Below are 121896 nucleotides of genomic sequence, written 5' to 3'. Positions count from 1 at the left end.
TCTTTTATTAGTACGTCTATGCTACTGCAGAAAAAGCTGCATTAGTCAACAGCCCCCTGGAAGCAACAGCTGCTCAAAGGGGATTACAATCTCCAGCAGGAGGCTCTTTCAAGTATGGAGAGGGTCCCGCAGGAAAATGCCTCTAAAGGTGCTAGTATGTGACTTCACCTTCCCCAAGTCTCCGTGGCTGCTCAGCAAATGTCTTCTGCATCCTTTCCACATCCATCCTCAAAACCCCACGGGCTTTTCCCCACATCTTTTGACGTTCATGCGCTGTGGCTGTGCCCTCGACAGAAACCGCGGAACACCCCTGCAAGCGCGGCGCCCGTGTTAACCACGCACGTGCACACCTCGCAAAGCGTTTTGATTTCAGGTATCTGAGAAAATAAGGCCCTTCCCCCACAGAAAAGGGACGCAGGGTGGCCTTGGCTCAAGGGGGTCGGAGGCGGCAGAGGGGCTGAGGGAGCCGGGCGGCCCGCGCCCCTAAAGCGACAACACCCCGCCGCGCCTGGCTGCGGCCATGCCTGGCTGCGGCCATACCTGCCCGCTCCTGCTCCGCGGCCTCTCCTCGCCCAAGCCCGCCGCGGGAGGGGAGCTCGCCCCTGTTCCCAATCCCGAAGACACTGGAGGTGGATTCGTCCCCTTTCCCCTCCTCGCGCCAGGCACCTCCTTTCCTCCCCCAGCGCGGCACCCCCCACCTCAGCTGCGTACGACGACCAGCCCGTCATTCGCGCCGCAGCCACAAACGCCGTGCTGACTAGCGCCAACCGCTCCCGCAGGAAACACGGACGGGGCCAGGAGCGAGCCAGAGCTGCCGCGCAAAGCCTCCCCGCGGTGCGGACTCCCTCCCTTTGTGCCGCGGCCGCGCAGCGTCGGCTCCCGGTGCGGGGGATGCGCCGCACTGCGCATGATCGGGAGGCGGCGGAAGGGCCCGTGAGGAGCCGGGAGCTGCCGCCGCCGGAGGAAGCCGTTGCCGCCGCCGCCCTCAGTCTCCGCCTGAGCCGTGAGGGAAGAGGTCTGCACAGCTCTCAACATGGTGAGTGTCTTCCCGGGTTACCCCTCGGTTCTGACCGGCCCAGCGCCTTGGGGTTGGCCAGCCGCGGCGGCGCCGCAGGGGCAGCTGGGCCTAGTCGTGGCGGGCTGGGGTGTTCGGGAGCGGCGCGACGGGAGCGGCGAAAGGGCCGGTCCCAGGGACTCCGCAGAAGGGGCATGGTGTTTTGAGTTCGTAGACTTCTCGGTCCTCCTACTAGGCAGGACTGGGAGAGCGTGTGGGGTCTGGGAGGGGCTGCGCAGCGGGTCGGGGCCGCTGGCCGCGGGGCCGGTGGGCAAGAGGTAACCCCTGGGCAGGGGCCTAGAGTGGGGGGCGCTGGGATCCTGCGAAGGCCTTCGGCGCGCGAGGGTCTGTCAGGCCTCCTCACGGCGACGGGGTACTTGCTTGCACTTTGTATGAGGGTCTAGGGGCTTTTGCACAGGACAGGGGCAGTAGAAATGTTTTATGGGCAGCTTGTCTGTGTCCCGTTTGGGATGGTGAACAGCATCCCACTGGATAGAGTACAGGAGGCTGCCAGAAACCAGGGTCTACTTGGAGTTTTTTTCTCAGGATTTTAAGCAGGTCAGGGCCCATTAAGTGCTGTCAGTTCACTGGGAAACTTGGGCATGTTGATGCTTCTAGAACTGGGATTATGCTGGAGAATTTCTGGATAATTGTTTTGTGGTTTTGGTAAGGCTCCTATTCTTATAAATGTAAAGGAAGAGCTATCTTGTATTTTCTCCATAGTATTTTTTTCCTTATAGCTGGCGATTTGCTATGGATCTTCAAATCGGCAGACATTCTCCCTTTTCTCTTACAGAGGGAAACCACAGTGGTTGGAACAAAATATGCTATTTTTGTTCGCCTAAACAAAGAAAAAGACATTCCTTAAGTTTAAATAAGTGGGCTCCTTATTGGTCACTTGCACAGTGTCTTATGCACCCGAGGGAGCGTATTTGTAGTCATATTTCTAGGCCTTCTCTGTATACAAGAGTTGTACAGCTTCAGCTACACCTGTATAGTTGAAAGTTGTACTTTCTGTTGCAGCTGTATTGTCATAGGATGGGTGTAGGAGGGAATTTTAAGATCTACTGGTATATACTTAGTGGTATAAAGATATCTTATACCTGCAGTTAATATTATTCTGGCCAGCAGTGTTAAAAGGGTATTAAAAACAAATTAAAAAAATGTCACCTTTAACTGATGGAGTTATAACTGGGTTATGTTGGCATAAAAATTTGGTTACCCAGAATTTAAGTTAATGGTGGTGTATTAGATCGTGCCTCTATAATAAACTTGTTACTATGTTACTACTATAATTTTTAATTAAGTAGTTTGATATAGATCTTCACTTGATTTTTTTTTTTATGGGAGCTTAAAACTAAAGTCTGGATAAAGTTCAGACCATAGAGGTGTCTTATTGTAACCCTGTAGTTCTGGGACTGTCTCAAATTGCACTTATGCAGCCATGTTACACAACTATTTGTGAAGACTTTTTTCCATAAAAATCACCTAGCACTGTCTCGCAATTTATTAAATGTAGGTATGCAGAATAAGTACACTGTTGGTGTCTTGTACAGACAGATCTTATTAGCTGGCTATGTGATTAGAAATGTAAATTGTACAGTACTCGAGCAAGTGGCAGGATAACAGAAATAGTGAGGCATGCTATCCTCAGAATAGCTTTTTGTGAGAAACAGCAGAATGCTATCTACTTAAGTCTTCTTGGAAATACTTCACTGAAAAACTAGCAGATAAATTCTGTGGAACAATACTATACTGATAGATTGGTATTTATCAGATTGGAGGAAGTACCTGAATACTCTAGTCATGGCCCTGGGCATCATTGTTAGGCCCTATGCAAACAACTGTATTCCAGGTTGTGCTCATTGACTCCAACACCCAGGTGAAAGGATGACATAGACACTGAAGTGGGATGAAATGACAGCCTGCAGCTGAAGCAGTAGTAAATGCAGGTATGAATTATTTCTAGTGGCCAGACATAGGATTCTACTTGTGGTATGTCAAAATTCTCTATTTAATTAGGGGAAAGAGTAGGGAGACTTCTTCAGAGATTTGAAGATGTCCATCCAGACACTTGAGATGCAACATCCCATTTTACTGACCATATGCACTACTGCCCTGGCTAGTCCTTCCAGTGACGGTGGCATGTTCCTGGGGCTGAATTGCTTGTCTGGCATAGTAAGTTCTACGGAAGAGGCTTCTGCAGCTGAGGCCTGGCTCTTACTTGCCATGTAGCGCTGCCAGTTACAGCAGTTCTGGCTCTTAGTCTCGCCAGTGTTTGTATGTCCAGGGGTTTTTAGGACACAGAAATCTGGTTTAAACTGTCTTTGTCCAATATGTGGGAAAGACACCATTACAGTAGCCTGTTAGGTTTGCTCTGGCCATTTGGGAAACTTGAAAAGTGTTTTCTGTCCAGTGCTCAGGTACACCATCCTGGCAGCATTCCTTGGGTTGCTGATAGCAATCTGCCTCTTACCCACATTCTCATTTGAGCTGAGCAGCATCTGTAGAAGTGGTCTCCTTCACCATACCTGTTAGTATGTTATTGCTTCATCTCACCACAAGGATAAGTAATGTGCCTGCGAATCAAGACAGAGCAGCAAGCTGGTCCATTGTACTCTCTGAGAAGAGCCACTACCTGTACTATTATGAATAATTTAATGAATTTAAGACTATGTTTGATAGTCAAAGCAATTGTGTGAGTATCCATGTATTTATCCTTATCTCTGTTTACAGTACCTATTATATTGTGCAGTATAGCCTCTGAAGAATATTTCTATGCTGATAAATACATAACTTCCTACTGCAAGCCTCAGGTGACAGGAAATTGTAAAAATTTAGTATTACAAGAATTTCATGTCTGACGCTGTCTCCTGTAATGGTATTGTAGCTCATGACATTGTTATGCAGTGTTTCACTCAACAAGCTATTCTGTAAGGCTGTTTTTGTGGTGAATATTCATGTCTATAGCAGTTTGTTGATATGAAATGTTTTTGGTTTTGCTTATCCTGTAGTAAAACTGTGAAATTCTTGGCGTTATGCTTAGGATGGAGTAGTCAGAGGGCTAGGCAAGATGGTGCACGATCTTGTTTCCTCTTCTAGCTTACCAGAGAATCCTTTGAACTTATACTGTAAAATCACTTTTAACTAGAGCCATGAAAAAAATTATTCAGGAATATGAACTACTTTGAGAACAAGGTGTGAAAAGTATTATGTAGCTCTTGATATTTTACCTATGTTTTATGGTGCCAATGCAAATAGAAACTATGAATGCAGCTTCTGACCTAGACCAGTTAAGAATGCTAAACAACTGACAGCTTTATTTTGTCCTTTTTTAATAGAATAAGTCCAGATTTTTGGTGTTTCTTTCACCTTTTGGGCTAATATGAATGACCTAAAAAGACTGTTGCAAGAACTGTATTCTTCTAGGTAGCTTTATATTTATGTTCTAAGAAAGACTTTCTACTCATACACAAGTAGTAAAATTGTTTCATCCACTAAGAAGAACATTAGAGGGCATAAAAAGCAACTTTGATTTTATGTTGCCTGTTATTTTTTCCTTAGATTTTATACCTCAGCAGACCTTGCAAATCTTCATTTTGTTCTGTTCCACTGCAAACAAATGGATTTCACATAACTTTGAAACAGAAGCTTAAAAATTACCTTACTATCTTACTTTGTGTGCCCTCTTTTCAAGAAGCTGCTGTAGAAAATATAAAGTAGTTGAGGGACATATTTGTTTACATTATACAGAATCTATTGCTGTTTACCTGAATTGTTTTTGTCTTTACCTTGGATTTTATGATGGTTTTGGTAGTATACATGTATGCCATTGCAGATAATGGATTCAAATGTAATAAAGTGTATTCATAGACTTCTGTTGTGAATTTTTGTTTTCTTAGTAAACTAATAAAAACACTCATGATTTTGCCATTTAAGCTTTAGTTATATATTTATTGAATACCAGCAGTGAACCACATTATTTGCCAGGTGTCTTTTATGTTCCTTTCATGGTTACAGCCCAACATGGAATGATTCAGACACTGTAAAGGAACAATATTCTCTTGACCATTAGTGTCATATAAAGATGCGACAAAACTGTCAGTCATGATTTGTGAGGTTATTATTACATGCACAAGCCTGTTCTGCATGTGAGATGAAGTTATTCTGGGTTTGAACTGACGTCACTGGGGTCCTTAAAAAGTGCAAGTATGCTTCCCGCAGCCAGATATCTTGCTGGAGTATAAATGCAGTTAGTATAAAAGCCTAGAGTTTGTGGAGGTTGATATTGTTTTAGCATAGGCTTTTACCTGTCACATGCATGAGAACTTAACAGGCTTTCTTTGACTCCAGAAACAAAAGCACAGGTATCATCACATCATTCAAATTCCTGTAGTTAGCAGTGAAACTAGCAGGAATCAGATCATCTCTAAGCAGTGGCTGGGCAGGGAAAGGTGAAAATCAGTTACTCCTTGAGGAGTAACTGTGTGAATGTCTTCATTGGGGGCCATAAGGAGTTTTGGGCAGTGATACTTCAAACGGATCATACACTGTCTAGCTGATGGCTGCATATAACCTTTGAGCAAAGGCCACAAATGGGATTTTGGTGGGAATCTTCAGCTCTCCAGTCCAGGCAGTGTGAGAGGAAGGCTGTTGCTATTTCCCGTGGATGTTATCCAAGACAGTGGAGCTCTCATACAGCTATTACCTATCCAGAAAATGTTGATGACCATTATGCAGAGGTGTTCATAGAATCACAGAATGGATAGGGCTGGAAAGGACCTTAAGACCATCTAGTTCCATTCTGCAGCCATGGGCAGGAGTGCCTCACTCTAGACCACATTGCCCAAGGCTCTGTCCAACCTGATCTTGAACATTGCCAGGGATGGAGCACTTACCACTTCTTTGGGCAACCTGTGCCTCACCACTCCCACAGTAAAGAACTTTTTCCTTATATCTAATTTGAAAGTCCCCTGTTGAATTTTAAACCCATTACTCCTTGTCCTGTCACTACAGTTGCTGATGAAGAGTCCTCTGGCATCCTTGTAGCTCCCCTTCAGATACTGGAAGGCTGCTCTGAGTTCTCCATGCAGCATTCTCTTCTGCAGAAAGGACAGCCCCAACTTCCTCAGCCTACCTTCATATGGTTTCAACCCCCTGATCATTCTTGTGGCCGCCCTCTGGACTTGATCCTTCATATGTTGACACCGTAACTGCAGACAGTACCCCAAGTGGGGTCTCACTTGGTGAATCTGAGGTGACTAAAAATTGAATGTAGAAGATAAGGAAAAACAACCATGTAGTCAGAGTTGGCAGATCAGTTGTACCATTTTTTTTCCCCTTATACTGGGAAAACTTCCTCCCCTAGATGAAGGGACTTTCAGTCAGGCCAGAAATAAAACCCCACTGACAACTTGGGGTGGGGCATGCACAAGTACTATCATTTTTTAAATTTTCATGATTAATCTTTTACTGAAGTATCTGATCAAGGATAGGTTATTCAACTAGAATTGTCAAATTCGGTACTTTGTGGGAAGAGGCAAATTTTCATTTTAAAATCAGTGTTACAGCATCAGGTATTCATTACAATTATACGATTGTTGTAGTTTTAGGAATACATAATGTAGCTGTTTATTTGGAGAAGTTATTCTGTGTTTTAAAAGTAAGTTCACCTTCTGTCTCCTGTGACATCCTCATTATGAGAGGTAGCTTGGATGTCACACAAACTTGATCAAAGGCTTGCAGATCTGAGTTTTTCCTTTTCCCCTTACCCCAAGGTATAAGACTTACTAGAAAATTTGTTGCATGTGTTTTCTGTTGGGTTTCACTTGCATATTTTAGCAAGACATACCTGTCAAAATTCTATCTTCGTTACTAGTGTTAAAATTGAGGCAGTTTAAATGGATTGCATTGCAATACAGCACGTACAGTTGCAGTGTATGATATTTGTTGCCTGATGACTATAGGATCAAAGGTTATAGGGTACTCTGGCTTCTGTATTGCACACTTAAAACAATAATAGACTGTTAGAGGTTGGCTTCTAGAAATAGCCCTTAAAAATGGAGAGGGCTTGGAACCTGTTCCTGCTTGAAGTGTGGTTTTTTAATGTAATGAAAGAAGAGCTGTAATAGCATAATAAAAACTCAGCAGTATTTTCTTCTCTTGCTGTCCTTCAAATAGTTGTCTAGTCACTTGGGATGTGGAGTGTCTCATCTACGTTGGCAAACTTCTGCGGAAACATTCATCAATATAAAGAAAGCGATTTGGCAGTTCTTCACTAAAAATAAACTTGTATTTGACCAGTAAAAATACAGTTGTTTCAGAGAAAGATTATGGCTGAACTATGTGATTTATTGCATCTTCATGTATTAGTGAATGCTGTACTGATTAGTGTCATTAACTGCTTGACTCCTAGCAAGTTCAATGTTCTTTTTAAAAAGGTTTTACCTTGTGAGTATCACTTAGGGAGTCCTAAGCACAGGAAGATCTCTTGTGCGTAATAGGATTTAAATTTTATCATAAAAATGATTTACACTGCAATTTTTTTATCTAGTAAGTTGCATTCTCCTTTTAAGTGACAGTACTCAAAATACGCTACCTTTTATGGTCTTGAACATCCATTGTGAAGCCATTTTAAACTTGTTCTTTGACTTTTTGTTGTATGTCATTGACTTTCTGTTGCATGTCATTGCTTTTAGAGTTTACCCTTGCAAAAGTAGGGCAGAACAAAGCCTCTTGAGGTTCTACAGAATACTCATTATTAAAAAGGCCATGTATACTTATGTGTATGTGTTTAAAAAAAAAACCCCAAAGCCCAAACAAAGCCAACTAATCAAAAAATAAACCAAAAGAAAACAAAAAAAACCCCAAACCCCAAAACCTAAACAAAACCCTAATGATTAAAGGCACCAGCTTCGTAAAGTATAGCTGAGTTTGTGTCTGTAGTGATGTGGCAGTCTGGTTGTGTGGAACTGATTTGAGGAAGCTGGTAATTGTTACAGAAGATTAGCTTTGGGATTGTTTCATCTTCATATGGAATTTCATTCAATGTTTTGTTTTAGTATACCAGAGTTTACAATATATTTTTAAAAACTGCAGCTAAAAATCCATTAGTCATTACTGGAAGTCATTCCACATGGCTTTGCGAGCGTAAGTGATTTTTGTAGAAGCTTGAGCTCAATATTGTAAGATGCTGAATGTCTGCTGGGAAATAGTCATAATAGCATAAATAGTAAACAGTGGGTCTTTTCAGGAAGTTTGGCTTTAGCTAAGCATTGTAGCTACAGAGTTGTTTTGGTTTGGGGAGTTTATTTTTAATATTTTTTTTAATTATTTTTTTAATTTAAGTGCTGTGTGGTGGCTTTCTCCTGATCAGCAGTTAGTTTTGTGTAACTAATACCCTTGAAATAGTGAGTGTGCTTCTCGTGAAAAAAAATATCCTTGGGAATCCTTCTATGCTGATAAATGACTGGCAGCAAGTTCTCCATTCAGTTTTGCGCTAGAGCAGAGGGATGTGTCTTGGTCTGGGCAGGAGGCCTGAAATTCCAGGGCTCTCACTTTGGCTCCTCACTCCCCTGCCTGCCTCTGGCAAAATTACTTGCCCTCTTTTTAAATTTTTTTTGGCTTCAGTTGTTGCACCTGTGAGCCGAGACAATGCCTGCTCACAGGAGTGTTGTGCAAATCATGTAGGTGGAGCTGAGCATCTTCAAAGTGAAAAATCTCTAAAAAATCCTCAAAACATATCTATTCTCTTAAGTTAGCTCAGCATGTAGCTCCATGAAATGGATGACCCAGACTAGTTTCTTGCTGTCATCAAGAGACCCATCAAGAGATCCTGTTCCTGGCAGTATGGTTTTTTCCCTGGTCCTGCACTAGCTGGTGTTTCTGTTAGTCTGTTCATCTGGGACTAACAGTGCCAACCTTTGACTCAGTGATGGTAAGCTATTAAATGGCTTGATCTGCTGCATCTGTTGAGGCAATTAGTCTGTCAAATAGTTTGGTAGCCATGGGTTCTATTTAGGCATCTCAGTTCTCATTTATTGATAGGTGTAGCATTCTTCTATTAAGAGGAGAATGTTTTTGGTGTTTCTTTTAATAAAAAAACCCCCGAAAATTAGTTTAAATAGAAAGGTGTCCCAGCCTACAGCTGCATATGAATGTCCAGTGCTTTTCAGCTCTCTCACCAAATACGCAGTAAGAATATCCATTTTTTTATTTCTGTCATTGCTTTGCCAGCATGATTTTTGTGATGATTTAACTCAGTGTGGATACAATGTGAAGTACCTAGAATGAAGGTAAGGTGAGTTTGTTTGTTTGTTTTAATTTAAAATTGTTTGGTTTTATTTGGGGTTTAGCTATTGGAGGGGAGGGGGGCTGTGTGTCCAGTAAAACGTTTCTAGTTACAGTGTTGTCTGTTTTTACTAGAACAAGTTGAAATCGTCACAGAAGGATAAAGTGCGTCAGTTTATGGTCTTCACACAATCTAGTGAAAAGACAGCGGTGAGTTGTCTGTCTCAAAATGACTGGAAGTTAGATGTTGCAACAGACAACTTTTTCCAAAATCCTGAACTTTATATACGAGAGAGTGTTAAAGGATCATTGGACAGAAAGAAGCTAGAACAGCTATATAACAGATACAAAGGTGAGTACCCTGAATTTTAAGGTTTATTTCATAGTTGTATGTATTCTTAATTACAAGGTCTCATTGCATCTGTGCTCTTGTGCTTGAAATCTTGACTCTTTCAGCTTTGGTTTTCCTATTACTAATACAGGTTTGAAAGGGGATATAGGTAGTCTTCTGCTTCACAAGGATTATGTGTGATTGCTTTATGTGCTCAAAATATACACACATTTATACAGGATAGGGTCTTGGAACTGGGATTATGTGTACAGTGAGTAAGTGTAATGGTTAATGTGGATTTTAGGTAGTTGTTCTGGGGGAAGCACATCACTTGGGACTGGATCCTGACAAAGTGACAGGTTGCATACCAAGGATGGATTCTGCCTTGATTTTTATTCACCTTGTGCGTATTATCAAATAGTTACAGAGAGGAAAAGAAAACAAAGTAATTTAGCCAGTGCTGAACTGATAATATCCTACCACAAATAGTAAACTGGACTCAGTACAGTAGAACAAATTCTGTTGTTTAGCAGTTAAAAAAAAATCTAAAAATGAGTGCTGTGTTTTCTGTAATTTTTCGTATGTGTGTGTAATCCAAATTCCTGAAGTCTTTGTTGGTTTAAGTTAGTAGATCTTTGTTAGTGCACTTGAAATGTGAGCATCTCACTTCCGGACCAGATGTTGATTCCTTTGTGGAAAAAGGAGTGTGCCTAGCTGGAATCAGTAATGGGGCAACATAACTTTCCTCTCGTCCTCTTGGATTGGATTTTTCTCTTGGATTGGTCCAATTTCATGTATGCTGGTGTTGCCATAAAATGCATAAAACTAAGATTAACTTAGTTTATGGTAAGATTTGATTATTCTGACCATAATCAATATCAGTACGGCTTGCAGATGGACACTGCAGAATTGTTTGTAATGGTACACAGATCAGCAGTCTTACCAAAGATGCCAATAATTAAGTGTGCTGGTGGGAAAGGATGACTGTTCTCTGTATGGAATGAGTTGCAGTATCATGCATATTATTAGGCAGAAAACAAATGTTTGTGATGCTTTTGTCTCTCAATGAAAATAACATAAGCTTTATTGTATGGGAGGCTTTGTTGTAGTAACTGCTTCAATTCTTAAAGCTTAACTATTGAAAATACTAATTTAATTTTGCTTTTAAAATACTCACTTATAAGGCCTGATCCCCAAAATATTGTCATGAAAATGTTTGAAATATATTGTAATGAAAATCTTAAATGCAGTTATAGAATAAATTAGCTTTTTCAAAAATCTGTTTTTCTTGATACTTACTTTTATATCCCAAAGATCCTCAAGATGAAAATAAAATTGGTATAGATGGTATACAGCAGTTTTGTGATGATCTAGCTCTTGACCCAGCCAGCATTACTGTACTCATCATTGCATGGAAATTCCGAGCTGCAACACAGTGTGAATTTTCAAAGGTGGAATTCATGGATGGAATGACTGAGCTAGGGTAAGTATGCAGCAAGTATTAGACAAGGACAGTGTAACCCAGTGTCAGAAACTGGAATGTACAGTGAAACAGCCCTGTTTTTGGGAATTCACAATCACATTGTCCTTTCAGACTTCAGAGACTTTTTGGAGTCTAGCATCACTTGCCTGCCTCTGTAAAAATGCATCTGCTGTTTTTGTGCTAGATGCTTAGTTACCAAAAAATTGGAGGCAGCTTTGGGTGCTCCTTGCCTTGGTTGTGTATTTCAGTTATTTGCCATAGAGCTACTCAGGTGGGTAAAGCAAGGATGTCAGTCTGCAGTCTAGAATACCTGGGTTTTCTTTGCCTTATGAAAATGTAATATAGTCTTTATCACATTTTTCTAAAAACCAGTTGAATTACGGAATTTGGTGTATGAGCAAGAATATGCAAATGGGAGTGTAATAAAGAAATAGTTGTATAGGTGCAGACTAATTAATGGCTTCCTGATTTTTTTAATAATTATATTGGATCCCACGATTACTTAAGTTATAACTCATACTTTATGGAAAAATTGACTTAATACACCAATAAACATGCTTTTTTTAAAATGCAGATGTGACAGCATAGAAAAACTGAAGGCCCAGATTCCAAAAATGGAACAAGAATTAAAAGAGCCAGGAAGATTTAAGGATTTTTATCAATTTACTTTCAACTTTGCAAAGAATCCGGGGCAGAAAGGTTTAGGTATGTATTCTTAATTGTAAATATTTGTTCATAAATATGGGAAATGACTGATTAAAGTAGTAAGTGAAAGTATTACAGTCATCCAGTGAGTCTAAAAGATTACCACCTTTGGGATAAAATACACCTGTCTGTTGTGAAAGATAGATGTCAGTTTGAGGTGTTAAAATTGATAGAAATATCTGTATCATTACTATATTCTACAGAATTTTATGAGAGAAGGTTTATTCTTTCACAGAGAGTATGTGCATTTCTCAGTAAGCACAGTGGATTATGGCCTTACACTAAAGGCATAATTATACTACTTAGAATTTGCAGCAGTGAACAGATTAATTGAATGCTCACTTTTAAGACAGATTTAAGCTGTAAAACTGATTTCCATGTAAGTACACTTGTACAGTCTCTTGTATCACCAAAAATACTTGCAGATGTCTTGGCAAAATAGAAGTGGAATAGTACAAAATAAATTTCTATATCCTGGTCTTGATGCCTGTTATTATGCCATTGGTGATAGGTGCCTACCTACAGCCTTACAGCCTTTTTCCTTTTTTTTTTTTTTTTATTCTCCTCAGCTCACTGATTATTTTTTTCCATTATTTCATGGCTCTTTACTGATTTTGCTTTTGATTTGTGTAACAGGTGAAGTGAAAGAATCACTTATTAAAAATAATGGCACAACACATTTCTGATGGAAGTGAATGAACAATCTGTAGACCTGTCTGTTCAAAAGAGCAAAAATGAGGGAACAAAAATGTTAACCAACCAGAATGCATATTAATTTATATACAGAGTAGTTCAGATATTACCCATAACTAGCAGTATGTCATGACTCTCTAAATGTTAACTGTTCTACTTTTGAGCAGAAATAAAATACTGAAAGGCTAGTAGGTTCTTGGCAGCTTGTGTATTTTTTTCAGTAATGAAAAAGCCTTAAACTGACAGCTACTGACCAGGTTTGCATTCATGTGCTGTGAAAAAATAAGCATTTTGTTTTCATTTTGTTGTCTTATTTCTATATGTAGACCAACTTCTGGCTTAAAATGAATGTTGAAAAATAAGTAAATAAGCAAAATCTTCATGTCTTAGTTTTGACTCTGTCATTTTTAACATCTTTCTGTATTTTAGTTTTTGTTTTCAATTGAATTGTGGGTTTAATTGTCTTCAAAGAAGCTAAAAGAGTGCTGAAAATACTTGTGTGTGCATGCAGTCAGATCAGAATCCTGCAAATAAATAAAAGGGCTGATTCTTATTTCTTGTAAAAGGTGTATTAATTTGTTTTGGCTGCTAGAACGAGGAAAATATGGACAGTAACTGAATTGTGAGAAGACAGAAGTTAGGTTTTGGAGAGTGAGTGTAGAATCAGTTCTGCAATATGAATGGTTGTAGGGTTTTGTTTTGTTTTTATGGTTACCATTTGTATGTTGGTTTTAATTTTTAAACAGCTTTACACCACAAGGAGTATTCTTCAAAACCCTTGTAAGGTGGTAAAAGCGAAATGAGAAATTACAATGATATTATAATTAAATTATCATTCTTAATATTCTCAAAGTTTCAGAATACCAGAACCGTTTGATGTTGTACTTACCTCTTTATTTTCTGCTTCACATTTCTGATGTATAAGGAAGATTTACATTCTTTCTCTGATTTTTTTCCCCCCTAATCCTATAGATAGAAATAATTTTTTTGAGTATCCCAGATGGAACAGACTTCAGTAAAAATTATTTACCAGGAAAACTAAGTCTTTTGCTTTATTTCTCATTCATATTAAAACTTTATACAAGTTAAGCTCTAACAGTGACAAAGACGAGCAGTTTTCTCAGATCCATATAGCATATGCATAGTACAAGGTGTTTTTTTTCGGTTGTGTGGCTTTTTTTTTTTGTTTGTTTTTTTTCAATCTGAATTTGGAAGTGATGTAGAACTGTGCTTAAAATCTGGATGCTTACCAGCCCTTTTGGTGCCAATACGTACATAGTTTTAGGCATAAATTTAACAATATGGCAGAATAATTCTGGAAAACCTGAAGCAGAAGAATACTGGGACAAATACAGTGCTGAAAAGTGTGTGCTTCTTGTTAGGCAATTAATTTTGGAGTGTCTAAATAACAGCTTGTAGGAACTTGCAAATTGATTTTAATGTACATTGGTCTGTAATCTTCCAAACATTGTGTAGTTGTTCAGGCATAGTTCTGGAAATGCATTTCCTCTGCGTAATTGCTTGCTACCCTGTAAGTACTGGGGTTGTCTAAGAAGTTCTTGTGATATTTGCGTATCAGTTTTTTTTTTTTTAGCTGATACTTGTCTCAAACATTGTTTGCATCTTGCTGGATAAAACTCAAAATGGACCAAAAATTTTGAGACTTTCATATTTCATCTATGAGGACTTTCCTGAGTAGTCGTTCACATATGAAAATGTAAAATTTTATCTTTCCAATTTTGTGATCTCATAACATTTCTTTTAAAACCTGTAGTTTGTCCTAAGGCCTTATGCCTTTGTGCTTAAAGTATATTTTTTGGATTCACAATGAGTTTGAAGTTGCAGCATCCCAAGATCTGTTTTTTAAAAGCCTCTGCTTAGCTGCAAGAATAATCTCATAAGCATGTCAAAGTGCACAGTTTGTTTATAATGTTTGTTTATAAACCACTGTAAATATGCAGGGATTTTGCATTTTTTCGTATGCCTGCTATTAATGCATCACAATTAAATAAAACTTAGTTTTATAATTGTTTTCTTGAGAAATTGATCAGCTTAATCTGAAGTTTGTCTCTATTTTTAAAAAGACAGTAATTTCAGTTGAAAGCTGAAGTGCGTATTTTTGTATCTGAATCCTCTGTTAAAAAGGGATACCTAGTTTTTACGCTTTTTTTAGTAAGTTCTCATTTTCACGTATAGCTCATTTCCTCGGGAGTAGTGACTTCTGTTTAATTTGTTTCTGCTCTTGAAACTTACATTTTTTTAGTGTACATTGCTTACACTTTTGTCTGAAATCGCATCCCTTTTTAGCTGCTGAAAAATCAGTAATTTTATTCTTTACTTTGGTCAGGAAGCATTATAATGTGAATACTTTGTTTGAGAAGAACTTTTAATATCAAAAATAGTAAACAGTTCTGGAACTCCCCCCATCACCATCTATTTTCCCTCCAGCAATGCAGAGTTTATGCTTTGTTTTGTTTGCTGTTGATTTCATCTCTGAGATCCACCTCCCTGTTTTTTGAAATAGTTCCAGCATCTTGAGTTGTCACGTTTTTTAGTTTTTTTCCTGAGGTGCAGTTGATCATGTGCTTCTCTCTGCCCTCATGAGAGGATTGCTTATGGAAGATTGCAAAATACATAAGAGCTTTTGTTAAAAAAGACGTCACTTGACTTGATAGCTTCTTGAAGTTACTATATGAACTTGGTGATGGGTACTGAATTCAGTAAGATCACAGCAGCATTTTGTTACACAGTCAGAGGTCCTTGTTAATGCCCGGTAATGGAGATCACACTAGGTAAAGATTTAGAACTCACATATGTAAGTTTCTTTTATCAGCTAATAAGCTGCTGTACACCACTAATAAACAGTAAATGCATGTCAGTTTAGCCTTTGGCAAATACCAGGGAGGTGAGGGTTTTTTTCCTGACATGCTAGACTACCCAGTCTCTTTTTTTAACTGCTAAACTATAACAGCACCTTCTGCTGACAAGAGCCTGCAGTTGCCTGACCAGAAGCAGGTTGTTCCTGAACTCTGTCAGTTCCAAAAACCCCAACCCAGCCAAAAAAAGACGAATAACAAACCAACCATCTGCTTGTACAGTACTTATTTCTTCCAAAAGGAAACCCAAATAAACACTTGACAAGTCATGTTACAAAACCAGCAGCTGTAACAAGGTTGCTCTAAGAATAAAATAATAAATCATTTTATGTAAATTTATATATCAAAAAACGATTAAAGATCTTACTACAGAACACTACAAATTTTCAAGTCAACAGCATTTCTAAAACACAGTATTTCATTGAACTTTAACTAAAGTATTGTTAGATATCAAAAGGCATATGACGTTCTTGTGTGTTTTGGATATGTTAGATATTGATATGGGCAATTTTCAGTTCTTCTGTATTCAAGTGATAGTATCAAAATCTAGAAGATATTTTATATAATGCTTTATTTATGGTTGCCTTTTTGTAAAGGGTGCATTTAGTATATGTGCATGATGAATCTTTTCACCTTCATGAATATATGGTTCATCTTAGTGTTTGATACCTCTGGTGTTGATGTATTTGAAATGTATATCTCTAAAAGTAATATATTTTGATATTACAGATTTAGAAATGGCCATTGCCTACTGGAATCTAGTACTTAATGGAAGATTTAAATTTCTAGACTTGTGGAACAAATTTTTGTTGGTAAGTTTAAATCTTTACATAAACTGGACTGCAGTATTTTCAAAACTTGGAAGATACGTTTAAATTACTAAGTAGATAAAATAGACTATTTTGACCCAGATCCCAGATACTGCACTTTACATAGGGTGTGCAAACAAAATATGTTCTGGGAATATGAATGTGTCCAAGATAGTAAAAACAAGAGTGTATAAGGGGTTTTAATTTATTATTATTATTTTTTAAATATTAATTTTCCACCCCTCCAAACAGGAACATCATAAAAGATCAATTCCTAAGGATACCTGGAACCTTCTTCTAGACTTTAGTACAATGATAGCAGATGATATGTCTAACTATGATGAGGAAGGTAAACATTTCCATTTTCTTTCATTAACTTCTGTGTTTTATACTACATTTATTACTGTGTGTTGGCTTTGGCACACCTGTCTAATAGCAGCATAATTAAAGTACCACTGGTAATGTAATGTCTGGATAGAGCTACTTTAATGCATGTTGTTATCATCTGTTTGTTACTGCAGGTTTAAAAAATAAATGCTGAAACTTTCTTAAATCCATTTTCTTTTTTCTTCTGTCTGAGCTCAGGCACTAATTCTTTTTTATTGAGGCAAACCTTGCTATTGTTTATTTAGAAAATGCACATTTTCTGTCAGCACAGTTCTTGGCATCTTCAACTAAGTAACTGTTTCACGGCCTGCATGCTTCCTCATAGGGTCTTCTGGCTATTGTATTTCTTAACTGAGAATATTTTTTAAGTTTGATTGCTTCAGTTTATGTGAAGACACATAACGTAGAAGTTAAGGTTGCAGCATACAGGGATTGCTAAAGCTGTTATTTCCTACTGTATGTGTTTCTTGTAAATTTTTGTATTGATCTTTCCTCTTCCAGTCAATCTGGTCAAAACCAGCTAATGACCTTCAGTCACTGGTGGCAGATCAGTTCAGTGAGTGGAAGAAGCTATAAACTTCTGACATTTCCAGAGCAGGGGGACCAAGCTTCTGCAACTTTATTTCATAAATACAGGCAGTTCTCATTCCCTTATCATTGAGCAAATGGGCTGCTGTCCACAATAAATGAATAGTTGAGAAAGTGTAAACCAACCCACAATTGTTTTTAACCTTCACATGACAGTCATGCACATGGCTGGGGACATCAATTGGCTGCCTGTAATATGTAAAATATTGATAGGCATTTTACTTGCCTCTTGATAAGAAATACAAAAGAGTATATAGTGTAATACTGGCCTTCTAGGGCATTATACTCTCTTGCTGCCTGTCCGAGAGTATTTTGCTGTTTTCAGGTATGGCTAAGTATGCCGATTCAAACAGATGAGCATTGCATTCATGCAACATCGTATTGTGCTGCAGAAAATGCATGTTATGATGTGCTGCTGCTTACATCTTACAGCATCCCTTGCCATCCTGGAGGTCAAGTTTGAGTTCTAGTGCTAAACCCAGGACAGTTTTAAGGTAGAATTTTTGTCAGGTTTTTTTCAGAAGAAAGAATTTTGGCCATTGGAAAGGATATATATTAACTGGGTCTAAAGGAAGTAGAAGTCTTTAACCAGCTCTCAAATTTTAAGTAAGAAAAACAAATTACAGTGTTGTTTTGCTTTTTTTTTTTCTGAAAACTGTGCTTGGTTAAGACTGGGAAGTAAATAGCTTGTTTAGATCTGAAGCTTTAAAAATAATGCCTTGTTGAACCCAGTTCTTAATGGTGCGGTGTTTTTTTTTCTTTTAGGGGCATGGCCAGTGCTTATTGATGACTTTGTGGAATTTGCACGCCCTCAAATTGCTGGGACAAAAAGTACGACAGTGTAGCACTAAAGGACCCTTCTAGAGTGTACATAGTCTGTACAAATACCTGAAATGGAAAATTGCACAGTCAATTTCTGCTGGCTGGACTGAACTGAAGATCAATCCTCACAATATGGCTGAGGGTTGAGACAAACCTTTAAGGATACATCTTGGACCATATCATATTTCATTCTTCTACCGGTGGTTTGGGCTTTTCTTCTAGTCTGGACCACTCTTGCCCATTGAAATTCCAACATTGTGGATTTCATCATGGATTTTTTTTTTTTGGTGGGTTTTGTTTTGTGGGTTTTTGTTTTTTTTTTTTTTTTGGTGGACCGCCCTGGTTTCATCTCCCATAAATCCTAGAAGCTTTATAATTATTTTGAGGTTTCTGGTTTCACATAAAGCACAATGCTGGTCATGATCAGGCAACTGTTGTAAGGCATCTGAATTATACAGACCAACATCAAAACAATTTTTAAAAGCATCCTTAAATATACACTTGGGGCTAGTTGCAAAGACTTATTTGATAGCACTTCCTGTAAGAGTGATATATTTAAGTGTACTGGGTCCGATAACTTTTTTTTTCTGTTCTGGAAAAGTACAGGTATCGTCTAAGTGAGTTTTGAGTATTTGATAAAAAGAATTACAGAAATAACCAAGAAAACCCAAGGTTGCTGATACTGGGGTATCTAGGTGCCTATTTGAATGGTTTGATTGTACATCAGCTGACTATGAGAACAGTTGAAGTACGACTCAACTACTGTGCACTTAAAGCACCCGTGTTTAATGTTATAGTCAGCCTTCAGTGAGTGTCATTGAGATAAACTGTGTGTGTCCTGATAGAATCTAATATTCTCTAGGTTATTATCTAAGAAATCAGATTTCATTACAGTTTTGAAATGCTTATCTGTCTGTCAAAGAAAGGTTTTTCATTTCTGTGGAAATCTTAAAACTTGAATATACTGAATTTGTGTCTTAAATGTTTGCTGCACAATACAGTATTTTAAATTGAGACATGTAGTTTTTATGGTTGAGGTATGATGAAACAAATGGCCCTATTGTTACAAGAAGCTGGCGAGTTTGATGTGAATCTAGGTTTCAAATCCATTATCCTGAGAAGTTAATAACAGAGGTACTGCCATTATGGATGATATCCTTTTCCTTATTTTTTTTTTTATTTTTTTATTTTGTTGAGTTTTCCTTAAATTGACTTATCACTATGGTTGCCAAATACAGAAATTGGGAGTCAGACTTTCCCAAACAAGCACAGATCAGATAGATATAAAATACTATACTGGCTTTGTTTGCTTAAATTATTTTGCTGATCATCCTACTTCTTATTTTCTTGTCACATTTAACTAAATCAAGTTAATTTTTTTTCAAAACAGGTTTTATCAGCTGCCATTCTTTATTTTTAATATTACAAGAACTTGAGAACTCGTTTTGTGCTAAACATGGTCTTTTACTCCTCACTTAGTTACTTGTGAAGATATTTGAGAAATACTGGTATGTACAACAAGCTGGAAAAGAACAGGTGCCAGGAGAAGACAGGCTGTCATTACAAGTAAGGATAGACAAGTTTAAGTCCGTGCTCTAAACAGTCCCATGACAAGGCCAGAATTATATTTGAAATGAGTAATTGGCACTTGCACTGAACAGCAGAATGCTTTTATGCAGATATTAAACTGCTAAAAGAATATTTGTATTCTGTGGAGTATAAGGTGAACTCCCATTGCAGCAGTGCCCTGTTAAGAAAATACAGTTGTGCATTTATTTCAAGAATACTGTTCCACAAAAACATTGCAAACATTCTCCAGCTACTGGAACTGGCTATGCCAAAAATTGTGTGTTTTGCTGCTTTCAGTATTTCCTTTCTCAATTTTGTGTAAATATAAATGGGGACTTGAAATTATGGGGGGGGGGGGGAGGGGAGGGGGGGACGGGAGGGTGGAAAAGCTCTAGGAGGTATCTATGCGTGCTGTTTTATGTCTTGAGGGTTTTGGTACAGTTTCAGATTGATTAGTTCAAGTATGCTGTGTTTGGAGAGAACTGACTTGCTTTTCACCCCAGTACAGACTTGTCCTTCAAAAAAGTCTGAGATTGGGTAGTGGCATAATGCCGTGGTGTTTTAAAAGAATATTCCTTTTGAATGCAAGACCTTTTCAACAAAATAGTGTTGTCATCAGTTTGGTACTACATGCTTATAATTACTGTGTAATTATAAAGAAATACATAAAACTTTTGACTAATTATGTTGCAGAAAAGGGTTATTTGTGCTATCATGGCATCTTAAAAGTTTTTCAAAACAAGTGACTGAAGTTGAAAGAAACATTGATTTAACAGGGTGTTGTTCTAAGGACAAAATGCCTGGTTACAGAGAATATTTTGCATTGAAATGTGCTCAATGTGGCCGTGTGTTTTTTTTTTTCCTTCTGTATTAGTGTGTTTTTTCTTTTTTTTTTTTTAAGAATGCAGCCAGTTGCTTACTTGGATTGCTTTAATTTGTAAGTGCTTATGTCTTCAATTTGATGATCTCCCCTTAAATGGATCAATTTAATTTTGCCAAATGTCAAGGAAAAAAAAAGGCAAACATCACGTTTGTAACCTGGTTTCATACATTAAATATGTACAAAATTAGAAGTGCCCTGATATAAAACACTTAATTTCAAGATTATATTTAGTAAAAAAACCCATCATTTACATATCTCTGTAAGTTCCAATGTAACTTCTTACAATCCCTCTCATTACCAACAGAGGCAATAAAGCTCCAGTGAAATTGCCATGGTGAAGTCTTCTCATGCATTGTTTCAGTGTATTATTTGTAAGGCATTTCTAAAATGTGCTTTTAAGCAGGGGAAAAAAAGCAGCATGGCATACTCTTCTGCATAAAATACACATTATTGGTAAGCCTTTTTGTTTTTGGGGGGGGGGGGGGAAGAGGGAGGGTTTCTAAGAACTGCTACAACCCCTTGCCTACTGCTTATTCTAAATGTTTGCAAGTACAAAATGGAGCTGATCTTGTCCAGCCATGCTGCACAGACATCGTCTGGCATGTGAAGGAGGACACCACACACAGTGAATATGTTTAAATATGACTGAAGACTACCGTACATAAGTGACTTTTTTATTGATCCTGTTAATTATTATGACTCAAAACTGTTTTACATTGAAATCCATACTGAGAAATCCTTATTTAAGAAAGATATACTTTTTTAAGAATGCATTTAATAAAATTTGTCATTCACATCTTATTTAAATAATGTTGCCAAAAGTCTCTGTAGATTTTATTTGAGTATGATACACTGCCTAAGTTTGGGTTTTAAACCTGTGGTGCCATTCAGGCTTCTGAGCTCTCAGAGTAGACTTTCCATTGAATACTTGGTAACCTCATCTGTCAGAAATAGGCCTTAGCTTTCAAACACTTAGTAGTTGACTGGTTTGGTACCAATATGTAGCACTTACTGGCAGGATTAAACACTTTGATCCTGACTGTTCAGACATCTGTAATTCAAACACAAGTCTGGACATTTAAACTGATACCAAAAAATCTCCCTCCTTCCTCCCCCACTCTGGAAGTGCATCCACTTATTGTCTTCAGATTCTCAATTTAACAAATACAATGAATGTTTTTCATGAAATTACAACTGTTTTTACAATTCTGTGTGTTCAGAACATAAAATTTCAAGCCATCCTTTCCTTGAAGAGTTCAAGGGACAACTGGCAGGAGCCAGAGTGATAACCCTATAGGTAAATAAGGACCAGGAATGTATCCAGGAAAGCCTGTGAGGGAGAGAAATGATTGAGCTGTAAATGTGTGGGGAGAGGCTGGGTAGCCTTTTGGAGGCTCAGTGCCATGTGCTGCTGGAAACAGAGGAATGAAGCCTGTGGTATAACTGATCACTAAGCAAACACGGTGGTTGGCTCCACTGTGAGCTGGTGCTTCTGGTCAAAGTGGCCAAGCACGGCTGCTACAGGGATCCCCCCTCCCACCCATGCCTTACAGACGGACTTCTCCAGCCAGAGAAGGCAGCAAACTTGGGCAAGAGGTACCCTCCAGGCTCATTTCATGCCCTCAAATGGAGCAGGAAGCCTTGTGTTACTCTGGACTATTTTCCTCTAACAAACACATAATTGAAACAGACTCAGAAGCAAAAGATTTATTTAATAAATATATTTTCATAAACCATTTTTAAAACAACTTCTACTGACCAAGCTGTACAATGAGCAAGCACACAGACCCGCTGTCAGAGAATCAAAAATAACATGAGGCAGCCACAGTGTCAGAGGTCCGAAATTCCTTGTACTAATTATTGCTACAGTTTCCAGTTGTCAATGCCCAGTATCTGCCTAAAATTAAGGCTCAACCTCTTTAAAAAGGTAATTCCTACAGAGATGATATTGTTCAAGTTTTTTTAATTCAAAAAAGGAAGCAGAATTTGATCACACTCCAGTGAAAAAAACCAAACAACCCAGGAGTCTAGACACTTTGTTATTTTAGTGTGCACAGGACCTGAAATCTCTCATGGAACCGTAACTAGGAATCTATTCTTTGTTGCAGTAATGAGACCTTATTTATATCTGAAAGTGGGTCTCATTTTTAAACATTTTCCCCTTCCTAAACTATATGGACCTTAGATCCCATTGCAAAAAGATAAAAAGGTTGAGAACAAGCTTGTAATTTCTTTAAAAACAGCCAAGGCAAAATCAATGCAAACCACAGGCCATTTAGGTGCACTTCAGGGTTTCTTTCAGACAAGTCAAGTCATACTTTGTGTCATAAACAGCAGCACATTTTTTCCCCTGAATGTCAAATGCAGAGGTCTTTAACATTTCATCCCTGCAGGTTTTATTCATGTCTATGCATTTATACTAACTGGAAACAACAACAAAAAAAGTCATAGCTACAGTAATGACAATTGTATGTACTTATTGTAATCAACATCATCGTGTGGCAACAGCTAGAGAAAAGGCGCGTACTTCAAAGTGGTGAGAACATTCCTTTCAACAAAAGCCACAGAAGCTTGGGCAGCACAAGAGGTCTCTACTGAGTTATTTCTGATGCCTCTATGAGCAGTATTTGAAGGAAAAAAAAAAATCTATGGAAAGCAGAAGCCTTGCAAATACCGATGCAACTGTCCTTCTGGCAGAGCTGATACAGCCACAAGCATCCCATCTTTCCTCCTCCTGTTATAAATTGAGTCATTCCAATAGAGAGCAGAAACCAGAAAAATCATGCCACTGGAAGCAAACAACAGAAGCAAAGAACATACAGAACAACCACCAATAAAAAACATGAGCAGAAAAAAAAAGTCTAAAATCGGTCCATAATGATGGGTTCACCCAGCTCTAGGCATAACTCTAAAGCAGTGATGGTTGTAACTGGCAGTGCTGGTGGGAGTTACTTGGTATTTTACCCCAAGAAAACAAGACTCTCAAAATAAATGGTTCAGAAGCATGTTATGATCAAACACTTTTGAACACTGAATTTCACCAAAATCACTAATATTTAGAGTACAGAAGAATCAGATAAAACTATTAAAAATAACATAGACTACAGCTTTGAGACACTTCCAACACTAGAAAAATGAGATTTTTTTTCCGATATAGAAGTTGTACTGTCATAAAAAAAACTTGTTTGAAAGTATTACCAAAGTTTTCCAGTAAGAAATTATAGTTGCCTAATAAGCATTGTAAATTGCATAATCATTCCTCAAATCAGCTTTTGCACTAGAAAACAAGAAATCATTCTGCAAATGTAAAGCCAGAGTTTTCAGCATTCCTTCATTTCCATTTTTTGTTCCCACTCCTCATAACCTTAAAAAAATACACAGAATATCTAAAGCATAATATTTACATTTTAGTTTGTGAAACAATTTGGAGCATCTTCGTACTTAATCTTTTCCACTGCACCTTTTAAAAAAGCATAAATTTGGCAACTGTGTATACAAACCCAAACCCTATTTTTCACAGAACAAGAACTAAATACGCCGAGAACTCAGTCCCATTCTGAAGGGGGTGAAGGAGAAGGTGCTTCTTTAAAGACACTGCATAGTAAAGTGACTACACAACATTCTTAAAACATCTACTACAGGCTTTTCTGCCGTACATTACAGATTTCGAGGCTAAGAGGTAATTCTAAAACATTTGCTTTCTATGGCAAATTCTTCCTCATCCATTTCTACTGTAAATCAGTGAGATGAATGGTAGTGAATTAGCTGCCTTTTGTTCAGTCTTCTTCATGAAGAATTCTACACTGTACCGAATGCACAGTGAATTTCACACACTTCAGCTGCCACAGAAATACACAAAATCTGTCTTTACTAGAAGCAAGTTGAAAAGGTTTCTGACATCAGCACAAAACCACAGTCACTTCTTGCATCCAAAATATTTGTCAGACCAAGAAATTGGTCCTATGCAAACCATTCCTATGTTTTTACTAAATGAGAAATTATGGATTGAGATTTACTGCAAATAGAAAAATATACCCTGGCAGACAGATGGATTCTTAAGTTCTTCCTGAATTATTTAAATGCATGTTTCTTCGTGACCTGACAAACACTGAGGAAAGGGAAAGCAGGGGGAGAGGGAGGAGATGGAAGGCTTTAAAGAAATACATAATAAACATATATTGTTCTTCAAATATAGGGTGGTGCTTCTTGTGTGCAAATAAATTTAACACACTTGTTTGGTAAAAGCCTAAAGCCTGTCTATGTACAGAGTTGAGCCAGTCTCAGTGCTTGGAGTGGGGTCATATATCCAAAGCCTCTGCCTTCTACTACATAAAATGTCAGTTAATATTTCAGTACGTGATACACTAACCACACCGAGTGATAACGTTGCATGGCACACAAATTGAAGGGATGATGAGAATGCTGTGTTCAACTTGGACAAACAAGTACTTCTGAAACATGGAACACTGATTTAGACATAACAGATACAGCTGAACAGCAGATACCTGAGTAGGGTACTTAGAATTATTCCTAGGCACCCATAGCAGTACAAACTTAGAATGAGAAACTAAGAAGAAAATAATTATTTTAAAGACAGATTTAGTATATATACGATAAAGTTAAGTTACAGGAGAAGGTGAAAGAAATTCAAGCATATTTCATTACTGTTGCTTATGTGGATAAAAGTCCTCTTGGGGACTGGAGAGCTGACAATCAATTTATAGTCTCTCTCCATAGGAACCAGGTATCAAACAGACTCAATTTTCAGTGAATCTTCATTGTCTGGACACTCAATGAGGGGACCTACTGTAAAATTGAAATTCTCAAGCTTAACCTTCACTGCACTTACATATTTGAAGGCATAATACAGATATGAGCTATGAACACCGAACAGTTATTTAAAAGGAAAATTTACTATATTTTGATTTTGTTTTTTTCTGTTTCATCATTAATTTTTAAGAGCTTTTTAATTTGTGAACTGGTCTGACTTCATCTATACAAGTGAGACAAAAACCTCAGGTACTGCACATTCAAATCACTACAAGTTTCAAAACAAGGCTGCAATGACAATTCCTGTACTACACAAACATTGCCTTGAAAAATGGGATCTTGAAAATCCTGCCGTACCTGCAGCCATCACTTCAGAGTGAAGCTTCCAATTGTTGAAATTTATTTCTGAATTAAGAGAACTGGAATAATACCAGTTAAATCGTGAACAAAAATAAGGAATAGCAGAGCTGTTTACAGGTAAGGAACATCCAAAACATTTGATACAAAGAAAGTCAATACCTCTTGAACACTTCCTCTCCTGCAGCTCACTGAAGTCAGGAGGATTTGGGATGACCATAATAAGAGGGATACACTCCTCTGGCAGCAGGCCAGGCTCCACTGAGATGTCATACCAGGAGGGTAACGTGTGGCTGCATGAATTATGAGATAAAGAGTATTTGCCATGTAATTTGCTTGGGGGACAGTACTTAAGCCAAAAGTGGAAACTTGTGGAGGCAGTGTGAAAGCAGTTAGTACTGGTTTTGTTCAAATCCTATGCTTAACCACATCTTTATTAAAGAAGTTCTTGTAGGTATTTATGTCTTTGATTTGTAGTTTATGCCACCCAGAGATAATCCTAATATGCAGCTTTACATGTTTTACTCTCTGATAGTAAGACTGTCAATTACCAATGGGACTTCAGTGTCAAAGACTGATTTGAAATGGAGGTGCTGCCCCCAGGGACAGCCACAGAGCATGCTTTAGTTACAGCAGTTTTTATGGCTAGAGGCTGGTAAAAATGCTGCTGCTTCTGGGCCCACATTTGGATATCTAATTTATCTCCCACATACACAGACAACCATAGGTTTAGTCATCCCAGCTGGGCAAACAGGCAAATGTTGCTACCCAGCCCCAAACATGCACATTTATACTGGGACAACAGATGTATGTCTAAGATGTACCATGCCAAGCTCCGTCTGCGCAATTTGTTTTTATTGGCATACTTAGGTATCAAAACATAGCCATCGATGTCTCAGATTCTTCAGATATATGAAGATAATTAAGCAATAACTGTACCTTCAAAGTACAATATGACCAAATATAAGCACATGAAAAAGAATAAAGCATGCAAAAAATCCCCAACTTTAAAAGGATTAATAATTCCAAGTATTTATGCTAGTGAGACTTCTGCACAATCCACTGATTCTTACATGCTTTTTTCCCCATGTAAGGATCAAGAATTGTTAACAAAACACAAAGGGCATAAGAAGATGACTGGCTTCTGGATTACACTTTAAGAAAATATTTACCAGTTATATCCCTTATTATTCCAAATGATTGATTTGTCAAAGATAAGTGTTTTATCAAAGCCCTCTATCCTACGTATTTCCACTGTGATTTGTACACCAGCAACCAGCATAAATATCTGAATTGTATTTAACTCTCAAAAATTACTAAATAGATTGCTTATAGAACACAGTAACCATCCATGGAAATAAAAAAATTGATCTGCAAACTGCTAAGGCATCTGTAAGAGACAAGTCAAAGTGAATGTGTTTGAATGAAGGGTCATCGTGAAAAACGAAACTTTAATTGTGCAAATTCAGTTCTATTGGATCACTTGGATTTGTGAGTTTTTGTGCTACAGCGATGTCTCAAGTATCAAATGCAGGATTCCAATCTGCTTATACAGTAACAAAAAAGATTAAATGGTCAGAAGTAAAAGTGTCCCTTAAAAAAAAATATATATATGTTGAGATATATATACATATATAGTTAGCAATTTGTGGATATAATTAGAAAAAAAATCCTGGGAGTGATTACTGTCCAGATGACTTACGCTAGACCACAAGACAAGCCACAATTTGCATTTAGCAGTGGTACTAGTATTTCCTAGGACAGGGATGCAGCACTGAACTCGCCTCAGAACCTACTATAGATAGGTGTGTGAGCTTCCACAAGGCATTTACAAATGCCCCTGTTAACAAGTGGGTGAGTCCATTGTGGAGAGAGTCAAGATGCTTCTGTCGTTGGCATAGAAGGGATCCGATGAACTCCATGATCTAAAGTAACAATAAAAGAAAAGTTTGGCTGACTAGGAACTTATAATCTAGAGGTAAGGAGAAAAGTCTATGAAAGCAAAAGACCAAAGTGTTAGGAGATTAGGTAAATGTAACTCCATCTACTAATTTCATGTAGGCATCTGTAATTCATTTAAACCCTTGAAAATAGACTACAATTATGTAATTAACTGTTCTATGTTTACCTTTCTGGCAAACTTACACCTACAGATATTTTCATCACTATGAAAATGACAAGAGGTTTATCCACCAGTTTACAACTAAGGTCTTAATATCATGCCTCAAGGAAAATCTTAAAGTTGCATGTGTAAACTGAGGAGCTGTGAATGCTTCGGTTTGATACAGCCTAAAGTCACTCTAGTAAAGCCTTGTGGAACACACAGTCTGTTTGTGGTAACCGTGTATATTGGTGTTTTAATGTTTTAATGTTTAACATCCAGGATGTATAAAATTGTGGGTAGACAAAACTTATCTACAACCATGAATCTACTTCGTCCCTTAAGTTAAAATTTAAGGCATGAGGAAAACTACCCAACATGTCAGTTTTTGATTTGGATGACATTTGCTATGTCTTTCTGTTAAGGACTAATTCCTACTTAGGAAGAAATACTCTTCTTGGTTGAATGATATTATAGCACTGTATGTGAAAAGCTGAAAAATAGAAGGTTGGAAGGCAAGAAATCAAATATAATAAACTTATCCCTCCAAGTTTGCCTCTGTCAGAAATCTGCTGTTTCTTTAGAACTTTAACATGCAATGCCTTGACACGAATACAACTAATGAGATCTGAACAATTCAGTAATGAATTCTACTGTACAAGAAATGTATGTGATCCAGCATTCTTAATATTTTAGTGACTGACAAGTTGACAGACAATTTAATGGAACAGACAGACAATATGCATTTTATCACATCAGACCACATATTTTATATTCTAACTGGTGATTGAAGCTATAGAAAATACTTCTCAAATACATTTTACAAGCAGTAAATTAAGTACAAGAGATTATATTCCTGTGGCCTGCTACTCCAAGCATTTGTTCAACTTTGATTCATCAAAGTTTCTATCAAAATTTGATACCATGTTTTATTTCATATTCAGTTATTGTATTTGACAGAATATCATATTTGACAGAGTATCAAGAGCACAAAATACAACACATGCTAGCTACAGCAACATTATTTAAAACAGTGCTTTTCATTCTACAGCACTCTCACAGACGACATTTATCAGCATCACTTCATTCAAGAAAAGTAATATGCAGCTACCTCCTGGGTTGAATAAGCTGTTTTATAAAGCACAAGCACTCAAAAGACCATCCTGTTAGTGACCGCACAATCTGTGAGGATTTAGATAAAAATCAAGGCAGCTCAAGCTTGTGAACAAAGACTGAACAGTTTTATAAGCATTTTTTACATCACTAAATAGATTTCTTAACTGTACCTTCAGAATTTCACAACTTGTACCTGCCTTATGTGATTTAAGCAATTAGTACATTAAAAAAATAGAGACTTTCACATATTTTCAGGAAAGTGCAGGGCTAAAAATAGTCTTAGTACCCTGACTTCTAAGCTAGGTTTTAATTGTCAATGCTTAGTGGAAGGAACCAAAGTCATTGAAGAAAGCACTTAAGACTGAGATTTTTTTCTAGTTGTACTATACATAAAGTGAAACTAAAAGATGGTTCAGATTAACTTCAACCACATGCAGAAGCAAAACCTACAGAACTTCAAGCCCTTAGTGTAGCACCAAGATAGTCTTGCATATACTTTAAACATAATACTAACTTTTGTGTTTAAACAACTCTGAAGTTGTTCAGCCCGATGGAACTTCATCTGAAAATTACATGAGGTAAGTAGACAAGAAATCCGAGAAAAAGCAGTCTTCAAAAAGTGTTTTAATATTCTGTCAAATACGAGTTACCTTCAATAAATATTTCTAAGTTCTCAAAGACAGAAAAACAGAGGGGAAAAAGGAAGACATTGTAAGAATGTAAATGCACTGCAGAATAATAAAACACAGCATGCCTACCTTATAAGACTACATATTACTAAGGCAAATGTTAACTAAATATCTGCCCTAATTAGATAAAATAAAAAAGTAGCATGAGAAGTTCCTCATTAGGAAAGTAGAGAAGTGGGAAATACCCAAAAAACTCACTGCTACCAAAATGTTGATTTCTTTTAGACCAATTCAATGCTCACCTTGTAGATTAAAAAGCTATTGTTTATTTTATACATCATGCCTGCTTTCTATACAGCAAGAGTCTGAATTAGAAATGTATTTAATCATAACATTTCATTTTTCATATAGAATGAAACATTTTGCATAATTGTACCCTAGGATTTGTAGAAATGTTGAATTTCACAAGCAAGCCAGAAGAGAGAAACTTACTGAAACCACAGACACTGTGCTCAACACGAGTTCAAAACAGAGATGTACTACATACCAAGTCAATACCTAAAGGCAGAATCAGAACTGACAAAGCTTGTCAGTGAAGTTACCCACACAAGATTTTATACTGAATGAATGATATCACAACCTTTAACCAAAAGAGACAAAGTTGTTCAAATACAAAATGAGTTTCCTTGAAAATGTCTGAAGTGCAACTTTTTCACACTTGCCTTTTGACCATGGGATCATTCAGGGACTGAGAGATTACGATATACAAAAGACTACTTTTATTTCTACCCCCAAATATTTCCATGCTTGTTAGCTATCCATCTTAACTGGAAATGGGGAGATGGCACATCAGCACATTTAGTAAGAGTTACTCTCACGGTTATGCTGACCACAAGAGCAGTATTGCTCCTTCAATGTATTACATTAACAGGTTTTTATGCCACTGTAGTTTGTTTTACATGTGGTTTGCAAAGGAAAAAGATTTATTTAGCACATACTTTGGAATGGCACACATGATTTTGACAACATACCTTCTATAACAAAAAAAACAACATTTAAAATTCTTATAATCTGAAGGCTCTGTTCTGTCAATTACTCTGATTTTAGAAATAGATTATAAAAGTTAGACTACAAAAATATTTCATCTTCATATCAATCAACAGCTCAAAGATTTAAATACTCTCCTTCTAACAATAAAGTTGTATTTAAGGGGGGGAGTGTGAGCCTTTTGTATATCTTCACGAGTCATGCAAGCTCCAACGAAAATATTTGGAGGTTGTACATCAAGAACTAAAAGGGAAAAGTCTTTTGACCTTACAAACAATTCCTGATTAGTGAAGGCAGTTAAGAAAAAAAAATCATAAAAAGAAGAACAAAAGCAGCAGCAAGGTTCGATTTTCTAAAGTGAAGGATGTACAAATCAAGAGAAATTAGGACTGATACAACACAAGAACTTGTAGTAAGCCAAACTAAATTTTAACAGATATAATTTGAAAACTGTTTTTCCCCCCTCCCCATCCCAAAAGAAAACACTCAAAACCAAACAAGAAACTAGTATTTTAGGATGAAGAAAGTACAATAAAGAGTTGCATTTCCTACTTAAATAAGCAAAACCTGCAGCTGGTTTGCTAGACATCTATTGCTGCAGGCTCATCAGGTTCCAGTTTATAGGAGAATCGTCTGCAGCAAAGGCTATTGAGAGAAATGCCACACCTGTTGACCCGGGTTGGACTACATCTTCCCATTAGTCGTTCCAGCATTCTTCTAACAGATGTGCATGCTGTTTCCCCATCTGAGAAGCAGCACATGGAGTCCAGGCAGCTGATACCTGAACCTGCCTCAGTAAGCTGGAAAGAGGGAAGAAAGAAAAAAATCAGTACTTGCAGATTTTAGCAATGAAGATGTTACCAGAAAAAACATAGCAAAAGCAGGTTTTCTTAGAGTGTTGAATATTTTTCAATTTTATACAGAACTAAAGTGATCAATAATGCTACCATTTTCCTTCCTAATATTTGATCTTCCCAAGGGTTGACTAAAGCCTTGGTGAGCATATGGAAATCTTTTAGCACAACTCTGCTTAATGTTGGAAATAAACCAGCAAACAATGCTCTGCATTACAGCTATAATGAATCTTTGGAGCAGTGTCATTCAGTTTAAGCTGTGATGCCTTGATTCACCTCAGCAGAGCTATAACAATTTATACAAGCTTCAGGTCTGCCTTATTTTAAGGGAAATCTATCAAAAGAAATCTTCAGACCAGGGCTGCAGAATACAATGCAGCAACCTGTTACTATTTTTTTTCCTCAGGAAATGTAGAATGCAGCTTCCTATAATAATTTACATTATATCACTACCATAGATATCCTTAGCTTGACAGGGAACAAAAGCACATTCCTGATTTTGCAAGTATCTTATATCTAAATGCAAACAAGGGTGATGTTAGAAAGGTACAGTCATGTTGATGACAGCATTAAGAATAATTCAACATTAACACAATAAACTTCTATTGTTCATTCTCTGTAGGTGAGAAGAAGACCCAAACAAAATGAAAGTAGTAATAGAGATGTATGGTTGAAGTTAAGTGCCATCTATCACTGTGCTCCTCTATATTTTTCACACTAGTCAACCACAACATAACTAAATCTAACTGAAATCTAGTACTGCTGGAGAGAGAATATCCAAAACTGACTTCAATATCCTTTTCAAAAGGAAACAAAGAATGTGGAGTGTGAGGACGCTTTTAAGTTAATCTGAACCTCTCCATGACAGCATCTTGTCAAACAAATGCTGAACACACAGGCTAAATTTAAGCATTCATTATCCTCAGCTCACTCTCAGACACCAGTGAATGAAGAAACCTGGGTGGAGGCATCTTAAGTCTATGATACGACACAGCTCACCTAATAGTTTCCCCCAGGTTTTCATCACATGAAGGTCACTGGCTGTTGGTCTAAAGACTTCAGTTTCCAACCCCTTTTTCTTTCATGATATCTCCACTTGCCCAACACTGCATGGGAAGCAAAGAACCTCAGTTTCCTAGGGGAACAATTTACTGTGAGAGGACACATTCCTTCCTAACCTCCCCAGACAGGCAACTGGACAAATTACTGCTGCATAGCAGAACAAGTCTTATACAACAAAGAAGGAGCTGCTAACAGAAAAAAAGAGGCATTTGGAAATCCAAGAGAAAATCCCAACTGGTAGGACAGGAAGGGAGCACACTCACAATCAAGGGATTCAGAATTAGTATTACCATGCATCTTTTACTTTGCCTCCTCCTTCTCTCAACTCTGTTGAGCATTCCCCATGGTCCCTCCAGATATTCCCATCACACTGCTTAAAGTGGTGCTTACAGGACTGTCAGTTAAAACTGGATGAACTTATAGAAAGCATACAAGCTGAAACCATTGATTTAGTTGCTGCACCTCAAAAGCCATGAATGAGTGCAGGCAGAACACACACTTCTGACTAACTCACACTCATCTGAGAGGTTTTCTGGACACAAAATGAACATTTACTACCACAATGAACTTCTGTGAAAATAAGAGACAGGAGCAGAAACATTACACTAAGAGGGTTTTGGTTAAAACAAAATACACCTCCAACAGAACTTGGATCCCTGAATGCCCTTATTTGATGACCATCACACCTGGTCACAATTGTACTGTCAGTAAGATAGCATAATTAGGAACAACACCACTTGTAGCACTGCAACATTAGCAAATCACAGAATCACAGAATCCCAAGGGTTGGAAGGGACCTCAAAAGATCATCTAGTCCAACCCCCCTGGCAAGAGCAGGGTAACCTAGAGTACATCACACAGGAACTTGTTCAGGCGGGCCTTGAATATCTCCAACGTAGGAGACTCCACAACCTCCCTGGGCAACCTGTTCCAGTGTTCTGTGTACGATCTTTACAGCCACTTCATACTGTGCTCATCAGACAAGAAATTACACAAGGCACAGAGAAGAAGGAATTCCTATCAGGAGGTCAGAAAACAAGCTCCCTGCTGCATATGCAGTGATCATTGTGGCTGTGTTCCCAGCAATACAAAACAAACTACCAACATTCTTACACTTGTAATTTCAAGAAGAACATTTAGTTCATCCATTATCTTGAAGAAAAACAAGTAATACCTTTAGAGCTGCTGTTAAAGGTCATAATAAATTGGATGTATGTAGGATCAGATGGACCAGACATTTCACCCCTCCTCTAGAATCTGCTGACCTGAGAGCTAGCACTCTTTGATATTATTCAAAGACTGGCAAAAAGAAGAACCAAGAGTAACCCAAACAATCTTCCAACAAATGAACCCTCAGCTCTGGATTTTGGAGGTCTGGTGTCTCTTCTAGTATCAACTTTGTTCTTCCCAATTTAGATACTCATAAAAATCTAGGATCAGGCCAAAACCACAATTTATGGAAAAGCTGTTATTTTTAACCTTTTTTAAATGGTCATTTAGAAAATGACCTTACATAAGTCTGGAAACAACACTTATGTTTTATCAAACTCACAGTTAAGTGTAATGTCCTTAATACTCTCCCAGTGGTACAACATAAAAATAAGTTTGATTTTATGTGTAGATATATAGTGTCTCTCTGCCTGGTGAATATGGATTTTTACATTTATATCCACTACCTGGAAGGAAGGTACTTATATTATGCTAAAGAGTCCCTTCTCTCACTTTTCTCTCTGTGGCAGACAGCCATGATCATAGTTTTAAATCAAAGTAAATTCTAGCATGATAAGGCAGTACAGCATAATGGTCTCTGAAGACCTGAAACAAACCTTCACAAAACAAAAAGCAGAAGACACAGTGCTTTAAAATAGTAAGTATAGAGAAATATATTATGTTCGTAATATTTGGGCTGCAAATAAAGTATTTTCATAAGGCAGGATCCAGGATAGCAACAAACATCACACTTTGTATGATAATGGCCCATTTAATGTAATAACTCAAAAAGCAACTGAAGTGCAGAATTAAGGAATGATTCAGATTGACAAGGGGGGGGGGGAAATCAAACCCACACACTATGATGTAAATTTTCTTGTGGATACCAAAAATACAGGTATTTTGGAGATGGCTCCATGACTGTCTATATATGATAAGTATAAATATATATACACACACATTAGGGTAGAGCAGGAGTACTACCTAGTGAACGTAAGTACTGTCGGGTAGGCTAGATGGATCTAGCAGTTGCCTATTGTCCTCCCCTCTGTGCCTGCTTTCAGCAAAGTCACATGCTGAGCTGACTGAACCCTTATCTTCTTCCATCTAGAAGGACAGAAAAGCAACAAGTCTTATAAAGCTCCATGCTTGCATTACTTTAAAACAGTTACCGTTTTTACATGAACTTTCATTTTACAGATCTGTTCTTGAAAGAATAAGGCATATTCACAAAGTAAAAAGGCTTTTTTTTTCCAAGTTAATCAGTGTATCAAACACAATTTACCAGTGCACAAGTATTAGAAGTGTCTGTTCCTTCTGTGCACCATAGACTACAAAACGGAAGAACTCAACAAATTTGAAATCTATTTCAACTTTTCAGTTTTTTGTTTCAGATTCTGCAGTTTTGTTTGGTTTTCCCCCTTCTAATAGAAAGGGAAATTTCAGTTTGTTTGTCTTATTACAGGGTATTCTGCATGCCACAAGACAGACATTCAAACTAAACATTTAATCACACTGAAATATACAGTTGGGACTTTGTTGAACAGGGAACACATTTAACTCTGTACATCAAGGTAAGAACACTGCGGCATATTTTCCTGAGCCCAGGTCCTAGCCACATGGATATTTCAGAAAATACACCACAATTAAATTAAACCTTGCTCCCAACTGTAAAGCTCACTTTCTTTCACCCTTAATATAATGTATATTAAAATCCCAAACAATTATATTTAAAATTTTAAAACAAAATATATGACTGTTGACATCTAACAACTTCACTAGCACTTATGTTTTCAACATTTTTCTACTCATCTCTTTGAATGAAATATACCTAAAAATGTCAAATTATTTCATTATTCCAAAGTCATCAGACAAAAGTATCTGCAAGGTAAGTAAATATGTGTGCTTTTGTGACTGACAAGAAACACAAAATAGTCTACTCTTACTTATTCCCTCTTGCTACGATAGTCTATGGACTAGCTAACAGATCAGCACCAAACTATGCTAACACAATATACAACCCTGTAAAAGAAGATGACCCTTGTTCAAAATTTAACATATTAAGATGTTCTGACATATTCCACTAGTGCAAATGCATGTCTGCACTTGAACAGTCCTCTTGGAAACTATACACTCCTGACAGAAAACAGATGCTGTATAAAAGGAACAGAAACCTGGTCCTTGCCTTTTGTATAGCTTTCGTATCTGGATCAGGTATGTAGGCTATTAGGAGGGGTACCCTATGACACAGTAACTAGAGGAGAAAAACACAAACAAGTAATGAAGGCTGTAAAGCCAGGGCCAGGAGTCTGGAGTTCTGGAGACAGCTAAAGCAAGCAGAGAACAGAGACGAAGGAAAAACAAGCTAACAATGGACTCATGGGCCTGCAGAGGAATAAAGAACAGGGTCTTGGCTGTGCTAAGGCAAATATTACAGTTTGAGAGTCTCAGACAGAATGTTATGCAGTGATAGCCTTGCCTGTAAATAAAAACCTTTGTGTTTTTTGTTTCCCTAGTATTCTGTACAGTTGTAACAGACTGTCCAAAGGTGAAAACTCTATAAACACAGTTAATCCCATCTGTAAGTAGAATTAAAACATCTGTCCTAGCAACACTCAGCACATGTGGTTTAAGGTTTCTGACAGTTCTTATAAAGCACAGAGACATATATATACACATATACCCACAAAACTTCATTTACAAAGAACAAACTGAAATGAGATACAATGGGGCCCAGTTAGTATCTTAAGATACACATTTCACATGTTTCAAGAACAGGACAGGCAGCTACAGAGGAAGGAAGAAGCACTGAGACAGTCTCCAGTTAAGCATAAACCCTGCACCTGACCCGTGCTGACTGATCTCTTCCTCCCAAGTTACTGAAGTGACAGAAAAGTTTAGAGGCAAGCGCTTACAGGCATACACAAGACTGAATTTCTGACTTACTGGAATCACATGAGCACTTAGAAGACCCATCACCCTTTCCCCATCAAAGCTCTTAACTGCAGAGCACAAATTTACTCATATAAACTTGAACATTTTTTGCACACTGCGAAGCCTACAGACATTAAAATTTATTGTAACAGACTTAATTTGCATTCATAAAGGTGTTCTTTTGTGTAGCAACAGAACAGTAAGCACATTTGCAGAAGCCTGCATAACTTGCTGGTGCTATAATAATTTTGAGGTTTTTAATACATATTTAACAAACAACAAATTAAATTGCCAAAGTCTGTTTATCAATATACATACATTCTGCAATCACAAAGTTACTGGGTGGGCATGTACAAAAGGGGTGTGACAAAATTAGCTGCTTACAGCTACATTCACCAATAAACTGTTTTGTTTCATGTTCCTACAGTCTTCCTCTGCTCTGCTGCTTTTGCAAAATTGCTGCCCTGGACAGGTACAGAGACTAATCCATGGTCTTCACCCCAGATTGGTTTGTTTTGGGTTTGGTTTTATTGATTTATTTATTTTTATTTTGTATAGTGAAGTAAGCAGTTTCTATCCATTAAATGATTTTCTTTTTTACTGTTTTTGGGTTCACAGGACAGCTTCTGAACTTCATCTGAAGACTACAGATAAAGAGCTAGAGAAACTCAAATCCTTACTTTTTTCTTGTTACATTTTACAACTTCAACCGCATAGCATAAGGCAATCAGTGCTTATATTCCAGGTACCTTACTATGAGATATTCAAGTGTAAAACTTCTGACATACAAGATAATTGGATTTGCATAATTATTTGTTACTCATGGACAAAACAAATTTCCAATTTTTTCCAACCATTTCCATAAGCTTAACACAAAGAAAGTCCCCTCAAGTTAGCAAGTGTTCTGGTTTTAGTATTTTAGTAATGAAGGTGCTGCTTTCGTTTTTTTTGTTTGGTTTTTTTTTTTTCCTCACCATCCAGCTGCATAACCCTTAAAATGTGTTTAGTTTGGGAAAGTTTAACAATCTTTTCTTATAAAAGCTTTGGTATAGATATCAAACACAACATAATTCACTTAGAAAAGAGAGTCTTATTGGAAACCACGCCCATGGCAGGGGGGTTGGAACTAGATGATTTTTAAGGTCCCTTCCAACCCAAACAATTCTACGATTCTATATTTATATCAACATTTAAAAAAGATAACTTATTTACATGACACTGATAAACTAAGAATTTTAAAAGCTAATTTGTGAAAGCTGTTATAGCGGAATCTCCCCAGTATGTTGCTACGCTTACTAAAATTCAAGAGGTATACTGCAGTTTGCCGATTTTAAAGTTAGTAAGGGATAAATTAAGAAAAAAACCAAACCAACCAAACAAAATAAACCCCAAGAAACCCCAGACCAACCAAACAAAAACCCAACAAACCAAAATAAACCCAACCCACCACTACCTCCTTCAGGTGCTTGGAAATTTAAGCCGATACGTTTCACAGTGGGACAACATTTCAAGTTTTGCCTTGCAAAGGTGTAGCACATTCTCAGAAGACATACAAAGCGTTTCTTTCCTCTCTCTTTAAAAGGACTTGTATCATCTGTTTCAATTAGTCACTAAAAATTGTCTGCTAATAATTTACAATGTCAGCTTCCTGATTCCTACTTTCCCTCAGTTAAACGGCAATTATGTCCCAAAAATGCAGGTTGGTTGGTTTTTCCTAGCATCTATTCTCAGATTTTTTAATAATGCAAGTAACCTTAAGCAAAAAAAAAAATTTAAAAAGGCAAAATGCAGTTCTTCACATTAATTCTGTAAAAAAGGGTGGAATAAAACATCAAACAGGTTACAACATTATTGATGTGTATAAATGTTTTAGTCTCACAGAGGAGCATCAGCATTTAATAGCATTTCATGTACTGAACTCTGTGCATTTGAAGAGTTTCAGAATCATAATGGTTCACCTACACAGACACGTCACTTTCATGTTTTTAAATCATGTTCTAGGTCTTCGTAGCCAAATGCCTTTAGAAATATGTATCTATACACATTGAAAACAAACAACACTCACTTTACAGATGCACAAAACAAACACAAAAAGCCTTAGGCACACAAGTGTATGTACATACCCAAACATAAAACATTTTCTGCTCTTCCAACACAAGAGAAGGCAAATTAAAATTGGGCAGGCAATTCACAAAAATTGCTGCCTGGAATATATGGACCTTCCTGTCACAGCCTTATGAAGCTGAAATTATCCAACATGCAAAAAGCACTGTTAATTTTGATCATAATGAAATCAAAAGCATTCTAACCATGCTAGAAACTTTGATATAAAAATGGATGCAAGAAGAGCTAGATTTATATTCTGAAAATTGAGCATCATGCTAGGGATGTTTTTTCCTAAAAAAGCACGTCCAACGCATGCTACTTAGGAGAAGCATTTGGCTCAAAAACACAGAGCAAAGCCAAGAAATAACCAAACTGAACGTTTCTGCACTAGAGGCATTGCCCTCTCAACCCACTAATATTCATGCCTCTTCCCATCTCTCTCAGCACTGGTTAGTTCACCTTCAGCATGCATAAGAGTTGATGAGGAACTGTCCCTCCTACTCTACCTAATTTTGCTCAGCTGATTCCTTGCCCTGGACAATGGCTGCAGTGCGATGAACTCGTCACTTAAAGCAACTCTGTTGGAGTACATCTACAATTGGACAGAGAAGGGATGGAACATACATGTCAGTAAGTAGCAGCAGTAATTTTCTAATAGAAAGACACAGGACAAGACATTGTTATTTATCTGGAATACACATCATATACAGAACACACTCCTGGTACCTTCAGGACAGTTCCTGGGATCATCACAGCCAGTTAACTCTTTGGTAGGACCATTCTTACCAATTCTTAAGTACACCTTAGCTTTCATACTGAGAAAAAAGGCCTATACACTTTTACATCTATACTTTACCAGACATCTTTATTCAGTATTACCTTCTCCCCTCAGTAGTGCTGTGATTTGTATTTACCCAGATTTATATTTTTACTTAGATTTATCTTACTGTCCACTTCCTCTTATATGACCCTGTAAGTGACCTATAATCGGAAATTACTATAAGCTATTTCAGGGCAACAGACTGAAGTCAAACATAAGATGTGTTTTCTTTAATGCCAGCAAAACCCACTTTGGAACACAGAAAAAAACCCGAACAAACAAAACAAGAAATCCTATGCACATGCACTTTCAGTGAATTTAAGGAAGATAAAGTTAAACAAATTCTGTAAAAGTCAACCCATGCTTGCCTCTAAAATTTTTGATATACTGACTTCCCACATGGAACAGAGATTTTTATTTTAAGTTGTTGTGACAGAACAATTTTTTTAGTTTATATTTAGCAGAATCTTTTAGTATTTCTCTCTCATACCAATTAAACTTCTTTGCTCTCTTATGAATAACTTAGCTACACATAACATCTAACTGCTGAGATGAAGTCTGTAGATGCTGTAACCTTATACTAAATAAAAGATATAAAATCAAGTTCCTTATCTACTGAGTAAGGCAGATGCCTACCCAAGCATTGTGTATTATACTCTGAAGTGAATTCAGAGCACTAGGTTGGGCAACTCACACAGCTAGTGTGCTCTGAGTTTCTGAAAAATTAGAACAATGGCAGCAGGCATTTTCCATTGAGAAACTTGTGTTTTGCTCACTGCTTCTGGGAATATTTTAGAATTTAAATAATGGTGGACAGAAACAAATAAATAACCACAGTTTAAAAATCACTGACTAGTTCACGTAACAATTTATCTTGCCTTCATAAACACTTAGTAACTGTAAAGTAAACTTCTTCTTTCCCATAATATACTAATTTAGTCTTACAATTCAAAATACTCCTTTACGCAGAGGGTCCACCTACACTACAAAAAACACATTTAAAGGGGCAATATACAAAGTTTCATATTCAGTCTTTCAATGACTTTCAAAAAAATATCCTTAGCATTTAGGAGAGACATTTTCCAAACTCCATCTGTTTCTATCTGAAAGTCACAAGTCCTCTCCTCTGCTCTGAAACTGAAAGAAAAATATTTACCAGAAATTTTAAACAAACCTAACGATGTACCTCTAATAAGATATAATAATGAAAGAAGCATTCTGTCACTTCTTGACAATGAACGTGCTAAAGTGGTCATGTGTTCGTCTTTCTGCATGTCTAGCTCCTCACTACAGGAACAGCTGATGAAATCCAGTGGGGCTCATTGTCCCATCTAAAGTAAGAGTGGGAAAATCTCGACAGATTAAACCTCAAACAAGGAATAAAGAGGTGCCTTCTTTTTGCAAATACATTTTAAACTATGATTTCACTATCAGACACAAAGACAGAAACCACCTAATGGCTGCTGATGCATTTCTGGTCAAACCAGATTTTAGATTTTTAGATCTGGATTTAGAGTTTAGGTTTGCAGTATCAGGAACTAAATGTTTTCAGAAAGAGATAGTATTCTGGTAAGCATAGGCACGAATTCTGACACTGTCAAATCCCAAAGCAGAATGGCAATAACGGGAGAGAAAAAAAAAAAAAGAAAAAAGATTACTAACAGATATGCACAACGCAAAATCCTGCAGCTACGAATGAAGCAATAGCCACAGGAAAGGTGTTAAGACATTCATCAAGATTCCTTCTTGAAAAAAAGATGTGTCCTTGATGACACAACTATAACGGAAGCAAACTGATGCCAGAAATTGTTTAGAATTGATTCATAACGCAGGACAATGCAAAAAAGAAGCATACAGATCAAGATAGTGAAAAATGATGTGGGCTTTTTGTTTTTTAATTGAAGCAACTAAAGAACATGAGAAACCTCAACAACCATGATACACAGTGAAACAGCTGATGTACATGGCAGAAGGAGAGGGCAGTGTTCAGTAAATCTTGCCACTAGTTTTTGAGGGTGAGGAGGGAAGAAGGGAGGGTGGAAGGAAATATAAGTAACTACTCTCCTTACCTATAGATTTTTTCCTAAATTAAGACTCTTTAAGCCAAAGAGTGTAGTAATAGGCAGTCAGGAGTCTTATCAGGCCTAGCTAACAGCTTTCTGAAAGCTAGTGGTTATTTACCTTGGCTTTTAGGTACTAAATTCAAAAATGGGAAAAAACTGCTAATATTCCAGTTTTGAAAAGTGACTAATGGTATAGTTTGGCTTGCAACAGGTTTCTCTGCATGATGTCAATCCTAGGCAAATCAAGAGAATATCTCACAGATTTTTTTTTTAACACACAGATAAGAAGGGTAATATAAGTACATCAACATGCATGTACGTCAAATAATTACAACGTTAGATGCTAAAGTTAGCTACTGGTGCAAAGTAGTTATGACATATGTATGGCACATAATTCAGCATAATTTGGATTAAGCAATTAGGACACAACAAAGTCAATACGGCACACAAACTGACTAAAAACTGCTAGCAGGCATCAGAACATAATTGTATAAATGATATCTTTGTCAAATGGATTCTTCACTCACTTTCTTTTTTTTTTCCCTATGCTAGCTGACTTCTCATCAATGACCTGGGAGAAATCAATCTAATCACTTGCAGATGAGCAAGATGCAGAAGATAACAGGTTATTGATGCATATGATTTCATAAACTGAATCCTGGTTGGGGGGATTCTTTATTTCCATGTTTGGCAGTGGTGTATGCTGTGTTGTAATAGTGTGTCCACTGGTGAAATCCAAAATTCAAGATAGGTTGAAGAATAGTGAAGATCACAGGAGAAACACAAGAATGATTAAGACCAGAAAATAACCTTTCTGAAAAAAGATGCAAGCCCAATTTATTCATCAGTGAGAAAATTAACTTGATCAAAAACCTAACGGTGAAGAAAACAAAAACCTGTTAATAGAAGCCTTTTCAGTTTAGCAGAAGTACAAAAAGACAAAATGCTGAAAACCAAAACCAGAGGCAGTAATTATTAGACCAATGGGTCAGGATGACATCTCCATAGCTGTGATTTAAAAGAAAACACTCAAACATAGGTATTTACCTAACAGACAGACTAACTGCAACATAATTTCAAGGAGTTTCTGTAGCCTCTATCTGGTAAAAGGGAGATCGCATTAACACGGCATATCTTTTGACCTCTTCTATGAATTTCTGAACATGCCACATGGGTGATTATCTTTAATTACATAATCAACAATCAAATACGTGGCATATAGCACAATCAAGATTTAAGAAATACCAACTAAATCAAGTCCTACTAATTTTAAAAATTGTTTTAATCACATTTTAAGAACTATCCAGTGCCAATTGCAGTTGAAGAGCTGATATGTAGACAAAAAGGAAAATAAGTTACCATCTCTAAAGAAGTACAAAAATGTGTAATATGATACTCATACAGTTTCAAGTTGAGATTCAAAGACTCAGTGATCCTCTATAAATAATTATGCTATTGCTAATACCAATTAAACATAAATGCTATTTCCTTGTAAAATGGTGTCCTCATTTTTAGTTTTAAATGAACAGTTATCTTTTAAAATTAAAAATCTTTTAAGCATTAAACATGACAAACATAAAAGAATTATTAAATATCACAGGAAACTAAATAGTTTACAAGACAACATTTGTTAAAGTTTATCTTCTAACTATTGATAAAGTTGGATACAAAGGCATAACATTACCTGAGCTTTTTCAGTACTTGTTGGTTGCAGATGTCTGTACAGCACTTTCTTCACAACATCAATAAACAAACAAGCAACTACTATGACGATTATGGCAAACCAAGCAGAACCACTTGATAACAGCTGAACAAATACAAAGTACATGTCCTGTGTATGTAAAAATGGCCTGAAAAGTTAAAAGAAGCGGCAATTACTAGAAGAAACTTCTAGAAACAGAAAAAGGCAGGCTCAAGCATATCCTATTTTACATCACACAGCAAGTCTCTCAGAATGCAGTTACAACTGCATGGTGTCCATGAAGTCTAGCAATCTGTTGGACTTGACCTGCAAAGAAACTCTAGGGAAGGACAGTACTGAACTTTGGAGGGCAATGTTCTGGCTTAGTTTTAAATTGTCTTGCAGGAAATCATTTGCCATGTTATACTTCCAAGACCCCAAAATACAAGCAGAAATACATCCCCTTAATAATTCAAATTCTAGCATCTTTATTTCTGTTTCAAACATTTACTTATTACAAAACACCTTTGGGAAACACAGTTACTTTTTTAAAAACAAAAATGCCTTTAAAGCCACAGGCTGTCAGAGACAAATGATACCTGTTCTTGTGCACAGGACAGCTTAGGATCATTGCTCAAATATCTAAAAGAATCACCAAAAGCAAGTGGCTACTCTAGGTTTAAAAATTTGTTTTCCAACCCCTGTCACAAAATTTAGGGCAAGATGGTAGAACATAATATTTCAACATTTTTTTTCACAGCTTCATCTATCGTATGTGCTATAGAAAGGTGGGGGGGAGGAAGAAACCACTTACCAGATTATTCCACCATAAAACAAGGAGAATATGAAATAAAATACAATGGATCCCCAAGTAACAAAATGGTTTATCCATGTCCAGAAGTGAGTTTCTAGTGCCATCTATAAGAAAGTTAATGTCAGTGAACTTCCTTTCCCTCCCATGTCACAGAAAATGATAAAACCAGTCTGAATGTGCTAATAAACTTCCAGCTCAAACAGTAAACATCGTAACATGCTGTCATGGTTTGAGCATGTTTTGAGGGTGTTTTTGTTCAAGGTTTTTTTCCAGCCAGGTGGAAGAGAGGAGTCCGGGAGGAAGGAGAGACAGGACACCTGACCCAGGCTAGGCAATGAGGTATTCCATACCATAGCACGTGATGCCCAGGATGCATACTGGGAAAGAGAAGGCTGGAGGGTGGAGCTCTGGAGAAAAATGGAGGAGGGAGCACATGGTGCTCGGCCAGGCAGGGTGGAGTGAGTTATGGGTTGGTGGCTGGTGGGGTGTTGTATTCTTTTCACTTGCTGTTTTGCTGTATCATTATTATTTGTAGTAGTAAATGGCAGTAGGGGTTTTGTGTTATGCCTTAGCTATTAAACCGTTCTTATCTCAATCCGTGGGGGCTACATTCTTTGGATTCTCCTTCCTAACACTCCGGGAGTTGGGGGACTTGGTTTAAACTACGACACATGCAAAAATTACAATGCGAAAATTTAACTACTACTGAAACCAAACATAAAAATTGCATAGCTGGAATCCTCAAGAATCAATTCATTCAGTATAACTTTTAAATAAATTTTAAGTTACTGCCTTATTACATATTTGCCTATATATCTAAGCACAACAAGTAATTAGTATAATATCATACCTTCATTGTAACAGTTATAACCATAACAGTGAAGACCAAAGTACCAAATGTCCAGTTTCCAAACATCTAAGAAAACAGCGAGTCATGGAAGAAAAAAATTAGTTAAGAGCATTCACAGTAAAGTCAGATTCCTTCCAAGTCAGCTACACTAATGAAAGAAGTCTGTGGACATAAGCTTATGACAACTAATCATCTTGAAAACACAGTAAGGATACAACACAAACTACTAGAAAATACAGCTTTTAAGAGCAAAATTAACAGCCCACAAGTCGTCTTTCTCCTTGGTTCAAAACAGATCACCACAAATGCTACATGAAATATGAAGTACAAAACAGTAACATAAAATGATAGGAATATGAAGATACCAATTTGATCAATTAAGTAAAAGCATCCAATAGAAATCAAATACTGGGTGAAAGGTATGCACTTTAACGTAAGTGCAAGCCACACTGAGTTTAAACATTTCCAGATCATTTTTAACATGCAGCATCACCTGAAAGTTCATTTTACCCCAAACACAATTTAAAATTCAAAAATAATGGTGCCACCGTAAGAAAACTCTAAGGAAAAGACACTTTGTTTCAAGGCTAATAAACACAAAATGAAACTTTGATTCTACAATGCAGGATCTGTCACTTCTGTATTCTCTTGCCCATATAAATTAAACTATTGAAACTCTGAACAAGTTCTACAACAATAAAATCTCAGCTCTGACAACCAAGCAGGGATGCCGAGTTTGTACTGTGTCTACACACATGCTACTCAGACACACACTGCGAATCTTCAACAGGTCCAACTGCTCTGCCCTTGGAAGCAGTCTGGGTGCTGAAGCAGAAGACATTGCTTTTTCGTAGCTGTTTGTGCCACTACAATACTGAACAATGACCAAATCCTTAACTCTATTAACTGTTAGCAAACTAAGCAAGCAAGGAGAAAGGTACCACATGCAGACAAGCAATCAAAATCATCCTAGAGCTGATTTGTTAGTACAGCACAGAGGCATGGAACTGGGATTCGCACAGTTGTAGTCCTTGTTACAGAGCTCTGACAAAAGCAAACAAAAAATCCCAACAGCCTGATGACAGATCTCACAACTGCTTTTCTCATCTTTACACAAGGTACAAAAATGAGGCAGCCATGAGTCTCTGGACTTGCTGATAATTTTCAAGATATTTGTTAAAACACATCTTCTGAAGCCTTGTGTTTACTTTTTATACTGATAGTAACACTTAACAAGCAACATGCTTGCTGTTAACTGCTGCAATAGTATCTTACAACTAGACTAATGCTTCAAAGTGACCTGTGAAAGAAAGTGTCTTTGGTAACACTGCTCTCAAAGGTCACAGAGTTAGAGTGCAAAACATGAACAGATTCTTGCCACCATTCTATTTTTGAACACATTTACACTGTTGATGCTGCATCCTTTAATCTTGTGAAGTACAGATACAATATTTTGTATCTCCTCCTCTTCTAAACTCTTACCATTTGCCTGTTAGGTTTCAATATCTGACGACATGCACAGCGTGAAAAAGGGGGGGAAAAAAAAGAACTAAAAGATCAAGTTGTTGCACAATATGTTGAGGTAAGCCTAAGAAACCACCAACATTAACAAATTATTTACAATCTTTTCTATTCTGCTTTGCTTTAAACTGCGATCTTGGAATGAAAATGTGAAGCCTTGCATGAACACTACACCGCATCACCCATTTGCACAAAGTGATCACAAAGTCTTGAAGACTTCTTACAAGACAGCACGTCAGCAGCATGTAAGTTTTTCTTGCCCTTAACCTGGCTTTTTCAGGCATATGTTAAATTTACAACATACTTTATGCACTCCAGATATTTTACTGTAACAAAAACACAATTCTACAGTTCAAATAATCATCTTTCAGAAGAGAGGTGCAGAGTAACTCCAAATAAATTCCAAGACATTTTAAAGTCACATCACAGGAAACATGAGAAGCCAAAGGGCATCTAAACGCTTTATGTCCAGTATGCTCATACACTAAGTACATTTAAATAATCTTGAGATTAACTTATAGAAGAAACCATTAAATGAACCTTCCCCACAAAGCCTATATTAACATACAGGTGCAGACAAAGAATAAAATCTGTTCCCTAAACTAAACATCTGTTACTAAGGACAATGCAAAAAGTCTGTTTCTGCCCTGCGAACATTTAACTAAGCAATTTTGAAGCAAGGTGTTTTGACAACTAAGACAGATGCACGGCTTTCCATAGTGCAAACTTATTTCATGAGAAGAGTAATGAAGGCCCTTTACCAATTCACAGGAACTCTGAAGTCACACAGCTTGTAAAAAATAATGACAGGAGAGGGCAGATTCATACCTCAGCTGTAAGAGACATTTTATTCTAAAGCACAACTATTTTAAAATTCTTTTCAAATGAAACAGGTACTCCAGCTAGCTGCACCACTCCCCCTTCACTGCTCCTTTCACATGCTCTCTGATTTTAGTCACTCAAGACAATTCTGGCCACTGTCTGTACATCATTATATGGAAATTACATGGAATTTTTTTTTTGGCTAAACTTCCTGAGCTCATGCCCATTCCAATTCCCCCACGACCACTGTGAATACAGCATAATGCTATTTTTGTACCTTGTGCCACAATATACAACTCTAACAAGCACTAGACAAGAATCAGCAAGCACTTCATGTCAGTAATATGAATGGCACAATGAGAGAAGCAAGTGTATTTCTGCATCACTACCCATAAGTCTTATGAGAGAAAAACTCAGTATCTAAGTGTTCTAAATTGGGTTAACTAGCTCAGAACCTTCCTCGAGGGGAAAATGAGGAAGCAGACTTGTAATGGTTTTATCCAAGTTTTAGGAATTTTTTGTATATGACTTTTCCTGTGAACTTTAACATCTTTAAAATAGAAAGTGACAAATTAGTAGTGGATGATATCATTAAGTTACTGTCCTAAAAATATTTCTTGAATGAAAACTGTACTTTAAGAGCAGCTTGCACCACTTAATTTTTTAAAATTCTGAGTGACTAGAATAATGCATTTTCAGGAGAAGCTTTAAGACTTTTGCGAACTTTCAGTTTAAGCCTAACTTCGTAACAGATGCTAAAAGAGAAGCCATTGTTTGACACAGCAATTAAGTCCAACTCCAAAGGAGTTTTGAATGATTGAACATAAATTCTCGTTTACTGAAGTGATGACATATGATTTTGACAAAAACAGTATACAAAATAAAACAAAGACAAACATAATACATTTATTATCTTGAAAGATATGTTCTTCATGGACATACACTTTCTGATAACATGTTAAAGTTTCCACACTAAGAAATGTTACTCTTGAGAGTACACATCAATATTGGCAAAGTATCTTTGGTAATTATGTAGTTCTTAAAAAAAAAAAAAAAGTACCCTGATATAAGATTAAAAAAAAAAAAGAGAAGAAAAAAAGGCATTAAGAAATATCACCAAAATACAGTGGTAGAATAATTTTTATGATATAGTACCTGGCCATTTCCCAGCAGAGAAGTATCTTCTCCCATTAGAAGATACGAGCCATAAAAGAAAACAAATGCATGGAAGAAGCCCAAGATGGTCCAGTAAAGAAATGGTTTAAATCCCAGCTGGGCATTTTTACTGATATCTCTGCAGAAATAAAATAAGATTTAGAATTTCAGATTGTCTTTATGTACCCATCAGCTATTCACATTGTATGAGTGCTACCACTTTGAATAAACACAACTTTCAACTGCAGCAAGATACACTTAACAACTGCTGACATACGAAAAAAAAATACGTAATTCATTATTTGCCTCTGCTTTATGCAGGAACTGCCAATGGCAAGGGCCTCAAATGGGTCAAGTTTAGGATAGCACAAACTATGCAAGAGGAAGAAAAAGCCAGATCTCCTGACACTTGCCCTTTGCTCTGCTTAGAAGACCTTCAGGAAAACAGAAACATCTAAGAGACGTCTCTTTTTAACAAAAAATACAGATTTTTTTTTTGTCCAAAAAGCTATATGCAGTGCAATGTGCCACCACTGGGAGGACATCTAATTCTACATTAAATCACTTCCCTTCCCAGTAAAGCACATCTTGTGGTGATTCCTGCAACCACAGTATCCTAGTGATTAATTTGTGTGGTTTGACTCATTTTCACCTCCTACATGTAATGGAAGGGAAGGCTGCCAATCATGTAAACAGATCAAGCACTCAATTCTCTTCCAGTCTTAACGTGACTGCCATAAAAAGATGATTCTCTTAAAATACTCATGTTAATTAACTTTTAGGATGAAAACTGTAGCTGTAGTTCTCTCTCAAAATAGTCACTAAAAATTGTATAAATTACAGATAAAAATACTGTAGGAATGCATAGTTCATAGACTTCTGCAGATGCTGCTGTTATTCTAAATGATGTTCTACTGTGACAATATTAGAATATACGTACCGATAGAGCACAGGTTTACTCTGTAACACATGCGGATGCACATGCTGTTCAAAAAGACTGTATATGAGGACAGGCAAGGAAGTGAAACAAATATTGTACAAAGTCAGGTATACACTGTCATAGAGTGTCTGAAAACAGAAACAAAAATTATTTTGAGTCTTGTAAAAAGTTGTTTATATTTATTAAAGTTTATCAGCACACTATAGCAGCAACAAATCATTATGTGAATTCACTAGCTAGAAAAAAAGCTATGTTCATGTAACCATTCAGTAACATCAAGCTACCAAATACAAAAAATTAAGCTGGATATTTGTTAGGCATAAAATCTTGTCATTCCTGTGTAGTTCTTTTCCATTTTTCTAGTTATTTACCCTGAGTGTTTAATTCACATTTACCATGCTGTAAGGCACATAATACTTACTTGTTGTGAAAACAAACAGAAGAACTGATATAAAAACTGTGGTGTAATAAAGCACACATTCTGGAAAAAAAAAGTGAAGAAAATAGTTAAACAGTTAATCCTCAGTACATGTCTCACAATCCTGAAAGAAACTGCTGACTCTTAGATGCTGGCAAAAATACACAGGGAGGGTTTAAGCATTTCAGCATTTTACTTGGCAAAGTGAAGTAATATGCTCTGCTTAAGAGCATATTTTGTTCGCCCTTTGGGACAATGAACCTGAAAAATATAAACTCTTAACTGCAGTGCTTGATGACCACAACTCTTTACAGGAGTACAAATAGTATTAAACAAGGAGAAACCCATTCATTTCCCCTTTAGTTTCTTTTTAGTAATTTCCTTGTGAAATAGTTTCTGCATGTCCTTCAAGAAATCATGTGCCCTGCTCATGAGCTTTCTGCATGGGAGTAGGCAAGACAGAAACCAAAACCTAACAGCATGCTGTGATCTTTAAACGAAAGCAAACAATCGAAGATAAAATGTGGCTTGGTGGTCAATGCTAGAATCTCTGATAAATTTCAAGTAAGATCAAAGACATCCTGAGCAGCTCAAACACCCCAGCCCATGACTGAGTTCTCAGGACACTCCTGGCCCATGCCCCCAACTCTTTCTAGCATTTGGCTTAAGCTCACCCTGCTGCACCGTACCCATAGCTCTCCAAGAGGTATCCAGATATAACTCAGTCCCTTGCAATGTTTCTGAAGTGAAGACTTAGAATTTTCTTAAGGTGAGCCTGCCAGCAAAGAGCATGTTCGCTCCCCACAGACCTCCTACTTCCTCTTTCAACTACTTCTTATGCTCCTTTTTCCTTTCAAGATAGATGAACAGACTTGGTTCATATTAAAACGATAAAAGAGGTTATACTTTTACATCTTGCTAAAAAAGACAATGTCAAGCTAGTAATGCTTCTTTCAGAGAGCAAACATGTCTGCCTCTCAGCCTAGGCAAAGTCAATTGTGGTATTTAAAACCTATTTCTAAGTGGAAGTACTGAAAAATTTCACCTAGAATCTACTGCATTTGGCTGTAAACTATAAAAAAAGTTGAAAAATCATGTCTGAAAAGAGGTATTTAATCTGTTGCCAGAAAAAAATCTTAGATCTGAAATAAATATCTTGGTGGGAAAGAAGTTACACATTTTCCATGAACTTCACTGGCACTCTCTGAAGACTTACCTTATAAAAAAAGTACTGTACAAGGGTTGCTATTCTAATATAGTAAAAGTGTCCATGAACAAAAAGCAACTTGGAGAGAAATTTAAACCGTGCTATTGCATAGTCACTGTTTCTTACAGCTTGTCTTCCTTCCTTGCCCATGATTCCTGTAAAATTTGGGAAATGAAATAGAAAACAGGTAAAACATTCTAAAATAAAGTTTAAAAAACTCAGTGACAAAAAACTGAAGCTACATTTCTGTTTTTCTGCACTTCAACATTACAGGCTTCATTAGCTTTCAGTTCTAAAAGAAGGCATTATTCCTGATACTCTGAACTAATAAAAATACAATAATCCAGAAAACCCACACACCAACTATTTCCATACATTATACTTAAGAAAATATTTATTGGCAGAAACAAAACAACAATACTCATACACAAACCAAGCAAACCACTATCTAACCATCTTTAATCAACAATTTACTCAGTACGTTTTACTTCAGAGAGGTTTTTCTTACAGTATCTTCTGGGAATAATATGACCTATATCAACAGCAGAATAAAAGAAGTGTTGTTCTTGCAGCAACAGTTTTCTTAGTCTGGTGGGCTGAAAGTGCTCGTCACTTGTCCGAGCTGAACACAAATTTATTTCTAAAAACTACTGCTAATGTTAGGATAAGCATACACAGAGAAGACAAACTGCACTTTTATACAAGAAAAATGGTCCAGGATTCTTGAAAACCAGACATTTCAAAGTGCTAGCTGCTTTTGAACAGAAGACAGTCTAAAGGTCCAGTCACCATCAAGAGCAAACACTTGCTGGCTCTGACCAGTGTACATGTATGCTATAAATTACAATAAAAACTTGGATAATTTTTAATAAGCTTCAGTTATTTGACAAACTAGCATCATTTGCCATTGGCATGTAACCTTCTCAAGCAGGCTATACCCATTGTCTTTAAGACGTGTGGTCTTAAAAATCAGGGGCATGTAATTTACATGATAAACATTATGTACACCTTTTAAATCACACAGGGTGACAGACTGAATATCCTTATGTACTAATACCTTAGGTAATACCTTCAGATTTACTACTGTACCAAACACCATCCAACAAAGTTAGTAAAAGAAATATCAAAACAGTTCATAATGGGTAACAATTTAGTTTTATGTATGTTTGTTTTTTTGTTAATTCAGTTATATAACATAGAAAAAAAAAGTTTAAATAAAGTCCTGGCCAGATAACAGAAATCTACCAAGCTTACCTGAGAATCAGTAACAGTCTCCCAAAAGAGAAAAAGAAATTCTTCTCCTCAAAGCCAAACTAGACACAAATGGCATTTCTACAGTAATACAGATGTGGTGCAAACAGTGTCACTTGAGCACAAATAAAGGTTTAAAGGTCAAGTTTACACAGGAACTTAGAATCTGACAATGTCTGAAGTTAGACATAACCACTTCCAATACCTGACATGAGGTACTTCTGAGATTCTAATTAGAAAGAATCTTTGGTGTTCTTATGTCAGCATAAAACAGGACCTCTGATTATTGGTGGACTACACAATAAACCTAAGATTTCTGAAAGCAAACAGATTTTAATATTCATTAAAACTCTGCTACAATGGATGACCCAGATAAACACCCTGCCATTCACAGGTGCAAAACCTTTAGAAGTTTATCTGTTTATAAACACTATTCACGATCTAATACTCTACTGAAATTTGCATGTTATTTGCCTTTATTTTTTATGACAAAAGAAAATTACCTATGCCAACATGTGCTTCTTGTATCATGCTCACATCATTAGCACCATCACCAATTGCTAATGTTATAGGTTTCTCTGGGGATGTTTTTAACAGTCGCACTACCTGGAGAAAAAGAAAGGAGGAGCGGCAGAAATTTTAGATTAGACAGTATACCAACAAGGCATGCCATTAATTCCCAAGTATTTTAGTTACCTACCTGTAAATATAATTAGTATGTTCTATGAATATGCACATGGGTAAACATATCTTTGGCATATGACATGCACAAATTCACTGCTCCTTTAGAAAAGCTCCCTCTTTGGGGCACAAGCCCCAAAGTTTTATTTATTTTATTGTTTAAATATTACGACTGCCTTCAGCTTATTTTGCTGTTCTTATTTAGATGTACTTTTACAACTCTTAATTTGGTGGTTTATAATGCAAGACAGTCAAGTGAAAGTCGGAACTGAAAATTTGCTTAAGAAGTAGTCCAGATTTAACAACCTTTACTAGATGTGCCCAGATAGTTCTCATTTTCAATTAATGGAACTAATCATTGTAAAAGAGGAATCTGAAAAAAAAACCCAATATATTAGATCAAAGTTCAACACATATTGTTATTCAGAAAAATAACTTCTGTTTAAAGTAACTCCATTATCAACAATGGGTATTCTCAGTTGGAAAAGTCACAAAGAAGATATGACAGATGGAGTAAAAAACTGTTTACATACAGGGTTCTAAAATACTCAAAAGAAGAGCAGCTATATCTGCTCTTTGCAGAAAGGAAACAAATCTTTAATGCAAGTACCAACAATATTGTTAATAGGAGTCAGTTAGATGAGGTTTTTAGTTAAAGATTTAGTTAGTAATTCATTAACCTCCCAGTGAGCTCTAACTAAAGGTAAAGGCTTCACTAATTCTGTCATAAACGGGCTGAAGAGATGAAGGTGAGAATGCAGATCCAGAAGGCTTTCTAAAAACAAAGAATATTTATCTACAAAAAAACCCTGCATATTCCCCCCCAAATTCCAGAAAACTCAAAATGGAAATAATCAATAGAGCAACAGCTGCATTAAGTGAACAGTTCAAACAACTGAGTTCTAGCTAGTATGTCACTGTGTTTATTCATAGGAGCAGTAATGTTTCATACAAGGAACACAACAGCAATTAAAGAGTCCACAATTCAGATAAATCCACCTCACTGTGGGAACACATTCCTTAATTACAGGTATTAATATTCAAGTTTTAGAACTCCCCATTCCTAAGGGGTAATTATTTCACGTAAATTTAGCATTAGATCTTATTAAGCAGCCTGACTGCATGGCTGCAGCATGTCACTCAGACCAGTTCTCATGATATAACAAACACTGTGGTAATTTAGACAGACAAACATCTACACAAAAAAAGTCAAGACAAATCCTCTGACAAATATTAACAGCAGCAACTCTGAATTACTGATATGAAAGATGCTTGAAAAGGTTTCTGAGCCATAAAATGCAGAAAAATAAGTAGTGAGACTGCTAGCCATATACTGACATGCACTAAAATTACAGGAAAATATGTGGGAAGTATTAAGCTGAGTTCCATCTTAACCTTGGAATAAACGTCACAAAAAGGGTGCCTACGGCAGTGTTGTGGTTTAAGCCCAGGCTGTAAATCAGAACCATGCAGTTTACTCCCCCCCACCCCTTCCTTCCACTCCCAGAGGGATGGGAAGGAGAATTGAAAGAATGTAACTCCCACAGGTTGATGTAAAAACAGTTTAGTAACTAAGGTGTAACACAAATCACTACTGTTACCACCAATAATAATAATAAGGGAAATAACAAGGGAAGAGAATACAATACCACCCACTAACCGATACTTAGCCTGACCAAGTAGTGCACTAGCCCTTCCTGGTAACTCTCAGTTACCTCCTGGTCATGACATGCTGTAGTATGGAATACCTCTCTGGCTAGTTTGGGTCAGGTGTCCTGTCTCTGCTCCCACTTGGCTTCCCCTCCTCCCTGGCAGAGTATGAGGCTTAGAAAGTCCTTGGTCAAACTAAACATTTGAGCAGTAACTAAAAACATCAATATTATCAGCACTGTCCCCAGGCCAAAAATCAAAAACAGCGCTGCCCCAGCTACTAAGGAGAAAAAATGACTGCTACTGCTGAACCCAGGACAGTAGAAAACCAAAAACAAGGACTAAACTGCTGTACAACTCCCTCCCTACCCTTCCGTCCTATGTTGTGCAGCATTTACCTCAGTGATTTATCTACTTCAGTGTTTAAAGCCACTGCCATCAAAATTAGGTTTTGTTGTATTTTATGACAAAATACAGGAAATAATTGAGATTATCTGATGGACAGGAAAAGAATTAAGGAAAGCACTATTGGCTATTCTGACAAATTTGGCAGTACAAAACAAATTATAAATCAAGTTAAATGACAAAGTAAGAACAAGGACATAACATAGGCAAATAACTACATCTTAAGGAGAGAGGACGGCAAAAATTTCACCTAAGAGAGTGTACATAAAGTGGACATAGCCAACAAATGATTTTTCATATTGCAGTTACAACTTATTTTTAACATTTTACCAAAACTACTATCATACCAAGTTTTATACACAACTGAATAGTTTTATAATGAAGTGATTCTAAAGACTGCATTAAGTGCCTGACTAGATGTTGGAAGAAGAAAGAGTGACCTCAAAACAGGTTACTCCTCCTATAGAAAAACAGTCTCTTTTGCAAATCTAGTACCTCACATTTTCTACATCTTTAAGGTAAAGCGATGTCTTTTCTTTTTCTTTTTGACAAGGTGCAAAAACAGAGTAGACATCAGTGCCTTTCCAGAGTCTTAATATTACTGGAATTACATGCAAAAAGTCTTTAAAGCATATAGATAAGCTAAAGGCATAATATTAATATTATAATATCAATCTTAAAGTTATAATAAACAAATATTATAGCTCTTCAGAGCTTAGCTTTTTAAACAAAAATTTAAAAAAATCACAATCTAAATTTGAATTTTATCTGACCTGTATTTAAGTAAAATTAAGTACCCATGAAGAAAAAATGGCATCAGAAGACAACACTAAGGCAAACCTCCTGGAGACTAGGCCCCAGCTTCTTTTCTCTTCCCTTCTACTTCCTCCTCAAATTTGGGTATTTTTTAAAATCTTTAAAAAAGTACGCTTTTCCATATAGCTGCATGAATTTTCAGCTGTGGTTTGAAGAAGTGATGGAACAGGCAATGCCAAAGCAAGTGATCAGGATAACTACCTCATAGCAGAAGACTTAAGAGGCTGATTAAAAGATTAGCCTTTTTGTTTCAGAGTGGCAGAATTTTGACTGTCCCCTCCATTCCCCTGCGAATTTTCACAAATGCACTTAGAAACTTAGTAGCAAACTACTACAGATCAACAGAATTTAAAAGAATTTAAAAGTCACACAAAAGAGCAGAGAAACAAAGCAGTTCCTGAAGTCCTCACCTCTTTGAAAGCATGATAAAAATACAAGACAACCCTGATTATATTCTCACTTACTTTTGCTTTCTGAAGGGGTGCCATGCGACAGCACAACACTGCAGAACAGTTTTTGCAAACTTCCATGAACAGTTTTTCATGTTCCCTGAGTGCAAGAGAGAGGCTGGTCCCATCCACAACAAGTCCATGCTGGATAACATGGTCTTCCTTTATTCTATTAGGAACAAAAATGTTGGCTTTGTATCACTGTGATGGAAAAATTTAAATTTTGTTATGAACTATGCAGTTGCCCATTCAACAGTTAAAGAAGTTAGCCTGTCAGAAAGATTTTCTTCAAATCTGGTATTATAATACTAAATAAATTTCTTAAAAAGGTAACTTCATGTGTTTGGCACACACATCAAAGAGATTGTCATAAAATCTGAGCATAAAAGAAAATAAAGCTAAGATCATCACTGAGATAACGACATCTCAGGTATTTTACCTCTTGGCTAGCTGCCTCAGTTGTTCTGCGCATGTACTGTCTGACTTGTGTTGCACAAGCTCAAGGATGTTCATGGTTCTATGAAAGTGTCCACATGATAAGCTGACACTAACAGCTGTTTCATGCTTATCTCCAGTGAGTACCCAAACTTTGATACCAGCCAATCTGAGTGCTTCTATAGTTTCTTGGACTTTATCTTGCAGTCTAGAAAGAAGAAAATCTTAATCAAAGACTTTACAAAAAAATGAGCTCGTGTTATAACTCCATGTTACTCCTGTGCATTTTCAGTGTTACATTTCTTTTCAGAGAATCAGTTTGGCAGATGACATTCTGTTACCAGCAACAAAATGAAGGCTTTGATGAAATAAAACTGAACTTCAATCCTGCTAAGTGATCAAAAATTTGTATCTTAACTTAAATCAGGCACTATTGCTGCATTTGAGAAGTTTTTAAACAGTCCACAATAATTACTATCTTCTGTAGAACATGAAAAGCTTTTAAGCGTTTCATCTGTACGCTCCAGTGTACAATACACCCTCTGACTCCCAGAATACATATTATGCAAGCAGAATGCTTTGTAAAGTAGCTATGTATATATATTTTCCCAATAAGTTAGCAATTACTCTAAATATTTACTGCAATTATTCTGTTTCACATACATTAAAACTTTCCTGATGAATACTACTGTATGACATCATTATTAAGCCAATAAACAGGTAGTACGACATGTGTTTTGAATGATCCTCAGTCCAAAGAGTGGTAAACATACTAAACAACAACAGCACAGAACTTTCAGTTCACAGAACTTTTCAGTTATAAAACCTAAATTCATTATGGCTTTGAGTGTAATTAGCAGAAACTCCATTGCATACTTGTCTTCTACTCCTGTAGCCCCAAGTAATTCCAGATCCCTTTCTATGAAGTTGAATACATCTGCTAATCTTTCTTCCCGCTGTTGTAAGGCAGTCCTAGCCTCATGAAGCCGTTTGCCAATTTCTTGATACTCTTCAGGTGTGAATCTTCTGTAGGCTATGCACAGAGTTCTTAGTCCTTTCTGTGTGAAAATAAAAGAATACATTCAGAGTAGATAAGATTCTGATTTAACAAAAAGCAACCTGCAATGTGTTCACTTCAATTCTTGCACCAGAATTTTCTTCTGATCAGCTGGGCAAGTATTTACACTTACCAAAGCAAATTCATCCACATGTATCCTTGTTTTGTCTATTTCTCCACTCTTACTACGAGGAAGAATGGAAGATTCTGCTCCTTTTGTGAATAAAAGCTTTTCCCCTAAAAAGTAAAATGGAACAGAAGTTGAGAATACATACTATTTAAGAAGTTCTCCACTGCAGCTTGTGCAACTTCTGATCACTTACCTGAGGGGCTCTCTACAATGACACTCATTCGTCTGCGATTTGGATCGAACTCCAAAACATGAAGTAATTTATACCTGCAATTTGTATTTCAACAGAAGGGGGAAAAGGAATAAAATGTTTTTAGAAAGAAACTTCCAGAGTCAGTTACTCATAAATATACCTTATACTGCAAGGTTGTTCCACCAACAGGAATAGTTTTCTGAACATGAGCTTTGCATCTGCGGATTACAATCACCTCCCATCTATTCCTTTGTCCTTCTATCATTCCTTCAGCTGCAACTTTGTAAACTACACTTTGTTTCTAACACTTGTTAACAACCTACACAGCCAAAGGAGAGTGTATGTTCCCTTACAACTAGACTATTTTTTCTTGTTACCACTAATTTAGAAAATTAACTTCAGACATTTAAGTTTAAAGTACTGCGAACTGAAACAGATCCAACAGATATAAGGTATTATGATATACTGCAGCTGTAGAGTTATCAATAATATTTTTACTCATTTGGGGAAATTTTAGAATATGTAAGTAGCTTATGCATGTATGAGACTGATTCTGAAAACTTGTGGAGCTGAAAGCACAAAGAGTAAGACTTGAATACACAATCCAGTTTTCCAGTTCTACTACGGTCTCAACCTTTGAGGAATGGGCAAAGGTAAACTGTTAAATACACATCTACACAGAACAACTGATGCATACAAAATTCTTGCATCTCAGTATCAATTGGTAAGAAATAAGATGTGAGCTGGCTTGAAGATATTAAGGGAAAAGCATTAAAAACAGCAAGCTGTGCATAAGCAAAGTTTTCTTAGAAACAGGATTAAGAGAACATTAATTTTCACTACTGTTCTGTCCTTTAAAAGAAACAATAAAAATTACTACCTTTCTGGTTTTCCAAGACTTTTTACTTCCATACTGTCCCCAGTAGTTCCAGTAAATACTACTCCAACCCTAAAATTAAAAGAAAATATACATTTAATCATCAAACATAATGTCTATTGATGAGGAGGGGAAAAAAGGAGAGAACCCATTACTGCTCTTTATTTTGAGACAATGAAAAATGCACACTTTCTGCACTATCTAAACAGAAATTATAATTTCTCCATTACTGGGACTGTAATTCACTATAGTAGTCAAGAATTTCTAAAAATATTTTAAATAGTCACTTTTTAATATGCTCAGGGTTTTGTGTATTTCATTTTTCTAAGATTTCATAGTGAACTGACATTGCCAGGTCCTGGGCTTTACAATCTTTCTGAGGAATTCTTAAGGTTGCTTTTACCATTAATTGCCTGCCCTAGTAGGCATTTTCTACATTAGATAGCTTTGTCACTACAACTCACCGGCTTGCAGCTTCAACTAAAGCTTTCTCATCTGGTGAAGAAGCATAATACTCCAACGGAGATGCTATTCCATTGGCATGCCAGGGGCCATCAGCACCATCTGTCTGATCTGCATTGATCTGAACTGTATGACAAAGACAAACCGCTTTCAAGAAGAGCTCCTCCTCTTTCATCTATAAGAAAGACGAAACTTAATTTGTAACACATATCAACCCAGTTTTCAATATACTTTAAACAAATGTTTTTACTTTAAAATCGGCCAAGTATTCCATGTTTAATAATCACATCTCAATATGTCTAATAGATATTTTTTTGGTAATACTCAAGCTCTTGAAACCGTTGGTAAGTTCTATTTTTTTTTTTCCTTAGAATGCTGACACTAGAAGAGTATTTCTCTGAAATAAACCACTTTCTGTCTGGGATGTCTAATGGGGAAAAAAAAATGTCTTACCAAACTATGTATATTTCCATCTGGTGAATCTTCAGAAAACCCCTCTGGAGTTAGTTTACCATTGACCTCTTGGTACTTTATGCCATTAATGGAGCACTCCCGAAATTGCATCTCATTTTCAGTTAATGTACCAGTTTTGTCTGTAAACACATACTCTACCTTTTGTAAAATAAAACAAAATACAGACTTTGAGTTGCATGTATGTATTAGAAGGAAAGAGTAAATATCTCAACTCACACTCTCCTCCTCTCTCCACAAGACACCTTTTTTTGACCATGTACAATTTTTTATTTCTGCCATCAGATGTTTATCCCTTATTTTAAAATTAATCTGAAATCAAAGTGCAACCAAGAAAAGGTTTTCAGTAATGAATTTTAATATTAAGAAAGAAGTAGAAAATAGAAGGTAAAAAAAAAAAAGAAACAGTTTTTACTCTACCTGTCCCAATTCCTCATTGAGGTCTGAAGTATTTACTTGTGCTCTCTGGTTTGTTTCTTCATGATAGAGGTCAAGATCCCATCCAATAAAAAAAGATCCAAGAAATTTCTGCATCTCAACAGTCACATAAAGTGAAATAGGTATGATAAAATTGTAAAGTACCAGAAAAGCAAGAAAATCTGAAATAAACCTAAGAATCTAGAAGACAAAAAAAAAGAGAAAATGTAAAGACTGCATCACTAAAGTGATGTGGTACAACATGGTTATTTAGTTATGTTTCAATATGCATGAAAAATGACAAATTGACAGAGCTGGAGGAGACCAACTGCCATGTATACATGAGAAAGACAGCAAACACTGACAATGCAGACATTTCCAGGTTGCCCCAGTAATGTGCCTCCAGATCGATGCAGGAAGACTGCCTTAAGCTATGACTGGATGTTTCAGATCTCAAGTTCATTAATTTTTGTTCTTCCTACCCAATCTGTCAGGAAGGCTGCTGATTAATATTACCTGTCATATTGATTCTGTTTTGGAACAGGTATCTAGAAAGAGTTCAGTCTGAAAAAACTCGTGTGTTCCTCATTCCATCAAACAGCACCATTCACAGGCTTTTCTAAGTAACCATAACTAGTGAAGGCAAACAACTATCATTTCATGTTGTCAGAGGAACCTGCAAGTATTCTGTACTGGTTTGAGACAGCAGAGACAAAAAGGTTCCTGTCTACTAGCATTTCCCAGTGACGTGAGTGATCCAGACTACATCACAAGAAAAAGACTGTGGATTTCAATGGCACGGGCTTCTTCTATGCCTCTTCAAATCACTGTGTACAACATAGATGTTTCAAGTAAAAGGCTCCATAATAGGATAAAAATTTCTATTTATTAGGTACGATAATTTTTAAAAAAATCTGAAATGCAATATTAGTCTATTTGAAGTCTCTCATTTGCAAAGCAAACTGTATCTAAATTGTATTTTGGGAAGAGTCTTATACTAGTGTAGGAGAACATTTTGCAGAAAGGGAGCATAAAGGTAGTCAGCAGTCTGCAAAGCTAAATGAAACAGAACACTGCTATAATTACTTAGTAAAAGTCAGTACCAATAATTAAAGTGTCTGACAAAAACTAAGGAAATTCTGTGTCTTAAGAGATCTTTGAAACTAAATAAAAAAGGCAAAGAGTAGTAATTCATTTAAGAGAAGATAAACTGCAAAGAAAGGACAATTACTAAGGTTAGCAAGTTTCTTCAAGCACTGTCTTTTAAATAGCAATCTGCATGATACAGGAGAGATGAACAGAGAAAGCACTCCAAGTGAGGATGTCAGCATACTGAGAAATGCAAAGCAGACTGTGGAAGCAAACAAGGGAGAGAGAAAAACGAAGACATGATAGAAGGAGAATGACACTGCAGAAATAGAGATGGCTCTGCATGCTCCTAAAGGTAAGGGTAAAGGAATGGAAAGATTTAGTATATCCCATTCTATTCAGAACTGAAAAAGCTCTGCAGGCTAGTCTAACTTACAAAGCAACTACTTCAAATTAAGGGAAACCAAGAATTTACTTTACTGACCACTTCAGTAGTTGAAAGTGTGTTAGGTGGGAGTACTAAAAATAAAGCCACTAAACAATTTGAAAACTATTAAATTAATTTAGTACTAGTACTTTTCAACAGTGACACTTTCAGACAAGATGATTTTAGAATATATTAAAAAGTATTTGGCAACTGTAGTGATGACCTGAATTAGTAATTCTAAATTAACCAGAAAAATATCTCAATACTGTGGTTTAACCACAAAAACACTCTGCATGACAAAGCTTCTGAGAAAGTTGCATGTTTTACAAAAAATGCCAGTAAACTTGTAACTAGCCTTGAATCAAAGACATTCTCAAAATACTTTTTTCCTTCCTGAACCATTATGTACTAACTGTAAATTGCACTCTACTTGGGAAGCAGAACAGAACTCTCCTGACTTGGGATTTGGACCTATCTGCACATATGGCATCTAGTGAGTACATTCAATTCTCCACTCTCTTGGAGAACAAGAGGGTGTGGGTATTAAAATATTTGACACTACATCACATGTTGAAACTGGATTTCCCATTATTCTGTGCTTTGAAAATCCTCTCTGCTTCCTAGAATTTGCTCCAGCCAGCTCAAGAACTGCTTTGGAAGAAGGTAGACTTGTAGAGAAATCAAAAATAAAGCAGAATATAGGAAAATACAAAAGGATTTAACAAAAATAAAAAAGATAATTAAAAAAAAAGATACTTCTCAGAACTGCAGACTTATGCAGCTCTTCAAAGTGTCCCTCCAGTCTTTACAGAAAAGTGAGAAGGCAAGCAAAGGCTTGAATAAAATTGCCTTACAGAATTGTCTGAACAATCTCAACATCACATAAAGTCTGGACTGTGAAATCACTGCAATGGAATGTGCACAAAAACAATCATCTTTTTTATTTAAGGAATGACAGGAGATACCCAGAAGAACATATCTATAATAAGAACACAGAACATTAGAAATATATCCTAGTAAGACCCAAAATTTTCAAAAAACTTGTTTTTTTCATAAAGAAAGAAAATGTCCAACCATTAACAGAGGCAAGATATTTCTACACAACAGTGAGGCTACATGAGATTAACTCTCTCAAAAACACTGAGACAACAGGACACAAATTTGCAAGCAGATTATGTGGCAGTTACGCCTAAATCCAAGAACAGAGATATAATATCACATTGAGTATATAGTGGTTGATTCCTCAGATATGCAACTGGTTAGAACTACATTACCTTACTGCTGTTTCTTTCATGCTCCGTTTTTCCATTATACCAAGGCTCATCCCATTTTTCTTCAGCTTGCCATGCATACTTTAAAATAGTGCTCAGAATGGCTTCAAAGAGGAGGATTATTAGATAAATAATCAAAAAGGAATTCATGGACCTACGAAGAAGAAAAAAAAAACCAAACAAACCCAAAACCAAACAATTTCAGTTTATTTTATTCAATCTGTTGACACACTGTGGTTAACTGGACAATTAAAAAAAAATTAATAAGTACCCTGTGTTCAATATGAATAGTTTCTACATCATAAGCAAGAAACAGAAGTGAAAAGGAAATCCTACATTTGACTAAGGTATAGTCTACACACAGTAATATGTAGACTAGATTAAGGTGTAAGAATACCCCAACAGCTGACTTGTGTCACACTTTTCCAAGAGTTTTGTGAGTGACCTATCCTTCTCTTCTTCCATAAGGTATCTAGCAGAGCTGTGAAGGCAGGTCAAATAACATACTGGAAGTCCAAGGCTGCACCTTTTTCTTCAGTTAGAAGAGTACTCCCATGTGCATCTGGCTATTTAACCCAGGCACTGCTATACCAGGATATAGTCAAACTTGCCTCTATATTCTGTAATGCTAGCCAAACCACCTTTCCACTCCTTGCTTTGATGACTGAACTTTTCCTGTGCATTCTATAGTTCAATACTGTGTTTGCAAAAGAATGCCAGAGGGCTATCTCAGTTTTTCAGTAACTGGAATAGAGGCAACATACCAGAATTCCATTTTCCTCTTAACATATTTCATGAGGTTCAACATATAGAACTCTATTATAATAACACCTATCCCATAACAACACACAAAGATATTTTAAACTGAACCCTCAACTTGTGCTAGAAGCAAGATTCATTGCAAAACGTATCTGACTAGGCTATATATCCTTTGGACTATGTGAAACAAAGCTATTTTCCATTGTATCAAATACTACAATTCAGAACAAAGATTTTTATGTAATTAAGACTTCATTTCAATTCATCCTCTTTAAAGACATGAGGCAGTTTTACAGTAAAGGATGCAGAGAAGAGCAGAGGCTGGGACCTGTTGTGAAAACTATCTCTAAGCATCTAGTTCAGAAAGCATTTCATCTATCATTAAATAATCTCCACGTCTAAACAATAATCCTTAACTTTTCCCACTCTAGTCCTCTTTTAAGCATGGATACTTCAGCTTCGTATGCTAGTGAAAGAATCAATAAAGGATGAAAAATCAAGAAGCTCTTTAGAGCTTCCTGAAGGCAAAGCAATTAGCTTCTCTTCCCTTGCTTACAACCCAATGAAAATATCATCCCGGTTTTAAAGTTAGCAAGCAAAATCTAAGTTAAAACTCTACAAATAAGAAAAATATTAGAACATAAACATACTTTTCTACTGCTGACCGTTTCTGAGATTTACTCTTGTAATTTAATGCCATCTTTGTCTCCATACCTGTATACACTGCAACACCTGGGAAGGAATGAGAGGGGAAAGAGTTATACCTTATTTTCTGCATATATACAATTTGCTTAATTTTTTAAGAAACATAGGATAAAATCAAGAGGTGATACTACTTTTGTATTTACTTCAGTACAATAGTGAGACAGTATTATTTGCAATACTCTATTATAGTAAACCAGTACTACTGAACTGATTTTAACACCTACAAAAATGCTGTTCATTATTATGACTGTACTGCTCTTCAAAATGTGTTTTATGGAAATCAGAATGGTAAGTCTCAGGAGAACGTGTTGAAAAATGGGTAATAGTAAAAACAGTCATTTACACATTGTAGTTAAGTTATTCCTTTATCAAACCACATCAAGTATTTTCACAGAGCAAAGCCGGAACTTTATATCCTTAGAGATTCTTCAGCATAATATCATTACTTTCATCTATAATCATATCCCTTCAGGTAACAGCAAGATTATGACAATTTTTTCAGTGCAAGTAGAATTAAATCACAGTTCATCATTATGTTTTAAGAAGGGAATTCTCTAAATATTTAGATGTTTACAAACCAAATATTTCTTTAGTGTTTTTTAATCTTGCTCCACGAAGTAAGAGGCTTTCAGGCCCAAGAGGTCTAAAAAGAAATAGAAATATCAGCACTTAAAAATTAGTTGTTCTATATTATGTGAAATGCAGTTTCCTATGCAAATTTGTCCTATATCCTCTATGAATTTCCACTGCAACAACTATAATCTCACACTCATTTAGGTCCATCTCCAATGTTCTTTCTTACCCCTTTTACCATATCTCACCCACATATCTCCACAGTGCTCTTGGTTTCCTTTCATGCCTCCTTTGGTCAGTGCCATCCTCTCCCACCACTGTTTAGTATCCCATAATTGGTGATTGAGCTAAATATAACATGGCTGGGTTAGAAAGACCCACAAGTTACTTGAGAATCCAGCAGAATAATAAAAAAAAATATCAAGCTCACAGTGCAGGAGTGCACCTAAAGGTTTGGTTAATTTACCTATCTTACTTCTATCCCTCTGTCAAACTGAAATGATCTAACAGGTTAACACTAGATGCACACTAAACCACCACAACAGTGCTGCTTTCAAATACAAGAGTAAAATTTCTTAAACATGGCGGGGGGGAGAGGATGACGGAAATCTGTCACAACACAATTTTATCATAATTTACACTCATTCCATTTGCTAAATTAGCTGTAAACAATACTGTGAAAATAAAGGTCCAGGTAGAATCAAGGCCCATATTAGGTTAGACTGATTTGTTCTACTCCAGTGGCTGTATCATCTTTAGAAACTGACAGTTTGAAATAATAATAATAAAAAATAATAAAAAATTCACTATTTTTGCCAGCGTTTCAAATGAAAACAGAAATTGAACTGTGGTGGCCAGGGTGACATACTGGGTATAAGCAAAAGAATTAAGATCATATACCAACTGCTACAGCATACAAGTCCTTGGGTTTGCCTTACTTTTCCATTAGCTGTACCACAAGCAGTCCATGATTATCTTAACAAAGCACTTTTATTTGAATTATCTTTGAAAGCATAACCCAGAGTTACTAAAAATAACCCAAACCCACACCTCACCTCCCACAGTTAAATATTTAACTTAACCATTACCACAAATGTGACAGTTACCACTACAAATACTGTGTGCATCAATTCTGCTCACAGATTATGATAGGCTATTTAAATTACACATATATATGTGAATATTTTAGGCAAGACTTTAACCGAAAATTTGAACTAAAAGGGACTAAATGTGTACTTCTGGATTTAAGTATTTTTGGGGTTTGTAAAAACGGTTTGAAAAACCCAAAATACAGAACAACTAATTAACTTGAATGCTAAATACACCTGAAAGTCTGATCATTTCTTCCAAGTGATTTCTCTGTCTTTATTTTAAACCATGACCTTCCTTACTCCTGTTCTTCCTGTTTTCTCTCCTGTCCTATTGTGATGGTGTGAAGTAAATGAACAGCTGTGTGGATACTTGGCTGTTAGCTGGAGCCAACCCACCACAGTTGGCAAAGTTTGAGGAAGTCCATAAATGGATCTGCAAGTTGCTTCACGTCTTTTTTTGTATTTTATATTTTCACATGTGTTTAGGTGTATGCTACTTGCTATGACTGACAGGGAAAGGCTGTGAGCGTATGATTAAATCCACACAGTTACGTGTTGACTATGACAGCTGTAAGGACTCAACTGTGCAGTCCATGAAATATATACTAAAAGCTACACATTTGTAGTAGAGGCTTTCTTAAAACAAATTTCAGGAATATAGTTAAAATAAATTTTTAGGAATTTCAACTGCAAAAACATCTGCTCAATGATTCTGATGAACAACAGTTTTGCACAAAATGTAGTAATGAACTTTCCTTAACTAATTTTTTTTCATCTCCATTTAAGTATGCAGCTTCAGTTGATACTTACAGTAAAAATACTCCTCCTTTCATATATTCAACAGTCACTCTTTCTTATGATGGCCATTTTAATCAACTCCATCAGTTCTAAACATTAATCTCACAAAATATTAATTACCTTACAATTTCTTCAGTTTGTTGACTTATCGTTATTCTTCCAACAAACCTATGAAAGATATTAATGTGTTAGAAATCCCTACACAAAGACTCAAAAATATAAAAACCTCCTCCATTACAAAAAAGTCATTAGTGGTTCACAAATACAAACCAATCAACTTTTATTAACAATCAAATTAAACCAATATGGCAACACTGGCAGTAATTTTACAAAAGATATTTAACAACAGATACATTTATCCTTCAAAAGAACAGTCATTTGAGAAGTCTATTAGGTTTCATTAATAAAGCCACAAAAGATTATATTTCTTTGCTAAAACAGATTGTGACTTCTTCATCTTTCAATAACAAATAATCATAGAATAGTTAGGGTTGGAAAGTACCTTAAGATCATATAGTTCCAACCCCTGTGCTATGGGCAAGAACACCTTACACTAGACCATGTCACCCAAGCTCTGTCCAGCCTGGCCTTGAATACTGCCAGGGATGGAGCATTCACAACATCCTTGGGCAACCCATTCTAGCGCCTCTCCACCCTCACAGGTAAGAGCCTTCTCCTTATATCTAACCTGAACTTCCTCAACAAATACAAGGCAGCATATTAGCCATCAAAAATAGTATTTTTTTCATTTAACAAAGTTAACCTACTTGCTTTTAAAATCTGACACTTGCACATTTAGCATGACCCCAGCTTCTATAGTAACTGTACCTTAACTTAATATTCTTACAACTTGAACCCAGATAATATTTGAACAGCTGTTCAAATTAAGTATCGTGGCTTTTAAGCATTTAATACTTCTCAAAGCTTAGTTAAAACTGCTGGTGTGGTATACTTGGATCTTGAAAACTGCTACTTTACTGTTAGTGTTCTCCATTATACAATTTAGGAGAAATTTCGATGGGAATGTAACTTCTTTACCTAAAAGGCTCTTTTATTGAGTCTAGGTCATTGCTTGCTGATGTTAAAAGCCAAAATGTAGCACAGTCAGATACCACTGTTTTCAATCTAAAGTTCTGCTGAAGAAAAATGGAGTTAAAATCTGCTCTTAACCATAAGCAAAATAAATGTGACAAACACATATCCTTAGAATTAACATAAGCTTACAAGAATTTGCTACAGTTTGGCTGAGTTCTATTAAGAAAAATATAGTGCTTAGGCAGAACCTTATACAACCCTTTCTCTAACCTGCTCAGTTTCATACGCCATTTAATTTTTTAAGATCTGGAAACAAGTTTACTGGTTAAAACAGAAATGTACGTAAGTGCTATGATTAAAACAGAAAAGGTAAATATTATCCCACGATTTTTATTTACTACTGAAATCCTTAAATTTAACTTCTCAGTTGCAATGTTCACTAAGTACATATGTATAAACATGCTATTTATTAAAATCTAAAATTTAAGCAGATATATGAAGCTGTTTTAATCCCAGCAAGACACATAACATTCTTACTGTTAAAACACCTCATTTTAATTTAATTTCAAAATATTTACTAATAAGGTGATACCTGTATAGATCCGCTTCTGGTTGCTGACATTCTATAACAGCTACAAGTTTGTCCAGGTTGGCAACAGACTGTAACACTGCTGTTTCTGGGACTGCAACATGTGTCTGTAAAACAGTGTCCATTAAATTAAATATAAGGGACTATGGGGCTGGAGGGGGTGGTGTGTGTGTGAGGGGGCAGTTATTTCAACAGTCTGAAATAAAAATGGCATAGCAAATTAACTACATTCTATTTCATAATGGTAACCCAGACCTTAAGATTGGTCTCTCCATCCAAACTTGCAGTAGTAACATGGCATGAACCGTCCACTCGATCAGATGACAGAAGCACCAGATCAACAGGAAAAGTCTCATCTTTGGCTACTCTGACAATGTCCCCCACCTAACAAAGTGAACACAAAAGAGAAGTGTTTTAATACAAATAGAGTTTTAAAAGTCATTTCAGCATTGTTACTGAATCATGACGAAACAGGCCACAATGACTAGTAATGGAAGAAGAACATTAGCTATGCAACAGAAACACAATTTTCAATTTGTCCTTAGGCACATACCCGAATATTTTTAGATCTAGTTTTCACAAGGCCACCACTTCGAACAACATAAACTGGAGCACCGTTCACTTCATTGTCTGCTTTGTGTCGTAGCCAGTCTTCATAACCCTGTGGAAAACACACACAAATTTACTTTTTAAACAAGAAACCTATAAAGAATAACAAGTATCTTCTAAGCAAATGTTCTTCACAGTATTTTCTGTACAGCCTGAATACAGTTACTCATTTCTGTTGAGCTTCTACTACAGCAGTTACTCAAGAATATGGGAAACCTCTTAATTTTCGCTCACTTTACACAAGTAAAGGCAAATAAAGTAGCAAAAGTAGTGAAAAAAACTTAATAGTCCCATGTTCTGTCAAAACAAACAGGCAGTAACATTTTCTGTAGATGAGATGAACAGGCATTAATTCAATCTTTTATCTGTATGGATTAATATAATACAAAACTGGCAACAGTGACTTTTAAGGGTTTTTTTTTTAAGAGAAATAGCAGACTGAAATAATATCCTCACATCATACCATATTGCACTATAGTTACTGTCACAGCCTATGCATGAAATCTTAAGATTTCTTAATTTTGTACATGATGTACAGGAAGAGAAGATGACTGAAAAGGTTTTAGTTCTTTTTGAGTCCTAATGCAACAGTTCTCAGCAAATGTGGTTTTTAATGGATAAGTTAAGCAGTTTTCCTTTACCCAATAACCGGCATGTCTTTAAACACCCTTTTCTCCACTCACACACATGCAAACATTTATGAGTGAATCCAGGAATATACACTGAGTGGATCCAGGAATAAACAATACATTGCTTATTTAATCTAGTAGCCTGATCGTCAGGAACAATCTCAGTACTGTTTAGAAAGCCCCATGAGGAAGAACAAGAAGTGGATGAGCCTATGCAGGAAGTTCAGCTGCTTTTACATCTTGTCAAGACTCCTGCAACACGTTTGCAGTTATAAAGACATTATCCAAAATGTTTTTCTGCAGGTATAAAAACACGTGAAAGAGTTAAAACCACTTTCTTGGAAGTGTGCATAATCCAAATTCATCCTAGAATATTACAAACATTATGTGAATGTTGTAATACATAGAGTACTAATGCAGATGAAGTTTATAGAATTGTGCAGTTGACGGGAATTCATAGGAAAGTTATATGATGAATTTAGCATGTTAAAAGCATAGTTTTGCAATTCTGGCTTTGTAAGTTCTTAAGCTTTATAAGCCAACTGCTTAAAAATAAAAAATTAAGTGTGTAGGAATAGCAGCCACACAGAGATACTGGGAAGTCAGAATCCTCAAACCCCTAACACTCTTTCAAGAATCTTTCCTGATCAATATGAAAAAGCAAGAGTCATCACCTAGAGCTCCTTGTTAAAGGTGACTGACAGAACAAAATAAGGATTTAACTAACATCCAGTAACCTTGGGGCATTTGTCTCATAAACCTGAACAGCTGCACAATATGGGCATTTGGCAAAGAACTGAAATTAATCTTCTTTAGAAAGTACAGATTCCAGCAATTTCTCCGCATGACACCTATTGTCTAAAACACAAGTGTGACACCTCACACCAGGGAATTCTTAACTTACTGCGGTCAGTTTCAATCTCCCCCAAATTTACCTACTGCAGTATTTTTGAGAGTTTTATCCTCACTTGCGAATACTGCAAAAACACTGTGAAAAAGAAATATTCAATAGGAGTACAGGGAATGCTGCTTAATTACATGAACAGAAACAAAAGATTTAAAACTCCCAATTATGTTATATTCTTAACTCCTACTTGAATAACTGCTGCAATGTACTTAGAGAAAACCAAACAAAAAAACAAACAGGCCTGCATATTATATTAGCAGGTTTTTCATTCTCAGGTCTATATTTAATCAAAACTTGAAGTTTACCTGACGTTTGTGTAAACATCTATGCCCAATGAGCTTATTTGCTAAACACCTATAAACCTATTGAAATGGACTAAGTTTTCAGAAGTTCCTTAGGAAATACCTTTATTTTGTTCAATTTTGTTTTGTGGTTTTATTTTCAACTTTCATTTTTATTTATTTTCTAATCTTGGACTCCTCTGAGGACTGCACAGGCATCTTCACAAGGGTAAGGAGAAAAGTGCTCTGGCTAACAAGATCGAAAAAATGACACAGCATGAATTGCATCACTTTGCAGTCTTGTATGTCCTTCTGACCAAGGTGCAATTACACTGCTAAGAAGAGAAAGTTCAATCACCTTGGCTGAGATTAAAGTAAAGCTGAGCTTTGCTAGAGGTGCCACATTAACTGGCTTTCTGGAAACAGGAGAGTTTTTATACTCACTACTAAACTTCTCAAACCTGCATACAGCTAACACTTCTATTTTTCTCCATCTTTTAAGATACTAAAAGGTTATAGTTTAACATTTATCTTGCTGAAACTTTGTACAGAACCAGTGCATCGCAGCTTTCAGTTCTTCCCCTAAAATCTGCTTCCTATTCCACTTCTGGTTTGAGGAATTGGGAGCTGGTTTTGAGACCATACTGCATTCCAAAAGCAGATTTATCTTCATTTTCTCAGGACAGCCTGTTGGAAATAGCACAGTGAATTGTCTTTCCAAGATAATAGCTTGTGAATACTGTTTGCCTACTTTGTAGCAGGTAGGATAAAGATTAGAGTCCATTACACCAGTTTAGGTGGTTCCAATAATCCTTGCAGACATATTAAGATAGTCAGAAAAGACATGAATGATTTGAAACTTCTAGAAGAAATGTCAGAATCTGCTCTTTACAATTGACAGTAAGATAGTTAAACTTCCCAACACAAGATTGCACATCTGGAAACAAGGTGGTGACAAGTTTGTTTTGGACTATTTTAGACTTACACAAGTCCAACTTCTTTCTGGGAAAAAAAAAACCCAAACCCTTGTAACTAAGTTGCACCATCTTTCAGTTCACACAGCTTTAACAGATATTTTCTACTGCCTACTTATTGCCACAGCTCTTGACCATGCGATTTTTGGGGGTGATGATGCAACTGAATAGGATTAGGACACTCTATACATACAAACTGCACAGAAACAAGAGGAAATGTTAATTCAAGTATTACTCCATCAGTAAGATTCCCTCTGCCCCAAACATCATTCTATCCACTTGAAAGCTAGAGTTATTTTTACCTTGCCCTATTTCAGGTTGGCTTTAGGTCTTACTGGCAGAAAACAAATTGAAATTCCAGCTGTAGGTCTGTAACAGTCTCCTGCTTACTTTTCAGTTGCTATGACTGCATCTTTTCCCCAGACAGCATTGTCAAACCCTTGGAAAGGGATAATTCCTGAAAACTACCTCCCTGCAGAAGAAGTTATAGTTTTATACACATCACCTCTTTATTTATGTGCTTGTTTCTTTCTCTTCTAGCTCTAAGGGTTTAAAGAAAACAGAAGACTTTTCTTTTTCTGTTTTTTTTTCTTCCTTTTTTTTTTAAACATTCTGTTTCCAGGGCATCTAGGTCTTAGTAGGATATAGTATGGTGCTTGAATAAGATTTCTATTAAACTCATACTTAGAAGATTACTGTTATTTCAAGTGCTATAAAGCACTCCAAAATGTTTTATGTAATCAAAGAAAAAGAAAACAAAAACAGAAGCTTTCTAAACTGGATCTTTACCTGGTACAGGATTACAGTTAATATACATTTGATATCATACTCCTTGGGGCAAAATTTGCCTTTTAACTACTGACAAACACGGGTTGCTTAATCTACCCAAGCTCTCAGTGTGTAAAGATTGGTTTTAATATGTAGCGAGGTGTGCCAAAAGAATAAGTGAGGAGCTTTCAGAAAAGGTCTTATAACAAGTGAAATGTAATGCTTAGACAAAAATGCTGTCTGACAGTCATTCATCATCCATTTAAGGGTACCATAGTGATTCATTGAGTGCTTGACAACTAACCAAAATGTTCAAGTTCAAGCATCTAACAAGAAACATTAAATACAAAATCCTTTGTAAAAATGACACATTTTTAAATTTCTTTTTAGTATGTAAACAATATGCTGGTCAAACTTTGTTAAGTAATTTTACCTTAGAAAGTCTTTGTGCTACAAGTTTTTTTTTCCCTTTACCTGTTTTATGGCTGTCACAGTTATGACAAAGAATAATGGCAATCCACTGGTAATAGGGCTGGTAGGGGTATCTATCATGAGCTGGAAGAGAGGAAAATATAAAAATTATACACGGTTGCATTTTTATAATTGCAATTTTTTCAAACTCCTCATTATGAGTATTTTTACTGCACTTTCTGCAGTATTTCTGGAGCAAAACTATGTTCCTGATGATGTTAATAATGATGCAAACAAAGGTCTTAAGGCAGAGAACACTCAGTCACATTTGTAGCACATGTGCCGATTTTAAGTGTCCTTAGCATGTTTTCATCCTACAAAGATGAATTCAAAAGTATATTACAAAGGAAGAAAACCTAGATTTTGTGAAGCTGTTTCAATACTCCATACAATCTACTGCTTAACGGCAATGTAGAGTATAACATCCACTTCAGAAATGAAAATAATGTTAAAAATAGTCATTTACAACAGCTTAGATATTAGAAAACACTTTCTTAGACTGCTCCTGCCTGGTTCCACCAAGTTAACATGCAGTTTTTCAATTTGTGCTATTACTGCTGGCATGCCAAAAGTGCAGTGTGTACACTAAAATTCTGTATGTGGGGAGGTATGTTAGTGGTTTGCCTCTGCTGCAGATAAAAACCAGCATGGTCAAGTGCTGTAAAGAAAATATACACAATAACAATTCAAAACCACAGACATCAATTTGATCCACTTTACCTGAAACTTGTGGCATTGCTTTGGGAACCATTAAAGAAGAAAAAAAAATAGTCATACATGAAGCTTACTCTGTTAAGAGCCAAGAACCTCAGAAAGAATACAGATTATGCCATCTTACCACACATGAATGAGCTTGCTTTTTTCTTCACGGAAACTGTTTATAGAACACAGCAAAAAAAAAAAAAAACAAAACACCAGATCTAGCCTCCAATATTGTCTGTTCTTCAACTGTAGCATTACAATTTCAGCTTGGCAGCATGTTGTCCAAGAAAATCCATGCCAACAGCATCTGATTTTTGGCTGGACAGGGTTCCCATGCCATTTTTGCCATCTACACTCTCCTCCTTTCTCAAGGGAGGCTCATATATGAAAATGGTGCAAGTTTTGTGCTAGGGGAGTTGTCATGGCAGCCTGCTCCTTTTGCCTCTCCCACGACAACACCATGGCCATTTGTCTGCTACACAGCTGGACACACATCCATCACACAGCTGGTGTGGAACCTCACAGGACCAAAATGCAGTCTGTCACCATGTTTTTGGCATGCATCAGTGTGGTAAATAAGGTGAACTGAACTGTGCTGCATGTTTAAATCATATAATGAAAACCTGCTTCAGGTCTGTCATCCACAGTGGAATATGGTGGTAATGACAAACACTGCATCCTGGTCACATGAGATTCATATGACAGAGAAGATACCATGGTGATCAACTTTTAAAGGTACGTTTCCTCATAAAAAGAGTATTAGATGCTAATGGATTTCATTAAAACCAGAATTCCACCCCAATAAATGAACAAAAATGACTGCAGCTTTTCTCCCATTTGATTTCCAAGAATACAGGCATATATGCATTTCCCACACAAATTAGGGCACTCACTTGAGTCACAAACCGCTAGAAAAGGATTACACTCCGAGTAGTTCTGCCTTTAGATCCAAATTTTTCATGGACATCATTTAGATATCACTGAAGTCTAATAGTTTGAAGAGAATATGACTCAAAAATCAACTAAAGTGGTAAATTTGCACTGAAAAGAAATAAAAGGCTTAAAAAAGCAACACCATCCATGGTTACTTTAAGTAACATTTATGTTTCATCTCCAGCATACCCCCATCTTCCTCAAGTTATAATATTAAACAGCACGAAACATCGTAACAGGAATGACGAAGTTAGTATTTTTAACTGGGAAGATGGAATGGACAACACATTCTGTTCAACTAAGTTAGAACTGTATGATTTTAGTAACTCCCAATACAGGAATTTTCAGCCTATTATAAAGTTAATTCTTTCTAAATGTGAAAGAGCAAGGGACACAGGATTAAAAACTGCAGACAGTTGAGTCCCTGTGCTGGCAGTGCAATGGACTTAGAAGCTGCACAATTAAATACATTAGTATTCATGAAGATAAAACCTAAAGAGAGTATATAAACTTGGGTGTAACTCTTTTTAAATTATGTTATTTTCCAAGGGAAACTGCAAATGTGCTGTTTTTTTTTTAGAGACAGAATACGTAAGAAGTTAAATTAACAGAACAAAAATCAATGGCAGAATTTACAACATGAATTGCAATTTCAGTATTATTTAACTTACCTGAACCAAAAATATAATCAGAAAATAAAAGTTAGCTACTCTTCTGAACTGCTCAAATAAGTTTTTTGGAACAAAATTCCACACCGTATACTGAAGAGGAAAAAGGGAGAGAGAGAAGAACAGTTATGACACACTGAACAGTTTTCCAGTGAAATTCAGCTAAATCTTTTCATTTTCCATATTCCCTCCCTCAAACCATCTGGTCTTGCTCTACTCTCACAGAAAACTACTGTACCCTTTGAGTTCTGGGTAGATTGTTTTGGTTTGGTTTGGTTGGTTGGTTGTTTTTTTGTTCTAAATACAGGTAGCAGGGAAGCATCAGTAGCAGCTGGGTTGCCTTTACAGGCAAAGTTTTAAATATTTTCCTACCAACAAGGATAGGAGCAGCTGGAGTTATTTGTCTGCTTGCATCCTGAGTAGCAGAGAACAAATTAATCCTTGTATCTGTAACTTTGTCCTACACCACAGTGACAACACACATCCCCACCATCAGTTCTATCAGATTCTATGTGAATCAAAAGCCACACTAGGAGGGAATGGACTGCAGTCCATTGCTGATTTATTTTATGCAGAGTACTAGCTTACATTTTGGCTATTCTATAAATCTTCACAACCAGCTTCAGCCTTCCTTTTAAAAGTGGTTCTGTGCATCACATCCAGACACAGGTAACAATGGTTTAAATCCTACTTTTCTTCCAAAGTTCTGACCAACATGCTTAATTGTTCTGTACTTAGTCAAAGTCTGAGGAAATAGGCATGCAAGCAGGAGAAAAACTACACAGGAAACAATCTAGCTTTTTCCTCAAAACAGGTTAGCTTCTTTCATTTTTAATATTGTCAATGCACCATGAGACATAATACACACATGCACATTCACTACACTGCTTCTTAAGTACAAGTGGCTTTCCCATGCCAAACTTATTCCTTACCTTGGATGATACAATTCTGTTGTCCACAAACTTCTGAGGAACATAATGGCCATGCTGGGGAAAACGATTAGCTATATAAATAGTTCTTGTATCGCTTTGATGCGGTGGGTCAAAACCCTAAAACACAAAATTAAAAAAAAAACAAACCAACAAAACCTGTTTTATTAATTGTAGTTTTGTAAAATTATCTTTGTCCTGAAAAATGACATTCAGATATCAAGCAGCAGCTTAGAATAGTGGCTTTTGAATAGGAAACAAAACGTGTAAATTAATGTATTCACAGCCATGCTCCTGATAACCCTAATGAAACAGATTCTGATAAAAACAAAAGATTAAGAAAAAAGTCATACTAGTATGTTGTGATAACTGGGTTTTGAAGATTCCCACCAGCTTAAAATAAAAAAGCATTTGCATGTGCCTAGACAACACTATTTTCCTAAACAAGTTCTATCTCCAAGAACTAATATTTTGTCTAATCTCAAATGTGATTTCCTAACATCACCACCAGCAGATGCATTAAAAAAAAAAACAAAAAACCCCACCAAAAAAAAAACCTAACAACAACAACAAACCCCTCAGAAATACCAGTCAATAGTTTCCTGCCAAAACAGAAGATCCCTAGAAACCAAAGCCCTGTTTCAGGTCTACTAGTTAGTATTTTCATCAGCTGTCTCTGTGGGGGAAAGGGGAATACAGGTGTTAAACCTGCAGATGACACCACCTCAGGACTGCAAGAACTCCAAATTAAAAGAAAAATTTCAAAATCACCTTGATCAACCATACACACAGAAGACTGAAAGAGGCAGCAGTTAGATACAAATGACTGCATCTACACAAAGAGAGTAGAAGCCTGTATAAACAGTTCTGAAGATGACAATCAAAAGGCTACAGCTGATCACAGGCTTAATGTGAGTCAGTAATGTCATCCCATTAAGAAAAAGGTCCTTGGTACTAAGGAGGCTGGAGGAGGAGTGGGAGCCACAACTGAAGCACTGTGAACCAACTGGACAGTATCTAGAGGAGTGGACCATGAGCCACAAGAGATCCTAAAAATATGACTTATAATGCAAGGCTGAACAATCTAAAAAGCCAAGTGCAATCAAATTGGAATCATTTAGCCTAGAGGAGAGAAAACTTGGGATACACTAGCGCATTTTCTGATATATAAAAGAGTGTTCCGCTAAGAAATGGGGTAATCTGAAGGAAGAAGAACTAGGCTTAAGTTGCAGCTAAGATAACTTAAGTTCGGATATTGGAAAAACAGGAAAAAAAAATCCTTCTTTATAGAAACAAATAATTAAAAACCAAAATAAGTCACATGGGAAGGTTGCAATGTCTCTGTAACACAAGGGCTTGTATCTAGGTCATTCAAGTCTATCTTTAATTGAGCTTTTCCTGAGGCTACATGACTCACCAGAACTCTTCCTAGCTCTAATGTACTGACCTGGAGAAGCAGGTGATGGCAAAATACAGTAAGACAGTAAACCAGTAATAATTCAGGCCAAAAAAACTACTAAAATAAAAAACAAAAAGCTTCAAGACATGTAACAAGCTACTGAAATTGTTAGTAAAGGAATCAGTGATTGTCCAGAAAGTGGTGAATTTCAGCATGCGCATCACACATTCCTAATCTTAGAACCAACTCTGTACTGTATACAGTTTCCTTGTTCTTTGATGCCAAGTGAAAAGACATCACCCATTTCATTGCTAGAGGTGAGGAAATCACCTTTGCAGTTGTGTTACTCCACTTGTGAAACCAGGCTCAGGTCCTGATCTGTGTCAGTAAAAACTGACGCTTTACAGAACTCCAATGGAAGATATTTCTGTACCAGTTAACTACAGAGGATGAAGAACAGCAAGCACAATGAGCTACATAAAAAGTGGTTGGTTTAACCAACCAAGAATTTCCTTTAATTCATGCCTATCTCTAATACAGGTTGTTAAGTATGGTCACATTCAGGATGATGTCATTTTAAAGTAAATGACTAATTTTAAAATCCTCTCAAATGTATTTTTTTTTTATTATTTGGCATCATTACTACAGAAACATTTTCCTTCAGAAAGGAAGAGATCCAGAACAAAGAACGGAGAAAGAAAGGAAAGGGGATTTTTCAAAGAGATTTGAAGGAGAATAAACTTTAGATGACAAGCTGTGGAAGGCTGCTCTGGTCACACGCGCCAGTGTGAAAGCTTGTTTAAAGATAAGAGTGGAGCAAGGAGACAAAAAAGTAGACAGGGAAAAGGACAGGAAAAATATACATAGATGTCAGAAACAAGAAGAAAAGAACTGCCCATGACTTTAAGAAAAGAGATACAAGAAAGAAAATAAGGTGTTTTTTTTTTAAAAAAGTACCTGTTAAATGCTGACATTCTAAAATTTTGGCTATTTGACATTAGTGACACACTATTTTCAAATGAATACAGAAGATGCCACAACAAAAGTGTTTTGAATGCAAGAAAAAATGTGCTTAATTAATAAGACTACGCACACAGCTCTTTCTTCTCTCATAAAATGTCTGTCACTCACAAATTGCCGGACATCCTCACTTTGGAAAGTCATATTCTACAGCCTGAAAACCCTCAACTCTAAATCAGATGTAAAGCAAGGAAAAAACGAAATCAAAGCAACCAACCAGAAAAAAACAACCAAACCATACAAAGCAAAGAAAGCAACAGGGAGTTCCTTGTGATAAATACTAATCCCCACATCATTTGCTGAAAGTTAATAAAGTATTTTAAAGTGACTAATGTATCACTGAATTTTTATATACCTAAAAGCTGATGAGTTTAGTGACATTTTTATTATAAAAAAGTGTAGACCTCCACACAACTCAAGCCTAACTGCAGAAGGACTTCTATCAGTAGAATACATCTGCTGAAGCACACTTGATAAAAGGCACAGAATCTATTTTCCAAATCACATCTCTGGTCATATGAGTTTACAGGTACAGCTGTGCAGTTAAAACAGCTTAAAATTTCAGTCTAGACACATTTAACTCTGTTTTGCTGAAATTTACCACAGAGTAAGCACAGAAGCTGTGCAGTCAGCAGATCTATAGAGATGGCAATGCGCAAGCCAGGCAGGCTGGGGACAAAAACCTCTTCATTTATCAGAGCTGTGGTTGGAAAAGGACACATCCTTAACAACCTTAGTCACCTGACTGCAATCACAGCAGGAATTAAGTCAGAGCTGGGAACAGAACCCAGATTTCCTAAGTTTCATGTCTGTAACTATGAAAGATCACTTGAAATTACCAAAAAACCCTGTCATCACATAGTCAGCTGATGAGACTGCAACTAAGATCTTCCAAAGAAATTTTAATTCTGCATCTCTCCAAGGAAGATTCTGCACAGACACTGAACTTATTCAAGAACTGAAATACCTTTAACTTTTCTGTATATGAACAGATTCTGCTCCTGACACCAAAATGACTTACACTCCAAATTTCTGCCCAGCATATATCTATTAAAAAAATCACCAAAGATGTACAGAAAGCACACTGTTTCCTAATTTCACATATGGACAGCTCTTGCTCTTTCTAATGTCATTATCAAACTCAGCTGCAAAACTAGGGTAACATGCCCTTGTCAAAAGATTTTTGCGGCTAAATAGCATGAACACAGGATCCCTAAAATAAATTCTGAGTCTTGCAAAAAGATTCAGTTGTCACCACTATATTTCAACAAAAGTTTTCCTGCAGTTATCTAGTGGAGTGATTTCTACCTAAATGCATACTCATTACTTCATAACAAGTAAAGCTGAGTTTATTACAAAACTTCATATTTAAGGCGTATTAATCAGATGCATTACATGAATCAACTGCAAATAAAACAAAGAGTTTTATATTGCTGCTGAGGAAGCATTATTAGCATGAACAACAAATTAGGCAACTGGAGAAAAAAGCAATTGAGAAGAACACTATGAAAAAGAACTGTGCAAGGGATGAGACTGCCCTCCCAACAGCTGCAAGTGTAAACAACAACAAAAAAAAAGAAAAAAGAAGAAAAAATGCTTACTCAACTTGTTGATGTAATATATCCCATCTACTACAGACTCCTTATTTCTTTAATACCACTATTAACTTACGGCAGCATACATGTACATATACCCTCCCCATGCACCCTTCAACACTGTTAAATAAGACCAAAAAAATCCACAAGTTTTTCAGCTATGATTAGCAACGTGAGACCAGCACACAACAAATCAGTTAGTGCTTCAAGCTTTAAAAGATATACACTGATAATTACAAATAATGTGACAAGCAGATTTTGTTTATGATTTGCATAAAGCTAGTATATTTTAACATGATCTCCCAAATGTTTTGTATTCATCATTCACAGTTTTTATGGGGGATGGGGGGGAAGCAAAATTACATTTGCTAAAAGAATTTCTGTTATGTGACCATTTTTCAGTGAAAGGCATTTGAAAGAAGGAAGCCTCAATTACATCCTCTTCTTCCTTTCAAAAACCACACTGAACACTGCTAAAGAAAGTAGCAGTTTCCCCAAAGGCATGGAATACTTTTCCCTGTGTTAGATAAGATGATCTAGTCACACTCCATACTCATTTTCAGAAGTCTGTGTAAGTTTGTATTCAAAACAGGCAGCCAATAATTCTTTCAGTCACATAACTGGGCAGTAGTCAAACTGAATTTGTCATATCAAAGGTTAGCGTGAAGGAAGAAACAGGTTCTTACAGAAATTTTAAACACTGCTCTAACAATTAAAGCAGCAAATCAGCTGAAGCATCCTGAGGTTTACATAGTGCCATGCAATTTGCTCCTCCTCTTTGAAATATCACTGCAGTAAATAGATAAAACAGTACAAAAAGCCGAACACATGCAACTTCCTCTTCCAGCTTAGTGTATCTACAGTAATTTTTAAATACATGACAACAAATTATATTGTAACCTCCTAAAAGACTCATGACCAAACTACATTATTTTGTGAAAATAAGCATTCAAGGAAACAAGGCCTAAGAAATCATGGAGCAATAATCCTTCCTTTTACAAAGGTAAAAAAATGCTTAGTACTGTAATTAGAACAGTCATACTGATGCTTGGAACAATATCCTAGACACATACAGCTCAAGTTGTTCTGATTTTACCTTATTTTGTAAAAATGCCAACAAAAAATAACTTGGGAAAATCCCTATTTAAAAAAAAAACAACCATCTATCTTTATCTGCATGAATAACAAGCAAGGTAAATTGGCCTTATTCACTGCTACCATACTTCCCTGTTCCAGTTTCTCTACTCAGGTGACTGATGCCAAACATACTGGTCTTGTAACATCAATAAAATCAGAAAGCAAAAGCAAGCTGAGCAGGCAAGTTAGGCTTTCTAACATAAGACTCTCAAAAATGCTTCTGACATACCCAGTTTCTCTTAGTAGTGAAAAATTTTAAGAGATTTAGGTACACTGCTTAATTTTAAAATAGTCCACCTTCGCATTAATTAAGGAACTATCTTTCCTATCCTCCTCTACATACCAAATCACAGTATTTACAAAGCATAATCCATTCTGGACTTCATATGATAAAACAAACCTAATGCTTTATAATAGCTATTCTTTTGTGGCTATCTTCAACAGAACTCCAAGCTTTTCACTTTTGCCACAGGATTATTAGAACTCTTATCTTCTTGCATTCAACGTATTTGATCACCTAAATGCCAATAAGACATTCCTCATTTGTTGCTTTATTTCAGGATGCTCTCGTTTATACTCAGACACACAGATTATGAAAATTAACAATAATGAACAGATCCTGTGCTACTTTTTCTCAGATGCTTTTTGACATAAAACAGACTTTACAATAAATGCATCTTCAATTCAATTAAGCAAACAATTTAATTAACATTCAGATTTTAGACAAGCTAACCTCAAAGTAAGGGCTAGTGGCTCCAAAACTATTTTGCAAGGCCATTCAGTGCTCTCTAATTTTTTTCCTGAGAGATTAAAAAAAGCATCATGATGAACTACCAGTGGTCTAAAAGAACTTGAAGTTTGACTGTATCTGTGTCTAAAACATTTGGTCTTTTGCATTGACTCCCAAAGTAGCCCACTGCTCTAAAGAAGGGAGAATGAAGATGTCTTTGAAGTTCAAACCACACAGTTTCAATTTCAGAACTAACAGTTTTCTTCTGTGGGCTCCACCAATTAGTTGTCCTTATGTACATCATCTCCCTCTCAGACACATACAAACAGAGAATACACAAGATTTTCAAAGCTGAAGGGTAACTTTAGACACCCATGAGAAGGTAACTATAGGGAATCTTATTTTATAAAATAAGAATTGAGATATCAAAAATCAATACCCACTTTCAAGAAAGCTGCTCAAAATATATGAGGTACTTGAGCATGGAATGTGCTACAATTCTGCAATAATCAATCACACAGAAATAGCAGTTAATGAACAAAATTACACTAAGAAATACAGAACCAATAGAGTAAACAAAACATTCAACACACATAGACTCATAGAATCATAGAATAGTTAGGGTTGGAAAGGACCTCAAGATCATCTAGTTCCAACCCCCCTGCCATGGGCAGGGACACCTTACACTAAACCATATCACTCAAGGCTTCATCCAACCTGGCCTTGAACACTGTCAGGGAGGGAGCATTCACCACCTCCCTCGACAGCCCATTTCAGTACCTCACCACCCTAACAGTAAAAAATTTCTTCCTTATATCCAGTCTAAACCTCTGCTGTTTAAGTTTCAACCTGTTACCCCTTGTCCTATCACTACAGTCCCTAATGAATAGTCCCTCCCCAGCATCCCTGTAGGCCCCCTTCAGATACTGGAAGGCTGCTATGAGGTCTCCACGCAGCCTTCTCTTCTCCAGACTGAACAGCCCCAACTTTCTCAGCCTGTCTTCATATGGGAGGTACTCCAGTCCCCTGATCATCCTTGTGGCCCTCCTCTGGACTTGTTCCAACAGTTCCATGTCCTTTTTACGTTGAGGGTACCAGAACTGCACGCAATACTCCAAGTGATGTCTGACAAGAGCAGAGAGAGGGGCAGGATCACCTCCTTTTACCTGCTGATCACGCTTCTTTTGTTATCCTATACCTAGAAAAAAACACACTCTCTCAAAAATACAACCCCTAACTGTATCCTTTCTACATAGTCCCTGGATTCATTTAAGTTATTTTATAGCAGAAATATTTTTCTTTAATTTTCAGTATTAAATAAGGCATCCAAATTTGTGACAGGTTATGAAATTCCATTTAAAATTAGAAGGCAATTTCAACTTTGTAGCTAGCAATTTCACCATACACATGTCAAGTCCATGACAGGACAAATTCAGAGAAATCATACATTTCTTCATGTGCTTGCATACTGTGTGCTATTACCTTAAAACAAAATGCTCTTTACCTGCTGCTTTGAGTCATTTATAAAACTATTTTCCGCAAGCATAAAGGACTCCTGTTCTGGGCTACTTGCGTGACCATTATCCCATCAGAATATTGAAAACCACCATATTTATACTGGTTCCAGCAGGCTACAGCTACTTATGCTAGTTCACATCTACCTTCAGTATGAACCCCCCCCCAATAAACAAACAACACTTCTCAAAAAATTCTTCCCCCAAAACACCCCTAGATAATAAATCTTAAGGATTTTTCAAAATGTGTGCCAAAATTATACTGACAGTTGCCTTGACTCTTGCTGCTCAACAAATTTCACAGGAAGATAATTTAGTTAGTTATAGCAAGAACTGTCTAGCTCTTCCTTTTAATATGCTTTGATAAAGCATATTCTGTAAAAATTAACATTGCAATTTTTAGTCTAATCCACTCAAATATCACTTTACTATTTAATTCCACTACAAACATGACTTATGAACTAAGTATCAGTTTAATGTCCTGCTTTCAGACATGTCTACAAACTAGTTTATCCTCAAAGCTTGCTAAATCTTAAGCTTCCTATTTTGTTGCAATCTAAAGATCTGCAAAAAATTAGCAGAGCCACCCATAAAACCAGACCAAAAAGAGGCAAAAGGGAAACGAAACAGGTAACAAAATGTAACAACGTATATTTTTAGGTATAAATCATATAAGCCTTCTTTCCCTGGCAAAATATTTCAGGATGAAAACAGCTTGCCTTTGTCTCCATCGTTATCTCTCCTTCCCATTTACATGAAACCTCTCCATTCCCATGCTTATTTTACTCAAAGTAAACAAGAAAAAAATCCATTTAAATCACAGCATGTGGGAAGCCAAGGAATTGCAGAGGTTTGTTTTTTAAATCATGGTGTAGCTCTCAGTCCTACTGTACCTCTTTTCTACTATAGTCTGTACTGTTGCTAAGTGGTTTTTTGAAAGCAATTGAAAAAAGGTTTATATTAAAAAAAATGCCTAGCTGCAAATGTCACCTGTGTTTTGATGGAAAATATGACCTTGTGTTTACAGAGGCACTTTGTCAGATCTATTCTGCTGCAGCTCTTATTTGCTCTCTTACAAACAGATTTTGTGCTAGAAATTCAAGGAGTTTTTCTAGAGGTGTTCTGCAGATACCTTTTTTATGGTGAAATAGTTACAAAACCAGTTATAACTACCAAGGACACAACAATACAATAAAGAAAACCAGATGACATCACTAGTGAAAGGCAAAAGTCAAAATGTTTTTAATGAAATTCAAACACAGAATTTTTTCTCTTGTGACTACTATCTCTCCACCCCAGAAGAGAGCAAACAAGTTTTAATGAATTTAACCAACCCTTCCAAACAAGAAAAACAATTTCAATGATATCTAAAACATATGTTGAATGTTATTAAATTCAGCACATCTTTACTTGCCTTAGATCACTTTTACCTTCTGATGAGAGTTCACAAGACAACCTCTTGGTAATAAACAGAATCTTCTACCCTGACCATCTACCTACAACCAGAACACTAAAAGCTTTTGCTCTTTGTCAAGAAAGTAGTATTTTTCTCACTCAGTCACATAAAATATAAATAGAATTTATAGACTCCCTTAATAGCTAAGGGAGCAGGATACTGTTATTGCAGGAATATCATACAGTCAATTAAATGGTCATATTATTGCATGACAAGTGGAAATCTGGCACAATAAAAACCTGCTGCTGCAAAAATTCATGGCCAGAAAAAAAAAAAAGAAAAAAGAATAGGACAAGATACAGGTCAAGCGTCCAAGTCTGACAGCAAGACAGCTGAACTTCCCATTTTTAAAATGGTCTTTAAAAGAAGCAGTGATTTGATTAGGTTTTGGTAGGCAATTTATAAATTTACAATTTAATTTTTATGAGATGATAAGACTTTAAAAATTAAGACTGGACAGAATGGATGTCTCCATTTGGAACAGACAGCAGGCTGAAGACAGGGCCAGGTTCTGCATGCTTTGGAACACACTGTGCTACAAATGTATTACCCTTCAGCAGTCACAGAATATAAAAAGAAAATAAGGTTAGAAGACCCAAACACAACAGAAGGACTAGCCCAGCAGATCACAGAGTATCTCTAACAAAAAAAATATGTATGAAGTTACAGGAGGGAAGTCATTAACCCCCAGTTCTCAAATTACTCTAAAGTAGTTTCATTTGTTCTAACACACATCTCACTAATTCTTCTGGGACAATACAGAATGTATTGGCTGGGTAGTCTGAACTAGATGACCTCTTCTGAGCAAATATGCATGTTTTTATCCAGTATACAGTAACAAACACTCACCTAATTTTAGCCAAAAAGGGGAACAGACTTCAATGACAACTAAGAAAGAAGGGAAAGTTGTACTCCAGAAAAGCAATGTAATTTCAAGACCAGGATTCTCTGTCTGGATTAGTTCAAAGTACTTGCAACATTCAAAGAAAACAGAAAATACTTTGGGAGGGGTGTGGGAGAGGAAATAGTAACTGCATTGGCTCAATTCTATGAAATGATTAAGTGAAAATAAAACGCATTCGTGCAAATAATGAGATCAAACACTGCCCACCTTGTTCAGAAGGCCAATCACTACAAGCTATCACAGAACAGCATCTGCACTCTCAGAACATCTTAATAGACACCAACACCTGAAAGAGAAGAATGTCCCAAACATACAGTCCTCTAGTGCTAATCTATTCAAGGACATTTCCCTTATTAGTAGAAGAAACTTTTATTAGAATGAAAAATGAACAAGAACACCATTACAAATATTGGTAGGACGAGATGATCTTCAAAGGTCCCTTCCAACCCTAATAATGCTGTGATACTGCCCCTGGGGCTAGAGGTGCATGGGGTGTGACAGGGACAACCAATGCAAAGCAGCTGAAAACATTCCCTGTGGTGAGCTCTGCATACAACTTCTGGACTAGATGAACTGATGTTCCTCACAATCTGAGCCTTCCTATAACCATTATATAAAATAGGCTAGTAACTAGGTCTTCCAGTCAGAAGAAACTGATCCAAATGAATTAAGGAATTAATCCACATATTCTATCTTTTGACTTCCACTTAAACAGCAAAGCTGCAAGTGCCTGAATACCTTGCTCTGCATAGTGTAAAAGTTGTTGTTGGTGCACAAGAGCACTTGGATTCTTAAACTATAGGAAGAAGATACTCTGCCTAATATAGCATAATTCTGCTTCTCTTGAACTATCATTAAAAAAAAAAAAACAAAAAACAAAACACAAAGAGAGACTAGCCGGCTCTTAGGTTTTGTACATCATTGAACATCACTGAACTGTTAGATAACAGATCAAAGTGCTCAAACTCTACATAACTGCAACTAGAATGGAAATCCAGAGACCCTTCTTCACTTGACAGGTAGCTAAGATCATACGTACAAAGGTGTTCAATCACAATTTTGGGAGACCTCCTTGCCAAACAACTGAAGTTGTCAGTACTTTCTTTTAATACCACTGCAACAGCTCCTAACACTCCATGTGCACCATCAGGACATTAGCACAGACCAAACTATTAATAAATCTATTAAACTAGAAGTGGTACAGAAAGTCACTGAGCATTACAAATGCCACTGTACTCTTCTTTTGTGTTGGCACTGCACACACTTGACCAGGAGGGTCACAACAGCATTCTGCTGTACAGAGCTATGTAGTCTAACCCATCATATCTGGAAATGCAAATAAAATATACTGTACTATTCCTGAATATTAATTATGCTTCCTATCAACTGTTATTTACCCAGTCGCTTTTTTCAAGCAGAGCTAGCTGTGTCTGTGGTGTTATGCAACCCTCAGCAAATCCACATGCCTACTGATCCCTGAGATCTCAAGGTAACAGAACTGGAACTAGAAAGCAGGCATCCTTCCTGCTTAACGCTTCTGTCTGAAATATACCAGGGCATTTAACTGAAAACAATGACTTACTAAAAAAATGTAGAGACAAAAGGAGTTACAACTAAAACTTGGTAAAACTATCTCACGATAGTGACATAGCACTATAAAACTTTATCATATATCTCATTTATATCTCATATAACAAGATACAAATATAAAATTATATCATGATGATGATATAACTAAAACTTCAGTACTTCCAACTATTAACTAACGATACTATATTAACTTCATAGTTGCACACTGTTAATGACTTGCTATGCAGCTTACTTTGCACAGGACAGCATCAGATGAAGGAAAACTGATAAACTGTTTATGCAGGGTGGTGCTAATTGTTTCTGAGCAAACAAAGCAGACTGAAGGCCAAGATACAAAACCAAACTGACAATTTTTGACAGTCCCACAGTAGGCACTGAAGACTGAGCAACATTAGCACTATCACCAATTCCTGTTATATCACGGAATAGACAAATAATACCTCAGTTAGAAAATCATTTTGGGCCTGTAAGACCATGATAAAGGCAAAGAAAGTATTACATTTTCAGCATGTCTCCTCTTCTTAAAAAGAAATGTGCTGAAATAATTTGAATTCCCTACCAGATCCTCTCATTACTTACCTCTAAGACCACCCAATTAATTTTCCCTGCCCCTTTAACAACTCTTGAGAATGCAGGTTCTCAAGACCATATGATCTCATTAATGGGTATATAAAATACTGTCCTCTTAGACAAACAAGAAGTTGCAAAACGTTTGTGAGTTTCATACAGAGAGTACTTACTAATTACCTAAAAGCACCTTCGACAAAGTACCAGTCAGTCTGTCCCCCTTTCCCCAATCCCTAACTAGTTTCCAACATTTCTGCACATCAACATTTTTCTTTTGTACTAGTAGTACAAAAATATCCCACTTAAATCAGTCCTACATATTTGCCTGATTCTAACCCTCCTGTATGGATAAGAACACTGTTTTCAAAACCTGTTGCGACATCAAGCTCAAGCACAAATACACACTCTATAGCCAAACTTACTGTACTTCTGTGCTACAGTACCACAGACACTGCAGTCACAGACGGCTTACTTCCCCTGCACGTTATAACACAAGCACTAAAAGCAGCGCCTTTTTAACAGGCGACAGACACTCTTAACTGCAGCCTTTTTCAACTGATTTCCTCCGCGAAAAGCATTTCACAGATGTTTTTATTCAATTTCTCGTCGCTTTCAAAGCCCTAATACACACATAGAGACAACATCTGCAAAGCTCTCAGGTACAGGTAAATACATGTGCATCGGGTGAAGAAAGCCTTAAGAGATTTCGCAACGTGAAGGAGGAAGAGAGGCCAGCAAATCTCCTAAGTGTCCGTCCACAGAAAGAGGCACCGTCATTCCTCCGTGAAAAAAAGTTGGGGAGCCCTTCCCAACGGAGACCAGAGGTAAGCGAATGCCTGTTTCTCTGGGTCAACATGGTTCCAAGGGGAAAAAAAAACCACAACAAACCAAAAACCAGAACACCACCACAAAGACAAACCCAAAACACCCCAAACCTTCCAATACATGTTAAAAAGGAAACCTAAAAAAACACTGGAACATGTTCTCCAGAGAAGCTGTGGCCGCCCCATCCCCGGCAGTGCTCAAAGCCACGTTGGACGGGGCTTGAAGCAACCTGGTCTAGTGGAAGATATTCCTGCCCGTAGCAGAGGGATTGAAAATACATGATCTTTAATGTCCTTTCGAACCCAACCCACTCCATGGTCCCATGATCCAAAGAAAACTGCAGGCCTCTCCAGCCTCTGCACCTCCCTGCTCCCGGCGGGAGAAGACCTCTCCTCCCTCATACACTCCATCCCTGCGCCCCCTCAATCCGCCCACCCGCTCGCAACCCCGCTTTCTCCAGGGATCCCATCGGCGGCAGCGGCCCGGGCAGAGACGTCAGGATGTGGCCATCCTGGAGGGCCGGACCGAGGAGAACGAGCACGCAGCCATGTCCCGGCGCTGGGCCCTCCCCACCTCGCGGCGACGGGAAGCACCTACCAGCTGCTGCCGGACCCACCGCAACATCCCCGGAGGCACAGGTCGCGGCCCCAGCGGCGGGTCTCCCTTGGCAATGCCGCGCCTTCCGCTGTCGCCGCCGCCACCACCACCGACTCAGGCCAGCCGCCGACCGCGGCTCCTCCCCATGGCGCAGGGACCAGACGCCGATTAGGAGCAGCACAGCCCCCCCGGCGCCCCCAGGCGCCACAGCTGCCAGCTCCCCACCGCCGCCATCACAGGACGGCTGCTGACACCCCGCGGCTGGCGGAGCTCCGGCCCGCCCCCAGGAAGTGACGTATTAGGGCGAGGGGAGATAGGAAGAGGTGTTGAGAGCGGAGGGGTCGGGGTAAGGAGGCGTAGGTGGGGGTTCATGCTCGTGATTCGCCCAGGTTGTGTGTAGGGGGGTGATGGGGGGGGGGTGCTGGTGAATCTCTGGTTCCCCTTTCTTCATTATCCCGAGGTGCTGTTTCTGCCCAGTAACCTGAGTCTATGTAGCCCCCTACGGAGTCTTGGGCAGGGTTGGCTAAAAGGTGCCAGATTCCATACCGGAGCATCAGCCGCAGCCTGTGAACGAAGGCCTCTGCGGCTCTTGAGACTCGCCTTTTCTACTGAAGTGAAGCGATTTCACAACTTAATTGTTTTTGCCTTTGTTTTCTTGTAAAAAGTTTCAGAACATGCACATGTTGGAATAAAGACTTAGAAAAGAGGCCTGATAACTACTGATTTAAACTCAAAAAGCAAGTGGACAGCCCATAGGTATCCCAAAGTAAGATACACATGTTGGGAGAATCTAGTACCATTTTCTTTCCGTGTTTCTGGCAGTATGGTGCTAAACTGCTTTTTGGTTACAATTGGGTGTTGAAATGTGTTGATGTCAAGTGGTGATATCTTTGAAATATCCTACTTGTCTCTGAAAATAGCTGCTGCTTATAAAGACAAAACAATACTCAGCTTCAAGCACAGGCACAGCAAAGTGAGTCTGCAGTTCCTGGACCTGTGTGGATAAGAACTAAAGGACATTATTTTAAGCAGTGAAGACCTGGGTATTTGTGACCAAATAGTGTTGTCAGTAAAGTCAGTGACAACTTTGACACTGACTTAAAGAGAAGTCTTTTTGCATATGAAGAGCAGAGTACTATTCCTGCCATTCCTATTAGTTCTCTGCTATAGAGCTAATGTAGTTTTCAATTAGAAATCTAGAACATAATTCAGGATTTAAGATAGATTATATAATTTCTGAATAACTGAATCTTCTGGTGAATACTGATGGCTTAAGCATCTGCATTTAATTAAAAAAATAAGCTTAAAACAGTGGGGAATAAAACTTATCAGGCACTTAGGAAAGCTAATGTTAGCAAAACTGTTAAATGCTAGGGATTATTTTAAAATATTAAATACCTCAAAACTGAGTTTCAAACAGCTTGCACTACCCTATTCATCTAATACGAAATCTAAAATAACAATGATTTCATTACTATGGCATGTTGCCTGGAGAATGGCCTTAAGCCAGAAACTTAACTGATGCACTCTTGTGTTTCCCCTTTATCACCAGATATAAACCAGGGTCCTGACCACTACATGAAAAAGTCGTATGCCATTTCTCTGAAGTGCAAGTGTATCTGTTGCAGTGACCCTGACTAATTCAAATATGAGTTGCACTTCCTGCAAGCCTCTATTTTCATGGCTTGCAGTTGTGTTACAGAAAGCTACTTTATGCTTTCTGTTCCACATTACTGTAATGATGCTATTTCACTAGACAAAATTTGTAAGCAATTTACAAGTTACTTGAACCTTGCAGTTTACGTTTTTCACTTTAAAAAGTATGTATTTTAGTGGATGAAAGTACATTGATAGGATGCAATTATTTTGCCATGTGTGGCAGAAGGCTCTGACTGCATTAGTTTGCCAGTATACATTAAAATTACACCAGAATAACATCCTTGCCTAGCATTCTAGCTGGTAAAACTTTGCACCTTTTAAATTGTTCAAAAGCCCATGCTAGACATTTGTGAAGTTTCATCTCACCCTTGAAAGGTGAATTTTCAGAGTTTTCAGAAGAGAAAAGTTGAAGCCAAGCAGCCAAGCCAGATATTGATTAGCCAGTGAAACTCCAGCACTTCTAAAATCAAAGGTCAACTGTATTAAGAATGAAGATACCCATATCAGAGATCCCATTTTAAAATATTGCCCTGAAGCCCCACCTGAATTTGCACAGCTGGCTTATATGGAAAAAGCTGAAGAAAAAAGTCACCTTCTGATATGAAAACTAGGTTTAGCCCATGAACTAGGCTTTGTTGATGAGACTCCAGGCTTTCCAGTTAAGTATGTATGAGAGCAATGATTTCAGATGTTTGTTTAGGAAGATGAGGACACAAATGTCTGATATAAAAATATGTACACAAACATAAAAGCACACATGTAAATGTTAGGTCCAGCAAACTTTTAATTATATGTACATCAGTAATTCTTGTAATCAGTGGTACTCCTTTTAGGTTTATAAAATCATGTAACCATCACATTGACACTGGGGCTCCTCGTGTTACACCCTAAGCATTTCCATTATTCTTGGAATAATTTCTGGGGGACATTCTTCAGCAGGAGCTGGTGAAGTGTTGGCATGCTGTATGGCCACATGTAGCCTATTATGAGATGAGATGGAAGTGTGTCACTGATGCCAGAGGGTGGGCTGCCTCCAGCATTCCTGCCTTTGAAACTTGGAGATACGTGGTAGCTGAACCTTTTCACCTGCCACATCCCTGGGCTCACCAGCTACATCGCAGGCTGCTGCTGCACTGCAAATAAGGCATGTGACATCAAAGAGGGCTGGTGGACTCTGATGCACTGACAGTGAGGCAGCCCAGGTCTTGTGCTGTATCTAGTGAGCACCTCTGTCCTTTGGGGCCAAACAAAAAAACAGAAAAGCGTAAGTGGAGTGGAGCAGCAATGTAGGTTTGTGTAGCAAAGGACTAGTAATAGGTCCTTAGAGTACACTGTTTTCCTGGTGAAGAATTCCTCTCACTATTTTGTTTATAATTAAATATTTTGTAATTTCTTTAAATGAGTATTTTAATCTATGCATTAATTACTTAGGTAACTACGGTGCTAATTAAATATGTACATAAACTATAAAAATGCCTGTTTTGTCTCTAATCCATAGAGAGAAAGCTGCCTGCAAGACACAGGGTTTCTTCAAGGCATCTTTATTCCACAGGCATTCAATTACTGGTTGAAGCACCAATTATATATAGATAATCAGTGGCTGATTCTCAGTCACAAGGCACTTCATCTAACCACACATGTGGATTCTTGCCTAGAGCAAGCAGTCTTCAGGGAAAAAGTAAGGGAGTTGGAAAATTAACTGAGCTTTTTGAAGGAAAACCTTGTGTGTAGTTTGTAGTTTTTTCCTTTTCTTGTGCCCTGCAAGAAGAAAGATGAGATTAATTTACAGGATGCACAAGGTGGCATTTCCAAGACACTGGATCTACACAGTAGTGCATATATTTCTTCTTCTTACCCATTCACTCAATTGCTAAACCTGAACTGGGATGTAAAACCTCACCTTTCTATTGCTGTTTTTTTCTTTTCACTTGAAGTCTTTGTTTACAGTGTAGAGATTCAGCTTTTACCTAACACATTAAGCTCAATAGGGTCAGATCCCAGGGCACCAGTTGGAAGGTCAAACCTATCAGGTTCCCTGCACACACATGGCGGATTTTGCATTGCACCACACTCCATAAAAAAAGATGTTCTGCACTTAGAATCATAGAAACATAAAACAGTTTGGCTGGAAGGGACCTACAAATGTCATGTAGTCCAGCCTTCCTGCAATGAGCAGGGATATTTTCAACAAGATGTTGCTCAGAACCACATCCAGCCCAGCCTTGAACGTCTCTAGGGATGGCACATCTACCAGCTCTCTGAGCAACCTGGCTGTGTGGAATAGCCGGTGGGCTAAATGCAAGTCAGAGAGTTTATGATCAGTGCTACCCAGTTTGCAAGGCCCCAGGAAAACAGTGAGCTTTGGAAAAACATAGTTCATCCTCCCTTTCAGCTTCACTGTTGACTTTTTAGTTATGTGTTGCCTGTAAGCCAAAAAACAAAGCTTGTGGCTTTCTCTAGAACTGCTTGTTTCTCCCTAGGGAAGCAGTCCAAGATTAGAGGAAATAGAAAATGTTTAAAAGCCATTCCTTCATGAAGTTGAGTATAACGAGGATAAAGAATAAATCTCTGGTTGTTCCTGCCCCTTCCCTTTCTTCCCTTTTCCCCCATTTTTTCCTCTTTTCGTTCTTTATAACGGATGAGCTAAATTTTGAACCCATAGCTCATAAGGTTTGGAACATATCCAGTGGACCCTTGTTTGATGGAACTGGACTCATAATCTTGCAAAACAGGATTTTGTGAGGAAATGTGTTAAGATTAGTCAGTTAATTGCTTTTTTATCCTCAACAGTGACATAATTTTGCTATTCTGCATTTCAAATATGGATATCTTATAAAATGTGAATTTTTCTCCACACTCTTTCTTGAATCATAGAATGAAAAGAACCTTAAGATCATCTAGTTCCAACCCCCCTGCCATGGGCAGGGACTCCTCACAATAGACCATGTCACCCAAAGCTCTGCCCAGCCTGGGCTTGAACAGTGGCAGGGATGGAGCATTCACAACTTCCTTGAGCAAGCTATTCCAGTGCCTCACCACCCTCACAGTAAAGAGCATTTTTCTTTTATCTGACCTGAACTTCTCCTGTTTTAGTTTAAACCAATTGTCCTATCATTACATTCCCTGATGAAGAGTCATTCTCCAGCATCCTTGTAGGCCCCCTTCAGATACTGGAAAGCTGCTATGAGGTCTCCACGCAGCTTCTCTTCTCCAGGCTGAACAGCCCCAATTTTCTTAGCCTATCTGCAAATAATTTAAAAAAATATACTTTTCCAACTATTTCACTTATACTCACCCCATTATTACAGTTTGTTTTTCTAATTTATATGCTCAAGTGATTATTGGACATATTCATAAACCACCTCATTGTTAGCCATGTCCTGGGTTCTCCTTCCAGGGGTGGGAGGAGGAAGAAGGGTGGCGAGTAAGCGAGTGACTTCATGGTTCTGAGTTACCAGCTGCACTTAAACCATGAGAAACCATTGTAAAAATTTGCCAGGCAGAAAAGGATGTTGGGATTTCTTCATAGACGCTCATCTCCTAATGTATTCTCCAGGGAAAGGTTTTCTGCTTTGTAGCACCTCAGTTAAGACCACTGAGTAGATAATGAAAGATTGAATTATGGAGAATAAACCCAGGGACTAATATCTAGGTCTCTTGACATTAGTCTCCTAGGACACTACCATGACAACTGTAACACAGACTGGTAATGATGTATGTTACTTTGGAAAGGAGTTCGAGATCTGTATGGGAAGTAAGCATAGTAATTTGGTTCTTTGCTGTACACATTCTCTCTGGGCTTGTTTATTTCAAAATAGTGTAACATGTACTATAGGGGATATTCTCCAGGTAGGTGGAGGTGGGATTTCAAACAGCCTCATGTAGAACCTTCAATTCCCATATATTTTATGACAAACTGCTGAATTTGATAGAGGTTTATTTGAGGGCACCTTCTAGTACAGACTTTACAAGTCATATAAGCAGGAAAAAGCTTTGTTACTCAATTTCTGTGGATTTAGATATGAAGTAAGCTTGTCATAACTAAGTGTATAACAATACCTTTTGTTTCCAGAGCTCAGCTTTTCTAATATTTGGGCTAGCTCATGTAAAGCTAGTTTAGATATTCCTATACTGCACTCAAATTACAAAGTAGATATTCCTCATGGTGTTCCTTGCTGTGCTATTGGCTGGGTTGTAGCTAGCTTGAATGCTGAAAACCTAACTTGGGTGTCTATGGATCTTACCACTTTGGGTAACAATGAGCTCCTTTTCAAGGCTCTTCCCTTTCCTCAGCTCATCCAAGGATAAAAATAAATCAATTTAGGAGTGCCTTAATTCAGCAGCACTCAACCAACTCTTCACTGTTTAAGCATGTGCGTCAGTAGTAACTGACAAGATATTATCCATATCCGTGAATTTGTACCTTTCTCAAGAGTGTAAGAGAATAAACTGGTGGATGGTGATTCTACCTCTGTACCCGCTTTTAACAGGTGTTTTAAACAGTAATGGTTACCCCCCTGAACAAGTATGCCCATGACAAAGCACAGGGCTCCAGTGTGTCTGGGTTACAGAAATGCTTCAGCAAACAAGGCACAGACAGCTTGGAGGGCCAAGATAGACACCTTGGAGTGGTAAAGAAAATTTCAGTGCCTCATCTAAAACTGATACAGTCACCTTGGGCTGTAAAGGACAAAATAAGAGAACTTTGCCAACATTGGCCATGAATACAGGTTTCAGATATATCAATGAGTATGAGAAGGTCTCACAGATCAAGACAAAACCACTAGCCTGCATTTACTGTTGAGGTTGTTCATTAGTACAAGCTGTAAAGCAATTTTTTATCTAACAGAGATGCATTTTATGCAGCATACGGGTTTAGGAAAAGCATTTGACAAACTGAATAAGCTTGCAAAACCACTTCTTTCTTCCAATAGAATGTTTACAGTAAAAGTTTTGGCACTTCAGAAATTGTAAATTAATCACATCTCCAGCTGCTATTTGGAATGGCACCTATTTGCATCTTGGAACCTTCAGTATCTTCAGTTTCTTAAGCACCACCATCCTTCCTACCTAAAGCAAGTCCTAACATGTGTGCTAATAATAGACTCCACCTGCTCCCCATCCTGCCCCAGCTACATCCTGGAATGCCAGTCTCCAGCCCAGTTTGGCCATGGACCTTTTGGTTCAGACCCTGCCCTCGTTTCAGCTCCGTCACCTTAAAATGGTGATCTGGTCTCTTGACTGAATGTGGCCAGGCTTGGCCCTGCTTCCTCGCTAGGGTGGTGGGATAGATCCAAGCCTGTGAGGGGTACCCCACTTCTCCCTGGTCCCCTGTGAGCCCCTGTCCCACGCTGCACTCTCTGTTGTTTTATGCACATCAGTAATGCTTTCCTCACCCCCATACCCAGCACGTTGTAGTTTAGGTTAGACTAGCACTGATGTACATTGATGGTTCTGAATAACAATTACAAAAAGCTTTTTGGTTGGGGTTTTTTGACCCCTATTTATTTGGAGGTAAACAGAGTAAAGGAGGGTTATATATACACTACTCTTGGGGAATGAGATTTTACTGGCCTTTAGGATAGAGTAGCACAACTAAAAGATGATTTTGTAGCATAACTAAAAGATGATTTTTTAGCACAAGTTGTGTATCATATAGCATGAGTATATGTAGTCTAAATGACAGATCAGGGTACTAGTGGTACCAAACAGTTTTACATTTCACTTCTTGCTGAACTTCAAAAAGTCACATATTAAAAACCTTTTTATAATTTCAAATCCAAACTTCAGAACTAACTACAGGAATGAATAAAATCACAGGAACTGGTCAGCACTTCTTAAACTCAGGTTTATAAATCTAAGGTAGATACTCCGTATTTGGGTGTCTCTCTTCATATATGCATTTATTTACTTATTTAATTTAAAAATCCATTTGTGGCTTAGTATGCTGGAAGTAGGATGCAATAATCTACCATGTAGGCATGTCCACGGTCTCTATATACAAAATATATAGCTGTGAACATGATAGATGATGTTCCTGCAGTAGTATGAGACAAAGAAACATATGGCTGCTCCATCTAAAGTTCCTACAATGATTTATGACTTCAAAGTGTAGCAAACATTGGCTGATTAACATAATTAAAGCATTTTAAAATGATTCCTAATTATTCTTGCAAATGTAAATGATGATGCTGACGTGGGAAATTTCTTGCTGTGCATGATGAACATGGAGTTCTCATTTTATGGAGTACTATAATCAAATTTAGAACAAATGTTATGTAAGTGCATAAGCAATCCTAATCCTAATCCCTTTTCTGATGTCTCACTTTCCCCATCTATGTCTACTGCAGCTGTAAATCTATAAATCTCCCATATTTCATGATTTTACTGCATACTTTTTTGTTTCCCAATCTCCTGTCTTTTTCTGAAAGCATATAGTTTTAGTTAATATTGGTTCTAATGGAATTAAAGACTTGGTTTTCAGTCTTCTACCAGTTTTCTTATTGTATATTTGACCACAGCAAAGGTACTTTACTGATACTACTGCTATACTATCTTATAAAATGTTAAGCTTCATCCTGTTGAAACAGCTATTGGAAAAAATTCTAGAGGTCTTTAACCATTTTTTACTCTGTCCTTAGTTGGGTATCTGTTTTTTTCAGTGTTTTCTTAGTATCAGTTGGTGGAAGGTATGTCAACAACAATAATTCAAAGTAGCCAGCATGTATCAAAGATAGCTATAAACAATCTAGTTTGGTAATAAATCAGTTCTAAATTTTGAGCAATAAATTCTCTGTGGGCAACCTGCTGCTGCAAACAGCAACCTGTTTCTGATTTTACCCTAGGATTTGTGCCACTGGTATAATATAAAATTATATCACTGTCTCAATGAAAAAGGGATAGGATCCTGTACAGATTTAAATGCTGAACTCAGAAAAACAAGGGAGAGAGTGCTAGTGATTGTGTTTTGTGATATATTTCCAGGAGTTGTTTTGGAATTTACCAGCTTCATAAAATTCACCAAGAACTTTACGAAATAATTCACATATCAATTAAATAATTTTATGACAATTATATTTCTTATTTTTTACAAAAAAAGTAGATTTTATTGAACTGTATCTTTTATTTGAAGTATGTCTAAAGGTGAACAATAGCATATGATAACTATTACAGTTGAGTGGCTTACAGAATATAATTTATCCAGTTAATTTAATTTCTTTGCATTCATGTACAAATTGCTTATAATTTTATGTAATTAATTCATTGCATGAACCTAATTGCTAAAAGAGCTGTGAGATAGTCCAGTTAAAATAAAGAGCAGGCTTTTCTTTGACCTGAGTGGCAACAGTACTAGGCCACTGGAGATTTATCCCTATTCTGTAAACGTTACCAAAGTTATTCTTTGGGAGTACTGAAAGTATGAGCTGTTTGACATTTGACGAATTATTCCTTCTATTTCTTGCTTGCTGTAACAGAAATCATCCTCAAGTAGAGAATATGCACATTTATAAATTGGTGTGTTGGTGAATCCTGCAAATATTCTCCTATTTTATTTTTTTTATTATCATGCCTGCCCATGAATCTGTTTGCTAAAGTATATGTAGAAGAAACCCAACACAATCACTGTAAATGTATTTACAAATTGAAACCTATAGTAATTCTTTCTGTTTAACTAAAGTTGCATAACTGACCTTTGGTGACATATTACCTGTTCAGAGGCTAAAAGAACATATGCAGTAAAAAACTTAGTGCCTATTAATGGAAATAAGAGCTCAGGTGCCTATATTCTTTTCTGGTTATATCGATTGGTTTAATTACTGCTCTTTCTACTTCCACAAGGTACTACAATCCCATGCTAAAACATAAGCCAACAGCTCAGCAAATAGTCCTTAAGTGTGTTATTAGATGACAAGCAACAGCAAGCAAAACAATAGCACTACGTGTTTTTTAAGTAACTGTATTTCCTTTTGCTTTGCTCATCCCCGGTTTTGCTCATTCCACAAAAATATATTCAGATTTTTCAATATCTCTTACATCAGTGGTGATTTAAGTAACTGTTTTTCTAGAAAATAAAATGGGCAGTGGTCTTCCATCCCCACACTACTGCCCAAGGCAGGACCTGCTGCACCAGCCAATCCTGGTCATCCAGCCGCTCTTGAAAATCAATTACAAATGCTCAACATCTCTCAAAGCATTAAATTTTCCTGAATCTCTAACCTAAATCTTCTTCACCAGAAGGTAAATTTTTTGCTTCTTATCCTACCCCAAATATGAGGAACTATAGTGAGCAATATCTTTGTACTGAGAATAGTCCTTCCTTTACCTGAAGAACACCCAGTTTACCCAAGTTCTGTCCATAAAATCTGTGGTTAGTTTTGTTGTGCTTATCTGGGCTTTAACCATTTAACCACCTCCTTTCTAAATTGCCAAGTACCTGTCGTGGTTTAAACCCAGCCACAGAGCTCGTTCACTCACTCCCTGCATTGCTCTCCCAACTCCCAGAGAGTTGGGGAGAAGAATCAAAAGAATGTAGCTCCCACGGATTGAGATAAGAACAGTTCAATAACTAAGGTATAACACAAATTACTACTGCTACCACCAATAATAATAATAATTATAAAGGAAATAACAAGTGAAGAGAATACGACACCTCACCACCCGCCAACCGATATCTCACCCCACCCTGCCCGACCGAGCACCAACCGATATCTCTACCAACTCCCCAGAGAGAAGCAGCCCTTCCGGGTAACTGTCGGTTACATCATGGCCATGACGTGCTGTGGTATGAAATACCTCTTTGGCTAGCCTGGGTCAGGTGTCCTGTCTCTGCTTTCTTCTGGCCTCCCTTCCTCCCTGGCAGAGCATGAGGCTCAGAAAGTCCTTGGCCAGAGTAAACATTTGAGCAGTAACTAAAAACATAGGTGCTGTTAACACCGTTCCCAGCCCAAAAGTCAAAACACAGTGCTGCACCAGCTACCAATAAGGAGAAAAAATGACTGCTACTGCTGAACCCAGGACACTATCAAAAGCCAGTACTTTAAATGAGACCTTATCTGTGCTGCATAGAGTGGAAAAATCATTTTACTTGTCTTGCATAAATTTTATAACCCATACAGTATTACTCTCCCTCCCTCATAGCTATTACTATTACTGTTGACTACTGTCAGCATATGCTCTGCTGTGACATTTTTAACTTCTACTCCTGCAGGCCAAACCAGTCACTTTGTATCTAATATTCATGAAATATGTTATTCTTAAGTAATTCCTATTTTTCTTGTCACTCATTTTTTAGCACTATTCAGACTATTTATCTGGTTTACAAAGATTATTTTGGATTTGTCTTCCTTCAAATTGCCTCCCAGCTTGGTATCATCTGCAAGTATAGTAACAGAGTATTCAAAATCTGAATTATTAAGGAAAATACTGATTATTATTGGACCCAGAACAGATTCCCAGAAGAACCATACTTCCGTTTTCACAATAAATATGGTTTTGACCATCATTAGCTATTACTATTAACCTAGACTTGAGTCATCCTTGGAAAACAGTGCAGCTGACTTACATGGCTACCCTGGAGCCTATCTTGAGATAAATGGGATTCTGGGTTTGTCTAAGAATTCATCACAGAGCACACAGATGGCTAAAACAGTTGTTATTGAACTGTGTTGGCCCTTTGGAGAAATGCCACCTGAAAGTACCTGAAGATGATATGGGTAAAGTGCAAAGTCCACCTTGTACATTTTTAACAATATTCTGCAAGATAAATGTATGGAGTGCCAAATGAGTTAGCCCCTCTGCATACTTCCAAAAAAAAAAAAAAACCAAACAACTGCAGGTGACCCAGAAAATACAGCAGTTTACAGCTGAGGTTAGATTATCTACACAATTGCTAAGTTTCCTTATGTTAGTTTTTCACATCTCATTTTATTGCATTTCCAGCGCTGGTGTTAGGTTTATGCTACCCTCCAGAATACAAATCTTGGCTGTAAAACCACCATGAAAGCCATCCCAAAGAGACATGTTCTTGTCTGTCTGTCACACATGGTCAGACCAGCAGGCATTTTTCATAGAATCATAGAATAGTTAGGGTTGGAAAGGAACTTAAGATCATCTAGTTCCAACCCCTCTGCCATGGGCAGGGACAACACACACTTTATCATGTCATCCAAGACTCCATCCAACCTGGCCTTGGACACTGCCAGGGATGGAGCATTCACAACTTCTTGGGCAACCTGTTCCAGTGCCTCACCACCCTTACAATAAATAACTTCTTCCTTACATGTAACCTGAACTTCCCCTGTTTTCGTTTGAACCAGTTACCCCTTGTCCTATCACTACAGTCCCTGATGAAGAGTCCCTTTCCAGCATCCTTATAGGCCCCCTTCAGATACTGGAAGGCTGCTATGAGGTCTCCACGCAGCCTTCTCTTCTCCAGACTGAACAGCCCCAACTTGCTCAGCCTGTCTTCGTATGGGAGGTGCTCCAGTCCCCTGATCATCCTCATCGCCCTCCTCTGGACTTGTTCCAACAGTTCCATGTCCTTCTTATGTTAAGGACAGCAGAGCTGCACACAATACTCCAGGTGAGGTCTCACAAGAGCAGAGTAGAGGGGCAGGATCACCTCCTTCGACCTGCTGGTCATGCTCCTTTTGATGCAGCTCAGGATATGGTTGGCTTTCTGGACTGCGAGCGCACGCTGCCGGCTCATGTTTAGTTTCTTGTCAGCCAAAACCCCCAAGTCCTTCTCTGCAGGACTGCTCTGAATCTCTTCTCTGCTCAACCTGTAGCTGTGCCTGGGATTGCTGTGACCCAGGTGCAGGACCTTGATCTTTGCATTGTTGACCTTCATGATGTTGGCATTAGCCCACCTCAGAAGCATATCAAGGTCCCTCTGGATGGCATTCCTTCCCTCCAGCATATCAGCTGCAACACATTACTTAGTGTTATCAGCAAACTTGCTGAGGATGCACTCAATCCCACTGTCCATGTCAGCGACAAATATGTTGAATAAGATCAGTCTCTACACTGATCCCTGAGGGACACTGCTCATTACTGGGCTCATTACTGGCTGGACATTGAGGCATTAACCACAACTCTTTGCATGCAGCCAGCCAGACAGTTCTTAATCCACTTTATTCATGATGTTTTGGGAGGATGCCCAGAGAAATTGAGGGACTCATGGACATGTTAAAAATGTATGGACACCAATCCAGGTGAGGTTTATTTATTCTTAGTAGATTTATTCTTTTTCTTGAACTTACCTATCTTCCTATTAGGAACACATTTATCTTTGAGGTGGATAAAGAACTGGGAGTTTGCTTGTGTAAAGGTACACATAAATTAAAGGAAAAAAAATCCTTCATTTGATAGAAAAGGCTGTTGCTCAGAAAAGAAACTGTAAGGAATTATTATTAGCTCTTTTGTTTCATATTTGAGAATCTGTTTTTCATTCTGAGATTGAAGCAAACTTAACAGTGTTATTTAGGTGTCAGATTTACCTGTTCTGCTTCCAGTCTGTATTTGGTTTCAGGGTTCTAATGTTGACTATTAACCTATTTAAATATTCACCAACAGCCTTCTGCCAAGGTAGATAAATTCACCATCTCATGTCCCTGTCAAGTTGTCAATTTGTCAGATATTTTTCAGTTGCCAGTGCCATTTATAGTGACAATGGTGGCATATAGCTGAGCAACATTTTTTCTCTTGGTATCTCCTGTTATTAAAGCTCTCCAGGATTTGAGTAGCTAAAGCTTTCTTTCTTGGCGGGTCTTAAAAATAATCTTTAAACCAAAAAACAAGAACTGTATTCAGAAAGGAACTGATGTACCATTTGTCTGATTTATGATGGCAAGGGCCTGTAACACCAGTATGAAAGTTACTTCTAAAACTAAAGGAACATTCTCAGGTTTTATGCCCCCTTAATTTTTCATCCAGAACTGTGAAGAAATGACATCATTATTAATCATGGCTAGATAGCCATGTCCAGTGATGGCCAAAATTAACCCCTTGTCAGTCACTGATAGTATACAGAAGCATCAGTTTTTTGCCAAATCAATAATTAATCATTAATTACCACTGTTCATTTAATGTAACATTATGCTATTGTTCATACCAGTGCCTTAAAAAGCAAAAGATATTTCTTTTGGTCACCTGAACTATTAGAACATCTTTCTGGGGGACACTTTAATCGGAAATATTCAAGGCATACTCCTGCAACTGATGATTAGTGTTTTTTTCATGATGGAAATCAAGTCAGCTGCATCAAGTGCACAAAAGTTCTTTTATAGCTTAAGTACTTCCAGCTTCCAAGTGAGTATTTAAAAAACCCAAATCAAATAAAACAGTTTTCCAGGGCAAGTAAACTCTATTGAAGTTTATAGAGACAAACGCTTATTTATATATTTCGGAGGTATTTAGGAGTGGCCAGTCACCCAGAAAGAAGTCTAGGTAAGCCAGTGGAGTTACAATAAGAATGTAAATGGGACGAGAATGATGCCCTTGGGTTCCCAGACATGCATCCCTCCCCTGGAGCTGTTTTTGGTCAACATATCACTGAGGAAAGGGATTTCCTTCTCCTAGGCATGTGCCCAAAGGCATATCTGATGAAGAGGGTAAGAAGAATGCACCCCAGTCTGACAGAGGGTCAGAACTGCAATAATTCATAGTTGCCACAAGCATCCCAGATAGTCATTGCCAGAAAGGGGTAACCTCAACTTGGCCTTTTCAAGCTGGAACATCTCTAAATCCATCTCCAAGGATATGTACAGAAAGACTTAGAAGAAACTCTAGGTTTAGATAGAGGTCTAGCTGAAAACTGACTTTTTTCCTTAATTACGTAGAGGCCCTGACTGCTGACACACACTGACTTCCCAGTAGCTCAGTTCTAAATCTAGAGAGGGTACCAGTTTTCATTTAGTTAAAGGTAGTAGAAGCAGAGAAACATTTACCATGTATCCAAAATGTCTTAGACTCAAGATCATTAGCTGTGTTAAAAAAGATGAGTAAACACACACAGATATGCATAGTTAAAACTATAGTCAACTGTCTGACTAGAAATAAGCTGAGCTGATACCCTATCCCATTTGCTAGAAGCAATTTGCAGACAGTGATCGATTTCAATGTAGTCTGCCATTCTGTTCAGCAGATGCTGTATTAGCAAATCTATCATTAAATAAATATGACACAAATGTAATTCTACACGTGAGGTTGCTATCACAAGGCTTTGGACATGTTACAAATTGGTACATGAATAGACTGTACTATATAAGATCAGTTAGCTAAGGTTGCAGCCTGTAGTGTATACATTTCCACTCTGGTAGCAATGTAATGATGCTGCTAGGTTAAGAGTAATATTAAAAAACAAACAAACAAACAAAGCAAAAAAGAAGCCCCACAAGAGATTCCTATTGCCTGGAGAGTATTTTTTTTTTCCATTTTAGTGCAGGTTGAACAACAGTGTTTGAATTGGAAAAAGGAAGGAAATTGAAAAGGAAGGAAATGATGTGTGGGTACAGAGAGCCAGCCCTATCAGGTCCATGGAAATTAACCTCTTTCCATCATCCTCAGGCTCCAGTGATGCTCCTGCAGGCACTCAGCTACACAAGAAAGGATTTGTCAAACAGGAGCCTAATTGAAGTTAATGTGTTACACATTACGTTAGTACCCAAACCAAGTTCCAGAAGAAAGCTAGTTTGGTCAAATAATTACTCATATTTCTTTGTATTTTTTGTTCATATTTAGTGCACAGGGCTGTGAGCTGGCTGCACCAACAATGTGTTTCCCAAGGGACTAGTCCCCACCCTTCCAGCGCTGTGATTAAAGTAAAGGCAGAATGTTCCTATATATGTCACAACCTGGCTTCAAAATCCTCTATGATTTTGTCACCTATGCCTACAGCTTTCCAAATTTTTTCAAATAGCAGATAAAATTTAACTTCTCTGTTCTGACAAGAACTAACAACACTTGATACAGACCATACAGAATAAATGTTTAAATAATTGGTGTTTTATTTGCCCCAGTGAGCATATCTGACACATAGAGATGCTCTTCTGAGGTACTTCTCATACACCAAGAAGTGACTGATCATTTTGCAGATTGTAAGAAAATTATCTGTTCCAGTCTTCTCCTTGGAGTCTTCAACAGCTTGGTGAGTTGGGAAATAAGGGCTTTGTGCCTTCTTGTAGTGTTATTCTCATTACATTTCCACAGTTCACAGCTCTTCAAGAGCTGCTGGGGAATTGATAAGTTAATTTTAGAGCATTTATTTTAGTGTTTAATGATAGTGTAGATTCACAGGCCAGTCAGATGTTTTAGTCTAAACTTTCTCCTCCCACAGGCCAGGCAGTTTCACTCCCATATGCAGATCCTACTTTTGGGGGAAATTGGGTATTTTTAGTCTTTAATAGGTAAAAAGAACCAATTGTTTGTTTAATGACTTCAAATGAGGAGGAGCCCAGTCTTTCCTTACGAAGCTGTTGCACTATCCAATCACCTCTTTGTTAAAAATGGAGGCAAGATTTTACCCTGAATCCGATTTGAGGTACTCACTTGATTTAGGAGTCCCTTGCACTTTAAGGTCTAGAGAGTCCAATACTATCAGATATCTTATGGATGCAAATGCCTGCAAATTTCTTTCTGGTTGCTACTTCACCTTTGTGTTAATCCACAAAACAGATTAAGCCTTCCATGATTTTCACTGTGAGCTCTGTTTATTTTCCAGAGGTCAGTTCACTTCCCAAACTTAGTTTGCAGACAGGCAGCGCTTCATGGAGAATCAGATGGTCAGAAGCAGAATGAATAAAATATTACAAATAAAAATCAGAAAGAAGCACCAGTGAAGGCAACTACACTTGAGCATAATTGCTTGGTGTGGGAAAATGGTAATGCTACCTGGCACATCGCAAGAAACCCACGGATTTCATGCTGCCGAGACCCAGCTTCCATGCAGCACATGCTGCCAGGGGGTTTTGCAGAGATCTCACACCAAAACACTTCAGAGGTGAAATACTCTTCAGGGTCCTGCATGGTATACGGAGAGAGAGAGGCTCTTCCCAAAACGGCCAGCTGAGGTGCTGTAAACTGAACCCGTAGGAATGAGCATAGTGCAGTGGTTTTGCAGCTGGGTTAAAACAGCAGGAGCTGCCCCAATGCACTACTGCTTTGTGCTCACCTCCCACTAGGGTGGAAGAGGACTCAGACACCTATTAGGCTCACATCTGCCTTTTTTTGTTTGTTTGGTTTTGTTGCTGAGACCAGCTTCCATATTACATGGAGACCCAAGAGCAGGCCCAGGACCTAATTTTTTTGAGAGGCGCCTTTGCAGCTGTGGTACGAGCTGGGGCAAAGCTTCACCACCTGCAGCTTCCTCATGCCTCTGTGCAGGAAACAGAAGAAGAATGTCACACCCTAAAACCAGCCCTGTGCAACAGTCTCCTGACGCATACGTAAATGCAGCCTCTGCCAGAGAGGACAGCAGGTTGCTTCTGCCCCTTGGCAGCCCTGGATGCACCACAGTAAATCCAGCTCTCCTCCCACTGCCCCTGAGCTCATTAGAAAAATATTGTTGCCAAGGAGTAGCAAGTCACAGGAGAGAGGTTTACAGCCATGACTGACTCTGGACCTGCCCTGTTCTGTTCAGGCTGGAGGGGGGCTCACCCTCCAGGGTTCACTCAAGTGCAACCCCAAATTTTGAAAGGGAATGCAACACAATTTTTAAAGGGCAGAGAAGTAATTGGGTAATTGCCTTCATGATTACATGCTCAGCTTCCCACTGTTTGCAAAATGAATGACAAACAAGAAGATTGATACCACTGGAAACCTTAGGCTACCTCTTGAGGTAAAGAGAATCCTTCATCACAGTCAGTAAACAAACAATAGCATTTTACACTTAATTTGTCAGCCTACAAGGCAGGAGTTGTATTCATGTTTTATCTCTACACCCATCTTACACATTATTGTCATGCAATTTCTGCTGATATTTTTTTTTAAATTAACAATAATTATAAGTAGATATACACCACTGAGTAAATTATACAGTCACTTGTCATTTGCCCAAGAAGCACACTACTGCTCTCTTTTTCAGTTCTCATATTCATCTGCACCTGCTACAGGGAAAAATTCCATGTGACTGGAAAACAGAATCAAAACCAAGTTGAACCACTCCAGAGAAAAGTGGTCAGTATTTGTGAAGTACAAATACGATGGTACTATTGGCTGGACTAATCAGCATTATCAGCATTTCTCAAACTACAATTTCAGATATATGCTACAAATATCTGAAAGATATTACAAGGATTTCTTTTTATTTTTTAGTTTAAAACACAATGAAGAATCAGAAAAAAAGAAATGCCAGTCATACATATTTTTGTAAAAGCATTGATGCCTGTTTGCTTGCCCCAAGAAGGTCCCAAGAGCTCCCTGGTAACTTCTGAGAACTCAAAAATGTCATGGGAAGACAGTCCACTTCCTGCATGCAGCGGAGACCGTTGCTTGGTGGCATTCACCATTTAAGTAGAAGAAGATGACACAATATTCAGCTTTGGGGGAAACCAAAACCCACAGAAACATTTGCTTTAAGTTTGACATTTACTGGTCGTTCTCTGTGGACCATTCTCACTATCACTGCATGACTCATGGCCCTTAGTGGCACACAGAAAAGGTAATAAGAATTTTAATGGCATCAACCTGATGAAGGACACCTTGGGACTGAGGTGATGAATCTCTGTTCTTGTCAAGTCATAGACTGTACAAATGGAACATGATCATTTAGTCTTCAATGCCTGCAACAATTGAGGAGACTCTTCCACCATTTTTTAAATGGCTTTAAACTTCCAGCCATTCTGCTCACAAGAAACTGCTTTTACTCTGCCTGTTGTTTGTTTCTGGTCCCTGAACACCATTTTCACTGAAATATAGTCTCAGTTTCAAAGCCTGTGGAGAACACAGTTCCTCAAAAATCTCCATAAAGCATCTGTAACCTGCACAATATTTGTAAATTTCAGTAGCTTGGAAGCCAAATGTGCATGACAGAAATGACACTTAAGCATGAGCTTACAATAACTTAAAAACTGAATACAGTACTGTACAGCAGAACAGCTAAAACTCTCTGATTTACACTGTCTTCTTTCAACACAGACACAAGGACAGTCAAAAATTATCATTGGCGAAGTGTGAGACAGGAGTGAAAAGTAGAGTATCCTGTGCGATTTGTTGGGAGCCAATATACTACAAAAACTGTTTAACATTGGGTAAGGAAGAGCTCATGTGGGGATAGCAGCAACTACTCTTTACCAGCACATCTTCAGCTTGGGCTATACACCTAGAAATTCTAGATATATCTGCACCTTGGCAGGATTTCCCTCTCCCAGTTTGGTCTAGTGTCTCACATCACATCATGCTACTCTGCAAGAAAGACATCTTAAAGACATCCACAAACGAATTCTATCTCTTTGTTACCAAAGCTGATGCAATAGAAACATTTCTCTGTCTGGGAATATGTTTGTAAAGGGCTTAGCACTGTGTAATGAGATCCATTAATTTCTTCAAATAATAGATGGACATCCCTAAAGTGTCCTGCTCATCTGTTACTACACCTTCAGTGTCATTTCCAGTGTGTATTAACATTTATTTCCTATAATGATGCTCCAAAATCTATCAGCAAGCTCTGTAAAACTGATATATATACACATATAATAAATGCAACGTATTGCATCATTTTAGAGACAAGGTAGTTTGATACAGTCTTTCCACCAAACCTCTCACTTCAAGTCACATCTTGGCACTCCCCTGATTCCTGTATTACCCTCTCACATTCAAGTGGTGCTTTTGTCCTGCAGCACAGCTTCAAGCTGGGGGTCTCTTTCCACTGCTGCTATCTCTGCTGCCAGGGTCTGCACTATTTAACTTCTGTAATGGTTCTTTCACATTAAATCATCCTGGGTTTGCACTCCAGTCCAAAAGACAGCATCAATGAGTGACATCAGAGCAGATTCCTTTCTGGTTCTAATGGAATGCAGGAGAACCAGGCCCCACTAAAAATTACAGGGTACAGCTGTTTGGAGCAACAGAGAAGTACAAGCAGTACAAGCCTAGGACCTTTGCTTATAAGGCTCTTCAGAAAATAATCACTGTTCTGAAAGGTGTCAGTAAACTTAGTCTCTTATTACAATGGACTGTCTTACAGCCTCCCTTGCTTTCTTGCCATTCCTTATTCATGCCACTCAAATTACTTGCATCATTATTCTGCCATTGTAATAGAAGTCCAGTTAAGTTTAGTTTATTTACTGTTTAATAATAGCTTTTGTTTTAACAAAGTAACACATATGTCTGCATTTGCAGAAAGCTGGTATTTAGTGAAAGCAAGAGAGTAAAAAAATACATCAGGGCTTTTAAAGACTTTAATCATTCACGTAAACAGCCAGATGACTGCAGTCATTCAGAATAAAAATAAAATCAAAACACACAGAGTTCCCTAGGCAAGTGGATAGTTTTTAAAAATTGCTAACCAGACAAAGTAACAAGTTAGTTAAATGAATACTGTCTGATCTATGCTGTTTTTAGAAACTCTGATAACGAGAGAGAGAGCACAGAATAAAATTGATTTTCTAAGTGTTCTGGCTGCATGGAAGCAGTACAAAGCAGATTGCTTCTTCTAAGGAGGCTTCAGCTCTTGCTTCTCTTCTTAAAGAGGTTGTGTCACTAGGATTTTTTATTAACGTGGACATAAGCTTGCCAAGGCACTCAGCTTTATGCTAAGAGGTCTCAGAGCAGATTTAAGGGTCCAATTTGGTATCATGCATAACTTCAAGTAAATGCTTAACTTCAAGCTCTGTTATTCCCACTGCTAATCCAACAGAAATCAGTTTAGATTGCCTACGTTGGTATCACAGCACAAAATGGAGTCCCTGACCTGGGGGCTTGTGCCCTCCTTGATATATGGTATCTCCTGTCAGATAGGCCACATCTACACCTGGGCCTTTATTATTTTTTTATGTAAGTTATTTTACACTTGTGCTGTACACTGCCAGAGGTGAAACGTGATTCAATTTGCTGCTGTCTCCTCAGAGTATGCTGTGTCATGAAGGCACCTTCCCATCTTGGAGCAAGTGAAGGACAACATCACCATTAACTATAAAATTTCTTGGGTTTTCTCCTTTGGTTTATGACCCCATTGTTACTTAAACTAGAAAAGAGAGAGTATTAAAATATATATCAATGTCTTAAAACCTTGCAGATGGATTCAAAGGGCATATGTTAGAGAGCTACATCTAGGCAGTCTGATTTGAAAATCGTGGCTTAAACAAATCGTTAAGATGAGTAATACCAAATTTTCCACCCTAAAACTTTTGGTGTAACTTTCCATATCTGGATCAGCAACAAGCCAGTAGTGTGTGGGGGAAAAAACAAAAGAGTTCTCTCTAAACAACCGCAACCAGTTCCAAGAACAGAGCTGTGAAAAAGAAAAGGCTGTTTGCCACATGGTAAGATCTTCAGGCAACCACTGCTTTGCAGATCTGCTGGTCTAAAGGCTTGGAAAATGAGGCAGGGTTTTCCAAGATGGAGACATGCCCTTACACCAGAGACAGCTAAGAGCAAGAATTAAGGTTTATCATCCTTGGTGAATGTTTAATTTTACATTGATGGGTTGTTTCAACTTGTAAAACATGATAATTTAATGTTAGCCAGAATCTCATAAAAGGAGCTGAAAACCACAGAAGGAAATGCTAGCTCCTACCTGATAACTCTTGTTACATCTCTCTTGTTACACAAGATGTTGCTTTATGAATTCTGCTGTGTGGTATTACATTTGATCGAATTACTTTATCAAAGTGCTCTTAACAATGTAGCTAGGTCAGGATAGAATAAAAATAACTTCTAGAACAAGTTATTGGAAAAATTAGTTTTGGGTGTAACCCAGCACTCACTGCACTCCATGGAAAACCCTTAATGGTAAGCACAAAGAATGGAAGACCAAACGTCCACATGATTCTTTAACCCTAGCCAAATTATTGCAGAAATGCAAATCCATGATAGCACCACCAAGTAAAGAACTGAGGATCAGAAGCTGACTCTGTCTCTAGCAGCTCATAGAATGGTTAGAGTTGGACAGGACCTTAAGATCCTCTAGTTCTAACCCCCCTGCCATGGGCAGGGACACCACACACTAAACCATGTCATCCAAGACTCCATCCAACCTGGCCTTGGACACTGCCAGGGATGGAGCATTCACAACTTCTTGGGCAACCTGTTCCAGTGCCTCACCACCCTTACAATAAATAACTTCTTCCTTACATGTAACCTGAACTTCCCCTGTTTTCGTTTGAACCAGTTACCCCTTGTCCTATCACTACAGTCCCTGATGAAGAGTCCCTCTCCAGCATCCCTGTAGGCCCCCTTCAGATACTGGAAGGCTGCTATGAGGTCTCCACGCAGCCTTCTCTTCTCCAGACTGAACAGCCCCAACTTGCTCAGCCTGTCTTCGTATGGGAGGTGCTCCAGTCCCCTGATCATCCTCATCGCCCTCCTCTGGACTTGTTCCATGTCTTTCTTATGTTGAGGACAGCAGAACTGCACACAATACTCCAAGTAAGATCACACAAGAGCAGAGTAGAGGGGCAGGATCACCTCCTTCGACCTGCTGGTCATGCTCCTTTTGATGCAGCTCAGGATATGGTTGGCTTTCTGGACTGCGAGCGCACGCTGCCAGCTCACATTAAGTTTCTTGTCAGCCAACATCCCCAAGTCCTTCTCTACAGGGCTGCTCCGAATCTCTTCTCCACTCAGCCGGTAGCTGTGCCTGGGATTGCTGTGACCCAGGTGCAGGACCTTGAACATTGCATTGTTGACCTTCATGATGTTGGCATTAGCCCACCTCACAAGTGTATGCAGGTCTGTCTGGATGGCATTTCTTCCCTCCAGCATATCAGCTGCACCACATTACTTAGTCTTATCAGCAAACTTGCTGAGGATGCACTCAATCCCACTGTCCCTGTCACCAACAAAGATGTTGAATAAGATCAGTCTCAACACTGATCCCTGAGGGACACCACTCGTTACTGATCTCCAACTGGACATTGAGCAGTTGACCACAACTGTCTGTATGCGGCCATCCAGTTATTCTTTATGCACAGAGTGGTCCATCTGTCAATTTGATGTCTCTCTAATTCAGAGACAAGGATGTCATGTGGGACAGTGTCAAACGCTTTGCACAAGTCCAGGTAGATGACGTCAATTGCTTTGCCCCTGTCCATCAATTCTGTAACCCCATCATAGAAGGTCACCAAATTGGTCAGGTGGGATTTCCCCTTAGTGAAGCCATGCTGGCTGTCACCAAGCACCTTGTTGTTTTTCATGTGCCTTAGCATGCCTTCCAGGAGAATCTTCTCCAAGATTTTGACAGGCATAGTCAGGTCTGTAGTTCCCTGAGTCATCCATTTTCCCCTTCTTGAAAATGGGGGTTGTTTTTCCCTTTTTCCAGTTGTCAGGAACTTGACCTGACTGCCATGATTTTTCAGACATGATGGACAGTGGCTTTGCAACTTCATTCACCATTCAGAACCTGCAGATGGATTTCATCAGATCCCATGGACTTGTGCACATTCATGTTCTTAAGATGATCTCGAACCTGATCCTCTCCTACAGTGGGCCTAAGGTATTAATTCTCACAGTCCCTGCATCTGTATTCCAAGATTTGGGTGGTGTGGTCAGAGCATTTGCCAGTGAAGACTGAGGCAAAGAAGTCATACAGAACCTCAGCCTTCTCCAAATCCAGGGTAGCCAGTTCTCCTGATAACTTCCAGAAAGGGCCCACATTGTCCCACATTATACCTATAGAATCCCTTCCTGTTATCGTTCACATCCCTTTCCAGATTTAATTCAAGCTTGGCCTTAGTTTTCCTGACCTAGTCCCTAGTTTCCCAGACAACATCCCTGTATTCTTCCCAGGCTGCCTGTCCTCACTTCCACCTAATATAAGCTTTTTTTTTTCCCCTAAGTTTCCTCAGCAGCTCCTTATCCAACCATGGACATCTCCTGGCCCTCCTGCTGCATTTCCTTCTAGTCAGGATACAATACTCTGGAGCTTGGGGTAGGTGATCCTTGAATATCAACCAGCAGTCTTGGGCCACCCTGCCTTTTAGGGCTTTATCCCATGAACCTTACTAAGTAGGTTCCTGAAGAGGCCAAAGTCTGCTCTCTTGAAGTTCAGGGCAGTGAGCTTGCTGTGTGCCCTTCTCACTGTCCTGGGGATCTCAAACTTGACCATCTCACGATCGTTACAGCCAAGGCTGCCCTGGAGCATTCCCAACCAGCCACATTCCCATGCAGCCCTTCCCTGTTGGTGAGCATGAGGTCAAGCATGACATCTCTCCTTGTCAGCTCCTCTATTACTTGCAGAAGGAAGCTGTCTTCCACATAGTCAAGGAACCTCCTGGATTGCTCATGTTGGGCCGCACCATCCCTCCAGCAGATATCAGGATGGTTGAAGTCCTCCATGAGGACAAGGGCCTGTGAGCATGTGTCTGCTCCTGTCTGTCTATAGGGTGCTTCATCCACAGAGTCACTCTGATCAGGTGATCTGTAACAGATTCTCACAGTAATGTCCCCCATAGCTGTTCTCCCTTTGACCCACAAACTCTCTGCTGACTGATCACCTGTCTCCAGACAGAGGTCCATACTCTCCAGCCTATTACTGACATAAATAGCCACTTCCTTTCCTTGTCTGCCTGGCCTGTCTTTCCTAAAGAGCCTATAACCTTCCATTCCAGCACTCCAGTCACAGGAGCCAACCCACCATGTTTCTGTGATGCCAATGATATTGTATCCCTGTAGCCATACACAATCTCTAATTCCTTGTTTATTACCCATACTACAGGCATTTGTAGAGAGGCATCTGAGCCAAGCTCCAAATGAAACCAACTAATTGGCTGGAGCAGCTGAAACAACTCTGCATCACTCCAAGTATTTATTACAGGTGCTGGCAAATGACTGGGAGCATTGGGATGGATCAATGCCCTCCTCCCCCACCACATCTAGTTTAAAGCTGCCTTGACAAGCCTGGCAAGTCTCCTATCAATGCAGCTCTTCACCTTATTTGTCAGACCAGCTCCACCAGCCTCCAACAGACCTGGCCTCCCAGATTAAGTCCCATGTTCTAAATAACCAAACCCTGATTATGGCTATTTATTAACCTGCCAAATCCACCTAGCCTTTTCAAGGGCCTCCCCTTTGACCTGGAGGATTGTTGAAAAAACTATATGAGCCCCAGAGCCCCTAATCACCTTTCCTAGTGCTTCTACATGATTCCCAGACTATTGCTTTCGATATTACTAGCACCCACATGGACCACAAGAAGCAGGTAATAGCAGGACTTACTAAACCAGGCAGCCTCTCAGCAACATAGAATCATAGAATAGTTAGGGTTGGAAAGGACCTCAAGATCATCTAGTTCCAACCCCCGTGCTATGGGCAGGGACACCTCACGCTAAACCATGTCACCTAAGGCTTCATCCAACCTGGCCTTGAACACTGCCAGGGATGGAGCATTCCCAACCTCCCTGAGCAACCCATTCCAGCACCTCACCACCCTAACAGTAAAGAATTTCTTCCTTATTTCCAATCTAAACTTGCCCGGTTTAAGTTTAAACCCGTTACCCCTTGTCCTATCACTACAGTCCCTAATGAATAGGTCCCTCACCAGCAACCCTTTCAAGACCCTGGTAGGTAACACACCTCCTCTGAGTCTGGGTCAGGCCAACAGATGGGTGCCTCTGTGCCTTTTGCAGTAGGGTCATCTGCTACTATAGACCCACTGCTTTTTCCTGGAGGCACTACTAGTAATCCTCTTTACAGGTGCATCAGCAGGTTGTTCATTTGGTGCGGTGTGTGTTTCAGCATTAACCCCCTGCACAACTGTGAAGCAGTTCCAGGTGAGTATGTTGGATTTTGGAGGAAGCCCCTTGGTTTTAGTTGTCCTTTCTTTTTTTTGAGAGCGGGTGGGGGGGTGTTTAATTTTTTTTTTTTTTTGTGTGGGGATGAGGTGCTGTTTGTTTTGGTTGGTTTTGGGTTTGTTTGGGGTTTTGTGGGGTTTTGTTCTTTTTTTTTTTTTTACTAGCTCCCAGCTTCCTGGATTAACACCTTCCTTTTCTGTATGTGCTATGGTGGACACTTGTGGCCCCTGCACAGTATGGGTCTGGAGCAAGCAGTCCAGCTCCCTCTCAGCTTCCCTGACATCTCTGAAAAGGAGAAAGAATTCAAACACATGTCCAAATAATCCAAGGAGAGAGTGTGAACGACTTCCTAAGCTTTAATAAACTCTCAATCCTTTTATATTTTTCCTGTGATATTCCCATTCTACACCTATACTAAGTAACTCTAGACCTCACAGCTATGGGGTACTTACCTCTCCTTTGTGGTATTGAATTCAAGAACTACATTGTAATGCTTTACTTTGGTATAACTCTACTGGGAAGAACCACAGTTACTATGAGCTATGAAGCACTGTTATAAATCAGTAGTGTGGTACTGATCTACATCCACACCGGATCTGCTCTTACTAAACCACTCCTCAATTACACCAGTGCAAATGAAAGTCAAACCAAGATATAAATATCAACTACTAGTTATGAATAATGTATATAAGTTTGTAAACTCCTAAGGCAACAGTTTTCGTAATATGAAGAATACATAAAAATAATCCAGTTGCATTCTCTGGAAACCAATATAAGTAGGAATTAGCAGTTCAGTAGCTCACAGAAGGATGTAAAGTTACCCTAAAGTTGGCTGACACACTCCAATTTCTAACTCATTTCCTTGCCTCAATCCAAGATCTCACTTCTAAGCATGTTAAGTACCTTACAGGAGATATCCTCAGAAACCTGATCCAGCACTGAAATGCAGACCCAAATCTACATCACTCCTAGGTGAAAGCTGTGACTATCAAGCAACAGTGTCCTGTGGGATGTAGCCTGCCTGCTGAAACATTTTTTTAGTGAATGAAAAAAATTATCACTGGGACAGAAAGAGGCTGACTTACACCACATGGTGGTTATGACACTCACCTGTGGTTTGTGTCCAGGTCCTTATTACATAAAAGTGTTGGACCATCTTTGCATTGCATAAACAAATGATTTAGGATTCCCTCTCTAGCCCACAGCCCAGTAACTACATGCCTCTAAGTACTTCTGCAATATAAATCAATAACTATGGTTAAAATTACAATATTACATCAATTAAGACTTTTACATGGAAGCTCCAATACCTTTCATGTGATAAAATTCAGATGATGTATCATTGAACATATTTAGTTTTCTGTCCTTTCATCTGCTTGAGTGTTTGTGCAAATGGGACAATTGACTGAATCCTCAATAATTACAATGTAATTATTCCCATATTTCAGATTTTAGAACTGTAACATTTTATTCCATCAATGTAAATGATTAAGTGGTAATATTAATGAGGAGCAGCTACGTATCGGCTGAGCTGTAAGTGACCTACATCAGCGGTTGATCTTCTTGATTAGTGTAAGCTTTAAAGCTCATAAGCTGTATTCTGCACTAAGACAGACATTTAATAAGAGTGATAATTAGCTAGTAGCTTGCAGTTTTCTAGTGTTAAAGTCTACCGAAAATCATCACAAATATTTTGTTCTCTTTATACATGATATTAACAAATTTTGAGCTACTCTGAAATTGCATGTCTTTATACATGAGCCTTGTGTACAATTCTCGTCTCATCAATATATACTATTAACAACAATTACGTTATTTAAACAAAATCGCTAATGGAAAACCTTTAATAAACCTTTTCTGAGGTTGATGACTTTCTTGAATCTAATAAGGATAGCCATAAAGCTATCACATATAAATATATTTGTGTATATAAATACATACATATGAACAGCTGGCCTGAATCAGTCTTCCAAAATAGTCAGTAGATTAGGAAAGGAGACTAACAACAAGGGGCACAGTAAGGGAGTCCTCCTTATAATCTGATGGCAGTTTTAGGCAGGGTATGAGGATATTTTAGTTACTGTCATTATTGGGTATCCTGCAGAGCAGTAGTTTTGAAACTGGACTTGGCAAGGTGGGGGTGAAAGGAACCTCAGGGCTTCTATTTCCTAACCATCCCTTCCAGTACAGGTATACTCTCTGTGTTACTGCCATGTATTTCCTTCACTCATGTCACTCTGTCTAACAGGATAAAGTGAGGATGCAGTGGTTACAAATGAAATGGGAGGAGAAAGAAACCCTGTGGCTACAGAAGAAATTCTGTTTTCTTAAAGACAGAATCCCCTGCACCATCTTATTCATTTGCCTTCACACTCAGAGCACTGGCTGGGTGCCCAAGTGAAAGTTGCTCTATGAAATGGTCAAGTACTGAGGCAATAGATTTTTAAACTATTTAAATAGCTAATGGTGCAGACAGGCAATTAGTGGGACTTTCAGACTGAATTTTCTAATTGCATAGTTAAATACTTGAACACACTTCATAAAATTTAGTCTTTATTCCTTCTAAGATGAAAGTGAAGGGAGAAAGAACAGGACAAATTACAAACCAGCATGTAATCAGCCTAATTTTTGTGCCTAAGATGCCCACGTGTGAAGTGCAGCTTCTCACATCTTTCTCGCCATTACCAGTTCTGCCTGGCTTTGAATTGCTGAGCTGGGCACTGCAGCTGGGCTGGAGCTCACCCACAACCCATCCCAGCTTCCAGGCAGCACGGGTGAGCGGACAGCCAGCAGCTCTAACCCTACCAGCCACCCTGGACTAGGTCAGCCCCACCTCTAAATCAAATCCTTAACCCTGTCCCTGGGTGTGAATTGGAACCACTAAGCAGGGCTATGGGTAGTGAACAGGGGCAGGCTTGTTTTGAGACAGTTGTCATGATTTCCATCTTCCACTGATTCAGTAAATATTCCAGGTTGGACACAGTGGCAATGCAAAAACTGCCTCAAAACTTGGGGGTGGGGTGGAGGGGTAGGAGTGGCACCTTGAGGGCAAAACAAGATGTGGAGGTAACTAACAAATTTACGACACATTAAAAAATCAAGGCCTTTCTGTGATTCAGAGCAGTTTTTCTGGCTAGTTTAAATATCTCTGCCAGACACTTGGAGTTACATGATATGAATACCTCATCAGAAGTAATTTTTTTGTGGATTTGTTGTTGTGACAGCTCAGTTAGTTACATGCCAGCACTTACAGAGAATAACAGAACAGAACAACTACTTACAGCATAGCCTGAAGTGAAGTGACAAGAGACATTCATCTTTAGGGAAAATAATAAAGAAATACCTTTGAAAACAGGAGCATCAGAAGGTTCAGAAGGTCACTGCTGAGCTTGGGAGGGCAGGGTGTGAAGGTGGGTGACAAACTATCATAAGGATTACAAGATGAAGTGCTCTCCTCCAGAGGAAATATCAGTCTTTGAAAAAACATAGCCCAACACCCCAAAACCTCCTGTGTGACTTTGGCTAAAGGTTTTACACAGACTGTTCCCAACTTCCACATTCATCCTTAGCACTGCTGTTGGCCTGTCGCTGAGCTGAATTGCTCCCCACCTTCTAACTCCAAATCAGCATCTCCAGCCTGTGCTCCCCTGAGCCTGGCAGTTGTATTTGTAGTATTTTCTGAAACTGTGTGCCTCTTCCCCATGCTTGGAGGACTGTTCCAGCTGAAGTGCAAATCCCTGTGGGTATTACCATTACTGCAGGTGGAAAGGCAGGCATATGGAAAGATGGAAAATAAAAAGAGTTTGGAAGCACTAGACACACTACTCTATCCAACCTTATTTGAAAACAGGAACACCCTTCTCTGTCCCTCTCCATGCATACAAATGTGAGTTTGAGAATGCTCTAAACAGTCCGATCAGAGATGACTGACAGCTCCTGCACTCTGTGGGGAGAATGTGTTCTGGGTATGTGATAGATTTCTTACCTCCCTTTGAACAAATCTTGGACTTTTTCAGTCCTAAATGTGCCTTGTGTCCCCAACTTTCAGGCAGGACTTAAAGATGCTTAACTCATACATCCAGCCTGTCTTGTTGATCTCACCCACTGAGGTGCCTGTCGTGGTTTAAACCAAGTCTGCTCAGCTCGTTCACTCACTCCCCCCCTTGCTCCCCCAACTCCCAGAGAGTTAGAAAGGAGAATCCAAAGAATGTAGCCCCCACGGGTTGAGATAAGCACAGTTTAATAGCTAAGGTATAACACAAATCACTACTGCCACTACTACTACAAATAATAATGATAAAGCCAATAACAAGTGAAGAGAATACAAAACCTCACCAGCCACCGACCCATAACTCACCCCACCCTGCCCGACCGAGCACCAACTGATACCTCCTCCATCCCCCCAGCACTCCAGCCTTTCGGGTCTCTCTTGGTTACCTCCTGGGTATGACGTGTTATGGTATGGAATACCTCTTTGGCTAGCCTGGGTCAGGTGTCCTGTATCTCCTTCCTCCCAGCCTCCTTCCTTCCCCTGCAGAGCATGAGCTCAGAAAAAGGCCTTGGACAAACCAAACATTTGAGCAGTAACTCAAAACATACTTGCTATCAGCAACAGTTCTCAGCCTGAAAGTCAAAACACAGCACTGCACCAGCTACCAAGAAGGAGAAAAATGACTGCTACTGCTCAAACCAGGACAAGTGCCTTTGGAAACACCAAAGTTGAGAAATATCATCCAAGTACTTTCTCCCTCGGAAATGAGTCTTGGAAATGCAAGCAACACTGGGGAGAGGAGGGAGGGGGAGGTGAGTGGGGAGGGAGATGTGACTCGAAAGGGTGATAGGTTTGTTTCTGAGCATTTGCAGGATGACTTTTCTCTTGCTTTTCTAGTGCAATACCTGACTCTTCAGGTGCCCTTGGCAAACCAGCATAATCAAAACATCAGTACATTACCAGCTGCCAGTCAATCCTTCTTTTCCATTGCATCCACCATCCACAGACCATTTTAAAAGCAGCCGTTACTGCAACACTGAGTTATGTTTCCCACTGCCATTATCTTTTGAGTCCAGTTCTAAAGTTAGATTCTTTTCCAGAACAGTTAAAGAGCATTAATTTAAATCCCTCTGATTTAAAAGAACAATGGCCAATCAGCTGACTGGCAAGCAAACAATATTGCCATTAGCTTTGGAAACCAAATGCGCTTTCAAAATAACCAAAGAACAAGAGATTAAAAAAGGCAATGCCTTTTGTGACTGAAGCCTGTGACAGAGGCAGAATCTAAAAAGCTCACCCATCACTTTGGGTAGTTCCTAGCATACATTATTTATCCCTGTAATCAGTACATTGTGGGAGCTAAGGTAACAGGAGCTGGGGAGGACAGTGCACCATAGGCTGATCATTTCGGGCTCAGTCACAATTAAGCACTTTGCAAGTGGAGTCAGAGCTGTGCTGGTGACTACTGAAAGCTCAGAGGTGAGCAGCTTGTCAAGCTTGCAGACATGCTTGGCCTTGCAAATATGTCTGATGCAGTTTCGGCAGAAGTCTTCACTTGCAGCAGAATAACTGCTTTGTCAACAGCAACTTTCCAAATCTCCTGTTTAGGAGAAGGGAAAATACCTCTTCTACAGAGTTTAATGATGATGAGTAAAATTCTGCTTGAGGAGCATTTTGAATTTATAAGCTGATAGATTGGCATCTAAAGCTTTGATTTAGAGCAAAATTGTCCGAAAATAATATTTACTATCTGATGTTTCCCTAAGGAGTCATGTTTTCTTAGTGCACCCTGCTCCCCATTAGTATTACTGTGATTTACAAGACATTTTGGTCTATTCAGGCTGAGCTGGATTCTGTACAGATTTACAGGAACCATCCAGGTGGGCTCAGTCCTGCTGTGGGTGTTCAATTCTATAGTCTGAATTGTTGAAAATTAGAGAAGGATCACTTTCTCTTACCATTATATCACAGATTTAATAGATTAATATCACAGTTTTCCCTAACTGCATTCTGGAAACAATGTTAAGGAGGGAACTACTTCAGCTAAATAATAAATTCTCAGCTTTTACCTATATAAGAAGGAAGCAGTCACATTTTTTCCTCCTGTGTAAGCTTGTTTAAAAAATAGATTTATTATTTCCTCAGCAATATCAAGAGGCCCAGGCCTGAGAAAATCAGCAGCTTCACTTTAAACTTTCACTCATGGAAGTCCAAATGCACAGCATAAAAGCAGTTGAAATTAGCATATGCCCAGGTTAAGAAGGACACAAACGCAGTATTAATAATTCAGAAAAAATACGCAGTCCACTTATTGCTAATTTTCAGAAGATAGGGGAAAAGGGATGTTTTAAAATTTATTTTTCTTTTTGGACAGTAAAATCAGAATTTATTTATTTTATTTAATTTTTCTCCCCACTAAATGCTGTTGAACTTCTCTTTTCCAGGTCCAGTGAAATATCAGTGACTGATCTTCACAGAGCCTCTCACAGAGCAGGTTTCA

The 121896-nt window shown here is 37.9% G+C and overlaps 2 protein-coding genes across 5 annotated transcripts; one reads left to right on the top strand and one right to left on the bottom strand.

Annotated features, from left to right (window-relative positions):
• Window positions 1-724: 724 nt before the first annotated feature.
• Window positions 725-19947, top strand: DCUN1D1 (defective in cullin neddylation 1 domain containing 1). The gene is made up of 7 exons (XM_005146931.3): window positions 725-1036; window positions 9479-9695; window positions 10989-11157; window positions 11732-11862; window positions 16161-16243; window positions 16493-16589; window positions 17981-19947. The coding sequence occupies exons 1-7, from the start codon at window positions 1034-1036 to the stop codon at window positions 18058-18060; spliced, it is 780 nt and encodes a 259-aa protein (XP_005146988.1). The 5' UTR covers window positions 725-1033; the 3' UTR covers window positions 18061-19947.
• A 2252-nt stretch (window positions 19948-22199) lies between these two features.
• On the bottom strand, window positions 22200-90057 carry ATP11B (ATPase phospholipid transporting 11B (putative)). Of its 4 annotated transcripts, XM_031047147.2 has the most exons (31): window positions 89802-90057; window positions 76471-76587; window positions 75542-75631; window positions 73239-73319; window positions 69150-69257; window positions 68852-68980; window positions 68600-68703; window positions 67093-67140; window positions 65089-65153; window positions 64456-64537; window positions 63050-63200; window positions 60263-60460; window positions 59825-59983; window positions 59374-59546; window positions 58913-58981; window positions 58033-58106; window positions 57843-57946; window positions 57529-57710; window positions 56657-56860; window positions 56233-56386; window positions 52720-52822; window positions 50975-51120; window positions 49762-49821; window positions 49341-49468; window positions 48401-48539; window positions 44903-44968; window positions 44053-44156; window positions 43242-43407; window positions 39181-39266; window positions 34619-34741; window positions 31203-31309 (listed from the first exon to the last, which is right to left on the bottom strand). In XM_031047147.2, exons 1-30 carry the CDS (start codon window positions 89826-89828, stop codon window positions 34657-34659), a joined length of 3402 nt encoding a protein of 1133 aa, XP_030903007.1. In that variant the 5' UTR covers window positions 89829-90057; the 3' UTR covers window positions 31203-31309; window positions 34619-34656. The 4 variants fall into 4 exon arrangements, with proteins under 4 accessions (XP_005146987.2, XP_030903006.1, XP_030903007.1 ...); XM_005146930.3 differs by lacking the exons at window positions 34619-34741; window positions 39181-39266 and adding an exon at window positions 22200-27541 and having other exon boundaries at window positions 31176-31309; XM_031047148.2 differs by lacking the exon at window positions 39181-39266.
• Window positions 90058-121896: the final 31839 nt, after the last annotated feature.

This window comes from Melopsittacus undulatus, chromosome 6 (assembly GCF_012275295.1).
Source record: "Melopsittacus undulatus isolate bMelUnd1 chromosome 6, bMelUnd1.mat.Z, whole genome shotgun sequence".
Lineage (NCBI taxonomy): Eukaryota > Metazoa > Chordata > Aves > Psittaciformes > Psittaculidae > Melopsittacus > Melopsittacus undulatus.
Note: the sequence above shows the minus strand (reverse complement) of the source record. Positions and strands in the feature narration are given on the sequence as shown.

What these genes read in the sequence shown, in the direction of transcription:
- DCUN1D1 (XM_005146931.3), top strand. An exon ending in GATGGAATGACTGAGCTAGG is followed by an intron (nt 11,158 to 11,731) that starts GTAAGTATGCAG and finishes TTTAAAATGCAG; the next exon opens with ATGTGACAGCATAGAAAAAC. An exon ending in GTCTAACTATGATGAGGAAG is followed by an intron (nt 16,590 to 17,980) that starts GTAAACATTTCC and finishes TTTTTCTTTTAG; the next exon opens with GGGCATGGCCAGTGCTTATT.
- ATP11B (XM_031047146.2), bottom strand. Translation starts at nt 89,828, where the DNA reads ATGTTGCGGTGGGTCCGGCAGCAGCTG. An exon ending in TCAATGAGGAATTGGGACAG is followed by an intron (nt 59,984 to 60,262) that starts GTAGAGTAAAAA and finishes ATTTTACAAAAG; the next exon opens with GTAGAGTATGTGTTTACAGA. An exon ending in CAAGTACTGAAAAAGCTCAG is followed by an intron (nt 31,310 to 43,241) that starts GTAATGTTATGC and finishes CCCTCTTTCCAG; the next exon opens with CTTACTGAGGCAGGTTCAGG.